We start from the raw sequence: 101,451 nt of genomic DNA, 5'->3' as shown, positions 1-101,451 counted from the left end.
GTGGACTGTCTGGGAGAGGAGTTCAGTGGAGCTGCTGAAAGCGTATACGCCGTGCAGTCTGGCTCACAGATGAGTGTCAGGAGAGCCGGACTGGGCTGCAGATTATTTTACATTGATCCATAAAACAGAGTGTTTAGTGGCGTTTAAGGACAGTCAGGATGACATCAGATGGGAGGTGTGAAGATGTAGAGTAGCAATGGCAAGAACAGCATCTCTGAGAATAAAAAATATACTGACAGAAAATAGCAAATAGCATCTGTATGAGGACTCTCAGTTGCTACATTCTGCCAGTTCTGATGGATGGATGTGAATCTTGGAACAAAAATAATAAAATATCAAACAAAATCACAGCAGCAGAGAAGTGGTTTTACATGCTACATGTATCTTATATAGACAGAATAAGCAATGAAGATGTTTTAAAATTACTAAACATAAATTATACGCTATTGAACAAAATTAGGAAATGGCAAGCAACATTTTTTGGACACATTATAGGCAAAGAAACCCTGGAATATATCGTCACAACTGGAAAAATTAATGGGAAGAGAGGACGAGGCAGGCAGAGAATGAAAATGATAGATGGACTGACCTCATGGCTACACATGGAACGGGCAACAGTCACAATTCAGAAAGCAAAAGATCAGATTAGATGGAGAGAAATGATCGCCTACACTGAATGACGTCACATTTGATTGATTGAATGATAATCAGAACATGAGCTTATTATCAGTTTAGGTTCACTTCAATTCAGGCAGTCTTTAGTGTGCTACCTTTTGATTCTGCACTCTGATTCTTTGTTATTCTGTTCTAAATCTCTCTTACGTGTACTTGCAGCATGTCACCTGTCAGGTCGACAAAGAGAACCTCTTTACTGTTGCAGCATTTTACCTTGTGCCATGTGTGGATTTAGTTTGTTGATTTTGAATTTGAACACAAATAGAGGAGCGCAGATCTTACAGGAACACAAACTATGCTTGCCTGCTCTTCCTATTAAGATTAGTTTTATCAGTAGTTTGCACTTTGGCTGTATTTGTAATTACAATATTCAGAGGATAGCACTGTTGCCTTCCAGCTAGTAGGTCTGAATCTCAGCTTGGGGTCTTTCTGTGCGGAGTTCGCAAGTTCTCACTGTGTCTCCATGTGCTTTTATCGTGTGCTGAGGTTAATTGGGATTCTAAATTGTCCGTAGGTGTGAATGTGAATGTGTTTGGTTGTTTGTCTTCATGTGTAGCCCTGTGATAGACTGGTGACCATCCAGAGCATATCCTGCCTTCACCCTGAGTCAGCTGGGATAGACTCCAGCCCCCCCATGACCCTACAGAGGATAAAGCGGTAGATAGATAATGGATAGATGGATATCCTAACATTCCTGCCTGATTCAGCTTATATATTTTTACTACTACTGTTCAAAGGTTTGGGGTCACCCAGACAATTTCATGTTTTCCATGAAAACTCATACTTTTATTCATGTGCTAAAATAATTACACAAGGGTTTTCTTTAATCATCAATTAGCCTTTCAACACCATTAGCTAACACAATGTAGCATTAGAACACAGGAGTGATGGTTGCTGGAAATGTTCCTCTGTACCTCTATGTAGATATTCCATTAAAAATCAGCAGTTTCCAGCTAGAATAGTCATTTACCACATTAACAATGTCTACACTGGATTTATCATTCATTTAATGTTATCTTCATTGACAAAAAACGCTTTTCTTTCAAAAATGAGGACATTTCTAAGTGACCCCAAACTTTTGAACTGTCATGTATATTTCATTGATATTCCTTTATACGGCATGTGGTGTTTAGTTTGGTTTAATAAGGTCATGATATCTCTTTAAAATTTGTTATAGTGTGACTTTAGTGCTATATATATTTTAATGTTTCTCATTTTGGTATGCAGTTAAATATTTGCCATTCAACCTTAAAGATGAGATGAGTGGGGAAATTTGCAGTGTTACAGCAGCAGAGAAGTGTAGTACGAAAATAAACCAAAATATACACTACCATTCAGAGTTTAAGGTCACCTTAAACTTGTGTTTGAAAGAAAAGCAGTTTTTTCCAGTGAAGATAATATTGAATGAATCAGAAATCCAGTCTAGACATTGTTAATGTGGTAAATAACTATTCTAGCTGGAAACATCTGATTTTTAATGGAATATCTCCATAGAGGTACAGAGGAACATTTCCAGCAACCATCACTCCTGTGTTCTAATGCTACATTGTGTTAGCTAATGGTGTTGAAAGGCTAATTGATGATTAGAAAACCCTTGTCCATTTATGTTAGCACATGAATAAAAGTGTGAGTTTTCGTAGAAAACATGAAATTGTCTGGGTGACCCCAAACGTTTGAACGGTGGTGTACATTTTTAATGGCTCTCATTTTGGTTTGCAGTTGTAAATACTTGCCATTTAACCTTAAAGATGAGATGAAATGAGAGGAGATAACCCTGTATTTATCCCACAGTGGGGAAATTTGCAGTGTTACAGCAGCAAAGAAGTGTGGTATGAAGATAAGCCAAAATATACATAGGTACTAGTTATATGAATAACAGTGTCGCACGTGTCAGTGGTATTGCACAGATTCTGTCATGAACAGGAATACTGAGAAAAACAACTAACTAATGGAACAAACTTGAAGCAGCTTGTTTTTATGTTTTGTAAAATGGTCTATATGCTGAGTCACTGGTGGGCTATAGATATCTGCCACATTACTCTTCACATTACATTCCCTTTACACCTTTTTAATTGTGCCTATTAGCACCATACACTGGAATATAACACCTCTGACTGAGCCACTATTGTCTACTCACGGTCAAAACTAATGAGTGAATATTGAGGCATCTTCACTGTTGTGCTGCTTCGCCTTCAGTGAGATGTTCTAAGAGATGGGCAGCCAGAGATGATATGAAGAATAACCATTCCATCTTTTCAGACTGGCTTCATTTTAATGCTACATTTGATTTAAAATGGCATTAAAGAGAAGTGCCATGATGACAAGGTTTTTCACCAGCCAACACTTGTTGCAAAGACTCCATCTCTCTGGGAGGAGGGAGGACTGAGGGGGGTGGGGACTCCGTCACATCCTCTGTCCATATATGGGCATGAAGTTTACACGCAGCGGGGAATCCTCTCACTGGAGCTGATGAATGGGGAGGAGGGCCGAGGGAGCTGCCAAAGTGTATATAAGGAGAGAGAGGGGAAGTCGCTGATGTGAAATCCACAGCGAGCAAATACCTACCGAGGAGCAGAGACGAGAAGGAATACCTTTAATTTGCTTTTCTTTTTTTACTCCTTTCGAAAAACAGACACTTTGGATCATTTGTTGAAAACCATCAAAAGGAGGGTTGAAAGAAAAAAAAACAGTCATCTGCACAGTTTGTTTTCCCCCCTTTTACCTTTTTCCCTGGAGAGAGACGGACTTCTACGTGCATCATTATGTTGAACAATATGGATTTGAATGCGAAAGATTCTTTTTACCCTCAATTTGAGAATTGCAACAGTTCTTCACTGGGGATGGAAAACAGCGCGCGGAAAGACAACCAGGAGGTGTTCGTCGATGCAGAGCGGGGGGTACCTGCCCAGTTTGGCCACGGTGAGTTCGCGTGTTTTGCACGGTCGATAAATCTGCATGCATGACCGTTTAAATGTGTCGAAGACGAGCGTTACAGGACGGAGAGGACACTTTCCGTGCAGTCGTGTGTGTGTGTGTGTGTGTGTGTGTGTGTGTGTGTCTTCTCACTGAGGCGTCTCTGTGCCAAAATACGCACGAATGTTTATGTAACGCAGATTTTCTTCATCGTTTAATTTTTTTCTTAGACATTATAAAATAAACCGTCGCGATGACAAAGTTTTCTCTCTGTCTAATTCAACAGAAGGAACCCCCGCAACCCTCAAAACCGAAGCCTCCAACTCGGAATTTGCTTTTAACCCCTGCGAGTGCCCAAAAGACGCCTACACCCCCTCCTCGCTCGCCTACTCCGGCAGTTTCTATGTTGAGGCATCTCAGGGAGCGCCGTGCAGCACCGAAACACTTCTCAATATGATCACCGAGATCGTGGGTATCTCCACACTGCCGCTTTCAGAAGTGCAACAGAGCGGCAACAGCCGGGGAACTTATCCGTCGCCTGCGCCGTTGGACAGCAGCAATGGCAATTTTGGAGACCCCGGCGTTAAGCGGCAACCGTACACCTGCTCCGGACCTACTCCCCCGGTCTACTCTCCGGATCAGACGTGCCCGAGGTACACCGATGACCAGGCCGGCAGTCAGGCCCAAGACCCGTCCACTTCCCAGCTCAGCTTCGGCTCCTCCCGAGCTCCAAGCCAGAAGAAGGCCGAGCCGAAGTCAGAGGCTGCTTCGTTCCCCGTCGTGGTCAAGAACGAGTTCGAGAGCAGCTGCTACGAGTGGGGAACGTTTACCAAATCTGACTGTTTGGAGACGAGTTTCCAGTCGGAGACCTTCCCGATGTCGAGTGATTTCCCACCTGACCAGCAAATGGATGTAAAGGAACTTTTAGACACGTTTCCTCCAATCTGTCCCAACCCAGAGATGGAGTTTAAGGTGGAGGGGGGGATCAAACAGGAACCGTGCTTCTCTGACACCTGCTCTCAGAGCTACCCCAACCCCCTGTACAACAATTACCTCCCCCCACCGCCGATGGGCCTCTCCTCCAACCTGAGGCCCTTCCCGGAGCCTCCACAGCCATCTAATAACCAATGTGACTCCTTATACACGTCACCAGCTTTACCCAGCACCATAGACTCCATCCTGTACTCTTCACTGTTGCCAGATTCTTTCGCCCAAAGTTACACCACTCGTGCGACGAAGCCCCCCAGGGCCAGAAAGAGCCCCGCCGCCTCTCACGGCCCCGCCAAAGAGAAACCCTTCACCTGCCCGATGGAGAGCTGCGACCGGCGCTTCTCCCGCTCCGACGAGCTCAACCGGCACATCCGCATCCACACGGGCCACAAACCCTTCCAGTGCCGCATCTGTTTGCGCAGTTTCAGCCGTAGCGATCACCTCACCACCCACACCAGGACTCACACCGGGGAGAAGCCGTTCTCCTGCGACGTGTGCGGCAAACGGTTCGCCCGCAGCGACGAGAGGAAACGGCACGGACGCGTACATCTGAAACAGAAGGAGAAAATGGAAATTAAGCCACAGGTGACCACCGGCGCATGGCCATTCACTCTTCCCGAGGGAATTTGAAGACAAAGCGGTGTGTCCAGACAAATATACATATATATATACATAGATATATATTAAGATCTTTCCGTCTTGGAAGATATAAGCCAGCTGACTAACAAGTTGATGTCCGAGTTGGTTTCACTGACGAGCCAATGCAGGAGGCTTTGCGCATATTAGAGTTTTTTGAGGAGCAGAGAGGAAAGAGTGGGGGAATAAAAAGGACTGCTTCGGCCTTACTGCCTGCTGCTGATGCTGCTGACTTTATGCAAAAAGATGCATAAGTTGTAAAAGTCGGTAAACAGATCAACAGTGACTTGTTGCTGTTGCTGTGAGCGGAGCTAAACCTCTCTGCTCTGCATTGCATGACTGCTGTTCAGCACCTCCACACTTGGACAGCTCCACCAACCTCCACTCGCCTCTGAGCATGGATGGATTGCACTTACAGATTATTAATATCTCCATTTAAGATTCTTATTTTCTGCTTTAGCATTCTTAGAGCAATGGTTTGGACTATGTTTCTTAAAAATGCATGTTTATGTCAGTGTTTTTATTTTTTATTTTTTTTTATTTTCCTTTTTCCGGAATATCAACCACTGTCAAAGTACTCCTTCACTTCACAGTGAGGGCTGTTGACATGAATGTAGGCTACAACACACATTTATGGCTTCGACCATACAAGCTGTCCATCTTTGATCAAATTTAGTGTTTGTTTATCTTCTTATCATTTTGCTGTCAGTGTTTTTTGTCATTGGTCTTTGTGTTGTGTTACAATTGTTTGGATTATTACAGTTGTGAAAGATATATCATAAATGGGAAATAAATATATTTGTATTACTGTACTTCTTTGTATTTTTATAGCCAACTGTATATTTTACAATTATATTTGAGCGTCCTTTCTAAGGTGAAATGTATTCTAAAATCATAAATAATGTCTTGGTTTTTTCGAGGGCTATCGTTTAGTAACACAATATTTTAAATGTTACAATTTGATATCGGAAACATTTTCGCACTTCATCCCATTGTTGGTATGATGAGAGTTGCTCCGTTGAATTGTTGATCTAGATTTAAAAGGGAATGTACACTAGTTGTGGTACAGCTTTTCAAACACAAATGATTTTACAATATGTACAGAAGTATGTTCAATCCAGCTAGAAATCACTAGCAACTCATATAAACATTGCTTTTAAGTAATCAGGTAGCACACATTGCTGCGAGTTTCTGTAGACTTTACCTTGGTGATGAGAGGGTTTTGACTCCTGGTATCTTTTTGCTGGAGATACTGTATGCTGAAATGTTCACTTTAGCAAAATAAATAAATAAATAAACAAAAATTTAATAAAAAAAAAATAGAAAAAAAAATGTTTAGAGTTTGGTGAAATTGTCACCAACAGGGTACTGCAAAAAAAGTAATTTAACTCGCCTTAAGTTATATTAACTGTTCAAGTAAAGATTTTGTACATACACGGTTTCTACAATACTTTAAATTAATATTGATGTTGTTATTTTTATGAAAAGTTTATGAACAAAATAAACATTTTCTGGAACAGCAAAGTTTCTCGTGTATGGTTTGGAATGATCCGAGTTCTATTTTTACGGTTCTCACAATCTGTGTGGCTTGGTGTCGAGACCTCCCCCCACCCCCCACCAATCAGAGCATTTTGGATGACTGTCTCCTCCCAAGATATACATTATAGCAGGCCACCTGTGGCACCACACTGCTGCCCTAACATTAGACATCACAGCTCTGCCGCGTGACTCACAAGACTGAAACGCATTCAGCTGCACTTTGAATCCTGTCGACTTTAAAGATTCTCCCTTAATGTAAATGCAGAGATGAACCACTGCAAGGATCGTGGTATTCTTGTTAAAAAGGACAGTTTCTTGCCATGTCAGTGGTGACGATCTGAAGGTCTTGCTTCATTCGTTCCTTTGTTCATTCACGCATCCAGTCTTGCTGTAAAAGGATATTAATTTCCACTCAAAGCTGAAGACGATTATGGTCTATTGTCATGTATTTTTTTCTCTTTCAAAGCATGTTGGATCTGAAGTCCCCTGTTTTCAAAACTGCCTGAATATTCTTGTGAATGCATTTAATGATCTGTGTGGCCTCACATCTCTACAAGACTAAACGAGAGTGAACAAAAAATGTGGTGCAAGCTATTGCTTTTTGTTTTTTTCAAAGCTGCAAAAAATTTGTTTGTCACTATATAAAGAACAGGCCCAAATCACCCTGGCATTCCTGTGAAGTGGTAAAACAATTTGAGCACTGTAGAAGTAAAGGTTAAGGTAAGAAAATATGACATGTTTAGGTTTTGGGGAGAAGACTGTTGCTTTAATGCCTAAAGTGGGATGCTTTGTGTACCGTGCAGGCCCAGATCTTACAATCTGTCATTGCAAACCGTGCAGGCATGTATAAGAGGGACTCCGTACGTGGTGGTATATACGACATGCATTTGCCCGTGACGCAGTCGGCTGGCAGAACACTACTTTGCTTGCCCACGGCACTGCGTAAGTGCCTGCGTTGTCTGTAGCTGACAAACATACTGTACCAGTGTGAAAATGCAAGCTGCCACATGGAGCACTGTGAATAGTATGCGCCCGTCCTCTCCTGTCTATCACTCATCATCTCTCACAATAGCACAGGGCCCAGGCAGCATCAACACGTACTCCCTTATCTGTGTTGTTTTAGTGGCAAACATTGTCCAGTGATGGATAGTTGAGGTTTTTGAATTGCAGCGATGTGCAGTCACAGTGACCATTATCCAGACACTTGAAGACTGGAGAGTTATTGAACTCTGGCCAGTGATGGAATTTCTGCAATTGTGCATTTGTAAGCTCCCGTTCCCATTTGCATACTGTAAATGGTCCTCGATGTATCTACAGCATGTGACTCTCGTCTTTACTGAATACATTTACCATGTCATAAACCTTCCTAACTTTGACAAACACAAAAGACATAAATCAGTTTTTTTTCTTCTGACTGACATTTATGTTGTTTTTTTTTTTTAAAAAACTCCTGTAGATATGCATAATTCTGAAGCCATTAAGTCAGTGTGCAGCGCAGGGCACATGACCGCCACTGAGAAGCATGCTTTCTAAGAATGTGGTAGCCACTGTGAACAGTAGCACATCGAGTCCATTAAATCCTTGGCAGGGCTTTACTAATGCAAACATGTTAACATTATTACTGCTGCACTGAAGGGGGGTAGGAGGGTTATCCAAGGTAGTGTGTCTCTGTGACTAACATATGTAACAGGGGGAGAAAAACCACGAACAGATGTGATTTCACTTCTTCATTGTCTCATCCAATTAATCGCTTGATGCAGGATTGCTTCTGGATAAGTCAATGGGACTATTTATCTGCTGTTCCAAATGAGTACTTTGGCTCAGGATTAAATAAGAAAATCCTCGAAAAATGACAGTGAGGGATTAGATGGGACCAAATTCTGAGGATAAGTGTCACTGCAGAATGATATGTACTTACATGTTCATTACTTGCAAGCACACACTTCCTCTGTCTTCGCGTTGGCACACCAAAGTTTGTTTTTATAGATAATCTATTTTTTATTTTCTTTTTTGCATCATACACAAGAAGACACTGACCTCCGGGAGTTTCTGTATGATATATGCTGATATCTAAATACTACTAAAGCGTACCGTCCACTTGAACAAATCCATATCTGTGCTGCCATTAAATGTCTCAAGTCCAACTCGAAAGCGAACAAGTGCAGCTCCAGTCGTCTCTGAAGAGCCCAGCATCCCTTTTATCCATGCTTGAACTCCAAACAATTCTGCCTCTACAACAATAATCCAATAATGACTTTCAGAATGTATGAAAAAAGGAATTTATTTGCTTATATGAAAGATCAGAGGCAGTTTCGGCGGTTCAAGCTTCAGGAAGCCTATCAGGTCACCTCAAGTGCCTATTAATAATCACAGTCCTACTTGAGACGGTCTATATGGCCACACAGTCTCATTCGCTTGTGGATTGATCTATTGTGGGGTAATCACCACATAATTTTATGCGCACCTTTAAAATGTGCACCGGGGCACGTCATGGTCCTTGGGGTGGGCTCGGTAATCAAGGTGCATAATCGCATGGCGGTAATGGCAATCAGGCTTAGCAGATTAATTCCTCGGATCATACATCAGCCCGTTGGTCCTGTATCTGATCATGAAGAAGGGTGTAGGTGGTCTGGAGAGTGCAGGTGATTAAGAAGAAGAGAACCGTTGCAATGAGAAGGCGCTCGTTATGCAAACATTTTAAAGTGCCTAATTCTTTTCTTTTTTTCTTTTTCTTTTTTAATGTAGCTCCAAAATTCTTTTCATTTATATTACTGACTCAAGACTGAGAGAATAACTTTTTTCCATGGCAAATTACAAGAAGCCAACTCTGGGGGTCAAGGAGGCCACGATACCACTTTAAGCTGCGCACAACATATTGCCATCAGAGGTGGAGTATATGCTGAACCTGGAGTCATTGAAAAGCGGCCATCATGCCGTAGCCAGATGAATGACTTCACAGCAATTCAATTACAGAGGAAAATTTAAAGCTGCCCTTGGAACATTCTAGGTTGGAGACATCACAATGCTGCTGCAGCGCTGGAGTGCAACCTCCAGGAGCCTTAACAGAAATAATCATTTCACTGCTTACAAACGCCTTTGTGCCCAAACATTCATTCATTTCTTTTTGAAATGAATGCTCAAAATCCCAGCGTGTTGGACGCTTGTAGCTTAGTTTAATATATGAGAAGGATGCCCTTTTTGTTTTAGTTTACTACATGACAAAAGGCATAAATAATTTTAAAGCTGTTTTAATCCATATTTGAATACTGATTTGATTTTTGAAAGTTCATTTTGGACATTTCAACATAAAAAAGAAAATGCCCACAAATGACAATAATTTGCTCAAAAAGGAGCGGAAAGAAGTCGAAATTCATCTGATCCCAGTTTCTCTTCAGCACCGTGGACCATTTTTGGCATCTTTCTTTCCACTGTTTTGGTTTTCAGGCCCACAGCTGTTTTGGTTCACTCTCACTGGTCTCATAGGAGGCAGCTGTTTACTGCGATAAAGGTCTAAAAAAAAACCCACATACTTCACCAACCCAGCACCAAGCAACAGACAGCTAGAGAGCAGCTAACCGGTAAACATAAATGGAGTATTTAACAGTTAAAGGGAGAGCTGGTGGAGACCAAAAGCAGAGCTAAAAGGAGCAGGATTGTGGAACCTGCATTCATCAGGTGATCAGAAACGTAACTCCAATTGCATTTTAATGTTACTTGATACCTTTTATGGCACTTATCCAGGTTTCTTTCTCCTAACTAGATCCATGCTTGTGTTGTATCTAGTCTCAGATGTAAGTCGCTTTGGATAAAAGTGCCTGCAAAATGAAATTGTAGAACTGTAGGTTGATGTTCGAGTATTTTTATAAACTACATTTGCTGCAGCCAAGTGACGTAAATGCACTAGCAATGAAAAAATGTGTAATGAAATCTTTCGGAGTTGCAGACTGTCAATTTTGTTTTGCTATAGAGATGATGCCATATGATGATTATTAAACCCTTATGTAATACTGTTATTTTAATTACTACGGCAAACTGCTGCAAAACTGTTGAGCACTGATGAAGAAGCTGTATTGACAGAGAAGAAGATTTTAAGAACGTTCAACATCTTCTAGCACTTCATCTTAAACAAAAAGCAGAAAAAAGTTGACATCTGTTTTTATTGAGTTCTGAGCCTGAATTTGACCCATGAATCACCTGTGACCTTGGTTGATGAAGGGTACAACCTGTGTGGCAAAAAGAAAGGTGTTTTGCTGCTGCAAATGATTAAGTTGGTCTTTGAGAGTCACAGGTTTGAAATACCTGAACAATTTTGCAAAGAAATCATTAACTGAATCTTTCTAGCTACTGGACTTTCCATTAAAACAGCAAACCAAATCACACATCCAGATCAGCCAAACCTTGGTTCAGGAACTCATGTCCTTGAGTGGCCACCTCAGTCCCTGAAACTGAATCCAAAGGTTCTTGGTTTAAATTTAAAGAAAGCAGGAGCAGAGACACCAAAGGACATGAAAAGCTTTTGCATGTGAGAAACTGGGTAAAATTTCAAGACAAAAGCAAGGATGTCATTATTAACATGAAAAGCGCAGTAGTCTGCCAACGCTGCTCAGTCATTGTATCATTTCCGAAGGCTGAAATCTTGAAAAAAATGGCAGAAGTGGCAGAAATCATGGCAATATAGAATGTGAGCATTTAATATAGATGTACCCACAAACAAAATGACCTTGCCCTGAGCACAGGCTTGTGTTATGCATGTGTACGTTATGTACGGATACCGAATCACGTGACCTAAATATGTAGCAGGCAGCGGGAATTGATGGGACTCTGAAACACCCCCACAATTTAATCAATTGTTCCATGTATCATTTCTGACAGATAAGTCCCGGTAAGTCTGCAGTGGTGGATTTGTAGTAGGATCACAATCATGTGATCGTCAGCAGGCAGCTGACGTAGTGTTCACTTGTTGTCATAGTTACAGTGACGCCATTCCGCTATCTCTCAATGATACAGAAATCTTTAACAAATCCATGGATCCAGACTATAAACTGCATCACTGCCAAATTTTAATCACTTGGTCCTTTTGTCGTTTCTGACCTTCCCTGGAAATTTCATCCAAGTCCGTTTTCGAGTAATGTTGCAAACAGACAGACAGACAAGCGTACACTGATCGTCACATAACTCCGCTGAGGCTCCACCTCCTTGATGGAGTAAATATTGACTTTAGGGGTTGAGTAATTTTGCATACATGCATTTGTAAAGTGGCTTGGTGGTTAGCACTGTCGCCTCAAAGCTAGACGATCCCTCTGCTTCACGCGCTGGAATCTTTCTACATGGAGTTTGCGTGTTCTCTCTGTACAACGTGGGTTTTCTCCAGGTACTTCAACTTCCTGCCACAGTCCACAAACATGCTGAGGTTAATTGGTAACTCTAAATTGTCCATAGGTGTGAATGTGAGTGTGATTGATTGTCTCAATATTTAGCACTGTAATAGACTGGTGACCTGTCCAGGTGTCCCCTGCCTTCACCCTAAGTCAGCTGGGATAGACTCCAGCCCCCCACGACCCTAATGAGGATTCAGCAGTGTATAGATAATGGATGGATGAATGGACATCTGTAAAGGAAAATTTCATTTATTTTTAGTGCTGTTGCTAAGTGTGACACCTGTTCTCAAAAATTACTCAAACGTACACTGCCGTTCAACTGTCTGGGGTCACCCAGATAATTTTATGTTTTCCATGAAAACTCACACTTTTATTCATGTGTTAACATAATTGCACAAAGGTTTTCTAATCATCAATTAGCCTTTCAACACCATTAGCTAACACAATGTAGCATTAGAACACAGGAGTGATGGTTGCTGGAAATGTTCCTCTGTACCTCTATGTAGATATTCCATTAAAAATCAGTTGTTTCCAGCTAGAATAGTCATTTACCACATTAACAATGTCTAGACTGGATTTCTGATTAATTTAATGTTATCTTCATTTTTTAAAAAAACTGCTTTTCTTTCAAAAATAAGGACATTTCCAAGTGACCCCAAACTTTTGAACGGCAGTGTATACTGTTAAACTCTTCTACTGTTTCTATATTTTTGGTTGATATGTTTTCATTACATTGTCTTCTCATTGCCAGAGTATCTCACTAGTTAAGGGGTTGAATATGTTGGGGTTTTGGTTTATAGGTTTTTGTGTTAGCTATATTGTGCTTCTGCTGCCTCCAAGTTCCCCACAAAATAACTGATTGCAGATCTGTGATGAATTTACAAAAGACAAATTGAACATTTAGGGCACTTTTCAGACAAAAAAAAGGGAAATAGCATAGCATGTTGTCCATCATGTTCTTACAACAACACAGACCTGATTAGCTTTCCTCCCCTCCAGCCATGACAATGCCACCCTGACTGTGGTCCAGCCTGTTGTGGACGACTGTGACACCTAAAACTGGTGCCTTAAGTACAGCCCAACAAAAGCTGAGAATATGAACTGCCCAGCACAAATTCTTCTGGGGAGGAAATCAACTTAGGGTGCATATATAACACACTGTGGCTGAAAGCATCCTGGATTGACAGTAATAACTCTGAAGGAAGTTTGTGCTCGCACAAAAAAAAAAAAAAAAAAGTCTACTATGCTATTACTTGTTGCAAATATCCAGATATCTGCTGTCACATTAGCATGCAGCCATCTGGCAAACTATCTGAAACAACAGAACGGGTAAATCCACTTAACTATATAACCTCATCATACGTACACACAACTGTTGACCCCTCTTACCATAAAAATAAATTACTATACAGCCATGTGTCCGGCAGAGACGTGAATGATTACTTTAGTGCTTTGACATTTGCAAAAGCAGTAATGAGGCATGTCTGTGACAGCCGTGTCACTACCAGCAGCCTATGTCTCAGCTGTTCAGTTCAACGCTGGGAAGGAGGCATACTGTGGCCAAACACTGGCACTCTTTCTAGATAATGATGGCTCAGCCATAGAGAAGCACAGAGAACGTGTCGAAGTCTGAGAAAACTGTGCGCATGTGTGTTTCAGTGAGAGAAAGAAAGTGAGTGAGGGAGGCCGATTGAGAGTGTACGTGAAGTGTGCGTCTGTGTGTGTGTGTGTGTGTACATGTCTGTCATTGCCAAGATGGAATCAGAGACTGGGAGAGGAGGCTGGGCTGGGACATAAAGACTAGTAGTATAAAAATGAGTGGGCTGCACATACAGTGCACCCTCCCATCGAGCAGGGCGACGATTTGCATGTGCACACCAGCCCACAACTACAGTATGTATTCTGCATCTAAATTAACCAGCGAAATTGAGCGTGTGCTCTTTGGAGCTCCATGAAATGTATGCAAAATGTAGCTACTTGAGCATCAGCGGCTCGCTTTCTCTGCCACAACCGTTATTTAATACACGCTGCATTCTGACTGGATTGGTGCCATTAGTGAAGACTAACTGAGAACAAAGAGGACCATTACTTTGTGCACAGGTACAGGCAGCTTCAATCATACAGAGAGAATCACAATCTGTTATAATTTGTTCTATATGAAAAGTTTCTTTGAGATTCTGGCGGAAGAATCTTGCTGACATTCTCCTCATTTAGCCTTAATCAGTCTTTACAGCTGCAGCAGAATGTCTGCAATCATTTCATCCAGAGCAGTATTTTTTCTCACCCCCTGCGGATTTCATCAGTAGTGCAAAGTGTCAGTTTGCTAATAATAAACCATAAAATTAAACAATTGCACAAGGACAGCGATAGTCCCCAAAAAAAGAAAGACGAAACGTGGCATAGCTGCGTTCGGTTTTTACTGCAAAGCTAATTTGTAGATTTAAATATCAGTGGATCTCCTCCCATTTGCAAAAGTCCTTTGTTCAAAATTTTATGATCCAAGACCCATATAGTCTTTCATCTATTTTGCATGCAAACTGTGAAACTATAGTTGCCAATTTAATACGGTGCAATAAAAATTCTGATGTTTCTCCCCGAAATGTAGCAAAATGTAAAAGCACTTGACCCTTCAGTGTGTCCTGCTCCTACCAGCCACAGTGCCGGCCTGTGGTTAGCAGCATAACAGTCCCCTCCCTTCCTCACTGCTTTTCCCCCCGACGGTGCATAATGGCCAGCTCTGCCCGCCCCCAGTGGCTTTTAGCCGGTGATTGACGGTCACTTTCACCGGGGGGGGGGGGAGCGCACCGAGAGTGACGTCTCTCCCTGTCTGAGTGTATAACAGCCATGGGGTCACACAGGAGCGTATACGATACAGTACGTTTCCCAAGCCCCAAAGAGCCACATATCAGACAGGAGCCGGCTCTGATCTCAAACCTGTGGGGTGTTGGAAACCTGAAGACGCGCGTTTTTTGCCGCCTCCTGTGATTTTTGCCTCTTTAAATGGGGGCTTTCATATGTATGAGTCAGATCAGCAGTACACATTTAAAAATCAAAACACTTTCTCCCTCTGTAGGTCCCCAAATCCCCTTGTCTTGTGCTGTAAGCAATCAGCATGTGAATTAACAATGTGATTTAGTAGTTTTTGGAAGTGCATGCGTTTCTTTGGAGAGAGTATGGCTAGTTGGGACTGGCAATGCAGAAAGTGAACAGTTTGGCGAGGATGTATTAAATTATAATTCATGCAGTAAAAGACTAGAAAAGGGTTTAATGCAGGGGTGTCAAACATGCGGCCCGCGGGCCAAAACTGGCCCATCAGAGGGTCCTATCCGGCCCGCGAGTCGACTTTGTAAAGTGTAAAAATTACAGAGAAGACATTAACTGCAAATTGTAAATTTGTAAAACTATACATTTCAAAATGATTTCTAGATCATGACAGGTTGTTTTTATCATACAGTAAAATACTAGATTGCTCATTGCTCTTTTGTCATTGTGTGCCTCATTTTTGTAATATTTTATCTTGTTTTTGTTGTTTTTTGTCTTCTTTTGTCTGACTTTTGTCATTTGTCTCATGTTTTTGTCATTTTGTTCCTTGTTATATTACCGTTTTGTGTTTCCTTTTTGCCTCGCTTGTGCTTTTTGTCTTATTTTTCTCATTTTGTGTTTTGCTTCATTCATTGCTTCGTGTATCATTTGTGTTGTTTTGTGTTTTTGTGTCTCGCTTGTATTGTTTGTCTACTGTTTTGTTGTTTTGTTTCTCATTTTTGTCATTTTTGGTCTCGTTTTTGTCATTTTGTTTCTTGTTTTTGTCATTTTGTGTCTCATTTATGCAATATTTTGTCTTGTTTTTGTTGTTTTTTGTCTGACTTTTGTCATTCTGATCAAAAAGTAAACTAATATACCATTCAATTCCAGATTCCTGTGACTAAATGTTTTGTACCTTTTTTGGATACACTGTGATCTGTAGGTTGTAATGTGTAAATAATAATCTGAGGCATAATATTGTTGAAATTGAGCTTAATTTTGTTCAGAAATTTCAGGTTGTTCATGATGTTTTGTAAAAAGATAATTCCTTAAATGTGAACATTTTCAGAATGTACTTTTTCGCACTAAAACAAAGGAAAATTTTGGTGTTGTGGTTATTTATAGGTTATTATGCTGTGATTTTACTGGTCCGGCCCACTTGAGATGAAATTGGGCTGAATGTGGCCCCTGAACTAAAATGAGTTTGACACACCTGCCTTAAAAATCTATTAAAATCTTACACTATTTCCCATTTGATAATCCTCTGATTTAACTATCTTGACTCAAATATATATATTTTGACAATAAATAACTGTCCTAAATCAGGTTCTCTGCATAGAATCAATGAAGAGAATGTATATTTAGAGGAATGAGCAGCATAAATGCTTAGCTAGAAAACAGGAGCAGGATGAAGGAGTGCACGCTGTTGTTGTTAGTCATCTGTGATTCTGTCACTCAGTGCTGTTGTGGCATAGGGTCTGCTTCCTGTTAACAAGATATGTTTACAGCATCAGCATTGGACTCCCACCGTCTGTGTATTTGTGCATTTAGACTCCTTGTCACTCGTCAAGATGGATGCATCCACATTGCCTGTTAACTATTAACTGATCGAGAGCTGCCGTCTTTGGGGGGACGGGTAGCGACGTGGTCCCTCATCCTCCAAAGTGCTCTGAGGCTGAGGCCTTCCTTTGTTAGGGAGTAGCAGGATGCTGTGTCTAACCATTAACTATATTCCTGACACTGGGGTGACTTCTAAGGTGACAAATCAGAGATTAAGCTGAAGAAATTTTAACCCGATCTCAGCTGGGGCTCTTTCTCCACCGTCCTGCAGATAAATGAAGAGATGCTGATCCTTCCATCACCATCAGCTTCTCCTTCCTCCTACTCATCCACTCACTGTGTTTGTGTCTCTTCTGGCAACTACTGACAGTGGCGTCTTTTAAAGGAAGGAGAGATTGATATGATGAGAGGTAGATGTGCTGTTTCCTGCCTCTGGATGAGGAAAAAAAAAAAAGATAATTTATGGACTCATCACTTTGCAGGTCGTGAATACAGTGATTTTTTTTTCAAACAAAGAATAACCCTCAAAGAAATTATCATTATGAACGAATACAGAAGTATGATTGAAGTTGAACAATCACTTAAACAGTCGAAGCAGAGCTGGTACAATCAAGGGCTTTAATTTATGTGGCTGCTTCTCTTCATTTGTGATCTCCTACAGTCGCTGTGCAGTCATGTTTGATGTGACCATGTTTCTGTTCGTACGGCCTCATCTGCCGTGCTCTTCAATGTCGAAGGTCTCCCTGTCTTTAACACCTCTGAAATATTTTCCCCCTTTCTTCCGCGAGATGTTAAAAGGGTGACAGATTTAGCTGTTGCCTCGATCATTAAATCCTGTGCCCCCTCATGAAGTCAGCAGACCTCCACGGTGCCTCGGTCCCACGCCATAATGGCCGCTCATGGTCCAAATGGACTGAAGAGCTTTCATGTGTCCTGAACAGTCTACTCCTCTCATTACGACCCGTAGTGGTCTCACATCAAACAGCCTCATTATTTTCAATGAGGGAGGAAGCGCAAGTGTGTGACGAATTGGAGCTACAAAGTGACTTCCAAGTTCAAATAAAATCTACACTTTGTGGTTATACTATGCAAGCAAAATGCTGCAGAGATTAAAGTGCTGTGTGTCTCCAGACTGGTGATGTCGGACCTCAAGCCATCGGTTTCACTCTTATTTACACAAAATCTGATTTAATAAAAAAACACTATGTGAACTTAGGACCTTTAATGTTTTAACGAGACATGTTAGCCTCTCAATGAGCAAAATCTGCTGTAAGCACGCTGAGCCATCATCACATCCAAAATACTGTGACTATGTTGAATAAGATTAACATTCAACCCCAGCACCTGTATCATAAATGGCTTTTCACAATCCGATCATTAAGACTCAGAGAAAATGTTTTGATATCACACGGACCATCATATTAGCTCTCAGCTGCCTATTTATAAATTTGGAGCATTTTTACATCATTTACATAAAAAAGCCTCTATTACTAGCCTAATTTAATATTAGCTGACAACAATTTGACAAGACAGGATCAGAGGTTAAGCTAACACACAATGGCTGCTAACTCTATTAACATGGAAATGAATGCAACAACTCAATAGCCTGTTGTCATACCTACAGTGAACAGCCTAAATAAGTTGCAGTGAAAAATCACAAGGGCTGTACTTGATAAGACATACTCGTGTTACTATGGCAACATCCATGGCTCAAGCTAAGAATGCAGAGATCTGGATAATCATTGTCATTGTGATACATGGATTCCTGCTGTAAGACCAGTGTATTACTATATTGGGACACTAATGTGTTCCAGTCCATTCAGAAATCACGTTAACAATGGCTATACAGGCATATACAGAGCAGCTCCTGCCTGTCACTGGATTTCTGTTTGTAAGACTGATACACCCCTATTATGTGCGTTCCTTCCTGTAAAGATATGTGTTGTGCACTGCGATAGTTAAAATGATGATCTTGTGGCAGTTTGCACGCTGAAGTGTTTTTTAATAATAAACCATGTATGACATTTGTTGAATATCATGCAATAACACTCCTGGTGACGACTATATTTTATTTTAAAAAGTATTAAGTGGTAAATCTAAGGACCAAAGAGCATGCAAGTCACAAGATTTGATTTGATCACTTGTATGCTGCATGTTAATTTGACAAATAAATTCAAGTGCTGAGCCAAGACAACACTCTTGTTATTTTAGTGAACATAAAAGATGGCACTGTGTCCGGCACTTTAAAGAAAAATACTGTATTTAATGGCTCTTGAAAGAGATTCCAAACCTATATTTGTATTAGCGGAGAAAGGAGATGTTTAATTCCTCAGCAGGTGACCTGTAACATTTCCCAGCTCTCATCAAATTGTTAAGAGCCAATATAAGTAATAGCTGTTTGCCAAAATTACCTCAAGTGATTTCCAAACCTTTTGTATTTACCTACTATTTGGCCTCTTGCTCCAGATTGTTCATTTTCATCTCTGGATAATAAACTGTACCCTTACAGTGGAGTTGCATTGTTGTGCAGTGAGTGCTATAATGAATTTCAAGCTGTTAGCCTGCAGTTTCATCACATTTTATCCCTTTAATGAGTATAATTGGCACTTGAGGTGATATATTGATACTGGCCGAGCTCCCACAGGCTTGTACGTTGTTCTATTGTGCTACACTGAGTGTTAACAGACAGTAAAAGCCCATTTGACTTAGTGATGTGGCAAGAATTTCTCATGCTTTGAAGAAGCCAGACTGGCTGTCATTTTACACCGTGTGTGGTCTCTGATCAGTGACTGTACTGACTTGTAAAAATATCTCGTCAACATTTACAGAGGACTGGTATGGCAGTCAACATATTCAACATTTAGAGCATTTTTGAGCATTGTGTTGCTCTGAATTGACAAATAAAACACCCCGATAAAAAGAGAATGACCTCTATAAAGACACTTGTCTGCACACACAGTTTGACACATTTTAAATATTTGATTTTCTCTTTTTGTGATGACTAAAAAGTATTATTTGTGAGTAACTGTTCTTAATCAGTTAATCCTTGCATGTTACTGGTGCCCCCTGCTGTTTAAACCCTAAACTGCATTCTGCCTGTTTTTTTATTGAGATATTTTTGATTTATTGATGTGATTAAGAAATGCATATTTAGTGTAACAGATCAATAGAATTCAACTGATCTTAAGATCAGATAGATAGAGAGTCTGATTTCTTGTAAGAAAACAATAATACTCAGGCTTAAAGTAAAAATGATGGCCTTCCATGATGATTAATTCATCATCACTGCCTCTCTAGATGTTGTTTCTTGAGCTGATTTCACATTAGTTAACAATATTAGTGTTAAATAGCTTCAACATGCTTATTCTAGTGCATCACACAAAATGATAACAGTAAAAAGATACTTTGCCTCTGCTTTCTCTTGCTGTCCTCTTTTCCTTTATCACCTCTTTTTTCCCCTTTTTTCTTTTTTTTAAACATTCTCGCAGCCAAAATAAAATAAACTCCAGGCAAAACGTTTTCATTGTACAAAAATGTCAGACATGTGTTGTGGTTGCTAAGCAAACAGTGACTAATAATATCTACATGGAAGAGGTTTGCATTAGTGCAGCAAGCCAAAGCACAGCATGTCTCAGTCTCTACCAATCTAAAGACAATGAAGGTTCACCACACTGTAATTACCCAACAATGAGTTTGTCAGTCACTTCTCATAAATATGAATAAGGAGGGATGGATAAAGGTGTTCGGTCTAAATTTGCCATGGTTTTTGACGTGAGAACGAGAAAACGGCCCAGCATCATATTCATCCTATCAAAATCTCCTGAGGGAGAGAGTTTTTAAGCTTTTGTGTGTCAGTCTTTCCCTGTCATGACTGGATGAGTGCAGCATGTAGAGGGTGTAGAGGGATAGAGATTGATGTAACAGGTTTGGGCTTTTACTTTTTTAATTATGGAAAGGGTTATGTGTTTCAGAAACAGCCTGAAGGTGTCAGCTGTTACTGTGAAATGCAGGAAAGGATACAGCCAGACAGTGACAGAAAAAACACACACTTCAGACTTTATTTTATAGTTAATTTAAATATTAATGGCTCATATTAGAGCCACTGCTTATGCTGCTGCACATTTTTCACTTAGCGCCTTGGAGAGTGGCATCCAAGTCAGCTTGATAATAAGCAACTTAATTTGATATCAGAAACCGAAATCATCAATTAATCTTTCTCTCAATCTGCATCAGTTTCAGACTTTTGTTATCATTCCATACTATTTAATACAGCTGGCCACTGCTAAATAGTGATCATAGAACAGCTTAGCACCAGTTATCCCCAACATAAGGTACAGTAAAGCCCTCTCGGCTGCTCAAAACACCATTGAATACCTTATTGCTGTGAGAAGCTACCAAAACCATGCATTACCTTAAAGTCACCGCAACAATGACAATGTATAGCCTTTAAGTCACAGCACCGCGGAAAAGTTTTGGTCACTAAAAATAAAGTGAGGACTCCTTCAACAAATATAGCTGCAAGCAGCAAAGAGAAGGCCAGTTCAGCAGGGCACAGTTGTCATGGCAACTTGATTTGATCATGTTAAAAGCGTGGGTGGAAGCACTGATACCAAGTTTTATGTCAATTGGCCAAAAAACATATATAAAAAATTGCGTGTAAGTGACACATCAGGTCACGCCCTGAACTGGTCGTTTGCCTGCTTAGGTGGAGATGATCTGTCAGGTTCAGAATGTGCAAACTCAAAATAGTGTAGATGAGCAGGTATCTGTACTTACCAGAATGAACCTAAATAACGGCTGAGTCAACTCAGATGACACTACAGTTTGTTATGTGTCATCTCTGGGATCTCCCAAAGTGTCATCTGGCACAAGAACCACTTTTGTCTTTTGTTAAAGGAAACACATCAACACTTACAAGGCAAAAAGCTGCTTTTACTTATTGCAGTAGTCAAATGACAAGTTTTTCAACATCCTGAGGAAGGCATCCTGACTCCAAAATGCAAGTTTGGTGGCTTCGCTGCCAAATATAAAAAAAAATTGAATGACAAATGGATTTGAACATAAATAATTTCCCTATTAGGTTTGATGACAATTTGAACACACTCTGTGGAAAATTGAGTGAAGGTTTGACAACGTTTACGTCCACCGTAATGGTTTTCATTAAATGCAATGTTGCGGCCACATAATCTATTGTTCAAAAGTTTGGGGTCACCCTTTTATTCATGTGCTAACATAATTACACAAGGGTTTTCTAGACATCAATTAACCTTTCAACACCATTAGCTAACACAATGTAGCATTAGAACACAGGAGTGATGGTTGCTGGAAATGTTCCTCTGTACCTCTATGGAGATATTCCATTACAAATCAGCTGTTTCCAGCTAGAATAGTCATTTACCACATTAACAATGTCTAGACTGTATTTTTGATTCATTTAATGTCATCTTAATTGAAAAAAATGCTTTTCTTTTCCAAATCAGGACATTTCCCCTAAACTTTTGAATCGTAGTGTAAAGCTGATCAAAATGTTAGGTCGTCAGGTCCCATGTTTAGATATAACCAGACATAGCAATCATTTTTATTTGGCCAGCGTTACAAACTGTACTACAAAAACATTTTTGCCTCTTGCACCGCCCCAGTGGTCAAATTCAAATTTTTTGGGACCAGGATGAGGTACTGAGTGCACACCAAATTTAGTATTAATCACTTGTTAAGCTATGATATGACAAAATCAGAAATCCATCTAGCATTCAACAGTTATTACTTATTACAGCACTCACTGGTGGTCAAATACCAAAACACTTTTCCTCAAAATATGGTCCTGACTTAATGTTCCAAGTTTGGTTCTGATAGATTATAGCACAGCTGGGATATGATCTCATTTCATCACCGATTTTGATTTGCTGTAACAGACTGACGCTTTCAAAAATCAAAACTTGATAGAATAGCTTTTGTGAAATTTTTGCATGAAGACAATCTACACTAATGGGCTGCACAGTGGATGGTGGTTAGCACTTTCACCTTGCACCTAGAAGATCCCCGGTTTGCGTCCCAGCCTTCCTGGAATCTTTCTGCATGGAGTTTGCATGTTCTCCCTGTGCATGTGCAGGTTCTCCGGCTTCCTCCCACAATCAAAATCACGCTGAGGTGAATTGGTAACTCTAAATTGTCCGTAGGTGTGAATGTGAGTGTGATTGTTTTTCTGTATATGTAGCCCTGTGATAGACTGGTGACCTGTCCAGGTGTCCTCTGTCTTCGCCCTGAGTCAGCTGGGATAGACTCCAGTCCCCAGCAACCCTATGAGAATTAAGCGGTGTATAGATAATGGATGAATGGATGGAAAATCTACACTAATTTTGGTAAAGAGTGGACAAAAAAAATCTGGTTTGTGAAACACTTCAAAAAAATCCAATGTGATGGAAATGGTTGTCACTGGGTGCTTTAACTTCAGTTTGATCCAAGGAATCCAGCAGTATCTCGTTTTTGAAACAAGGTATACAAGTTGCTTTCATAAATGCACATTCAACTTTGACCCATCAGTGGCGCTATAGGCATAAATGTGAAACTTAGTAAAACCAGGAAATCAGGGGACTGTCCCCCATCAGTGATGAATTACACAACTGTTACTATCTGATTCTAGGAGCTGCAACTGGCTGCAATGGCACATAATGAAAGATGATGAAGAAAAATAAGATGGTGTACTTTAAAAAAAATGTAGAAATTCACTGATTGCCCCCCAATAATACCACAAATAGTTTAGATTTATCAAATGACTTCATACTATGTGCAGTAAATGGAAAAAAAACAACAAAATGATAACAGTATTTGCTACACCACCCTTTAACTTTAGTAGCAGTTCTTCTTTTTGCTCGCTGTTTTTCAGAGACTTGGCAGATTTGTTTCAGCTTATTTCAAGCATCTTGAAGAACTTGTCACAGTGTTCTGTGGATTCATCCTGTCTCAGCGTCTTCTGTCCTCCATGTAATCCCCAACTGACTCCATCATGTTTAGATCAGGGCTCTGCAGAGAACATACCATCTGCTGCAGGACTCCTCACTGAGGATACTTCTGTACAACTGCATGTTTGGGGTTGTTGTCATGCTTGTAGAATCATTTTGGGACGGATCAGAGTTTTCCTTTGACAACACGATGAATAACAATCTAAACATCTGAAGTATCTGAGTTTTCTTTTTTTTCTACTTATAAATGCGAGAGACGTTTCATCATCATCAGACAGAGTGTGTTTGTGCAGAGTATCAACGGACTGCCTGCCACATTACTGCATTGTGTCCTTGTATATCTATCACAGAATCAGAAGCTTTAAAGTGCTTTTTCAACAGCCACAAAGGGAAATTGAGTCTTTGATCTCCTACAAGTTTTACTGAGAAAGTCAGTTAGAAACATTAGTGAGGAAAACATTAACATTTGGCATGAATAATTTGACAGCTGCAGGAGTGTGTTGAATTATGGCCCATTTGACACCTTAATGTTCTGAGTAGTTGCTCAGAATAAAGTTGAGTGGACTAAATGAATTCAGTGAAAACGCCAGAAGACGAAACAAGGTCAGTAGCTTTGATCACATTTTCAACATGAATCTATGGTTTATACATTATAAAGACTGTGGACTACAAACAAAGTTATTACTGTATCTAATGTATTTCAATTAGTTAATTTGGCACCTTGAGATCAAACACCACAATAAAAAGGATTATTATCTCCTTTTAAAGGTGACAACATCGTATTCGCAACACTTTTGTGTAATTCTTTCATCTGTTGTTGTTTGAACATTTTGACATGATTTTTCATTAAAATTAGGGTCAGTTTACATGCTTAATCTGAAAAAAGTTCAAAACAAGTACTTTTCAACAAAGAAATTAAGCATTTTTGTGTAATAAGTAAATATGACTGCAAAAATTATGAAGATAAACAAAGAACAGCCATAAATACCATTTAAAGGGAGTGTAAAAAGAACATTAGGGAGAGTGTTTCAGTAAATATGTTTATGAATGAAGGGTTAATTATTACACTTAAATTGTTGAATTTTGATATACACGTGTACACAAAATGTGCAAAATTATATGGTAATAGATATGATTATATAGTATTTTTAAATTTCAGTCTGTAGTTGGTGTACTTCTCATCTTTGACCAGGAAGTGGTGCTTAAGCTCCTAAATGGAAGAACTGAGGATCATACAGCTCTTTCTCTCTCTCCATCTCGCACACACGCAAACACATCCACACTCTATTTGGTTGTGGTTATTTTTAAGCTAGAAAGGGACAGAAAAAAATCAAACATGATTCAGTTTATTCACTTTAAGGTCTACGGCTTCATCTGGGTAAAGCAGAAGGTTTTACCATATAAGGAAACATTCAATATTTTCCTCACCAAAGTGCATTAAGTCAACATTTGAAGATTTAATGATTTCCTTTATTTAAATAAATCCTTTTATTGAGCGTTTATCAGGAAATGCATTTGTGCACACTCCTCAAATATTCATCCAGACACTGAATACTATCCAACTAGTTCACATCCTCTTGTGATGGTGTGTTGAATATTCCACAACACATTACATGAAATTTATGATTTCACAGCCTTTATAGCTTCCATTAATGTAGCATTCACTGTATAAATAGTTCAAGGCCCGTCTGCAAATTGTTTGCATGTCTCCCTTTGCCTGTGTTGATTTTCTTCAGGTTCTTTAGTGTCCTCCTGCAGCTCAACGACTTGCATGGTAGGTTAACTGGTGACTCTAAATAGGCCTTAGGTGCAAGGCTGCTAATCCATCCATCCATGCATATATCTGGAGTCAGATGGCTCAGCAGGTCATTCCAGACATCCCTCTCCCCAAGCAGCAATTTCAAGCTCTTCCTGGAGGATCCCATGGCGTTCCCAGGTCAGATGCGATATGTAATCCCCCCTAGTGAGTTGTGGGTTTATCTCCCAGTTAGACATGAATCTCCAAAGGGAGTCACCTAGGAGGCGTCTTAATCAGATGTCTGAAACACCTCAGCTGGATTTTTTTTGACATGAAGGAGCAGTGAGTATACTCTGACCTCCCTCCGGATGTCCGAGCTCTTTCCTATCTGCAACCTTATTCTTTCACTATTCTGTCATTCCCCAAAGCTCGTGACTGGAGGTGAAGGTTAGAACATTGCTCGACTAGTTAACTGAGACCTTCACCTTCCAGCTTGACTCCTTCTTTACAGTGATGGTTAAACACAGCATACATTACTGCTGATGCCACGCCGATCCTCTCTCCATCTCATGCTCTATTTTACCATTATTCATGAACAAGATCCTGAGATACTTAAACTACTTCACTGAATCAACATCTCACTCCAAACTCAGAGGGAACAATCCATCGGTTTCCTGCAGAGAACCACGGCCTCAAACTTGGAGGTGCTGACTCTCATCTTGACCACTTCACATTCGGCTGCGAACTTCCCCAGTGTGCGCTGAAGGTCATGATCTGATGAAGCCAACAGAACTACACTACCAGTCAAAGGTTTGGACACACCTTCTCATTTAAGGGTTTTTCTTTATTTTCATGACTATTTACATTGTAGATTCTCACTGAAGGCAACAAAACTATGAATGAACACATTTGGAATTATGTAGTAATCAAAAAAATGTGAAATAAGTCAAAACATGTTTTATATTTTAGATTCCTCAAAGTAGCCACCCTTTGCTTTGATTACTGCTTTGCAAACTCTTGGCATTCTCTCCATTCATGAGAAATAGTTTTCACTCTCACAGCAAGCAACAAGCAGAAGAGATTAGTTTGGGCCAAGGCACACAAGGAATGGACATTAGACCAGTGGAAATCTGTGCTTTGGTCTGATGAGTCCAGAACTGAGATCTTTGGTTCCACCTGGTGTGTCTTTGTGCAACGCAGAAAAGGTGAATGGATGGTCTCTACATGCATGGTTCCCACTATGAAGCATGGAGGAGGAGGTGTGATGGTGTGGGGGTGCTTTGCTGGTGACACTGTTGAGGATTTATTTAAAACTGAAGGAACACTGAACCAGCATGGCTACCACAGCATCCTGCAGCTACATGCCATCCCATCCGGTTTGTGTTTAGTTGGACCATCATTTATTTTTCAACAGGACAATGACCCCAAACACACCTCCAGGCTGTGGAAGGACTATTTGACCAAGAAGGAGAGTGATGGAGTGCTGCTTAGGTCAGATGACCTGGCCTCCACAGTCACCTGACCTAAACCCAATCCAGATGGTTTGGGATAAGACGGACCGGTGGGTCATGATCTGATGAAGCCAACAGAACTATATCCTCTGCGTAAAGCAAAAATACAACGCTAAGGTTCCCAAATCTGACCCTATAGAGTCCAACACTCATTGGAAATGTGTTTGACTGCTGAGACTACAAACACAGCTCTCACTTTGATTGGCTTGTAGCAATGGGCCCAGTACCTCAAACTCCTGCAGTACTTTGCTCAGGGTTCACCGGTGGACACGGTCTTAAGCCCTCTCTAAGTCCACAAAACCCATGTGGCCTTGATGGCCAAACTCCCATGACCCACTCAACAACTCTGCAAGGGTGAAGAGCCAGTCGACTATTCAGGTCAGGATGAAATCCACATTTGTTCTCCTGAATCCGAAGGTCATGACCAATGTTCCCTGTAATTTTTCCTGAGTCTGAGCAAACACACAAACTCCCTGAGCGTCCCTTGGACCACTGTGAGCAACATCAGACGTGTGCACTGTGGTCACACCAGCATCACATCCATTCAAGTTACATGGTTCATTAAAAGAATCAAATTACAGCATTTACATTTCTGTTAAAACACTTTGTCAACAGGAGCCATTTGAAGGCTACAGTGATTTTAGTGACACTACAATGTATAAGAGTGAAGTTATTGAATATTTGTCTCTCTTTACTGTTGCAGCGGTTTTGCAAATTGCAGACGGACCCTGTTCACTCCATAGACACCAATGTTATTCCTGTAGCTTGAAAGACAGCTCAAAGGCTCCTGGGGAACATGCCAGATGCCAGCCAGGACTAGAGCTCTACTGCGTGCTAATGGCAGGACTACTAAATATTAATTTGATGATGTGATGGTTTATTTATCTACATTTTGATGTATAGTTTTGGTCTAAAATAGTAAAATGTAATTACTAACCCTAAAACAGCAGCAGAATCGGTGCTTCAGGTTTAAATCGTACATAACAGCTGAATGTAAATTCCTCCCTAAGTCAATTGACATCCCATGTTTCCTGAAACTTCAGACATGATCTCGTCTCTCAGACCTGTAGGACGGCAATCATTACTTTCACAGGTGAGCAGCCTGTTCATTTTTGATGAATCACTCAGTTGTTTGGTTTGTCAAAGACCAGTAAATCAAAAGAATTGCTCACCCCAGTTTTCCAGAGTCCAAAGTGACATCTTGAAACTTTTGTTTTAGCAACAGTCAGGTCTCCAAAGACATTGTTTTGCCCTTTATCCCATCAAGAACCGATGACATGCATTGCTCTCTAATAGACGGCAGCCTCATTATATTTTGCAGTGACGTGAATCAAAGCAACAAGAACTGCTGGAATACTCCCTTTCCCCTGATTTTGTATGTCAGTGAGTTTCTGGTTATGTCATTCCATTTAGAAATGAATTAATGTAAGCAAAGGCAATAAAGTCAATTTGCCATAATTTATAGAGCACATTTAAAACAGCAGATGTTAATCCAAAGAGCTTTCCAATAAGTTAAATGTTAAGATTAAATCCCTAAAATACTGTTTATTATGCAAACCTGCCAAATTTATTGATTCATTTGAAAATTAAGGTTAAGGTCCTTCAAAATTACACAGAAACCCTTGCAAAGGAAGTAAGCTATTTGGGCTTTCTGGGCCCCTGGAGGTCTCTGGATCATTTTTACCAGCTAGACCCAGTTTATAATACCAATCTGTATTAAATATAACAAAACAAAGAAACAACAGATCCCCAGATTGGAGACACTGTAAAAATAGAACGTTGTTTGCCTGATAAATGACTCGAACAGATCATTGCTGTTCATTATGAGACTATTACCGAGGACTCTATTATAGTCTGAAGTGCTCACATTGAGAGTGAAACTGACCAGCTATCATAGAACAGAAGGGCTGAGGACAAATCACAATCAGTTCAGTAAAAAAAGCAGGAAACGTGCAGTACAATGCAAGATGTCCAAATGGAATAGCTCTATGGGCGGAGAGACGGTTCTAAGATATAAATAGTAGCGCTTGTAAGTGAGCAAGATGTATGAATATTCAAGATGTTTAAGAAAAGCATATAGTCTATTCGGTTTATGCAGTATGATACAGTACTGACAGTAAGAACAAGGTGGTATAAACATGCTTAGTAAACAAACGCAGTAAGCTGTAGGTCAGGAGTGTCAAACATCCGGCCTGTGGGCCAAAACTGGCCCGCCTGAGGGTCCAATCAGGCCCGAGGGAGGACTTCATAAAGTGTGAAAATTATAGAGAAGACAATAACTGCAAATTGTAAATTTGAAAAACTATAAATTTGAAATAATTTTAAAAGAAGTTGTTTTGATCATATAGTAAAATGTAGGTTGCTTATTGTTTTTTTTTCTAACGTTGTGTCCCATTTTTGTAATATTTTGTCTTGTTTTTGTTGTTTTTTGTCTTCTTCTGTCTGACTTGTAGTTTGCCTCATGTTTTTGTTGTGTTGTTTCTCATTTTTGTTGTTTTGTTTCCTTTTTGTCTCGCTTGTATTTTTTGTCTTATTTTTGTCATTTTGTGTTTTGCTTTTTTCGTAGTTTTGTGTGGCATTTTTATCCTTTTGTGTTTTTTTGCCTTGCTTTTGTTGTTTGTCCATTTTTGTATGTCGCTTTATTTCTTTTTTTGGTCATTTTTTTTGTCTCGTTTTTGTCATTTGGTTAATATTTTGTCATGTTTTTGTTTTGAGTCGGCACATTTTAACACACACAAACACTCAAAAATTACCTCAGAAAGTATTTGATATATCATTGTAAATTTCACAGGTACCATTTTGAATATCCATAGCTGATGATATAAAAAAGTTTGAATCAAATCAGGGATGCTTGAGCAGAAGATCCCCAATGCTGTGAGATGCTTATTTTGTTCTGTCAAAATATAACAGCATATTTTGATTCCCTCAGACCAACGAAACGATTTATTCTGACTTGTGGTGGTCAGGAGAAGGAATTCTGGGAGAGGAGACTTCTTACCTAAGTATACCTCTACAATTTGGATGACTGACAAGATCCAACATAGTAAAAAAATCTGTCACACACGGAGGACGACCTCAACTCTCTTTTCCTCGGTGTTGATTCATTCACAGAGCAAAGTGGCAGCTGGCAGGAGTCGAGCGTCTTAACAGGCTGCAGGATGAATGAGATACAGAGTGCGTCCATTTGTCTGTCCGAGTGGACGGAACATCCTGGCCCCTGATGAGGAGCTGGAAGGGGTGTTTCTTCCTATATTTGCATGTGCTGCCTCTCTCCTCCCTCCTGCTCGTCCTCTGCAGGCCTGCTGCTCTCTGCTGCAGAGTCGGGCTGCTTGACGTCACTGAAGGCTGGAGCGGCTCCTTGATTGGAGCGCAGGAAAAAAATGGGGAGAAGATTGCGAGGTGAGTGAGACGCACATTTTCTTTCTTTTCTTTCTTTCTTTTTGCCTTTTTCCCCCCCTCTCTCTCCCTCTGCCCTCCTTTTCATTTCAACCCCCCTCTCTTCTTCCGATCGCATTCGTGTGCATGTTTTCTTCAGCTGTCGCTTCATTCAACGCCGCTCGCTGCGATTTTGTTTTTGCTTTATTTTATTTTATGCGGCGTCCAGTCAGTCCAGCAGTGAGCCAGTGCTGCCGCTGCTGCGGCTGCTGCGGCTGCTGTTGCCTCTGCTGCTTGCTGGGGAAACAGGGCTAAAATCGCGGGTACACATGTCAGGTTGTCGCCCCCCTCCCCTTTTTTATTTTCTCCTCCAGCATCGTTGTGCATTAACCCGACTCCGGCCTGTTAGTGCCTTCAACTCATCGCTGTATGTTGAAGATGACATTTGCGTCCACACCCACATGATCCGCTGCTGCTGATTGATCCATGTGCGCTGCAGATATGAGGATCAATGTTTTTTTTTGTTTACTGACACAGCATTAGCGGCTGTCAGTCGACAGATCAAGGCAGCTTTTTTCAGAGCTATAGGAGACTTTGGCCCGCCTGTTTGGCCTGGATTGTGTGCACACTGGACCTGGTGGTGCTGTGTTTGGAGGATGATGGGCATTGCAAGTTAATTGTCTGTTTACTGGCTCTGCACACAGCTGCAAGTTGTGTGTGTGTGTGTGTGTGTGTGTGTGTGTGTGTGTGTGTGTGTGTGTGTGTGTGTGTGTGTGTGTGTGTGTGTGTGTGTGTGTGTGTGTGTGAATGCTGCACAGTTTCAGAATCATGGCGAATCATCTTCTTGCACTCACAGTGTAGATTTTTTTAATGTTCCTCTGAGCACAATTTGCATTCAAAGAAAATCATGACTGTGATATTCACACTCTAACAATGATAATAATATCCCCACGGGGACACCTCAAACTCTCATGGCGGTGAGGCAGCACGCTGACAAACAGCCCGGCTGCTGGAGTTTGGGGAAACTGTCATATGACTACAGTGCATGAGAGACCTCAGAGTCAGTGTTCCTTGGCCTCTGAGCCGCTGCTGCTGTTTGTAGGAATCAGATGTGACAAAAGTTGGAGCAGTCATGCTGAGAAAAACAAAGCGGGGAGATATAACGGTGAGGTTAACCCAAAAAACAGACGTTTGGGTTTGTGCAGGACGAATATTGAATCCTTGAGCTGATTCTGTATCTGCACTGCAGCTGTTTGCAACATGCATGCATATTCTATGTTCCTGTGTGCAGACCTCATGTCAGGCAGCTTCATTCACTGGTCCAAGACAGATTTTAAGTTGGCATGCTTGGAGTGTCCAGCTGTCATGTAAATGTCACTGCAGACACATGGTTTCTCAATGATCACACATGAAGATCTATGGGATAAGATAGTCCAACACATCTTACATTCAATATCAACTTATACTGTAGTCTGAATAATAGCAACAGCAATCAATACTGCTTTCACAACACCACGCCAGTCCAAAGGTAACAAAATCCACCCCTAATGTTCACTAATTTACACATAAAACCTGTGTAAAAAGGACAGGTTGTGGTTTTAACAGAGGTAGTGTGAAGGACTGTTTCTTGGCCAAATACAGTCACTATAAAGTTGCTACCATCAACTGGTAAAAACTCCAAGTGCTGAGTCAAGAAACATTTCTCTTAAACTTTGGAATAACCTTAACCTACAACACTGCAATGCTACACTTCATCTATCTATCTATCTATCTATCTATCTATCTATCTATCTATCTATCTATCTATCTATCTATCTATCTATCTATCTATCTACCTATCTATCTATCTATCTATCTATCTATCTATCTATCTATCTATCTATCTATCTATCTATCAGAATCTGCTTGGAGTCACTTTTATGCACACTAGTTATCCTCATTCATACTGAGATATCCCACAGCTTTCTACATGCTCCTGATGTTTGCTAACTACATAATTAGAGGATGTTTGAACATCTAAATGTTTTTGATCGTGGAACATGATTAGCTAACACAATGTAGCATTAGAACACAGGAGTGATGGTTGCTGGAAATGTTCCTCTGTACCTCTATGTAGATATTCCATTAAGAATCAGCTGTTTCCAGCTAGAATAGTCATTTACCACATTAACAAGGACTAGACTGCATTTCTGATTCTTTTATGTTTTCTTCAATGAAAAAAAGCTTTTCTTTCTAAAATAAGGACATTTCTAAGTGACCCCAAACTTTTGAATGGTAGTGTATATATTGTGTATTGCCATTCATTGCCTTTAAAACAAGTGCTGTTTTCTCTCATATTTCTGTAGTAGTTTGCACAATTCTGTGCTTTTTGTGTTAATTATTTCAATGTTGTCACATAAAGCTGCAACAGTTAGTTGGCTAGCTGTCAAGCATTAAGTTAACTGTGAAGTATTTTGATTGAAATTCTCACATTTCGGCCTCTTAAATTTGGCTGTTTTCTGGTTTCCTTCCTCTTCTATGACAGTGCACCGAATATCTTTGGGTGGTTGACAAAACAAGAAGCTGAAGGACGTTCCTTGGGCTTTGGGAAACATTGATCAACAATTTTGCCATTTTCTGGACCAACTGATTAATCGAGAAAGTAATCAACAGTGAGAACAATAGCGAGTTTCAGCCCTATGATCTATATTAACTCCCTTGAGCTGATCATTAATGCATGGCTCACTCTCAGTATATAATAAGACTGTGTAGGTGCACAGCTGGCTCAGGCTTCTCCCTGCGGTGCTTTTTTTGTTGCGCCTGCCTGTACAACACTGCTCATCCAACCATCATGTAGAGATCAGGGATCAGGCTCATGATTCTGGCATGGGGCATTTAAACTTTTCTGACAGCTTGTCACTGCCAAAAAACTATCCATGCAGTAAACACACTAATATGGAAATAGTTTAATGATTAATAATGCTACATGTCAGCCTTGTTGAAACAGGAAATATTTATTCTCCACTGATTTCCTCAGTCCTCTACCAGTAAATTGGATATTATTCCACCACAGACTCTGGATTAATGAGAATAAAAGGACCTCAGAGACAGTTAAAATGCAGCCACAAATCACAGAAGCCATTTTCTGCATCATTTCTTGCAGACGTCCTCTATAGAAGCTGATCTTGTTTAGACTAGCATCATGAGGATTTAATGTAGAGAAATATGGTAAGAAGCTAACGTTCTGTGCTCTTTTAAGAAGGTGTGAGATACTGAGAAAGTACAGTATCTTATCCAGCTCTGTTTGGAGAGGATACTGTACCTCTAGAGGTGACAAATGTGTGAGCACAGCTATCTGGGGTGGCAGCAGTGGCTTAGATTAATGCTACTAAATGCAAGGTAAACACTCAGCATGACGTATTAATGGATCTTATTACCTGTTGCGCAAACTGCAAGATCAATTCAGTTTTAGAGATTCTCTCATTAATAAGACAAGATTCATTCAATTTTGCTTGTTTCTGTGGAAGTATACAAGCTAAACACAACAGATCTGCAATTCTCACACACTGTCAGCACTGAATTCACACTGTAAGTGCATGGGGTTGTGTACATACAGTGTATATGAACACAGCAGGGACCAGTGCAGTGAGAGTGTGTAAAAACACCCTCCTGGCCTGCGTTGTTGACGTATGTATACTTGAACGTAATTGTTTCAGTGAACAGCCTCCTGGATCAATAGCAGACAGTGTTGATCTGCTGAATGAGGCTTTGCATCAGCTCACATTTGTAAGTCTCTCCATCTTTCTCACTGTCCCAACCTTGACTTGTCCTGAGCTCAGAGCTCGATTACTAACCAGACTAAGAGAGCAAATTGCTCAGAGTCCAAACTATGGTGATGGTTAATCCATCTTGTGGCAACACTCTTCAAGATGGGCCTTGTGCCATGATCTAATTGTAATTATTTTGGTTTATACTGAGTTTATTTATTGAAAAGTCTTGTTTTTATCAAAATTCTTTGTATTTTTTGTGTGTGTTTTGAGTAATTTAACCGACAGAAAACACCAGGAAATGTTATGCTATCGAAGGTGCACTGCAAGGCTGAACTCGATGACTGTAGTTTCTCTGCCAAGGAGGTGGAGCCTCGGCAGAGTTATGTGACAGCGTACATTTGTCTGTCTGTTCGCTGCATTACTCGAACACGGACAAACGGATTTGGATGAAATTTTCAGGGAATGTCAGAAATGACACGAGGAGCAAGTGATTAGATTTTGGCAGTGATGCAGCTTATAGTCTGGATCCACAGATTTGTTAAAGATTTCTGGGTGACCCCAAACTTTTGAATAGTAGTGTATAATAAACCCCATGAAAAGATCGGAACCAACAATGAAACTATGAAAACTTTCTGACTTGTTTATGGCTGTAAACCTCAAATCCCGTTGAAGATCCACCTTCAAAAACCTGCTGACATGAATGCGATCCTACTACAAATCGACCCTTGCAGACTTATCAGGACTTATTCGTCAGAACTGATACAAGGAAAAATTGATAAAATTGTGGGTGTTTTTCTGAGTCCCATCAATTCCCACTGCTCTACATATTTAGGTCAAGCAATGTGGTATCCGTATATAACGTACACATGCTACATAATTGATTGGCTAGTGTTTAAAATGTCAGAAATATTTATCACCTGAAGTCTTAGTTAACGTATTCTTTTATTTATTTCATTTTCTATGTCAACAGTCCTCCCAAATGTTGACTTTATAATGGTAGAAAACCAGGAAACCTTCAAATATTCACATTTCAGGTGGTGGATTCCAGAGAATTTAAGGTATTTTTGCTTTTCAAAACTCACTAGTGATTGATCGGTTTACTGAGTTTGCTCAGGTCTTTGGTGGTTGGTCTCTGGTCGACGGAGGGAGTAATGAAACTGTCACGTATAATCGGGGTCAATAGTGGCTCGACCGCAAATTTCTCCCTCGGGGCCCCAGGGCCAACGCTGAGCTCCAACATAATGACACTCATTTGGTCAGTGCAGTGAGGGAAGTATAGTTTTAGCTTTCGTGCTGTTGAGTCTCACACTGAGAATTAATGCTGCTTCAATGGGTGCTTATCACAGCTATGTTATGTAACATGAGGAAACCCACATGGTGTCTTCTTTTGCCCTTGCAATAATGAAGTAATGACTAAACTTCAGCAGTTATCAATAACTGCTGTGAGTGGGAGTGTGTTCCAATGAGGTGTTAGTCAGTTATTCAACCACAAGATCAATTTTAGTCTTTAAATGGACTCTGTCGGTGGCAGCTTGTTACAGTGGGATGATGGGGCGCTGCTTCCTTCCAGTTGTCCAGGGACTAGAGGCAGTCCATCCATTACCTACCCGCTTCTTCCTGTAGCTTCAGCGAACTAGCAGGTTCAAACCCTGAACCTTTGAGCCGTGACAGAGCTAACCACTGTCCCACTGTGTCATCCAAGATAAATATGAAACAAAAATGCTTCAGTTAAGTGGAAGAGCCAAGTTTCAGGTTGGCGCAGCATCCAATAATTCAGTTTTCAATTCAGTTTTAATTCAAATTTGATTTATATCACATCGGGTCACAACATAAGTCATCTCAGGACAGTTCACATAGTAAGATGAAGACCACAATATAATATGTTATATAGAGAAAACCACCAAAATTATCTTTACAAAACTAATATTGTTGTCAATTAATCTCACATTTAACTCACTGATTAACTATTGTACTGTATTCAGTTTTGCAATGAGCTCAGTAGTGGTATAGAATTAAATTCAGTTTTATGGCCTTATAGTGAACTCCTACCTAAAAATTTAGCATCAGCTTTTAACTTAAACCTGCAAATCCACAGATGTCTTTGGTCATTTGGAGTCAGTGGAAACAGGTTGAGAACACAACAATAAGTTGATACGATGAATTTTTCTAGCGAATGTTTTCTTGTTTATACATCCACCAGTTATGGAGCAACATTTGTCTTCATTAAGACTCATATTGTTGTCCATCTGGTGAAACTGAATCCAGTGTTCCACCTCCTTCAGCTGTTTTTGGCCATTAGTTAAACATCTGGCTCTGTACCTGCTAAATGCTCCTTCTGCTCTCCAGGTAGCTGCTGCTGTGACTGTCTTCTGTTTGGTGCTGAGCAGGTCGTGTAAAGAGATTTTAGTGGAGCTTTTTTGGCTACTGTGGCCAAACACAATGATGCAAGAGTGATTGGATTGAACCAAAACCGTAAAGCTGTGGCAGGACAGCAAACAATGAGCTGAAACTTACTGTATAGCTGAGGGGACTTGCAGGTGATAATTCTCTGTTGAGTTCACACAGAAGGAAAAACAGGAGCCATTAATCATCTCAGAGCAGTGGAAATGATCCAAATACACCGGATAATGCTTCTTCTTTGATGGTAAATGTATAACCATGGTCTTTTTTTGTTGGCTTTTTAACATACATTATTCTATGCTGATGTTACATATGATATACACTATCAGTCAAAAAATTTGGACACACCTTCTCTTTTATCGGTTTTTCCTTATTTTCATGACTATTTACATTGTAGATTCTCACTGAAGGCATCAAAACTATGAATGAACACATATGGAATTATGTAGTAACCAGAAAACTGTGAAATAAGTCAAAACATGTTTTATATTTTAGATTCTTCAAAATAGCCACCCTTTGCTTTGATTACTGCTTTGCACACTCTTGACATTCTCTCCATGAGCTTCATGAGGTAGTCACCTGAAATGGTTTTCCACCAGTCTTGAAGGAGTTCCCAGAGATGCTGAGCACTTGTTGGACCTTTTGCCTTCACTTTGCGGTTCATCTCATCCCAAACCATCTGGATCAGTCCTTCTGTGAATCAGTTTCGTCGGGGCGCTTGATGGTTTTTGTGACTGCACTTGGGGATACATTCAAAGTTTTTGCAATTTTCCGGAATGACTGACCTTCAGTTCTTAAAGTAATGATGGACTGTTGTTTCTCTTTACTTAGCTGATTGGTTCTTGCCATAATATAGATTCTAACAGTTGTCAAATAGGGCTGTCAGCTGTGTACCAGCCTGACTTCTGTACAACACAACTGATGGTTCGAACCCCAATAAGAAGGCAAGAAATTCCACAAATTAACCCTGAAGCTCATGAAGCTCATGGAGAGAATGCCAACAGTGTGCAAAGCATTAATCAAAGCAAAGATTAGCTATTTTGAGGAATCTAAAATATAAAACATGCTCTGACTTGTTTCACACTTTTTTTTGTTTACTACATAATTGTGTTCATTCATAATTTTGATGCCTTCAGTGAGAATCTACAATGTAAATAGTCATGAAAAGAAAGAAAAAACACTAAATGAGAAGGTGTGTCCAAACTTCTGACTGGTAGGGTATCTGCTTTATTTTTCTTTAAATATTCAAAACCAGATGTTGTAAAGGAAGCAGGCATCTGAGGAGAATGTTTTATCTCAGTGCACGAGGTGAAATCTTTTGGTTTGGTCTTCAGAGAGTCGCTGGCTGTATAAAAACCAAAGTGTCCTGAATCTTTTTCAACCAGAAATGGTTATGTTTGTCCTTTGCTGTCAGGTGAGGAGCCCAAGGCGCTGAGATTGTCCTGTCATGGGACTCCCGTGGCTCAGTCAGGACTAACACACTTTGACATGGTCATGTAGCCTAGAAGGCATTAGAAGCTTTCACTAAACCTCTCATTCGGCTTATAAAGGAGTCTATACAGTGTGAGGTTACCTGTCCAGGGAACAAGCTGTGGCGACTCATCATCCATGTCAGCCGCTATCTGAACGTGTGCAGCCTTTTGTCTTCATGTACTATTAATACAGCTGAATATCATGCAGAACAAACCAGGGTTGGGCAATGCGAATTATTTTGTCACACTGTTATCTCTGTATTTACTTGGATATTCAGTTTTATCATCATATTGACTGTGAGAATAATAATAATAATGCAGGAGTGGGTGGGACACATTTTCCACATGAGAAGTACCAGCAGGGATAACGGCTCTATTGTCGAAGTGTGGGATGATGCTCGTGTCACACCTCTCATACAGGCTCGGCACCTCCATTATTATTAGCGCTGTAGCGTATTGCTATCTGCCAGTTTGAGTTCAGTGCCACAGCAGCTCTGGGGGAAGCTTCACAGAGGACCGGCTGCGGTACACCTTGAGTCACTCTCCTCCTCACACCTCCGAGCAAAACAAATGTTTATCGGGGAACGCAGGCATACAGGAATACGTCTCACCTGGCTGTGCGGTAGAGATCCAGAAACAGTCTGCTGAACAAAGAGTGTGTGAGACTGAGTGGCATTCTGTTTGAACTACTGACTTTAATCACTTATGAATGAATTCAGACCAGTTTGATGATTTAGAGCTGAATCTTTAGCAGTCGTGTCATTAACTGTCATGGCAGCCCGAGACCCAGCTGGTGTTTTATGCACACGCTGCAGAGTTTGTGTTGCAATGGCTGCGGAATACACGCCAGTAACTTCACACAGATAATGTAAGGAGTTTGAATGAATTAGTTTATTATGGTGAGCACAGTTCAGTCAGAGACACTTACAGCCACTCATAGGGACCGTAATCACAGTTTATGGAAAACGGCTGCACAGTTGGAAGTATGTCCCCCTCTAATAAACACATGAAGAGGCATTAAATCTGAGCTAAATCAATAATGCTAAAGTATATCACACAAGGAGGATGTCGGGTCTGTGGATGGAGCTGCAGAAGCATGTTTATCAGCGCAGCACAGTGAGAAGTGTCGCTGTACACCTGCTTGAATATGGCTCCATGTTAGTCAGCTGATAGCCACACAGCTGTGAATAAAGCAGTAAATGTGAAGCACGAACAAAGCAGCTGATGCCAGTCTGCTCCGAAGTTTCTTGGGTCTCACTGGTGACAGTGATGGGCTGGTTCAGATAATCCTCAACTAATCTGATTTATCTTTCCCAATTATCTCCCTCTGTCCAATAATCAATGGTTTGTTGAAACTACAGGTAGTGACACGTGTAATCTCAGTATTCTGAGGAACAGGCGCACAACACAAACCAAAGAGAAACATTCAAAAGAAAATCTCTTGGTTTTTAGACTTTTGAAAGTTTGGGGTCACTTAGAAATGTCCTTATTTTTCAAAGAAAAGCATTTTTTTATGTATTTTTTGGTAAATGACTATTTTAACTGATTTTTAATGGAATATCTCCATAGGGTTACAGAGGAACATTTCCAGCAACCATCACTCCTGTGTTCTAATGCTACATTGTGTTAGCTAATGGTGTTGAAAGGCTAACTGATGATTAGAAAACCATTGTGCAATTATGTTAGCACATGAATAAAAGCGTGAGTTTTCATGGAAAACATGAAATTGTCTGAGTGACCCCAAACTTTTGAACGGTAGTGTATGTCTCCAAACTATTATTTGGTTCTCATTCCTATTTGATTAGGATGCATTAATATTTGTGATTATCTACATTTAATCATCTATTCATTAACTACACCTGCTTTGTCCAGTAGAGCGCCACGGGTTGCTTGCTGGAGCCTTTCCCAGCTAATATTGGGCATATATTGCCAGTGGCACTGCATTTGTAAAGCGCTTTTTTAGTAAAGCTCATTCACACACACTCACTATTTGGCATTGAGCATTTACAAGCAAGGTGCTTCCTATGTTGATGATCACGATCATCACTGGGAAAAAAGCATTTTGCACTATTGGTGCTATGGTAAGTATATTTGTCCCAAACTAAGATTTTTGGTTTGGCTGGTACATCCTATGATCTAAACAAAGATAGAAATCTTTTTTTTTTTATGTCTATGTACTTGAACTCCTTGAACAAAATTCTCAAGAATTCTACTACTGACTACGTATCAACATTTGAATGCTTTAACTGTTAAATTAATGAACATCGGCAGTTAAACACTTTTGACTTTTTACTTACTGAAACCTTCTCTGTGCTGCACCAAAAATACACAACCTTGACTCCAAACTGAAGTACATATCGTACTGTGGATTTTCTATTACACTCCTAATGTGCATAAAATAAGAACATACTCATCCAAATGTTGCTTCTGTTGATCAAAAACTCGTGCCTTTAACAAATAACAACATTGGATTGTTGCCCAGCACTCCGGAACAGCAAAATGATCAGCAGTGGTGAACGCACTGGTTACCTTTTAAACTCAAAGAATTTTAAGCTCATTTCACATGCTCTTTTGGTTCCAGATTATTTCTTCACAATGTGAAAATCTCCTGTGCTATATTATATACCTCTCCTGCTGTGAAACACTTTCACTGTTGCTGTCAGTCCTCTTCTTACAGCCTCCTCGCACTTCTACTTCTGCCAGCCTCCTTCCATTCTTGTTCTTTGTCATTACATTTCTATATCTTTATTATCTCCTCTGTTTGAAACTATTCACCTGTAACTCCAGACCTTATGTTCAGAAAACCTTTTCTTCTCATGATGAAAATGGACTGTGGGTATGAAGCCTGAAATCTCAGGGTGGTTAATAGTGGAGGCTGGTCTCCTCCACTATTAACCACCCTGAGATTTCAGGCTTCTGCCCTGATGTGAACAGCTGTAGATAAAGAGCCATTTAGCCCCGATACCATCACTTTCACTCATGACCTTGTTGCAATGAACCATGGTCAAATTGAAGCCCTCGCTGTTTCCTGTAGGCCTATATGTGCTTTGATTGGGCCACCTTTAATGTCTTGTTTGACCGTCTGAAAGCCCTTATAAGTTTGATGGACAGAAAAATGAGATTGTTACTGTTTCCCAGCAGAAAGCCCTTTAAAAAGCATCTTTCCATGAAAAGCCCACAGAACAACAGGATTACTCAAGAAAGAGAAAACAGCCAGCTGGGGTGATATTTTTGATGTTGTGTCAAGTCAGTCAAGAATGTTGCTTGTAAATGTTATAGTATTAGAATTTTTACTAATATTTGTGTTCCCATCGGCCCTGGACAAATATCAGTCAAGGACAACTAAACACAGTGGATACTCTGGGCACCTCAGTTGTAAATACTCTGCCACTCAGTGCGATATTTTGCACCAGGTGGCTGCTCTGTGGGATCATTATTACAGAGCTTTTCTGTGTTTGCAGAACAAAACAGTTCTGTAGCACAAATGAGGCTCAGAGTTTGTTGCAGATGTGGATCTGATGAGTGCAGGAATGAGAATGAGACCTCAAGCCCCACACTTCTCCCGCTCTTACTTAATTTGAAAGGATGCTTCTATATCTGATCAGTGTTTGGTCACACATCCTGACCAACGCTGGGTCACATGGCCAGTTGAAGATGTGACTTTTGTTACTGATTGTCACAGAAGTAGAGTATATTGGTTTAAAATAAATGGATTACATACATCATACATCAGATCAAGTACAGCCTAATGCCATACATTTGAGTTAGTTATTTTATGAACTGCTACCTGCTATTTCATATTTAAATCACTGTTTTTGATAAAAGTCTAGATTTTTTTTAATCTATCCCTTTTTTTCTTGTCTTTCCATTTTCTATTTCTGTTCAATAGATCTCACCGTATATATTGAATCACTTGTTTTAACGATGTGCAGGCACTGAAGTTGTAATTGTCTGAGGTGATGTCTGCACTGAGGGTTTTCCTGCTCCTTTTGATTGGTCATTGCAGATGGTTTCTTAGACGGTGTTCTCTCATGGTAAGAACCAATTAGAGTGCTGTCTGTGAGAGAAAAAGAGCTGTAATGTGGCGAGAGAACAGTAAAGAGCTGCTGTTTTTTTTTTTTTGGTTGTTGTTGTTAAGTGCGTCTCAGGAACTTTCTGTATCCACTATTCACAGTCCTCAATAGAGCATCAAATTCAGCTCTTTGAAATATTTCGGCTTAGCTCCATTGGCAGGATGTGACATGTGGCTACCAAGCAGCCTCACTTCCTTCCATTTCCTGCCTGTTTAAATACCTCACTTGGTAATTTTAAGCAGATGGGAGAGCCTGCTGTCTGCAGTGTAGTGACTGCGCCTGTGAAATCCTCTTTCTTTAATAAGTGGGCACGACTTGCCAGTACACTCCCTGATCCAGCCTCACCAGACGTCTAATAACAGTCTCCGTTACTTCTGGGGATTTCTAGTGTATGAGGCCACTGTTAGGAATGGTCTGCATCTGTGATTTGTCATTGCACCCTCAATGCCTGCTGCTTTGCTCATTAATAGCTGCTATAGAACATTCTGAGAGGGGAAACTCTTAAGGTCTGATTCAAGTTCCAGTCTTGGATTGGGGTACAATACCGTTTATACCCATCTGTAAGAGTCCAAATGGCCCGTGTTGAAACACAGACTGTGCACACACTAATACATGGACTTCGATTGTTATGCAGACCATGTGGACTCAGATTGTTTGGCGGAAACAGCTCAGTAAAGCAGTCCACGCTCTGGGCATTGGTACTCCTTGTTTTTGGTCCAAAACCCATTGAGATGCTGATAGTTTTTATTTTTTAAAATGGCAAACTGCAGTAATGTATTTGTTGGAAGAAGTGTATGTTCAGTATTTAAAAATACTTGGCAGTCAGGATTTTCTTTTTATTGGCTGAAGAACACTGAAAATGATGTAGGACGAGTTCAGCAGGGCCTAAAGGATTAGTGAACAAACTCGTGTTAGAACAAATGTACAGGGACACACGAATCAAATTGCTCTTCTACATCATTAGCATTTAAAAGAATGTCTCTGCTCTTTTATTGAATTTAACTACATATTTTTGTAATCTTAGTCATTTTGCATTTATTGTTCTACCACTGGTTTTAAGCTGCCCTCTTGGTCTGGGTCTTTCGTGAATCTCATCTAGGTTAAGTAAAACTGAGAGCAGCTAATGCAAAATGTTTCTTCCATGAATACCATAATGTAGATAATGTCGGTGTAGTCATGGAAGTAGTAGGTAGTAGTAAATAGTAGATTACAGCCATAATCAGACCAATACTGCAAACTAATGTTGGAATGTCATTGTTTTTTCTATCAATAGAGGAACTTCACTTCTAAAATATCCTGGTGATTTTATTGCGTTACAGATTTCTTGGTGACTATCTCGACCTAATAATCTATACCAATCAGCTACAACATTAAAACCCCTTATGCCACCCAAACAGGTCTGACCTGTCGAAACGTGGACTCTGGATCTCTGGTGGTGTCTGGAACCAGGGTGTTGGATTGGCAGTGGGGTCGGTTTTCTGTGGATCTGGCTTATTGTAGTGCATCTGATGCTTGATCAGATTGGAATCTGGGGATTTTGAAGGCCGGGTCAACAATATTGAGTTCTTTGTTGTGTTCCTTGAGCAATTTTTGCAGTGTGGAAGGACACACTGTTCTGCAAGGGGATGCTACTGGCATTGGGAAGTGCCACTACCATCCACATTATTGCCAAGACCCAAGTTTTCCCAGCAGAACATTGTACTGTAACAATATGATCACTGTTATTCATTTCGCCTGTCCGTGGTTTTGATCTTGTGACTTATCACTGGCTCTCACCGCAGTGAAGAGCTCAGCTTTTCATTGCCAGTGCGCTGGCGTCTGAAACTGACTGGAGAAGAACTGCGTGCTAATTAGAGAACCTGAAGCAGAGGAACCGGTGGAGGCTTGAATGCTGAATGTTGGCTGGCATGCTGAATTTTTATTTCACCAGGGATTTCAAGTGCTGGATAATTGGATAAACAAGTAATGCAATGTTGTTGCTGTGGGTCACACTGCTCAGCATGTAAGTAGCAGATGGAAATGATAGATGTATATATTTTTCCATATTTCTGGTAGATTCCTGTTTTATGAACATAGGGAAATAGTTGAATTGCATGGTTTGTTACTCTTTGTTTTTAGGTTTTGCCATGCGTTTAATTAGCTCACCTGTTCCTGTTTTGAGAGTATTGTTTGAAGCAGTTAAAACAAGGAACTGCAGAAACAAAGACTGCATGAGGAGGATATAACTCGGATAATGGATAGCAGGTTTTTTTTCCTAGTGGGGGTTACCAGATCCCTCTGTAAAGGACTTAGCATTATCCAGTCTGACCTCTTAGACTTAAGACTTGGCACTAACAAGCACTCTCACTAATGGATCCATTTCCATTTCTCTATTCTTCCCTTAGTCTTCCTCTGAGTATTTCAGCGCACAAGTGCAGGAGTCTCCTTTTTAACCCTTAGTGAAGTGAAGGTTTCATGTTTCCTGGCCAATAAACTCATAGATGAGTGTATCATTGAGGGATTTTAGTCCAGGCAGCTGGAGAATGTGAGAAAAACTAGGCTTTATGATTGTAATCTCAATTGCTTTATTGTTCTGCGTGTGTCATTAAAAGCTTTAATGACTGCTATACCATAACCGAAAAAAAACACATTTTTGCTCTCATCCATTTATGTTAAATGTGACAGTTTTTCACGTGCATCTGTCATAGTTAATTATCCTTTTAATCAGTGTTTCTGCTCAGTGGTTTAATTAGCACAATAAACAGGAGAAAATTCTAATTTGTATGTAATGTTTATAGCCAATAATCACTTTTTACAAAAGTAATCAGAGTGCTAATATGAGGCTTTTTTTTTCTCACTGCTGTATGAGGATGATTGCTGCATTTAAATGAGTGTTCGTCTGGGTTTACTGAGAGTTCATTTTATATTTTTATTGTCAAATAAAAAACACACCACTAATCTTCAGTAAACTGTTGAACCAATGCCAGGATTTACTTGAATATGTTGCAGGGAAAAGATGGACATTGTTGTAAGAAATGCTGGCACTGCTTTTCCCTGTATATTCTTTGGCGGTACCGTAGCTTTTGTCCTCTACCTGTTGTTACTCTGCTAAGGAACGGCAGAAGCATGTGAAGATTGGTCTACGTTTGTCTGTTTGTCTGTCTCTTAGCAACATTACTCAAAAACGGGCAAACAGGTTTGGATGAAATTTTCAGGGAAGGTCAGAAATGATGCAAGGACTAAGTGATTAGATTTTGGCAGTGATGCGGCTTTTAGTCTGGATCCACAGATTTGTTAAAGATTTCTGTATCATTGCCAGGTCGCGGCACAGCATCACTGTAACTATGACAACAAGTGAACACTACGTCAGCTGCCTGCTGACGATCACATGATTGTGATCCTACTACGTATCGACCGCTGCAGATATATCGGGACTTATCCTTGGGAAATGATACAAGGAACAATTGATTAAATTGTGGGGGTGTTTCCGAGACCCATCAATTCCCGCCACCCGCTACATATTTAGGTCACGTGGTTTGGTATCCGTACATAATGAACACTTGCATATCACACGCCTGTGCTCAGTGCAAAGTAATTTTGTTTATGGGTACATCTATATTAAATGGCCACATTCTATGTTGTCGTGATTTCTGCCACAAATTTTTTCAAGATTTTATCCGTCGGAAATGATACAATGACTGAGCAGCCTTGGCGGAGTACTGCGCTCTCTGAGTACTTTCCTTGTTAGCAATTTTTTGTTGCATTTTTTTCTTTTGTGAATTCTCATTTAAGTTTGTATCAGAATTACACTAACGTTTAATTTTTAACTTGTATTCTCTCCCTCTGTTTAGGACCTCAGGCTGGGAGACCATGGCAGATGAAGTGAAACGACCAGTCGGATGTCGCCTCTCTGTGCGGTCATGTGACTGACCTGGCTCTTCCATTGCACATGGGATCCCTCTTCTTCCTGCTGATTCCCCCGAGTTGCCCCGTTGCCACCATGAGAGGACCATCAATCAGGTGCTTGACCTCTGTGCCCTCATACTGGCGCTGCCGTTGTGCTGCATGAGCGCCCCCTCTCCTCCGGCAGTTACTGCACGGAATGGCCTCTCTGGACCTGCCATACCGCTGTCCTCGCTGCGGGGAGCACAAGCGCTTCCGAAGCCTGTCGTCTTTACGTGCCCACCTGGAGTACAACCACACATACGAGACCCTCTACGTCCTCTCCAAATCCAACAGTGTGTGCGACGCCGCTGCTCTACTGCCCCTAGTGGCCGAGGGAGCTCTCCTCACGCCCGCCAACAACAACGACCCTTTCGAGCCACTTCGGCCTTCAGCTTTAAAGGAGCGACGTTTCCCCTGCCGTGAGCTTCCTTGTTCGGACGACCTGAGTTTGACGCCGGCTAACTCCAACACTGCAGCCCGTTATATTCCGAATGTGGAGTTTCCCTTGGGGGAGATTTTTATGAAGAAAGCCATGACATCCGCAGACCCAGGTCCCCATGGAAACCCCAGCACAGCTGTAGCGGTGGCAGCTAATGTAGCGGCGAGCGCAGTAGAAGCAGCCTATGAGGAAGGCCTAGCCAGGCTGAAGGCGCGGGCGTTTGAACGGCTAGAGCTGGATGAGAGGCTGGAGAAGCTGTCTGAAGAGGTACATGTGGTTGACAGAATCAGAATCAACTTTATTAGACAAACTTACTGAAACATGTGAGGTAGTTGTCACTGACTCTCAGTGAAGTTGCAGACAGTGAAAGTTTGATTTCTGCTGTTGGTTATTGCACAGTCCAGGAGCAGTCATGGAAAAATACTGGGTCATTCAAATTTCGCCGAGAAACCTGGAAAAATTACACTTCCCGAGGCGACTGACAGTAATGCTGAGTCGTTTAGGCTTCAAAATTTTTGAAAAATAGACCTTTTGCAACTTTCTGTTACATAGTCATCAATAATAATTAATAGGCTATCGAAGGCTTGATTGGTTCAGCTTACACATCAATAGTAGCATTTTTATTCCATGTTTTATTTGTAATTTGCTAACCCTACTCTAATCACAGTAACAGGGTTGTTAATCCATGCAAATCTTAGCTTTTTCTCAGGAGTAGAAGCTAGATATTTAGCTGTTACTGCTGACCAAGAGGACAAACTTACTGATGGAAAAAAGTAAAGAAAAAAGTAAAAAGAATTTGTCTTATCCTGATAATATGCACAACAGGGTTGGATGAGATAGAGTGAATCATTCAATCAAGGCTGACAATGTTATAAAAATATGAAAAATAGAAGAGATGACATAGCTTTGCTCTACTCATTCTTTAGAAAAACTGTTTGATGACGTTAATTCCAGCGTTTCATGTGATTGACTGTTTTCTTCTTCTACCAGCTGAAAAGGTTTTGCTAACAGGGTTGTTGTGGGACACGTGTTTCATTCATAATATTTATTCTTTAAAATATTATGTTGATTTAAAAAAAAAAAAGTTCCCTCAATTTCAAGAGACATCAATGAAAAAAATAATACCAAAAAAAAGGAGACTTAGGTTTCATTTTAACTGTTGTTTTTGAAATTGAATTTGTTCATCAGAAGGGTGGGACAAGAGAAAAATGGTATTTTAGGAGGAACTCTAGACTTCTTTGGTGCTATAAAAATATTTTCAAAACATTCTTTTCTCTTAGTTTTTTTTAGATTTGGTGTCACTACAAGTAAATTTACACAACAGCTGCATTTTTTAATATTTTGTACATGGATTATTTGTAATTTGATGGGTGGGGCGTAAAATGTCCTCCATTTCTGGAATGACCCTACTATTTAGGTTAGACATTAAGCTGCAGCAGCGTTCCTCCTGAGCAGAGAGAAAAGTAATCAGCTCATTGCTGAATCAGATCAGTTACCCTTAAAAATCTGTCCAGTTTTTCACTGTGGTGTCATGATGTTGTCTGTGATCATATAGCTGTCAACACAGTATGGAGAGCTAAACAAGCTCACTTAACTTTCAAAGTTTCATCGTGATATTTCCATCTGGGCTGTCAGCACGTCCTCCAGAGAAAAACAATCTTTAAAGTAATGATGCTGTAAGATGAAGATACGAAAACGAATATGTAAAGATGTTTGTAGGCACAACTCTTGATGATGTTGATTCATGTATTGATTGCTTTCTCAATTAATGACTCCATTTACATATTCAGTTGCATTTCAAACAATATAATGATTATCGTGGCACATTAGGCAGCTCAGGTTCTTCTTGTCTTGTAGGTGGAGCAGAAAATAGCGGCCCGTGTAGGCCGTCTGCAGGCAGAGCTGGAGAGGAAGAGCTCCGAGCTGGAGCGGGCCAAGCAGGAGAGCGAGCGGCTGAGCCAAGAGAAACAAGACCTGGAGGACAAGGCCTCGGAGCTTTCTCGGCAGGTGGACGTCTCTGTGGAAATGCTAGCTAACCTCAAGCAGGATCTGGTGAACAAGGAGGCAGAGCTGAACCACAAACAGCAGTAAGTGAAGTCCACCTGTTCCACTACAGACCTACACTGTGTTAATGTGAGAAAACCTTTTGTCTGGCATTTAGAATATGCATTGCGTAGCTCCTCCTAGTACAAAAGTGAATGTATTTTTGCACATGAACTAATTACTGGTGCAATATAATAATGACTCTAGTGTGTCTCCTTTATATGCAGTATGGGATGTGGATGTGACGCTAGTAGAAGGTTGAGCTGCAGATGTTGAAAAGTTGACTTGTTTGTGTGGTGCTCTGACGATGGTGAACCGCTGTTTGTTTGGTGAGTCCATCATCTCTCTGAGATGATCTCAGTCCACTGAACCATAGTGAAATAACTTGCTAATCGAGAAGGAAAATTGTATCCTTGGATAAAAAAACAAAACAAAAAACTCCACTCTTGACCTGATAACAGATAGCTCCTGAGTGTGGGGTTATGTTCGAAGAGAATCTGACATGTAGTCTGACTGTGTCAGCGTTTAAAGCTGTTCCAAATAGCCACAGCAGTCAAAGGTAGGATAGCAGTACACATTTTCAGACCGTTTGCATGGGAAGCGATAGGAAAAGCCATGTGAAAATTGAAAAAGGAGAGCTGAGGGAGAAGTTCAAATCTTTGTGGCAGGAAAAATGGGTACAAATGTCAAATTGTCAGTTTATGGAAGTTACAGAAATGGTCTGAGACAGTCCCTGCAGTTCAGATGTTGGAAAATGCTGGGGGAGGAGGTTTCTGAAGGTATTTGAACACATGACTGTCGGGCTCAGCTGCAGTAGCAGCAGTTTAAAGGAACCAAACATAAAAATATATTTATGCAATTTCTGCATCATCAACTAAATATATGTAGGTTCCCATGGTTTTAGTTGAATACCCTTGTACTATATATGTACAATACACCTGTACTATACTATATATGTACAATACACCACAGATGTCCGCTGTGTTCCACCAGAACGGTTAAATCTGTTGCACTACATGCTCACTTCCACTTTTTATGCTGTAAGTGCGGAATCCGATTAATCGCCAGAATAATCGACAGAATACTCAGTTACCAAAATAATCGATAGCTGCAGCCCTACATGACTTCATACTGGCAGGTTGACCTGGCTCCTTTTGTTAAATACATTATTACTCATCCTCGCCTATACTTCTAGCTGTCTGCCACTAGATGTAGACTTCATAAGTCCAGTGTCCTAGAGGGCTGCTTAGCTGCTGAATGGAGGTTTGGACAGCAGCAGCTCTTCCATCATCCTGCCAGTCCATTTATAAAGCTGCCATGCTGCTTCTTGAGCTAGTTAAAAGTACGGCTGCTGTAAATAGACGGAGCACCTGGATGTAAATCAAAGTGCTCTGAAGCAATCTGAACATGATCTGGACCAGGCTTTATTTTTCTAGATTTTCAGAGCTTTTAATGAAATTAATCCCACCGTGATTTATTGTGTGTTCCAAACACTGGTGCTATTTTTAGTGCGACATGCTAGAGGCATTGCTCGAAGAATAGCTTTTAATGATAATACGTTACAATGAAACGTAATAAATAAAAATAATGGGGTCTCCAGCATTATGTTTTACAGTTTTCCCGTCTCACTGATTAAATTTTAAAAGATGCATGGAATTAAATGTTTCCTCATATTCATTATTAATGGCAAGTGTTTGCAAAAGGGAATTATGAGGCACAATAGTAATATAATAAGAAAGGAAACCTCTGGAGGCAGAAGAATTCAGTAGATTGATTTTATAATGAGAAAACGGTTATTTGAAACATCTGAATTTGTTCTCGAATAATCAATAAAGGTATTGAAATAAGGTTTTAGGGCGACCTAACATATATTAATTTGTAGCTCTTTCATAGCCACTGCATCCTCAACAACAAGCACTTTGCTTGGTGACACCAGTTTTCTTTGTTACACTGATCAACAGGTGTTAACAAGAGTATCTGAACTGTGCCTTTATCTGTCAGGACAGCCAGTGTCGTCTTTCTATCGTCTTCTTGGTTTTTATCACTTCTCCTTGGTCTCCTTATCAGGCTTGAACGTCAGTAATAGGTCAGAGGCAGAACGGCACTTTGCAAGGCCTCTAATCTCATCTCAAACACACAGCTGCACACCTCAGCGCTCTGTATGTACCTGCCTGTGTGTGTGTGTGTGTGTGTGTGTGTGTGTGTGTGTGTGTGTGTGTGTGTACTGCCTGTGTGTGTGTGTGTGTGTGTGTGTGCGTGTGTGTGTGTGCGTGTGTGTGTGTGTGTGTGTGTGTGTCCGGTTCACCTATTGTCAGTAGATGCATCAATAAATGGCATGTAGATAATACACAAAGAGTTTAGTAAATGCTGATCTGTTTAATGTTTATTGGCCATTAATAGTAGGTGTCAACTAGCAAGCTATTGTTGTCACTGATTAATCCAGTGCTATTCAATTAAAAACTGACTCGGGCCGGATTTTCAGACTAAGAACATGAGCTGGGCTGGATGTTTTTAGCAGACACTGAGCAAAGTTAACCATTTAAAATAAACACAAACAGATAACAAAGACACTGGATGTTTATAAACGTATTGCCACATCCAAAAGGACAGAAACACAATAGAAGAGCAGTACTTAAACTAAACCTGTGCTGAAATACTGCTTCTTTAAATTTTACATTTCAAACACACAACTTCAACACATTTTGATAGGTAAACATGTTAAGGTGCATATGAACATAAAAACTAAGTGTAGATTAGAAACACCATCTTTTGTTTTGGTCACATCTCAAAGTGCATTAAAAAGTAACTTGGTTAACAGTAAGTTTTCAGAACTTGAGACATTTTTCTTCTTTTGAAATAACAAAAAACAGAGTTTGTCCCTGTCCATATTTGGTCTCATCTGAGACAGTCGCATCTTCAGTGCATATAATCAAAAAATAAAAAATAAACAGTAGGCACAGTGATAGTTACTATCCCTTTGAAACGAAATAAAGCTGACATCAAAGTGCATAATAAAGTGCAACTAAGTGAAATAACTGTCAAAACAAAATGTCTTTCTTAAATATTAAACTTATAATAAGTGAACATAAAATAGTCACATAAATACATAAAACTACCTTTAGTGTCTGCTACAGCACGCTGCTTTGTTGCACTTACCATGTCTCGAAGACATCTGTGGCGAGAATGTTTGACGTGTCAGACCTGTTTGATAGCAGATGTCACACTCGTCTTAACTTGATCGTCCGTTAAAACTTCATCCACGACAGCCAACATGCAGTCCTTCACAGTTTCTGAGTCTGTGAACGGCCTCTTTTTCGTGGCCCTTTCCTGAGCTGTACAGGTCCGCTTCATTGTAGTACAGCTCCGGTTGTAAGATGCAGTCAAACTCTGAATTATAGCCGCTCTCTCATGACATCCCTCGGGAAAGTTTGTCCGAAACGCGGCATGTTTTTCAATGTGGTGTCTTCGGAGATGATAATCTTTCAGCGCTGCAACGCACTCGTTGCAGAGTAAACGCATTGGTTTGGCGTTCGGACTTGGTGGTAAATAAATAAATACTTGTCAGTCCACGCAGGATTAAACCGACGGTTTTCCTCGCCGATTTGTCGTTTCAGGATAGAAAAAGACATGATGCTATTTTCGCCTGTATAGAACTGCTAATGTTAACTTTTCAAACACGTCTCCTCAATGCAAGGCATTGTGGGTTAGTTGCTAGGTTACGGTATGTGTTGCATTCAATGTTTGCAATAATGTTGGAATTTTTATAAGAACTTGTCAGTGTTACTGAAAGATGTTCTGTTTTTCTCGGACCCAAGTCCCAATCACTCAGCAGTTGCTTTAGGGCCACTCAAGGGTTGCTTTCGGGCCGCATGTGGCCCGCGGGCCGCTAATTGAATAGGGCTGGATTAATCTGTTGACTACACTTGAAATACTTGGAGATAAAATGACGACAGTGAAAAATCCTGATATTTTCCTGGAGCCTTCAAATCAAATCAAATCAAATCACATTTATTTATACTGCATGTTTAAGATAACCTGAGGTGACTAGAGTGGTGTACATGTTATCAGACAGGCAGCAACAAGACTATGTGTTAAGCATCAGGATGGGATAAAACTATTAAAATCAAACAGTACAACAAAATTAAACAGAATACAACTAGAAAAGCACTCAGAGATCGCAGTATTCCGCCAAGGCTGCTCATTCCCCCATGTGGCATTTTCAGAAATGCAGCATTTTTTTTATTTGTTTATTTATTAGTTATTGATGATCACAAATCACGGCAACATAGAATGCGGCCATTTAATATCGATGTACCCACAAACAAAATGACCTTGCGCTGAGCACAGGCGTGTGTTACCCATGTGTACGTTATGTACAGATACCGAATCATGTGACCTAAATATGTAGCGGACAGTGGGAATTGATGGGACTCAGAAACACCCCCACAATTTAATCAGTTGTTTTTTGTATCATTTCCGACGGATAAGTCCTGATAAGTCCACAGTGGTGGATTAGTAGTAGGATCGCAATCATGTGATCAGCAGGCAGCTGACGTAGTGTTCACTTGTTGTCATAGTTACAGTGATGCCGTGCCGCTATCTGGCAACGATACAGAAATCTTTAACAAATCCATGGATCCAGACTATAAGCTGCATCACTGCCAAAATCTAATCACTTGATCCTTGTGTCATTTCTGACCTTTCCTGAAAATTTCATCCTAATCTGTTAGTTAGTTTTTGAGTAATATTGTTAACAGGCAGACAAGCAGACAAACTCTGATCATCACGTAACTCCGCCACTTTCCTTGGTGGAGTAATTATAAAACAGGCAAAACAGAAAGGTGGCTTGTTTTGTGCAACCAGCAGTCTAACGCCAGAGATATTCAATATCCAATGACATACAACCGAGAAAAACACAGTAATGTGACACATTCCTCCGTTTGAATTCAAAATAGGAACTTAACAATGCTACTGTGAAGACATATTTTGTCCTTGCTAGTCACAAAAGCGTTGCCAGTCCCTTTGTGTTAATTATCAATAAAAATCCTGTGTTTCCAACACTTTATAGCCTCATGACGCCGACAGCTAAATCTGTAGATGCGGCTGATCTTGTGACAGGGTAACACATAACAGTGATTCATTGGGTTGCCTGAGTGAAAGACAAGTGTGCTTTTCTTTTCCTCCATCCCGCCCCTCTCTTGTTAAAGGTTGCACTAACTGTGGTCATGGATCCCAAAACCTGGCAGCACCACACATGGGAAGGTCATACAGTGGACCAGAAATCCTGCCTGGGCTGTGTGACTCCCTTCTACTGATGTCAGCAGCTTAGCCTCTCGCTGTCTCACACACACACTTCTTGTGTCTTTCAGAGGAGAAGCTGGCAGTCGAACAGTAAGCTCATTCAGACTTTAAAATACAGAGTGGGTCTGAGCTGGAAAAAGAGCATCACAGTCGGTGAATGTTCAGCAGGGTTGATGACTAAGCAGTAGTTAACTGACGAAAAGCAACTTGTCGGCTCAAATGTGTCTCTCTAACCGTCTCAGCTGAGTTTTTAAACGTGAGATATCGGTGACTTTACAGGCTCTGTGGAAATCTGTGAAGTAGATTCACATCATTATTCACATCAGTGGTGTCTAGTGCAAGAAAATGTGAGCTGCCTTACTCTAGGTTGCTATGCAACCAGAAGAAACTCCTACGAACTGTTTTTTTTGCTGCTTGCTGTGGCATGCATGAAAATATGACACTGACCTGATCGTTTATCTAGCACTTAAAAAAACTGAATATAATTTTGAAATTGTGCTCCACGCCTCAGGTATAGCTGTTCAGTTCACAAACATCAATACACACAAAGAAACACACCACATGTTTAAACCGTAAGAGTCACTGAGAAAACATAGTGATAAACGTCATGCTACTCTATAGCAGTCAAAACTGAATGAATAAGAGGGTCCCCGAAGCATGGCTGTTAAGTGGTTTAATAGCAGCTGGAATAAACGAGAGCAGCTGTAATCAGCAGAAAGTAGAGCCTGAGGAAAAAGGAAAAATGCTCGGGTGGTAATCTGCATCATTCCAGCCTGTTACGGATTCACTCAAATTAGAATAACAGCCTCATTTTGTGTCTGTCACTGAAATATATTGAATATTGTTTGAAATCTGTTCAGCCATTAATGATTGCTTGATGAGATATGATAATGTTTATTTAGCTGCTATGATAATTCTCTTATTATTATTACGATTTGTAGCTAACTGTTCAGTAATATTTAATATTGCATCTCAATTTGTTTAATAGGCCACTAAGGAAATTACGTCCTACAGCATGACATAACACTGTATACTCCGGCTGCATTAGGTTGTGTAAGTGTATGGGGGTGGACACGCTACTCTGAACAAAGGTTAATCAGTCAGTAGGCGATGGAAAAGGATTTGCCTACTATGTTATAGCTGATTTATCAATTTTGTTGACTGTCCAAGCAATTCATTTCATCTTAATTTGAGTTTTTTTGCATTTTATGTGCTGTGTACTGAATATATTTGGGTGTTGTGGTATTAATCGGACAATACCATTGATATGAACACACCACCTTGGACATTTGATGGGGATTTTGCACAGTGTGTGACATAATGGAGGATAATTTAAAAAATATTCAGCAGACTAATGGGCATTCATGTAACCATAATGTTGTATTTGGAGACAAATGTTATGATTGTGTTATGCTGGAGGAACAGGATCGGCTTTGTCAGATATGTATATGCATTGGCGTGGAAAAAATGTTTTTTGAGTCTCTTTTCAGAGATGTTCAATGCTAGGTTATTAAGATATTTTTTTAGGGAAGTTATACATGTAATATAATGTAGTCCAATGTAGGACGGACCATTTTAATGGTGTTGCAAGAAATAGAAAAGTCACTCAGTTATTTATTTGTGGGGCTTACAGTGTTGCATTGTTGCTGAGATTGTGTCAGAGAAGTGACTGTTATTGTATAGTTTTGTGTGGTTGGACAGTACTGTTTAGATTGATTGACTGGAGGTTTTCAAGCACATAATGTTTTCATTTGTACTGATCTCACAGTGCATATGAGTCATGACAATGGATTTATTTTTGAAGGCAACGTAGCGTTTAATGCCTAAAACATGTGCACCGTACAGTATTTTAAACTTGGATGACTTTCTGGGTCCAACTCAGTATCATTTTTCACACAAAAAGAGAAAGCCAAGACTGATTTAATGTAAGTGATTGTTTCCACTATCAATTTTATGATCAAAACACTGTGCTTTCTTTGGATTGGTACCATTAAGGGTGGATCTGCATATTAAAGCCATCAGTTCTGATCCCAATCCAGTGTACCAGGTCAGTGCATCCCTAATCGGACTCAGCTTATTCTGTACCAACAGGGGAGGGCGGTAGTGTGGCATTTGTGGTATATTTCAACATGTTCATATTATTGCGTCCACCCTCTGCGTAGAAAAGCAGAGGGAACAGAGAACTATATGGTTTTCATATCATATTCAGCACACGGTTGCTGCAGCAGGCCTCAGCCCCGAGGCTTGATTTATTCCTACAATCAGCTATGATAAACCAAGAATGCCTTCTGCAGCATGAAAAACCTGGAGGCTCTGAAGGCACCACAGAACATGGAGTCTTGCTGTTTGCTGTCACAGTGTCTCCCTCAGAAACCTAGCCTTTATTTCACTGAGCAGCAATCTTGACTGCAAAGTGAAGCTGTCAGAGCAGAAACAGAGCTCATCTCATTAACGGCAGCATCTGAGAGGAAGAAGCATGGCAGGAGCTAAGCAGCCTCTCTAATGAAAGGAAGGCAGAGAAGGAATGTGAGCTGCAGTATATCTAGGGGTGTGGACTGTTCGGACAGTAAGAAATAGTTTGGCACCTAACATAAAAATGAATATAGATTCTCTTTCAACACAAATTTGAACATATTTCCGGTGGGTGTTGCCCCTTGTTGCAAATCCTGTTTGTGATATTAATGTGGAGGATCTCAAGGCTGCAGCAGGTGAGGAGGGTATCTGGTTTGCATCTCTGCTTTTTGCAGATGATGTAGTTTTGTTAGCACATCCATGTTTGAAGCTGTGGTTCTCAGCCGAAAACTGGTAGATTGTTCTCTCAGGGAGAGTTTGTTACTGTTCCAGTTGAGGGATTATAAGTATCTTAAGACCTTGTTCATGGGTCACAGTTAGGATGCAGGGTGGGGTAAACAGATGGATTGGTCCAGCATCACCAGTAATGCAGGCGTTGCACTGGGCTGCTCAAGGAGCAGTGTATCTCTGAACAATAGGGTAACAATTGCCCAAATGCTTGAGGAATGGATGTCATGTGAGCAAAAAAATAGTTTAGATGTCAGGAAACATTGTATTGCTGATGTCAAACAATTTCACATTATAAAACATGCATGCACAAATCTGCACTGTACAGACCTTTTTATGTGATGTTTCAGAAAATGTTGTCTCAACAAGAACATTGCACAAAATTTTGCTCCATTTTATGTGTCACAATATATGACATTAACTGTCTGCACAGCTCTTTTGATTAGACTGGATGTCTAGTTAGATAGATCTCGGCTATAATGTACAATAGAACTGCAGTAATGCCAGCTTATAGAGAATTATGCTCCATGTGTACCAATCGTGTGTATGCAGACGCTGCACTCAGGTTTCCAGCAGCGAGATGAAGTGGCTTCTAACAAGGAATGGTTCTGCATGATAGATAGATCAGCCTGTGGCGTACAGATGATCCGAAGGATATCATTCTTGAGTTTGAGCAGGATTTATGAGCAGAGAGCTGTTTGTGATGGAAGAAACTGACACGAGTGTCCTTGAGGTTGGTTGAAACAATTCAAATAGGAAGGAAAATGGAAACATTAAGGATGGCGCAACCAGGTTTTAAGTGGACACATCTCTTTTCATCTCATTTTGTTCAGACTGACATGAAAGGTTGATGCAACAATTTGATATTTCTCTGCTAAAAGACAGACGGGTAATAGTGTAGTAGAATATAAAATTCTTGGGGAATCCTCCAGGGTTTAGTGTCACTGTGTGGAAACCTGATATGGAGGCAACGCTGTCAGGATTTTCTATTTGTCAAATTGTTCAGCTGAATGAGTGTTGCTGGTGTATCATAGAATGTGTATAAGGATGGACATTCTGACAGCTTCCCACAAGTGAAACCAAGATGTCTCTGCAGAGGTTTCTGCTACCTGATCACTACAGTACGGAGCATGATAGCAAGTAATGGCACTTGCACAAGATGGGGACTTCAGTTTCTGAGAGGTTTTGGCTTCACTTTTGTGTAGTTGAAGGGATTAGTGACGTGTCATTCATCTTGACTTCCGTTCAAAAGTTTGGGGTCACCTAGACAATTTCATGTTTTCCATGAAAACTCCCACTTTTATTCATGTCCTAACATAATTGTACAAGGGTTTTCTAATCATCAATTAGCCTTTCAACACCATTAGCTAACACAATGTAGCATTAGAATACAGGAGTGATGGTTGCTGGAAATGTTCCTCTGTACCCCTATGTAGATATTCCATTAAAAATCAGCTGTTTCCAGCTAGAATAGTCATTTACCACATTAACAATATCTAGACTGGATTTCTGAATAATTTAGTGTTATCTTCATTGAAAAAAACTGCCCTGCTTTCAAAAATAAGGACATTTCTAAGTGACCCCAAACTTTTGAACAGTAGTGTACACTCTCTGTTTTTTTATACTGTATGTTCAGATGCATGTATAACTTGCAGTAGTCTAAAATAAAGCTTCATTCTCCCAAGGCCCCTGTAGAAATCTTTGTCTTTGTTTAAAGTAATTGGAACAATTGTGGTTGTTTATTGAAAATTTATGTCATTTTTAAGCAAAAATACCAAAACATTTAGAGTTTAACCTTGTTAAATTATCCATTTTTCTTGTTAATAGAATATTGGAGTAAATAAGCTATTTGAATATGTCCTGGGGACGTCATAAATGCCTTTTTCACAGATTTCAAATATAAGATATAGCTAATCAGTTAGTCAATAAAATGATGTCTGATAATGAAAACAGTCATCCCCACTACACACTTCCAAATCTAAATTTCCACTTTTTTGTTATTTTCCCTCAATTTAGTTCCAGTTCTGCTTCCATTTTTCTGAAAGATTACATCCAGAAGTACAAAACTTCACTGTTACCATTACAAACAAGCATTTGAGGATAGATTCATTTTGTGTTTACTGAGATTCTGGGAGCTGAATTTCCAGTGGCCTTTTCTTGCATAATGAATCAGGTTTTTTTTTTCCTGCATTTAAAATGCTTCACATGATTACCTTTCTGTTGGAACTGTGGGTGACTCAACCATCTGTGATTCGTAATGGGAGTTTAGATTTGTAGAGAAGCGGTCGACCCATAATAAAATATTTATTTTCCCTTGATAGATTGAGCAAAGACCTGGATATGTAGTTTCATGGGAAACCGGTCATGCGTGTTTTTTTTGTTTTGTTTTTTTTTCCTCTGGGAAAAGCAGCACATTTCAGCTTGAATCTCTTTCATCATCCCCTTTCTCCCATCTTTTCATCCTTGTCCGTTTCCACTCACATCTCCATCCTCCCTGCACATCTCCACATGATGATGCCTTTCCTCTCCGTGTGTTTGTGTGTAATGTACGCAAATGTTTGACATCATGACATGATGACACAATGTAGCCCGCTGAATCTGTCTCATCGGAAAAAAAACACTATTTGATCCAGGTGTCAAAACAGAACGACACACAAGCAGCTGTTCTTTGTTTAAGCAGAGAAAGCTTTTATTCATACAGCCGCCTTGTCTTCCTCTTCCAGGCCTTTCAGTCAATCATCTCTGCTCTTACATATTAATTAGGCATAATTTAGAATTAATGGCCAGAGATGGTGACAACTGTGAAAGGAGGCTGACCAGTGATTGTAATTGGCATTTAAAGAGAATACTTCAGGAGATCACGCCTTATTAATCATGCTGTTACAGCTGGATGTCTGCGCTATTCTGGACTATTTGTTATGGCTGTTGTGTCGAAAGAAAAATTAAACATGGCTGGTTTCATTATTTCTCTGTGCATGTGCAGTAGCACATTTGGACATTTGCAGAGCTCTTTTGCATTTGTTTAATAAAGAAGGGACTGTGCCTGGTATTTTTGAGAAGTGTGCCTTTTTTATTTACAAGCAAATAAGGAACAAGAGTTTCGATTTGAAATGCATGTCAAGTAAGTCTGCCCTTTATTCTACTGACAAAATGCAAAAGCAACAAAAAGGGCTATTGCTTGTTTAAAGTGAAGCAAAATCTTGCAATATGATTTTATTGTCAAGGCAACTTGATGTGGTGAATATGTCAGCAAACAATTGTTTATTTACACATCCAGCACATTATCATTCATTTAATGCTAAAGTTTCTGGTCACCTGGTGAATGTAGTTTGAATATTCACTCTCTTTTAGCTTTATCTTTGGTCTGTAACTGCTCTAGGGGGAGATATTTGGCTTTCCAGCCTCAAAATGCTTCATTATATTCTCCAGCTAATCACTAACTCTCTCTGAGCATTAGTGTCCAGATGGCTCTTTCTTTGCTGACAACAGCTGCAGAAAAAAAACTACTAGAGAGTGCTGAGAGGGAACTATCACTGTACAGTTATGGGCAAGATAAATAAATCATACGCTGGACAGTGTGTGATCCATGTGGTCAGCAGTAGATATATTAGATGACTGTAAGTGGCGAGAGAGCTTCTTGAGCTGCTTACATGTGAAATAAACATTTCATATTTGTTTAGCAATTTATGGCGGCTGAACATTTTGTCATTTGTTTTCTGGCCAACACATTACCCCAATGGTGAACTGTCATTTTTACACTCCATTTGTTGCATGGTTTCCCCTTTAACCCTCGCTGGCCCAAACATGTGCCAAGATAAAATTCTGCTGTAGTGTTTGAAAGCACAAAGCCTTATGTTATGATTCACACAGTTTAAGTAATTTCATTGATATTGATTATTAGTAATCAAGGAGGCTGATAACTGTCATCAAGATATATATATATATATATATATATATATATATATATATATAATTGCATTAAAATGTAAATATTTGTGTCAACATTTAGACTAATCCATGTCCAAAGCAGAACTTCACTGAAATGGCTTTTTATTAATGTGTATTAATTTAAATTGTACTTGACTTATTTATTTTATCAGAAAGCATTTAAAAAAAATACTGATACAGATAATCAGGAAATGCTGAACGTTGGATCCCATAATTGGCCAAACCGATTACAGCAACAACAACAGCAGCAGCAGCAGCAGTAACGCTTCCTTACTTTGTAATAGCAGTGCACACACAGCAAAAGTGCAGTTTCTTAACTTTTCTGTTGTCCACAGGGACGCAAACTTGTTAAATCACTTTGTGCTGCGCACTGTTTTTTCCACTGCAACAGAATGTGTCCAAGCTTTTTGTCTTTTTTAGTTAAAAAAGGGAACCACAATGTTTGTTTTTACCTGTTATATGTTAAGCTAAGCTACGTAACTCCTTGCTCCATCTACATACAGATATGAGAGTGGTATCAGTCCTCTCAACCTAATCTCTTCAAAAAGCATAGAAAGATTATTCTCAAATGTCCAGATGTACATTTAAATTTTAAAGATTCATATTATTTGAAGCTGGGCTTGTTTTAGGGAATATTCATAAATATTTCATGTGTTGATCAGTCTGAACAACATCTCTAAAATTGCGTGTTCAAAAATCTGAGTCTGGATTCTCAGTGTATCATGGGAACAAAGATAGAAAGGAGATGAACCTTTGCGGCACCGTGAGCTAACTGTGAATACAGGGTCACAAATGTGTGTCATGAGGATGTTGTCGATCCACCGTGGAACCACCACTGAGTCATTTTTTTTTTCCTGAATCATGCCCCAAAACCAACAGCCTGCATGCAGAAAAGATGGCGGTCTGCCTTTCCAGCTCCCCAAGCAACAGGCTGAACACACGGGCATGTTTGTCACCTTAGGGCGTTGCATCTGAGGTGTGAGTCACACTGTGACTGAGGTGTGTGTGTGGACAAATTAGGATTGACAACAGGAAGCAGCCACATCCCATTTCCCTCCTCTCTTCTGTCAAACCTCCGGTGCCTTCTGCTTCCACATGACTACAGATTTCTGTTTGCTGTCTGTTGTTTTTGCCTCCGCAGTATGTTTTTTTCTCTTTGTGCCCTTTCCGTCCTCATCGTGGGTTTTTATCGGCTTTCTGTCTCCCTTTTTATTTCTCATCATTCTCCTTACATGTGGATACATCTGGTAAAAATATATATTTATTTTTCCACTCTGAGCTATCTGTTTTGTTCTTTCAATCTCACACCTGATTCCCTTCCTTCCCCATTCCCCACAGATTGCCAGGCGGTTGGGTGCATCTGTGCAACCCTTCTTTCCGCAGCAAAACAGAGGGAAAGAATTTCTTGTGCTGTGCTCGTCACGTTCCTCCTCGTGGGATCGCTCTTATCTGTCTCCAGTAAAACAAAACTCTGATACAGTTGAATAATTAATTAATACAAATTACCGATGCAGCAGAATTCAGATGCCAAAACACAAATGGCCTAATTTAGGGTACATGCAAAGTGAACTCAACAATGACTATTTCTAGAAATCCCTGAGATAGCTGCTGTACTGGAGGCTGCACTGAAACAGCACTCTGTCGTTGCTTTCTGCATTTATTAACCTGAGTAATGAGAGCAAAACTCCTGCTTCAGATTGTTAAGTGATACACACCAGGTGCATTACGTGCTCCCATTAGGTACAGCTCTAATAATTAAATCAAAATTAATGACACCTGGCATCATTAAGTATAATTAGATGCATCATATACAGCAAGATGATTTCATGATATAATCTGCACAGGCAGTTTGCTAATGTATGTTGTCTTTACACGAGCACTCCTACATCCAGCAAATGTCTCCTTGCATTTTGTCATGTGTTTTTGATGAGGGCAATGGTCACAAAACTCGTCACTGTTCCATGAAAATCTGATTATACATAAAAGCTAATCTTATCTTGCACAAAGAAGGCATTATTCTTATCAATAGTTGTTATTCATTCTTTTCCTTCCTTTAGGCAAGGCAATTATATCTGTGCAGCACATTTAACACAGAAAGGCAATTCAGAGTGCTTTGTGTAATGCCTTAAAAACAAACAGGAAATGCAATGTAAGACACTGCAATATATTTTAAAAAAGATAGAAATGTATGTAAAAGAAATAAGCCTGTTGTTTGGAGGAAAAGACTAAATAGTCGACCTCACTTCCTTAAAAACACTTAATAAAGGAAAAGACAAACATAGAAAAAAGAATGTATTGTGAATAATGAGTGCTTAAAGCTGCACTAATCAATAAAAAAAAACGACTAATCAACTGACTACACATAATGTGAAAGCGACCACTCAGCGACAAAATCCACAGAGAATTCTCAGCTGACTCTGCCATTCTCAGCCTCATTGTTTTGGTGTTACAGTTCACAACCTTACTGTTCAGTACATTTTTAAACATTATTATACGGTATAATTTTCAGTGACAGCTGTTTCAAGAGGAAAGGCTATAAAACCTTTTTTTATTGTCAAATGTTCCACTAACAGCATAAAACAGAAATGAAAGAAAGTAGACCCTTGTGCAATATCCAACCCTAACCCTAACCTTTCAAGAATGACATTATTACTCTGCCAAGAAATGGCGGAGTTATGTGACGATCGATCGGTTTGCATTTATCTGTCCGTCTGTGTGTGTGTGTGTCAGCAACATTACTCAAAAACGGACGAATGGATGGAATTTTTAGGGAAGGTCAGACATGACAAGAGAAGATCCAACTGATTAGAATTTGGCAGTGATGCGGCTTATAGTATGGATCCATGGACTTGTTAAAGATTTCTGTATCATTGCCAGATAGCGGAACGGTGTCACTGTAACTATGACAACAAGTGAACACTACGTCAGCTGCCTGCTGACGATCACATGATTGTGATCCTACTGCAAATCCTCCGTTGCGGACTTATTAGGACTTATCGGTTGGAAATGATACAAGGAACAATTGATTAAATTGTGGGGGTGTTTCCGAGTCCCACTAATTCCCATTGCCCGCTACGTATTTAGGTCACATGATTCGGTATCCATACATAATGTACAAGTGTACACGTACACGCCTGTGCTCAGCGCAAGGTCACTTTGTTTGTAAGTACATCTATATTCAATGGCCACATTCTATGTTGTTGTGATTTCTAATCATCAATAACTAATAAACAAATGCTGCATTTCTTTTTAAAAAAAAAAAAAAAATGCCATTTGGGGGAATGAACAGCCTTGGCATTTTGATCCCAGATCGGTTTCATTACCCTCAAGTGGATGACAAATAAGCTAATACCACTTTAAGGTTCAAAGAATGTAATAGTTTAACCTGGATTTTGAACCACCCAAAGGCCCAGTATGCCCACTGGAGGTTTGTTCTTGCTCTCGAACATGCCTGTTATTTATTTTCAGAAATATAGATTCTAGAGAATATATATTTCCCGCCTGTGTCTTCAGTTTGTTTCTGAGAGATCCCTGATGATGTGATCTTCTGATGTGTTGGCTGGTTGTTGAAATTCCCCTTCGCTTGCCTTCTGCAGAAGTAGAGAGTCAGAGTTTACAGTGTGGTGAGGAAGAGATGGATGGAGGAGCTTGGAGCTGAGACAGTTCATGCAAACACACACATTCTTCATACTTTCTCTGTAAATTTCCCCACTGAGTGTCCTCTCCGGCAATGCAGACAGTGTACAGTAACAGGCCTCTTTTAGCCACTTTACACACAAACTTTATATGATTCAGTTTGCTCAGCCCTGTTATCTCACATTATGAGAAATTACAAAGTGGCTCTAAACAGGCCTGATCACATTGCGACGTTTAGAGAAGCCATTTAATTTTAACATCATTTTCTGATTCACTGATTATTTTCTCAGTTTTGATATCGCTTTCATTCCTGCCCTGCAGCCAGCCGCCTAGTTTTGGAGTCATATTTTTGTAATCTTTGCCTGAAGATAAGGAAAAGTTAACTGTGCCAGACTCCAAACTATTTTTATCTCTGAATGTCCCCGTTTCAGGAACATTCAATGTGCGTGTTATTGCTGTTTTGGAACAGTTTCTGGATCATGTGATGTTTAGTAGCAGTGGATGTTTGGCAAAGTAACAAACCTGATGAGTGACTTAGTTTATTTCATGTGCACAAACCTATTTAAATTGAAAGACAGTGATTTTACATCCCCTCCATTCCATGTCTACAGTAATGGTCTGTACTATTTTAATGGTTCCTTTTGCTTTCTCAAGGCCGGATGGCTGAATTGCCTTGTTATGCTCTCCTGATTGCATTGTTTAGACAGACCTGGCCTGTTTATGAGATCACAAACATGGATAGAAAAAGGCTTGAAGGAGGCCGGGAGCTTCTTCAAGTTCTAGAAGTTTAGATCAAGACATATTCAGCTACATCCACATATTAAAGGGACTGTCTAAATGTGAAAGGTGTTCTGAAACATTCAGTGAGTTACTTCATTAGTGGATCTCCAGGAAATAATGGACAGTTGTTAGTCTGTCAAGAAAACGTTAGGAACATTTACTGGATCCAGCATCTCAAATGTAATTTTAGAGGTGACTTGATTAACAAGAAAAGCAGGTGTGTGTTATGCATGTGTACCTTATGTACGGATACCGAATCACATGACCTAAATGTGTAGCAGATGACGGGAATTGATGGGACTCGGAAACACCCCCACAGTTTAATCAATTGTTCCTTGTATCATTTCTGACGGATAAGTCCTGATAAGTTCACAGCAGGCGATTTGTAGTAGGATCACAATCATGTGATCGTCAGCAGGCAGCTGATGTAGTGTTCACTTGTTGTCATAGCAACCGTGATGCCGTGCCGCTATCTGGCAATGATAGAGAAATCTTTAACAAATCCGTGGATCCAGACTAGAAGCCACATCACTGCCAAAATCTAATCAGTTTGTCCTTGTGTCATTTCTGACCTTCCCTGAAAATTTCATCCAAGTCTGTTAGTCTGTTTTTGAGTAATGATGCGAACACAGACAGACAGACAAACTAACGCCGATCGTTACATAACTCCGCCAAGGCTCCACCTCCTTGTAGAGTAATAAATGCATATACACAGAATTAATGAGAAGAATAGTTAAAATCCCAGTTAGCTGAAGCTCTTATGAAAATAAACAGCAACTTAAAGCAGCTATAATTAATATACAGTATTAAATGTGTCATAGTGATGAACATACAGAGAATTTCCACCCGATTCTGCAGCTCCTCTTGACTTAACAAAGTGAGTTTTCTCTGTCCATCTTCCCTCTCAAAGCTCACATAATATTGATCACATGGTACATAGGTAAAAAAAAACATAAAACCAGGCTAACTGACAAGTGACCACAAGTATGACTCCAAATGAATGATTATGTTGTTCCTCAACTAAAGAATAAAAGTAAATAAGCAAGTGTTTGCTAAAGAGTTCCCATGAAAGGATTAAAAGCTGAAGATGTGCCAATGCTCTGTACTCAACTTGCCTCCGCTGCCCCCAAGTGCTCAAAAATATCTGACCAAAATAACAGAGAGGTTGATTTTATGTTTTTTCCACTGTTAACAATGCAATATTCTACACTACATTATATTTAGCTCCTTTACTCCGATATGGACTTGTACCAACACCCAGTTCCCATCCATACAAAGACTACTCCGGAATACTGGACATGAGGGACCGCTTATGTAATCCAGCATTCAACTTATTCAGCTCATATGCTGTGACTAATCACATCTCAACGGTTGGGATTTTTTTTAATTGCCAGACCCTGCATGATTATTCATTCATATACTGTTTTTCAGATGACAGAACAGAATCGCTGCAGGGAAAGCAAGAAAAAAAATATACAGAGCCAGCTGCAGGCAATCTCTAACGCTGTCTGAATTCCTGGTTTGTTCGCCTCTGTATCTGGGTAACACGCTGTCCCTTCAAAAGATGGGAACTTGGCCCTGCTGTGTCTGCGGTATAAATATCCAGCTGCTCTCTCACCCTCTATTCCTCTACTCTTTCCCCCTTTGTGTTTTTCATTGTGTATGTCTCTGTCGCCAACCCCTCGGTGTGTACAGCCTCATTCAGAAAGGGAAGGGAAGCTGATGTGAGAAAATAAGTGTCCTGCAGTCACATAAGGACCCAGTACAAAATAATCTATGCTGAACATGGACCTTTCTGTCCCGTGGGAGGTTGAGCAGGTCTTCGGTTTGCTCCCTGACCTTCTTATAGCTGATTTGTGAAACCAAGTATCCCCTCCAGCTTAAAGAATGTCCCATTTAATACACCTCCCCACTCTCTACTCTGCCCTCAGGGAGGTCGCCCAGATTGACCAATTCCTTCAGGAGACGGCGGCGCGTGAGGCCAATGCTAAGGTACGCTTGCAGCAGTTTATCGAGGAGCTGCTAGACCGAGCCGACCGAGCCGAAAAACAGCTGCAGATCATCAGCAGCTGTGGCACCACGCCGAACGGCAGCCTGGGACGCTGCAGCCTGCAGGCCTCGAAGGGGAACGGACGCCAGGTTGGTGTCTTCCAATGCACTGTTTGTATCGGTCAGAAGACACTGAAAAGTACGATGCACCGTTGTTGTTTTTTTACTCATTTTGTTGATGGGGGCTGCACAGTGGCTTGGTGGTTAGCACCGACCTGTGGCAAGAAAACAGTCTTTAAACCCTTAAGCACAGTTACAAAATGAGTTTATGTTAGAGCAGCTGACAGTGGCTTGGTAGTCAGCACTTTTGCCTTGCAGCTAGAAGATCTCCAGTTCATGTCCACGGCTACCTGGGATGTTTCTGCATGGAGTTTGCATGCTCTGCCTGTGCATGAGTGGGTTTTCTCCGAGTATTCCGGTTTCCTATTCCTATTCCTCTCACAGTCCAAAAACATGCTGAGGTTAAGTGATGATTCTAAATTGTCCATACGTGTGAATGTGAGTGTGATTGTTTGTCTCTACACACACGTGGACAAAATTGTTGGTACCCCTCGGTTAATGAAAGAAAAACCCACAATGGTCAAAGAAATAATTTGAATCTGACAAAAGTAATAATAAATAAAAACTCTATGAAAATTAACCCATGAAAGTCAGACATTGCTTTTGAACTGTGGTTCAACAGAATTATTTAAAAAAATAAACTCATGAAACAGGCCTAGACAAAAATGATGGTACCCCTAGAAAAGACTGAAAATAATGTGACCATAGGGACATGTTCAATCAAGGTGTGTCCTCTAATTAGCATCACAGGTGTCTACAAACTTGTAATCAGTCAGTCGGCCTATTTATAGGGTTACAGTAGTCACTGTGGTGTTTGGTGACATGGTGTGTACCACACTAAACATGGACCAGAGGAAGCAAAGGAGAGAGTTGTCTCAGGAGATTAGAAAGAAAATTATAGACAAGCATGTTAAAGGTAAAGGCTATAAGACCATCTCCAAGCAGCTTGATGTTCCTGTGACTACAGTTGCACATATTATTCAGAAATTTAAGATCCATGGGACTGTAGCCAACCTCCCTGGATGTGGCCACAGGAGGAAAATTGATGACAAATGGAAGAGACAGATAATACGAATGGTAACAAAAGAGCCCAGAACAACCTCTAAAGACATTAAAGGTGAACTCCAAGGTCAAGGTACATCAGTGTCAGATCACACCATCCGTCGTTGTTTGAGCCAAAGTGGACTTAATGTGAGACGACCAAGGAGGACACCATTGTTGAAAACAAATCATAAAAAAGCCAGACTGGAATTTACCAAACTGCATGTTGACAAACCACAAAGCTTCTGGGAGAATGTCCTATGGACAGACGAGACAAAACTGGAACTTTTTGGCAAGACACATCAGCTCTATGTTCACAGACACAAAAATGAAGCATATGAAGAAAAGAACACTGTTCCTACTGTGAAACATGGAGGAGGCTCTGTTATGTTCTGGGGCTGCTTTGCTGCATCTGGTACAGGGTGTCTGGAATCTGTGCAGGTACAATGAAATCTCATGACTATCAAGGTATTCTAGAGAGAAATGTGCTGCCCAGTGTCAGAAAGCTTGGTCTCAGTCGCAGGTCATGGGTCTTGCAACAGGATAATGAGCCAAAACACACAGCTAGAAACATCCAAGAATGGCTAAGAGGAAAACATTGGACTATTCTGAAGTGGCCTCTATGAGCCCTGATCTAAATCCTATTGAACATCTGTGGAAGGAGCTGAAACATGCTGTCTGGAGGAGGCACCCTTCAAACCTGAGACAACTGGAGCAGTCTGCTCATGAGGAGTGGACCAGAATACCTGCTGAGAGGTGCAGAAGTCTCATTGACAGTTACAGAAATGGTTTGATTGCAGTGATTGCCTCAAAAGGTTGTGCAACAAAATATTAAGTTAAGGGTACCATCATTTTTATCCAGGCCTGTTTCATGAGTTTATTTTTTTTAATAATTCTGTTAAACTACGGTTCAAAAGCAATGTCTGATTTTCCTTGGTTAATTTTCATAGAATTTTTATTTATTATCACTGTTGTCAGATTCAAATTATTTCTGTGACCATTGTGGGTTTTTCTTTCATTAACCAAGGAGTACCAACAGTTTTGTCCATGTGTGTATGTAGCCCCGTGATAGACTGGTGACCTGTCCAGGTGTCTCTTACCTTCACCCTAAGTCAGTTGGGATAGACTCCAGCCCCCTCTAATGAGGATTAAGTGGTGTATAGATAATGGATGAATGGATGGATTTTGTTGATGGCATTTCAAACAAGATCTGTTTTTATTTTAGGACAACAAAGTCATAAGACAAGATTGCTATCATACAAACTGCATTAATATACTGCATGAACACACGAAGCAACATAAAAATAAAAGAACATCATAAATGTTCTTTTATGATTATACAATCTGTTTCAAAATGCATTTGACTTGGTTATCACTCAGTATTACTTTTTACCATTGTTTCTTCTTCTTTTATAAAATTTACTATGTAGAATTCGAGTTTTACCACTTCAAGACTGCATAAAACGTCCAGCTTTATGACAGTCCTTAACAGAGCAGCTTTTTGCTGTTGAATAGTGCATAAGCATTGATTATATTGAGTAATGTCCCTGTAATGCACCGCAGATCAATCCTCTAATAGACTTAAAGATGCCTGAGACAACAAGTCGACTGCTTTGCGATGCTAAAGGGCAGCAGCCACCTGTTTTTCATACATCAGCAGATGAAGTTCAGTAAGCTATAAAGGGACAAATAAGATGGGAAATGGGACGGGATGCAGAGGGAGTCTGTGTTTAATTCGGCAGAGATTTTGTGGTTTGTAGCTGAGCAGGAGATAATGAGAGTGCCTGGAGGTGTGTTGTGAACGGACAGTTCAAGTCTTTTAAGTCATTTGGCTCATTTGCTGTGACAGCCAGACATTACTGTCTAGTCTTGACTTTTTTCTCGCTGAAACGCAGCAGTAAATTGAAGCTGCGAGGTGCTTCAATCACTCAATATAAATTGAACATAAGATTCAGGTTTGTAAAACATTTAGGCTTTGTCGTTAACCATCTACTATTTGTATATACCTATATACAAAGGTTATTATCTGGCTGATTATACTACATGACCTCAAAGTATGTGGACACCCAGTCATGACACCTTGACATATGATGTTGAATATCTCATTTCAAAACCACAAGTATTCATATTTTTACTGTATTATCATTCACTCTTTTATAGTACATTTATTTTATTCATCCAGGAGCTTTGATTTTCCTCTCAGTCTCTCTTGCCATCCCTGTTTTGTGTCTTGCTTTTGTGATATTATGTCTCATTTTTCTTATTTTGGTGACAGTTTGGTCTCCACAGACTGTAGATGTTTTTCTATTTCCATGCTTTATTTTCTCTCTACTGTGCTCATTAGCTTTAGAAAGATGCTTCACCATGCTGAATGTATCTTCTTACCGGCTTCAGTAATTTTGGCCCTTTTTTTTTTTTTTTTTTTTTTTTTACAGATTTTGAATCATTTTGAGGCATTTTGTGAAAAGTCCGAACTCGTTTTAGACAAATTTTGAGCTATTTTGGACAAATTCTGAGGTCAATTTAGACAGCGTTCTCGATAATTTTTAAAAAGCTGTGAGCTTTCAGTCATTTTGACAAATTTTGAGCCATTTTGAATTTTTTTTTCAGTCATTTTGGATAATTTTGAGTCTTTTGAGCTTTCCACATACATTTCTAGCCTGGCAGCAGGGATTTATTTCCATTTAACTGCAAGAACATTTTGTGCAATACTGAAATCAAGGCCTGTTTATACAAAACATCTAAGAATTATACTGAAATTGCAAGTAAAGATAAGACTTAACCCGACTTGTAAAGTGGACAAAATAATAGAAAATTGAAAGCAAGTTGATGTATAAGAAAAGCAAACCAGCGGTGTGTTAGAATAAGAAAAGAAACCAGTGCCACAACAGCAAATGTACACAGATGCATATAAAGCGACTACAGTTTGCACCACTGATGCTTGCAAATTAAAGAGTGTGATGTCCGATCACATGTCCACACCTAATTCAAATGCAAAAATGCATGAAGCTATTGTGGCTAAAGATGTTGTGTACAATTATTCCAAACACGTAACAGACGATGTGTGCAAGCCTCACTCCATTCTATAGTTATATAAGATCTACTTCTGACCAAGTAAGAGGGTTGATGGAGCTCTCTCAGATTTTACAGCATTTCGCTTCAAAAGAAATGAGATAACTGGCTTTTATCCTAAAGGTATTTCAGTAAATCTGAAGGATTGCTACGTTGATCTCACACTTGACTCTTACCAAAATATTCCTTTAATTATTCCTGGCCCAAGTCTCTGTGTGGGTACATCAAGTCTTTCCACAACAAAATGGCTAAATTCTGTCTTTATGAACCTTCTTTTTTTGCACTTACTTTACCAAACTGTTGGCACAGGAAAGAACTGTGGCATTGCTATATGTGGTGGTAAGATGTATCCTAAGTGGAAGTGTGGGGCTGATGTGTTGCAGAGATCAAGAACAACATTAACACCATCCATCATCTATACACCGCTAAATCCTCATGTGGGGGAGCTAGAATCTGTCCCAGCTGACCTAGGATGAAGTCAGGGGACACCTTGGACAGGTCACCAGTCTATCACAGGGCTACACATAGAGACAAACAATCACACGTTCACACCTATGAACAACTTAGAATCACCAGTTAATCGCAGCATGTTTTTTTGACTGTGGGAGGAAGCTGGAAAACCTGGAGAAACCCATGCATGGACAAGGAGAACATGCAAACTCCATGCAGAAAGATCCCAGGAAGGCGAACCAGGGATCTTCTAACAGCAAGGCGACAGTGCTAACCAGTGATCCACTGTGCAGCCACAGTAAAACCATCTGCCTAATGGTGTGAAAGTCAACTTTGTGCAGCAGTGACATATCTGATCTGGTAAAGAATAGACCCCACAGGACTTCGGAAGGTTTCCTGTGGTATCAGATTCAGATTCAGATTCAGATTCAGACAACTTTATTTGTCCCCAGGCGGCAATTAAAAGGGGCACGTAGAGCAGGCAGTGCAACAATGATGTAAGAAATCGAGTAAAAAACAAGAAATTTGAGATAAGTAACATAAAACAAATATAGACATGAAGACAAATGTAGAACAAGTAATATAATAAGAATAAAAATAGAATGAAAAGAAAGGAAAAAAACACAACTAAGTAACATACTAGTACAAATATGATGTACTAGTGCAAATACAGGTGATCAGGCACTAAGATGTCAACATTACTGTAGGGTGTAAGGTGGGTGACATGACCTACTCTCTGAACTAGTCAACTAGTCATCACAGTTCAGCTGCTTGTCAAAGATGCTCAAATCCTCATTCTTGCCCATTTTTCCTGCTTCCAACACATCACCTTCTACTTCTTACTTGTCACTTGCTGCCTAATGCGTCATGTCTATTGTAACAAGATAATCAAGGATATTTACTTCACCTCTCTCTGGTTTTAATGTTGTGGCTGATCAGTATATATCTGCCTATTTAATGATGCCTGTATCATTTTGTCTTGTAATTAAGTGCTACTTGCTCACAAAAGGATTACAGGAGTCGTACTTGTGTTGACAAGGTGAAGCAGGAGACTTGATCACTGTCTGTTTAGCATTCAGCATCAAAGCTGTGGGAACAGTGAAGCTCTGCAGCAGAGTACATCCAGACCAGAAAAGAGTTCTCGCATAAAAAGCTGCCTTTTGCTCCGGAAACTGGAAATTCAGCTCTTTGTCTCCAGGCTTTAATAGTTGAACTGTGCCACTTTTCCCCTTTAGTTTGCCTTATTACACAATGATAAAAAAAAAAAATAATAATAGCAGACAGTGTCTGATCTTAAAATGTCACTTATTCAAATTATTATCCAGCACTTGTAGAAGAAGATGTGACCTGTTTCACATTGCACAAATGTGTGTGCTGCCATGGAAACCGGTTCTTGCTCTCGCTCAAGGTTTCAACGTGATTTTTAATCAGATGTGAAGCTGCGCGGATCTGCCTGGGAAAAATTCACAGTTTAATTTTTGCGTGTTATTTCAGCGATACCGAATAAAGCATCTTGACCTTAGATCAGCATCACAGACATTGTTGGCGTCCTCAGTTTGACGACTTTATGTAGTCACACAGTACAGTGAGTAATGTAAGTGGTGATCACTCTTTGGTGATGTTACAAAGGAGTAAAAAGCTGAAGCACACTGAAATAGAGTTTAAATGAAATTCTTTTGCATACAAGAATTATATCCCTAATTTCCTTCCGCTATAGTAAAAAGCCATTTGACCTGGAGTTGACCTGACATTCAGCCTAAGTTTAAACGTTCTCTCCTTGGATTTAAACACCACTAAGTCTCATGCGAATAATCAACATGACAAGTGAAAGCATGGAGTCGCACACTTGTTGGCATCTTGTTACACTGTCAAGGGAAGCCCAACGATGTCACCTAGCCAATCACGCACCTTCACAGTCTCCATCGCTCTTTACTGCATCAGCAAGGTCACCCTTATCTCCTAGGAGACAGGTTTCACAGCCACTGATGTATTTTAGGACCGACAGTGAGAGAGGGATGGATCACTGTGTTTCCTTCTCACTCTAGCTCATTCCAAGCTGAATGTAATACATTTCTTCACAGGAAACAAGGGGAATATAGCCTTAATTAACTGAATGTGGTGTTTTACAAATGTTGGATTTGTAACAAAGGGGAGGACAAGGGGTAGAAATAGAGAAATACTTGAGTTTTAACCAAGCTTAAGTCACCAGACGGAGTTTTACCTTCAGATGAATGCCTTTGATTCCATCTATTTCTTGGAAACGTGTCCCTGCTCTGCCTTCACTGCAGTCTGTCCAGGAATTAGAGCCATGGATGTTGTTTGCCTGTTTCCTCCGTGGTCCATTTTCACTGGCACTGAGCCAGAAACAAGCTGCGTGAGTAAAAGCAGAGAAAAAGAGAGGAAGAGCAGGAGTGACAGTGTCTGTGTTTGTGCACATTTTCTCTCTGTGGCACGTCGCCGGTCTGGTACACAGAGTTCCACCTGGCGCCGCTTCACACACACACACACACACACAAAAATAAACGCACAAACTCTGCACACAGCACACTTCAGTGCACAGGCAGCTCTGAGTGATGTGTGAAAGAGTGACTAGGAGGATTTTGTTCTCACTCAAGTAGAGAGAGAGACAGAGCTAGGGTGCGATTGCACACCTACAACAAATGCGTTTTAAAATTCTCACCTGCTTTCAGAGCCACAACCAAACATTTCAGACTGCAGGAAAGACGCTGAGTTTCTTTGCAGTTTATGGATGGAAATATTGGTTGGTCAGAATCGTCCAAGATCCTTTGGCAAAGTAAAACAACACAGCTTGATTGCTAACTGGCTGCACCGTCCTGATGCAGGATATTCATGAGCCTCGTGATTTTGCTCTCCTGTGTTTTTCTGTAGCATCATTGTTGGATGTATTTTTTTAAATAAATGTTCACGAAGGCCAAAGAAGAGAAGAGCTTCAAGATACTACTACTGCAAAATAACAGAATTAATGAAATTTTCTTGCTTCTTAAAACTCAAGAGGAAAGAGTGCTTATTTGTTTTATAACTTTATGAAACATCTTTCTATTCAATGTGTAACTCCAGTGAGAATGAAACAAAAAAACCCATCTTGTTATGTACGTGGGCCATATATGTGCAATAATTTATTGATATAGTTACATGTCTTGTAATTGTTTCCCTTGATTTCGAGGTTATGTCAAGGTTATTACGACCAGAATCAAGATTAAACTTAACCTGCCAATTACCACCAATGAAAAGGCTTAAATGCTGTTGTAGACTCACCTGCATTATCTATAAATAGCAGTGTTTTGCACATATCAACGTCTGTTCACATATGACAGTACTGCACAAGATTTGCACAAAGAATTTATTTATTTATTTTTTAACAATTTAGATTTTATCTTATCTTATTTTTATTACATTCTATTTTATTTCATTTTATTTTATTTGATATTTCAGTTGTGTGAAGGGAACTTGCAAAATGAAAAGCGTTTCATTCCTCAGGGTAACCACTGTGTCCCTGCTGTGTATATGACAATAAAGTTCTTGATTCTTGAATCTTATACAAAATGAATCCACTGTAAGTCAGGCATTCTTGTTCCACAAAGGATGATGAACTTTGTGTTTTATGGCCCTTCCTAGTATTTGGACACAACACTATGCAAGAGTTCCGTAAAATTGTTCGAGATTTGCTAAGCACCGCTGTCTGGTAAAAACCTTGACAAGGTCTTGAAAACTAGCTGCTGGAATAACCTTACATTTGCTGTGTTAATTCCTGATCCCCAGAGAAGGTATTTTTAGGTATGTGCTCACTCTTCCCCAAGTGTCAACATAGGGCCAATTCAGTGGCATAATAATGTAGACCAGGAGTGTCAAACATGCGGCCTGCGGGCCAAAACCAGCCCTCCAGAGGGTCCAATCCGGCCCGTGGGATGACTTCACAAAGTGTAAAAATTACAGAGAAGACACTGACTACAAAATGTAAATTTGTACAACTATAAATTAAAATTAATTTATAGACCATGACAAGTTGTTTTGATCATAAAGTAAAATACTATATTGCTCATTGTTCTTTTGTCATTTTGTCTCATTTTTTAAATATTTTGTCTTGTTTTTGTTGTTTTTTGTCTTTTTTTTTGTTTCGCTTGTGTTTTTTGTCTTATATTTGTAATTTTGTGTTTTGCTTTATTCGTTGTTTTGTGTGTTGTTTTTGTAGTTTTTTGTTTTTGTCTCGCTTGCGTTGTTTGCCAATTTTTTTGTTGTTTGGTTCCTTTTTTTTCATTTTTTTTATCTCGTTTGTGCCATTTGTGTAATTTTTTGTCTTGTTTTTGTCTAATTTTTGTCGTTTTGTAACTTTTTTACAATTTTTTGTCTTTGTTGTTTTGTTTCATGTCGTTTGTCTCATTTTTTGTCATTGTTTCTTGCTTTTGTCGTTTTGTGTCTTATTTTTGTCATTTTGTGTCTCATCTTTGTAATATTTTGTCTCGTTTTTTTGTTTTTTGTCTGACTTTTGTTGTTTTGATCATAAAGTAAAATACTAAATCATTCAGTTCCAGATACCTGTGACTAAAAGTTTTATGCCTTTTTGTAGATACTCTATGATCCGTACGTTGTAATGTGTAAACGATAAACTGAGGCATAATGTTTTTGAAATTGAATTTATTTTTCTTAAGAAATTTCGGGTTGTTTATGATGTTTTGTAAAAAGACAATTCCTTAAATGTGAACATTTTCAGAATGTACTTTTTTGCACTAAAAAAAAAAGATTTAACTCTTTTAACTGGTCCGGCCCACTTGAAATCAACTTGGGCTGAATGTGGCCCCTGAACTAAAATGAGTTTGACACCCCTGATATAGACAATACATGTTCTTATTGCATTCATGCTCTCTCAGTATCTTTGAGATGCAATTCTGTATTCTTTGTGTCATATTTAATACAAAGTGACCCCCACAGTCCTAACAAACTTCTTATTCTTGCCTAATTGTCTGTGACTGATCATCATTTGCTCAGATGCTCTATTTAGTTATACGGTACATACTCTGAAATGAAATGAAACCAAATCATGAAGCCATCGACAGCTGTCTTCAATTAGAACACAATTGTGCTGCTGCTTTCGGCTCGATTGTATCCTACTTGACAAAAATCAGACCTGTCAGAGCCTCTTATGTTCAGAAAACTTTCCCCTAATGATTTCAAAATGGGCTGCTGCTTCATTTGATATGACCTTATTCACTTTCCACTAGGAATTTGTTTGCCAGCCTTCTGTAGCAATTATATTTTTACAGCAGTGCTACAGTACTGTGACAGCTGTATGATAATGATGCATACAATACCTTGTGCTTCTGATTCTTGTCTTCATCATACTTTTGTCGGGATTTGAAAATGTGTATTTTTTCTGTCGTAGAAACTATCACAACCATCAAAGATACCATGTAGATTGCAATTTGGGAATAAATTTCTATTGTTGGATGAGGTTGAGGTTTGGCTAAGAAAGCCTAGTAATTGTGGCATTATATTACCACTTTTTCCTGTCTGTTCTGACTTTTTGTTTTCTTGGTTTCTCTCTACAGAGAAACTCCAGCATCTCTGGGAGCACAAGGGGAATGTACCAGGTGTCAGAGAGACATTCCTCCCCCAGCAGAGGGTAGGTCAGCAGTACACTTGACACAGTGTCAGACCTTTTACCTTGAATCTGAAATATTATTCATCTCGACACTATTATTTTTCCAAAGAGCTTTATGACACTTTTTTGACCAAAATTAGCAATCTGAAGGCGTCACTTTAAGACTTGTGAAGGCCATATTCCACTGTTACTCCATCAAGGAACGCGGCAGAGTTATGTAACAATCGGCGTACGTTAGTCCGTCTATCCGTCTATCCATCTGTCTGTCTGTCTGTCTGTCTGTTAGCAACATTACTCAAAAACGGACAAACAGATTTGAATGAAATTTTCAGAGTTGGTCAGAAATGACACAAGGACCAAGTGATACGATTTTGGAAGTGATGCGGCTTATAGTCTGGATCCACGGATTTGTTAAAGATTTCTGTATCATTGTGAGATAGTGTCACTGCGTCACTGTAACTATGACAATTGAACACTACATCAGCTGCCTGCTGATGATCACTTGATGGCGATCCTACTACAAATCCACCATTGTGGACTTATCAGGACTTATCCATCGGAAATGATACAAGGAACAACTGATTAAATCGTGGGGGTGTTTCTGAGTCCCATCAATTCCCGCCGCCTGCTACATATTTAGGTCACATGATTCGGTATCCGTACAGAATGTAGACATGCATAACACACGCCTGTGCTCAGCGCAAGGCCATTTGTTTGTCTATACATCTATATTAAATGGCCTTCTGTAGTGCGTTGATATCTGCCACAAATTTTTTCATGATTTCAGCCGTTGGAAATGACATAATGACTGAGCAGTCTTGGCAGAATACTGCGCTCTCTGAGTGCTTTTTCTTGTTTCGTAATGTTTTTAGACTAAAGAATGAATTGAAAATAAAAATAGTTAATTTCAGACCCGTAATACTTGAATAGAAACTATTTAATATTGACAATACTGTGTCTGCTTCTTGTTTCCCACACTGACATGCACATGAAGATATTCAGATATTGTATGATATTGAACACTGATATACACTACCGTTCAAAAGTTTAGGGTCACCCAGGCAGTTTCATGTTTTCCAGGAAATGTAGCATTAGATCACAGGAATGATGGTTGCTGGAAATGTTCCTCTGTACCCCCATGTAGATATTCCATTAAAAATCAGCCATGTCCAGCTAGAATAGCCATTTACCACTAGACTGGATTACTGATTTATTTAATGTTATCTTCATTGAAAAAAACTGCTTTTCTTTCAACAATAAGGACATTTCTAACTTTTGAACAGTAGTGTATGATGTAACAGATTCCATTTTGAGTCAGAGACTCTCACTCAGCTGCAGCACTGAGATGCAGGTTGGACGTCTCACTACATGAGGTGTGACTGAAGTATTTCTGGGTCTCTGCTGGAACTTTGTAACACATGGCCCTGCCATAATACTCTGACTAACACAACTGTCATCCCCAGTTGGTATGTGAATGTTTCCCACTGTGACGTCACACTGAACCTGTCAGGCCTTCCCCGTCGAATCACTGATGGCACGACACACACCGAGTAGCCCAACAACAACCCTCTGAGCCTTCTGTCTCTGACTGTTAAGGATTCCTCATCAAAGATCAAGTTATTTTTGTCACCGGTTCCAGTGAAGCTCTTCTTCCGTAGGGTGCAATTTTAGTTTTAGTGATTTATTGATACTGAGCTCAGCACATATTTGCGTATGTGTTGTTAGTGTAAATGCGTCAGCTTTGCAACCACATGTCAGACAGATGGGACATTATTTGCATTTTCAATGTTTTAATGATAGCTATGTATTTATACTGTGCATACGCTACCAGTCAAAAGTTTTACAACACCCAAGTTTTTCCAGTTTTTTATTGGAAAATTATGCATGTTAATGTCTAATTGTACTCTGAAACAAAAGCATAGAAGAAACTAACAAATTAAAAGAAAAACATCAATTTAGAAACAAAAATGTATTCTGAGCTTTTGACTCATCAAAGTAGCCACTTTCGGCAGATATAACAGCTGAACACACTCGTGGCATTCTTTCCACAATGGAAATCCAATATTCTTCAGAAAGTTCTTCCCAGCTCTGTTGCAGAAGTTCCCATCAATGTGTGGCTCTTGTAGGTTGCTTTGCTTTCACTCTTCTGTCCAGTTCATTCCAAACCAGCTCCATGGGGTTTAAGTCTGGAGACTGTGCTGGACACTCCATGTTTTCAAATGTACCATCTTGTTCTGTTTTCCTAAGGTAGTTCTGGCATAGCTTGGACTTATGTTTTGGGTCATTATCTTGCTGTAGGATGAACCCCTCACTAACTAGGAACATACCAGAGGATACTGCATGGTGCTGCAGAATGCTGTGGAAGCTGCTTTGGTTCAGGGTTCCTCTCACTATGTACAAGTTACTGACCCTGGATCCAACAAAACAGCCCCAGACCATCACACTTCCTCCTCCATGTTTGACAGTTGATGTCACACACTGAGGAACCATCCTTTCTCCTACTCAACGGTGTACAAAAATCCTGTGTGATGAACCAAAGATTTCAAATTTTGATTCATCAGTCTATAATACCTTCTTCCAGTCTTCAGTAGTCCATTGGTGGTGTTTCATAGCCCAGAGAAGCCTCTTTTTCTTCTTCGGACGTCTTAGCAATGTCTTTCTCACTGCAACTTGACCTGCCAAACCTGCAACTCCAAGTCTTCTCTTCACAGCTGAAACTGAGACTTCTTACTACGACCACTATGAAGCTCTGCTTGAAGCTGTTGTCCTGTGAGCCTCCTATCACCAAGCTGTTGACTCTCAGAAACTTGTCTTCTGATTTTGTTGTGGCTTTGGGTCTTCCAGACGGTTTCCTGTCAGAGTTTCCCCCAGTTTCCTTTTGATAGTGAAGAAAACTGTACTTACTGACACCTGGACTTTCTTCACAATTTCTCTGTAGGAAAGACCTACATTTGTAAGTGTTATGATGGTCTGTCTCTCTTCTATTGTTAATTGCCTTTTCCTCGCCATTTTCATAGCAACACACTACTTTCTGCAGTACAATACTGTTCAAATAATGCTCTGGAGTGTATGGTACCACGATGTGTTCCAACACTTCTTTATGGAGACAGAGGGGGTTGTAAGTAATCAAGAAAAGTTGGGACACCTGTAGGATTTGGTAGCACCAACTTTCAAGGCTTGATCAACCTCCATTGCTGCAGAACAGCTTTAAGTTGTTTCTTGTTCCCTGAAAAAGGCCTTTTTGTGTATTTGTGAATTGTACTATATTTTTCAGTTTTGGGTAACCTTACCTTTTTTTTAAGCTCTGGCAGTTCATCACTTACCTTTGTACCATTTCAAGCTGTTTATTGGACTCGAACTACTTGAATTTCAATAAAAAAAACTGAGAAATTGGGGCATTCTAAAACTTTTGATTGATAGTGTATATAGAACAGAAGTGAGTACAGCGCTATTGAATATCACTTGTCAAATGATTCTAATTGTATCATATTAAAGTAATTCATGAATTGAACACCAGAATATTTTGCCATATTTATCGTTAAAAACTAGACCCAGTGCAAGGAACTCAGTGCAACAAGTCAGTACACCTGCCGTGACTGAGATTCATATCTTTTACATTTTTCAACACTTTCTTTGTCTTAACTTATTTTTGTTCTGTCATTCTTCAGAGACATTTTTTAGTCTCCTTTTTGGTAGAGGGGTTCTGTTGCTGTTCCTCTTGAAAAAGGTTCAGGTCAGACAACATACTTGGCCAGGTCATAGTTTTAACTTTTTGCTCTTCTTTAGAAACTTTTGTGTGTTTTGGGCAGAATGCTTTGGATCATTGGAATATTAATCTAAACTTCTGCAGACTGAGAGTCATTGTGCATTTGGTATCCACAGACATTCATGGTGCATCATTGCACTCCCACTGCCATGCCTCAGTGTCGTGACTTTGCATTCACTGCGGTATTCCCGGCCAGTTTCACACCAAACATGCTGGATCCCATCGGAGTCCAACTTGTCTTGGTCTCATCTGATCAAAGAATCTGCTCCCAGACCAGTATTTATCAGGCCTATTTTCTTGTTTTTAGCAAAGTTTAACCTTGCAGTTATTGTGCTGGACAAGCAAGGAAGTTTGTTTTTTTTTTTGCTTGGACACTGTCCATAGAGGTTGACACTGTTCACTGTCCTTCATTCTGGACGATGACTGTGGCTCTGATTAGTGATAATATGACTCGTTCTGTTCCTCCTGATTAGTGCTGCAACTGTGTTTTAACTGCTATAACTGTTCTGGTGCTCTTAGGTAATATTATAACCACGTTTGTGCAATTAGGCTAATTGGAAATCACAGGTATCTTTAGTTCATTTTCAATGACTGCACGTTTTCTAACTTGTGTGTCAGTGAGGTGTGTACTTTTTAACTACCTAACTTTCTAACCTTGTTTTGGAAGAGGAAATACTCTACTTGTAAACTTCGACATACTGCAGTTACTCTAGCGATATTACACACGAGACACGAGACACTATCAGGATATAAAGTCTTACATTCAGAGTCTTAACTGAGGCTTTTCATATTGATTCATGGATTAATAAGCAACACATTAAGGAAGATGGTACAGGAGGGAATGTGTTATTTCCACCAATTATTAACTTGTTTTATATTTACTCTCTGATCCTGCTTTGCATTCTGGATGCACACTCTAATCGTTAATTAGCTATTGCTAATCATGAGCTCTCACGATTAGCATCGGCTCATATCAGTTCGTCTTGCACATTATGTCTACCTATTGATTTAATGTTGACAAACATTAAGCCCATCATGTTTATCTGCTTGACAAGAGCTCATCTGACTGCAGTGAATCTCAGGTTTGTCTCAGTTTAGAGCGTTTGAACCACAAACAGATTGACGCTGTTTTGGTTTTAGATCATTTAAAGTCATATTTGTGGCATAACATGTATTTATGTATTTTACCTTCTGTGCATCCTCAATTATAAGTGCAACCTGCAGTAGCAGCAGTGATTCTCTTTCATTTTTCACCGATGTGCTACATGCAGATGCTTTGACTCTGCTCATTATACAGAGAAAAATTCGAGGGAGCACCGAGAAGACAGACACAGAGAAAAAGAAAAATGGCCTAGTTTTGAGAGGCAGATATTTGTAACTGCTCATTACTTGTGTTGAATGGGAGGTTATTTTAAGTGCCGATTCGATTCGTATGTACAAAAGTAGCCCTTGTTCTACTATAAGTCCTCAAAAATGCAATGTTTCCTTGTCAGTCATACAGTACGCTACTATTTGTGGTCCAGTTTGAGTCGACACTTTGCTTCTGTCACATTAGATGCAAACACTGCTGTTGTCCTCAGCAGACCTTAAAGGATGTAACTCTTTGTAGAAAACACCAAAATCTTTTTTGAGACAATCAGAAAATAGTCAAAAAACATGAACATATCACCAAAGAATTTAAAGCAGGACGACGTCTTGTGTTTTTGTCAAAGACTTTAATGTGCAGGATGGATAGATCAGATTATCATATTTAAATTCAGTCGCCTACTGTTGGTATTACGTGTTATCTTTTATGTAAGTGTCAAGTGGAAGCGCCCCAGCATGTCTTTTTGCATAACTAGATAGTATTAAACACTGAAAGAAAGGAAATTTTAGCAGCCATCAGAATGAAATACAGACAAATATGTGATTGACAGTCTAATGTGGGGCGACAGGGCTCAGTGGGTAGAGTGGCCGTCTTGTAACCGGAGGGTTACCGGTTCGATCCCTGCTCTGGAGAGCTCATGTCCAGGTGTCCCTGTGCAAGACACCGAACCCTTAACTGCTCCAGATGGGTCGTGGTTAGCGCCTTGCATGGCAGCTTCCGCCATCAGTGTGTGAATGGGTGAATGTGATGTATAATGTAAAGCGCTTTGGGTATCGCTTCAGGTATAGTAAAGTGCTATATAAATACAGACCATTTTAATAATGATTTTGGTGTAAATGTATTGAAAATAGTGAGCAGTTAAGAATGTAGATAGATAGATAGATAGATAGATAGATAGATAGATAACGAACATTAGAGGTGGATTTTGTTACCTTTAACCCCCACCCCCACCACCCCACCCCCCAAAAAAAACAAAACAAAAGAAATCATAATTTCTAGCACAGTTTCCTCTCATTTTCTTCTTTCTTCTGCAGAGCATCCGGGAGGATCAAGTCGGTCTCACAGGGTTCTGGAGGTTACGACAGCGACAGCGTTGAGATGCATCCCATGGAGGACTGTCCCGAAGCTCAGTACTATCACATGCAGTGCCGGCTGGGCGAGGGGGGCTACGACCGCTCCCCTGGATGTGGATCAAGAAACTGGGGTCTTCGCAAACAGGCGATCCAGAACTGGCAGCGGCGACCTTACAGGAACAGCACTGAGGGTGAGGAGGGAGACGTTTCAGACGTGGGCTCCCGAACCACCGAGTCTGAAGTGGAGATGTGGGAGCAGGAGAGGAGAGCTGTGGCTGAAGTCCAGCAGTCTGCCGCACCTTATCCTCTCCACAGCAGGGCGGCCTACCGCCCAAACACAGGTAGACACAGGTTCTTAACAACCGGTTATTTTTAGAAAAATCCACACTACTGTTCAAAAGTTTGGGGTCACTTAGAAATGTCATTATTTGACATTGAAAGAAAAGCATTTTTTTCAATGACGATAACTTTAAATGAATCAGAAATACAGTCTAGACATAGTTAATGTGGTAAATGACTATTCTAGCTGGAAACAGCTGATTTTTAATGGAATATCTACATAGTGATACAGAGGAACATTTCCAGCAACCATCACTCCTGTGTTCTAATGCTACATTGTGTTAGCTAATGGTGTTGAAAGGCTAACTGATGATTAGAAAACCCTTGTGCAATTATGTTAGCACATGAAGAAAAATGTGAGTTTTCTCTACCTCTACCTCTCCACCTCTTCTGTCCCTCTCAACCCGCCCGGCCAGCAGGCAGATGGGTCCCCCCACATAAAGAGCCGGGTTCTGCTCGAGGTTTTTTCCCTGTTAAAAGGGTGTTTTCCTTGCCACTGTCACCTTTTGGCTTGCTCTGGGGTTCAGGCATATGGGTTCTGTAAAGCGTCTCGAGACAATTTGACTGTAATTGGCGCTATATAAATAAAATTGAATTGAATTGAAAATTGAAATTGCCTAGATGACCCCAAACTTTTGAATGGTAGTGTATATCCTGTATCCCACACACTCCATTCAATCCAATATTCAACCAGTAGGACAGACGCATGGGAGCCAGGTTTCACAGGATAAAGGCCTTAAAAATGACTCCCATAAGAGAAGGGACGCATTTGGATTTGGGTCAGGTTGAGTTGCAGTCGCTGTAACGTTGCAGTTGCTGACCAAAGCTCAGTCTACAAGAGGAGAGGTTCCAGTTCTGCTGCAGACTGTTAAAACACAGACATTTTTAGGTGCTTTATATACTGCAAAATCAAAACAAATGTAACCTGTGGCTTCTCTTCTCTGTGTTGTGTTAACTCAGCCGACACAGATCTTTTTTTCTTTACGGTCAATTAAAAAGACACAAAATCTTCCGTCACACAAGACTTGTACTTCTGTCTGTCAGAACACATAAAGAAAAGGGCGGAAGGCAGAAACATTCAATGCATGTACAGTAGATGTACAGTACAAGACAGAACACATACCTTTACAGTCAATAAAAAAGACACAAATCTTCCGTCACACAGCGACTTGTACTCCTACAGAAATGCATAATCATTTTACAATGGGAAAGTGAACTTATAAGTACAGTTATATTACATTAAAACACACAAATTACAGTAGCACAATCTCGATTACCTCTCTCTCGGAAGACATAAACAAAAGGAGAGCGGTAAGGTGGGAAAAACTCACTTATAGAACGGGGTGGGGTGTCTAAAAGTGTATGGAGAGGTACAGGGACACCCCACAGCAAAGGTTCCACACAACTGAGAGACAGACCAGACTTTGTGTAATCATAATTAGAATAATGAACATAGTAGCAATAAAAGAGCAATGAAATAATATATATCTATAGTATAATATACATGACTGATACATATATATTTAACTCGCATCCACTGCTGCACTACTGACCCTGTTACACAAGCATCAAACTCCTATTTAAGAACACAAAATATCAAGATAAAAAGCACTAAAATGGACAAAAAATTAGGTCAGCAATTAAGATAAAATTAAATAGTAATTAATAGAATTAACCAGACATACAGTTATTGTTTGTTTACAGTGCAGTTTTAGATTGCAGTGAATTCAACAAACGACAGTAAAGTTGAAATACATTTAAAAACAATAGGAAATCACTTCTTTCTGCTGCATAGTAACTAAAAGGAGCTTTGCCTTGTTTGGTTCTAACAGAAACAAATATAAAGAATTAATTAGTTTAGGTTTGATAAATATTGCTAATTTACATGCAGGCTAATATGATCCGCATTGATTAGAATTGTGATTTAACCAGCTAATGTCCTCTCTTTTTTGAGGTGTTTGCTCTTTATTTACCAGTGTAGATGATAAAAAAAACAAGTCATACATTACTGCAAGTGCTGTTCACTTTTTGTTCTGCATGTGTGTCCAATATTATAATGTCTCAGTTCTTTCTCTCATATTCGGCTTGTGCTGAGCCAAGTTAGACACCCTGCACAATTCAGATCCGCCACAGATTGTGCATTTCTCTGTTAACTTCTCGCCATGCCAAGATCCTTAAACTCACTGCTGCAGCCTTCCATTTTTTTCCACCTTCTGTTGAGTTTCTAAATACCAGGTGGGCCCGGGCAGTCTGGAAAAAAAGAAGTGAAACTGGGCCAGAGCTCTATGACAAATTCATATGAACTGCCATGACAGCCCCCATTAACTGAAAAGATTTTTCTCACGTAAAGCTCAACATGCTACTGGCATTCCTGTGCTCTGATGTAGTTCTTATTGGGAGAATCTCTGCCAGGTCTGATTGGATGGTATGTATCTACAAAGGGTTTTTTTCCCCTTTTTTCTCAGCATGTAACGCACAGCTTGGCTTTTTTAGTTCATTTGGCAATCTTGAGCGTAGGTGGCATGTGTGTGAGAGAGAAAGAGTGAGAGAGAGAGAAAGAGGAAGAAAGAGTGAGAGTGTAAGCAATGGTTCATAGCCCTGATGGTTTCGAGCAGACGCCTTCCAAGGCCAAAGATGACATGAGTCATCCAGGAGCAATCTCGCCGGGAGGAATAAGCCAGGCTCGGATTGGAAACGTGGTATTGGCATCAGCAATGGATAGCAATGGACAGAGAGAAAAGAAGAGAAGAAAAGACAATTATGTAATCGCAATTAGTGTCTTGCTGAAGGTTGGCGCCACCGTGTGACAGAATAGCTGTTTAGCACTGTTTAAGGGCATTTATGTGTATTTTATTAAGAAAATTGCTTTAGAAGAAGGAAGACTTGGAGCTAGAGTCACTTGATTGAAGAAATTACAGCTTGTATAATGATCATAATAAGTACAACAATTAGGAAGGGCTTCACAAAAAGCCAACATAAAAGATAACCATGACAAAAATATCAGGAAAACACAATATATACAAATGGTTTATGGGTCATTCCAGAGTTGGAGGACATTTGGGCTTCAAAATTTTGGAAAAATAAACCTTCTCTTTTACAATTTCCTGCTAAATATTCATCAATAATAGGTAATAAACTATCAAAGGCTTGACTGGCTCAGCTTACACATCAATGGTACCACTTTTATTCCATGTTTTATTTGTTGTTTGCTAACCCTACTCTAATCACAGTAACAGGGTTGCTAATCCATGCTAATGTTAGCTTTTTCTCAGGAGTAGAAACTAGATATTTAGCTAGATGTTACTGCTGACCAAGAGGACAAACTGACTGATGGAAAACTGTAAAAAGAATTTGTCTGATGCTGATGATATGCATAACAGGGTTGCATGAGGTATAGTGAGACATTCGATCAAGGCTGACAATGTTATGAAAATATGAAAAATAGAAGAGAGGATATAGCTTTGCTTTCCCCATTCTTTGGGAAAAGTGTTTGATGTTTGGGAGGTGGGGGGACAAGAGAAAAATGGCATTTTAGGGGGAACTCCAGACTTATTTTGTATTTTAAAAATACTTTCAAACATTCTTTTCTCCTAGTTTTTTTTTTTTTTTTTTTAGATTTGGTCTCAGGACAAGTACATTTACACAACTGGATGATTTAGTATTTTGTACATTGATTATTTGAAATTTGATGGATGGGATGTAAAATGTCCTCCAATTCAGGAATGACCCTTATGCATGTGTATATGCATATGTACTCTGTTGCCAGAGAGTGTAGACTAAACAAACTGATGAAGAAAGTCAGCTCTTCCTGGGCTGCCCTCTTGATCCTGTGGAGGTGGTGGGAGACAGGAGGATGATGATGACAGAGCTGTTGTCTATCATGGAGGACACCTCCCATCCCCTGCAGGAAACAGTATCATCACTGGGCAGCTCCTTCAGTGACAGACTGCTTCATCCGCCATGTCTGAAGGAGAGATATCGCAGGTCCTTCCTTCCTGCTGCAGTCAGACTGTACAATCAACCTGCTCCCAGTAGTTCAGCTCACCCACTAACTGTGCAATAAAAATGTATGTAAGAACCTTGTGCAATTTCACTGAAATTTTTCTGTAAACATTTATATTTCTTCTAGAAGGACAAAATGACTATATCTATGCGCTGTGTGCACTGTGTGCTGCTCTTTTTCTTTTCTTGCACTATTTTTTGTATTCGCTGCTGTAACACCAACAATTTCCCCGCTGCGGGATCTATCTATCTATCTATCTATCTATCTATCTATCTATCTATCTATCTATCTATCTATCTATCTATCTATCTATCTATCTATCTATGCTCTTTTCTTGCCACAGGTCGGTCTGAAGGGGTCTACAGTAAGCCATGTCGCCATGACAAGAGCCCGTCCAAATCCAACGAGGTGATCAGTCCAGAGATCCTGAAGATGCGTGCAGCTCTCTTCTGTATCTTCACCTACTTGGACACCAAAACCCTGCTGAGAGCTGCTGAAGTCTGCCGCAACTGGAAGTTTGTGGCCCGTCACCCGGCGGTGTGGACCAGAGTGCTGCTAGAGAACGCTCGCATTTCTTCCAAGGTGAACATGGAGATGTTATATACAGGTTGCTGCCAAGAGAACTTGCAAAGCAGAAGCATGTGGTTCAGTTACTGCAATTATCGTCACAATATTTTCTCTCTCTGTTTTTTTTCTTAGTTCCTGGGCACATTGTCTCAGTGGTGCACTCAGACACACTCTCTAATCCTGCAAAACCTCAAACCAAGACAGCGGGGCAAAAAAGAAACCAAGGAGGAATACCTTAAAAGCACACGGTAAGACACACATATAGTAGAAACAGCTCAGGTTTTTATTGCCTAGTCACTCTGAGGTAGTCATCACGGCACTGTGTATTGTTTTGGCTTCATTAAACACACTGCCTTGCAAAGTGAGTGACCTGCCGAACGACTCCACAAACAGTGACTGATGAGAGGAAGCCAACAGGAAGAACGCGAGTGATGAATACTGACATTTTTGTGCTGTCTGATTATGCTCAGCATGTAAAATATCAGCCTTCATTTCCTGGAAGAGGACAAGCAGAGGTTTTGATTTGAGTGGGAAAAGTGAAATTGTCTGTGTGAAGGAGACAGATTATATAACAGAAGGTGCTCTTAGACACTACAGAGACATGCTGCTTCTTGCATATAGTGCTGCAAACATTATGGGAACATTTGGCTAATGTGCTCGTGATGGTGGAAGTGCTGCTGCAGCTGAAGTGCTGGAGGACAGAAGAATGACTTGTCTGTTTACCATCCTTTCCATTTTTATTGAAGTGGCTGTCTGGAAGAGGGTCTGGAGGCATTGTTAAAGGCCACAGGAAGTAACCTGCTGATACTGAAGATTTCTCACTGCCCCAACCTGCTGACTGATCGCTCTCTCTGGCTGGCCAGCTGCTACTGCCGAGCCCTGCAGGCTGTAACCTACAGGTGAACATCACGCTTTTGTTTTCTCTCTTTGTTGATTTTATGGCCTAATGATGATTTTGTTTAAGTGCTTTGTGACTTTGTGCTGTGAAACATGCTATATGAGCTAACCTTACTGCCTTACTCAGATCCCCTGACCGCTCTGTCAAAAAATGCTCCTTTATCATTGTGGTCTTAGCTTTAAGCGACACCTATATACACCGATCAAGCATAACATTATGAGCACCTGCCTAATATTGTGTTGCTCTTCTTTATGTTGCTAAAACTCCTCTGACCCAGTGGGGCATGGACAGTGGACCTCTGGGGATGTCCTGAGTCATGGGGATGGGGGTTGCAGGGTGGGATCTACCTAGATCAGGCTTACCCTGGCACATCCCACAGATGCTCAGTAAGATTTGGATCTGGGGAGTGTGGAACCCTGGTGAACACCTTAGTTCTGTCGTGTTCCCCGGGCCACTCCTGAGCAGTTTTTGCAGTGTGTCGTGGTGCATTTTCCTACTGAGGGTGGCAACTGGCATCAAGGATAGTGTGGGGTTACATGGGGGGTAAATGTCAAACATCCACATAAATGTCAGGACTTAAGGTTTCCCAGCAGAACGTTGCATTATGACAAGATGATTGATGTTTTTCACTTCACCTGTCAGTGGTCATAAGGTTGTGGCTGATCGGTGTACACTATCGTTCAAAAGTTTGGGGTCGCCCAGGCAATTTCATGTTTTCCATGAAAACTTGCACTTTTATTCATGTGCTAACATAATTGCACAAAGGTTTTCTAATCATCAGTTAGCCTTTCAACACCATTAACTAACACAATGTAGCATTAGAACACAGGAGTGATGGTTGCTGGAAATGTTCCTCTGTACCCCTATGTAGATATTCCATTAAAAATCAGCCGTTTCCAGCTCGAATAGTCATTTACCTCATTAACAATGTCTGGACTGGATTTATGATTCATTTAATTTTATAAAAATAAGGGCATTTCTAAGTGATCCCAACCTTTGAACGGTGGTGTACAAAATATTGCATCTAATGTGGATGTTAATTGTGCATAATTATCTTGTTCCAGGAGTGCCACAGATCCAGTTGGACAGGAGGTGATCTGGGCCCTTGGAGCAGGTTGCAGAGACATCATTTCCCTGCAGGTGGCGCCACTGCATCCATGGTAATAAATGCAGAAATATGCAGTATCTCTGCAAAGTATCTCTATCATCTGTTATGATAACCTTGCTAACAAAGGTATGAATGTGCATTTTGAGGAATGTTTGTTTCTTTCAGCCAACAACCTGCTCGCTTTAGTAACCGATGTCTGCAGACCATCGGAAGATGCTGGCCGCACCTCCGTGCTCTTGGAGTGGGAGGAGCTGGATGTGGGATTCAAGGACTGGCCTCACTGGGTAAAAAATAACTCCTCTTGTACTTGGGTTCACGCCAACACTTTCAGCTACAATGTGAAAATACATTATTCACGTTACTTCCACACTAATTCAGGAGTTTTAGTTGCAGACAGCCTCGACTTCATTAATGTTTTTCTCATATTTGATATTTGAATCCCAATGCGTATTCTAGGATGTCTCCTTTTCCTGCTCCATTTCTGGCTAAATAAAAAAATAAATCTGCTCATATATTATTTATACAGGCATGCATTTCAACATTTTCTCTGTACCATTTCTAATTTCCCCTTTATCTCCCACACCTGTGCAGCGAGGAACTGCATGCGCCTGCAGGTGCTGGAGTTGGACCATGTGAGTGAAATCAACCAGGAGGTGGCAGCAGAGGTTTGCAGAGAAGGTCTGAAGGGCCTCGAGATGCTGGTGCTCACCTCCACACCAGTCACCCCAAAAGCCCTGCTCCACTTCAACAGTGAGTATGAAACCCGCTTTGTACAGAGCGGTGCCATTTTTATGCTTCACATACCACATATATTACACAAAAAGAAATCAAAAGTGCTTTTACTATGTCCTGAATGTACAAATCAAATGCCTAATGTGATATGAGAACACTGGATAAGCTGTATATTAATACTCTTTGAATTCTCTTCCCAATCACATAGGTGTTTGCCGCAACCTGAAGTCCATCGTGGTTCAGATTGGTATAGAAGACTACTTTGAGGACCCCAACAGCCCGGAAGCTAGAAAATTGTTTGATGAGATGGTTAACAAGCTGCAGGTAACAGCACCTCTAAACACTTTTTATTTTGTCTAACATACAGATATTTCAGCTGATGAAACACACAGTGCAATTAATCCTCAGATCCCCAAATAAAAATCTGTGCTCCTCAATGCAACTGTGGTCATGTAGCAAATATTCTGGATTTTAGCTGAGCTAGGCTGAACAGTCAGTGTTTAAATAAATTAAGCAGCAAAATGTTGTTTCTAGTTTTTTTTTCAATTCTTGTTAAATGAATAATCAAAATAATTCAACTTTACCTTTATTTCATGATTTTTGGCTTTGTGACTTTGTATATCGCACAGAATACATTTTTCATTTCTCTGGAGTTGTAGTCATGGTTGTGCTGTTTCCATAGAAGTGCATGACTTCATCTTTATATTACAGAGAAAAATGAGTTGACTGTGAGTGAAAATGTGACCAAAAATGCTCAGACACTGCCAGAGGGTTAGCACACAAAATCAAGTTGCAGATACACATTCTCATGAGCAACAAACATACAGAATCCCATAACCTTTATTCTAATGCAGGGGTGTCAAACATATGGCCCGCGGTCCAAAACCGGCTCGTGGGATGACTTTGCAAAGGGTAAAAATTACAGAGAAGACATTAACTATAAATTGTAAATTTTCCAGGTATTGACAAGTTCTGTAGATCATAAAGTAAAATACTGTATTGTTGAGTTCCAGATACCTGGGACTATAAATGTTTGTGCCTTTGTAGATACTCTGTCTGTAAGTTGTAATGTGTAAATTATATACTGAGGCATAATATTGTTAAAATTTCTCTTGTTTTTCTTCAGAATTTTGATGCTGTTCATAATGTTTTCATTTCATTAAATGTGAAATTTCATTAAATGTGAATATTTTCAGAATGTACTTTTTTTGCACTAAAACAAAGGGGAAAATTACAAGTTGTGTTTATTTATAGGTTATTATGCTGTGATGTAACCGGGTCCAGCCCACTTGAGAGAAAAACTAATCCCATCTCCGATTTCAACTTTAGAAGTGTTTTGGTAATTTATTCCACAGTTATATCGTCAACACAGCATGGGTTTGTTCAAATGCAGCTGTTTGTGTTTCTAAATAGTAAAGAAAACCAAAACTTTGACATTAGAATTTTTCTTCGATATTCCTACCCTTACCTCCTCTGTAATTTCATTTTTTTAACCATAGTATTACTGTCTGGTTAGCATTTCCTGTGCCCCTGTGGCCCTTGAACTACAATGAGTTTGACACCCCTGTTCTAACGCCACACTCAGGCTGAACCTTTAGGTTTCAGATAAGAATCTTTCCCCATATCTTTTAACCACATAAATATCATTCTGTGCGCACATTTAGAAACCTGAATGAAAGAAAGATAGTGTTTTTGCCTTCAGTGAGCTCACACTCTGGTTACTGTTGTACTTACTACACTGCCATCCATCCAGTACAGTGTTGACTGTGTGAAGGTAATGACTAACAGTGAAGTTAACTTCATTTACTATGGATTCTTTTTTCTTTTTTTAGTCATCATGTCCTTGTGTCCTTGGAGTTTTGCACCGCTGTTTACACATTACCGACAGTAAAGCCAGTAGTTGTTAAGTGGATATAATGTATCTATTTTTGTCACAATTACCTACCATTTAAACCATGACTCAGTCCTTGAACTCCCAGTGGTGGTTGTTTGTGGATGTGCTGTTGCTAACACACACAAGCAGAAGCTTACAGCGAGAGGATCCGCTCATCCTTACAACCAACCACAGACGGAGGTTTTAAAGCTGTTGAATAACAGGTTGTTATGCCTCCGTGCCGCTGACGGCTGAGGAATCATGTTTTCTGGTTGCCTGTTCCACCTCATGAATGCATGAAGTCACTGTGACCTCAAAAAACATGTTTTTGGCCTTAACTCAAGAATTTGCAATCCAAATAATGTCATACAAATGTTTATTTGGATGAAAGAATAAGGTGATGACATTTTATATTCGAAAAGTTAAGTCTGGAGAGGCGGGGATGTAACTGTATCTTGACTGGCTGGTAAATATAGTTTGAAATAAAGTTCTCTAGAGGTGCAGCTTAGGGAGCAAACAAGTCATCCTTAAGCTGCTGCATCTGAGTGCGTTAGTAATTGTAATTGTACACACTGTAAAATCAAGATAATAAAGTATGATAAAGTGATGCAAAATAGAATATACAATGCCAGTCAAAAGTTTGAGGTCACTTAGAAATGTCTTTATTTTTGAAAGAAAAGCATTTTTTTTTCAATGAAGATAACAATGAATTAATCATAAATACAGTGTAGACATTGTTAATATGGTAAATGACTATTCTAGCTGGAAATGTTTAATGGAATATCTACATAGAGGTACAGAGGAACATTTCCAGCAACCATCACTCCTGTGTTCTAATGCTACATTGTGTTAGCTAATGGTGTTGAAAGGCCCATTGATGATTAGAAAACCCTTGCACAATTATGTGAGCACATGAATAAAGTGTGAGTTTTCATGGAAAACATGCAATTGTCTGGGTAACCCCAAACTTTTGAACGGTCGTGTAGATTGTCATGTATTCGGCCTATCAGAAAAAAAAAACAGAGAAAATGAAATGCTGACATCTCTCTTTTCTTTGTTCTTTCAGGCTTTGAAAAAGAGACCTGGCTTTTCCAAAATCCTCCATGTGAAAGCAGACAGTCTCTGCTAACATCTTTCGTGCAGATTCGTCAAGTCTTGGAGAGGCGCCATCATGGCTCCGGTCAATCAAAAAGACTCAGCTGTTTTGAGCCCGCTTCCTGGGGTTGAATGCATCTGCAGCACCAACAGAAACAACAGAAGATCCTTATGACGAACCAGGACCGAGGCTCAGTGTGCATATTCCAGAAGTACAAATCTTGAAAATTAGTTTGAAATCAACATGTCCTTAATTTCAGTTCGACCATTGGACTCTGCGATGTGTCTCAAGACGAAGGATCTGTTCTAAACTTTAAAAACTCAACAACTATCAGAATCCTCTTTCTCGGTCGTCTTTTGCTTTCACCATAAAAGTGGAATGAGTTGTCGCACAGATCCATTTCTTGAAATGCCTGGACTCAGGTGGTGGCGCTGTATTTTAACTAAGAGGAGCTTCACAGAGCACCAGAGCCAAGAACGCATCAAAAAAAAAAGCAAACTTTCCTCCAAAGTACATCAAATGTTGGCAGGTTTTTTGAGAGATCTTCATTTCTGTCATTCAAGGGTAAACAGGAGCTTTGTGTTGTGTCTGCGTGGATGAGTGAATGAATAAATACACTGAATGGCTTTCATTCAGCCTGTCCTGCACTACCGCACGCTGAAAACCGGACAATGGACAACTGTGAACACTTACTGCTTCCACCCAGAACAGAAATGTGCTGCAGCAGCTCTAGGCATTGTGGAGAGAGCGACAGGCGGGACAGCCTCCCTGCAGCACACAGACCCTGACAGTCTTCTAGACACTGCATGGCAGCGATGCATTTTGCCTCTTCTACCATCCTCTGCTTCCTCATATGAACAAAAAACCATGTCACAAATCTGGATTCGGTGTTTTTGATCATTGTAGTATCTCTGGGTCTGTTCGTCTTGAGAGAACGAGAAGCAGTATCCGATATTACTGGTGCCATTCGTGACGGTGTCTGTCCTCATTCCAGTGAGCATTTTCTCCGATGTGCCATTATTGAATGAAGAGGGAAGGTGTTTAGTCGCTTCGACTAACATTGTTGGAGTTGGATTTGAGTGTAAGCAGCTCTTAAGGTGTTGTGTTTCATATAGTGCAAAGTCTCCAGGTGTGTTTACAGGTGTTGTAGTGTTTGTATGTCATCTGAATTTCATACTTTACCATACTAAACTGTGCCATTCCTATTTATAGGGCTTGTCCTGACCCAGCCCTTGTACAATCCTAATTTATATTTATCAGCTGACATCCTCTGCCTCCCTCTGCTGGTGTTTCCATGCACTTACATAGCTGACACCCAGCTAGTATGACACTTGTACCCTTTACAGGATGGAACAAGTATCACCTTCACTGTTTGGCAGAACTAAGAGATCAGGTCTTCAGTGTCACCTTCAAAATTAGGAAATTGATTTGGCTACAGTTTAGTGTATGCTGCAGAAATTCTCAACAAGTATGAGTAGCAATACATGCAGTAGTGACTCTTGCTGTACACGCATCTGTGCTGAATTTTGCTGATTTTATACATTCAGAACCACTTCATAATAACTACCAATCAGTCTGTGAAAACAGTTGCATAATATGTTCAGTGGCTCTGGAGGATCTGTTGATAATCTCAGCTCGTAACTGAAATCCTGGGCTTTAAATTGTGGGTGTAGAGTGTTAAAGATGTGGGTGTTTACCAGGCATGCAGGGCCTAACAAAAACCTGTGTAACAGAGGAGCAGGATCCAGTGTTTTTTTGAAACTTTTATGCATACTACGGACCAAAAGTCAAGATTTCTCTCATTCTGCTGCGCTGATTTTTAACTCAAGTCCCCCAAACTTTATGAAAGTGCAATACTGAATCACTGGAGCAGCTGTTCAAGCAGAGCTCCTGTCAGACACTCACATGCAGTTTTATAGTTGGTTTGAAAATGACTCACACGACAGGCAGAACATTAGTTTCCACGTGACACATTTCCAGCAGATTGCTTACCTCTGCACACCGACAACTGGCCTGCATTAGTCATGTGGGTTTGCTAAAATTCAAACACAACTCACTGATAATCGATGGTGTTAGCTGCTGGTTTCTGTCGCTACTTCATCGTCCAAACTCCTCATGAGGACTTGTGTAACTGCATATCGTAATAATGATGTTCCAGAACAATCGTGGATGTCCATATCTTCATGTTCTTATCAGTATTGCATATTATTACCCTAAACTGGTACCGATTGTCCACTCAGTTCATTTAAAGGAAACAGGTTTGTGGGAAACTTTGCTGACACAATAGAGAAAACACAAAGCACTTGTTGATTTTTGAGTTTTAGACAATCCTGCCTTCGTTATCAGCTACTCTGTATATAACGTTTGTAAAAAAAAAACAAAAAACAAATATATATATATACACAACAAAATCAAAGAAAAAAATGATCAACATTTGATGTTATATAATACTAAGGTCATACTTACTGAGTGGAAAAGGTGAAGTTTACAGGTCTTCGTTCTGTAAGCATTTTTCCTCCAAAGCTGAATGAAAGATAAACATAGAGAATTATATTATGTATAACAGTAGTGTTGAAATTACAGTTGTGTATTAGATACTTTATATTAAATGTGCATCAGAGTCATATAGAGATGGAAATTATTTAAGAAGAGGATAAAGATGATAATTCAGCTATTTATTTCTATAAAAAAAAGAGCGACGTGTATAATGTTGGCATGTTTGTGTTCACGCATCAATCATTAAGTTGCCTTCTTAACTGTTCTGCTACTGTGGCAAGAAAATTATTAGATGTTTAAAGAGCTTTGATTGCCTGCAGGTTAATAACGTTTCTCTTTATTTGATCCAGTCTATTGTTGCACTAGTGAGAAAAAAAAAGATATTTCAGATGTTTATTATAAGAGTGTTGTTTTTAATGTTCCGCTATTTCTCAGTATTTGACAAAATATGATGCACTTTTTTTCCTGAACACTTTTATCGGCCCGTCAGTCATCTGGTTTCTGCGTGGCGAAACCTGATGTGGTACAAAGACAAAAGAATATAAGGAATTCTTCGCTCACGTGATGGGTTCCGTGGGAGGAAAATTTTTGGAAACGTGCTGATAACTTACGAACTTCTACAAGTGAACAGACGTATAGTTTGTCTCTTTTCTCTGACGCCATCTCTCTCATATCTCGCATCAGTTGGGAAGTTGAACCTGATTCAGCTACATTCAAGTGCTTTTTTAGGTTGCCAATATGACCTTATGCTCACCTTTGTATTTGTTATTGTTTTACTTTTGCATCACACTGTAAATTTCACCCTCACAACAACGGTACATTTGCTTTATTGTGAAAAACAGCGTGGTGAAGGTGTGACAGAGCCTTTGTCAAGCACGCCGGAAAGCTAATTTTTTATTTTATTGTGGCTTCCATCTCTGGTTTCTGCATCTCCAAATGTCAGCCTGACTAATGTCTAATTTATTTTATTGATTTAAAGTCTGAAGCATCATCTATGAACCAAGGTGCTTCCTCGGTCACATTTGTTTCTCTATTTATTTTTCTTCAAATAAAGTCTCCTCTGTTGCAGTTATACCAGTTGATCTTAGTCTGCAATGGAAAAACGGTGTCTGAACATTCATGTTACCTCTTTGTGCATCTTTTATGTATGAATGATTGTACTCTGCCCATTCATCAGAACAATATTTTACACATTACCTCAACACTTAACTGGGCAATTAAGTGTGCAGTTTGTCTTTGTAATTTTTCATTTTATGATTGCCGTTGACAGGTACGCCCGGTGATCCATGAACTTCATTTCATTTTGCTCCGGCAACAAAATGACTTATGTTGCTGAAAAAACACTTTCCCAAAAGATGATCAGCCTTCTATGATGACTGCAATAGATGGAAATGTTTTACTACTCATTTTCACTCATTTGTTGTCATCAATAAAATTGCTTTAAATTGTATTTGCTCATTTTTTGGGTACTTTTGTTGAAAAGTGATGTTCATTTTATGTCAGAAATGTATCAGTGTCAGATCAGTATGAGGATTATCCAGGAATAGGACATGATGCCGTTTTATTCCTTCATAATTCATTAACCCTTTAGAACCCAGCAAAACCCAGTTTTGCATATTGATTTTTGATTGGCTGTAGATTTTAAACCAGATAAGATAGATCGATATTTCTTTTTACATATAAAATCTGGGGAGTTACACTAACATTTCACACATTCACCAGGTCTCAGGGTGCTTTTTCGTTGCAGTGATGGGTTTGTAAAAATACACAATAAAGCGCACACAACAAAACTCTTTATAAACCAGACCACCGGTATTTGGAGGACTTCTTACGTTGAAATAAGCGCGCTCACGTTGTGGCCATGACCTGTCACGTGATTCTTATGTGTCCATACCCGAGAGGCTCCCGTCCCCATCAACAGGAAGTGACGTTGTTGCCGGGAGTTGTAGTTTTTCAGCCGACAACTACAACTGTAGTTTTCAGCTGGAGCCTGCACAGATAGGAGCTCTCACTCGTTACAGTCCCACCTTTTTTTTTTTTTTTTTTTTTTTTACAAAAACATTCAGACACACAGCCCACACACACACCAGACATCCACCACGGTCCGTGTACGGATCTGGTAATTGGATTTTCCGTTCTGAAACGGGTATAAAAAAAAAAAGCGTGGTTATTTGATTTTCGTTTTAAAATACAAAAATTTAAATTGAAATGAAAGGCGTTTTTCCTTTTCATGATCAAAAAGGGATATAAGATTTTTTTTTTTTAAATGCTTTGATTTTCGTTTTATATTTAGAATAACAAGAAAGTAAAATCAGTAAGAGACAGAAACGAAAAAAGGTCCGTTTTTTCATTTTCTGAGACCGGAAGTGGTCATCAGGAAGTGTGGAGCCAAACAGAGTACGGTGCATAGACTGTACATACATTTTTTTTCGTGAGTTTTCATGGTCAAAATGAGAGATCAGGTGGCCAATCTTAAAATAAATCAATATTGATTTTTTTATAGAGCGTTAAAGTTTTGCGAAGCCAGGGGGCGGGACTACTTGATTGACAGTCCGGTCTGGAATGATTGACAGGTCCTATGGAGGCGGCAGCAGAGACTCCGTTCTCCTCGTATGGATTAATTCTGATATAATAACTGTTGGTTTATTTATCGGTGGAGCAGCACAACATTTTCCACAGACACTTTTCCTGCCCGTTGGCTTGTTTTAACCAGTTTTCTACCTTCGGCTGATTTTACCAGCAGACACTGAAAGGACTCTGATAGTTCGGTAAGTAAATGTTTATTTTCGTATCGGTGCCGCTTTTAATGCACTTTATATGCAGCTTTAGTGTCAGATGTAATGTGTGCCATGCACTCCAGATGTTGGTGGAGTTTATTTCAGTGTGTGTTGACCAGAGAAGAACGTTAGCATAGTAAATATTAGCTTTGATGTTAGCGATGCTAACCGAGCTAGCTGCTTAGTTATAGCCTGATTAAAGCTAACGTAGCATCAAGCTAATGTGTTGAGTTTCATGTAAACAGCTGAAGTGTGTTGTGTTCCTGTAATGTGGTTCATTAAGTTCATAAAACTGTGGCTGGTTGAAATTAATGTAACGTTCAGGAAACTTAAATGTGATTAAAACAGTAACGTTAATGTTCTAGTTGTCAGTAATCAGCTTTAATTTGACACTAAAACAGACTGATAGTTTTAAATGACATCAGTTTCATTAATTTCTTGAAAATTGTCTCATTTGTTGTTGTGATGTTGCTGCTGATTCATTAAAAGCAGATGATCCATGTTGAAGATACGTTTAGTTCTAGTATCAGAAGTACAAGAAGGAAAATGGAAGTTTAGTTCTGCTACATCAAAGATTTCAGGAGTAAAATAACTAAATGAGTCTTTATGCCTCAAACTTTATTTCTACAATAAAGAAATAATGAAATAATCACAGATAATAAAAATATAAATAGCAGAGAAAACCTGAGAGAATAATTTCCTGAAAAGTCTGTGAAGGAAAAGCAGCTTTTTTATCCTGAAAGATCAGAATCAGCTCCAACATCTGCATCTGACAGCATCAAGTCAACCAGAAAGAAAATAAAAAAGAAAATGACTTCTTTCTGATCACATCTGTTCCGCTGCTCACATTCTTCACATTTATAGTCCACTTTTAAAAGTTCAGCAGACAGGTGCTCTGCTTTGGAGTGTGACGATGTCATCGGTGATGTGGAGAGTGAAGTTTCCGTTTCACCCACAGTGTGCTTTAGGGCAGCCAGGTCGGACTTGATGTTTGAAATACTGACCGACAGCTCAGATTTAACTGTCTGTAGTTCCGTTTTGATGGGTGTTAAACTTTCACTCAAAGCCGCCAGGAGCTGGGTCTTTAAAATAACCGCCGTCTCGTTACAGAGTGAAAGTAGCAACTCCTTAAGGTCAGAGATTGCAGCATCTGAGGACCTCTTCAAAAGAAGACGTAGTTGATGAAGGCATTCTGGAGCAGGACCAGAAAGACCACGACCAAGCAGCCTTAGGCAGCGTCTCCCTCGGGTGGGTGTCAACGGTGTTCACGGTCAGGTCTGTGGTAATCCCGTCAACAAACAAAACAATAAAAAAATCTAGATTATAAATCAACATGTAACCAAAGCACTCTGTGTATAACACCATAGTATAGGATGTAGTTCAGAAAATGTCAAAGTATAGTATACTTTTCAAGAATAACATAGTATGGCCTGTAGTTCACAGTATAGCATGTCGACAAAAAAACCCAACTGATTATTATGTGGTTCAAAAAGTGCAAAATGATAGGATGTTGCCTAAAATTGTCATGTATATGTGGTTCAAAAAATGTCATAGTGCACTATATTGTCAAAATACTATGTTTTTCAAGAAAACATCAGAGTATATGTCATCTAAAACATGCCATAGAATATTTCATTGCACACGTAAAAGTGTAGTAATTTTTAAAACTGTTCAAATTCTTATAGTTACTAAAAAACAAAAAAAAACTAAAACAAAAAAACATCATAGTAATATGTCAATTTAAAAAGCCAATAGTATAGTGTTGCCCAACAAAAGTCATAGTATAGCATGTCGCTCCAAAAATGTCATAGTATAGCATGTCACCCAAAAATGCATAGTATAGCATGTCGCTCTAAAAACGTCATAGTATAGCATGTCGCTCTAAAAATGTCATAGTATAGCATGTCACCCAAAAAATGTCATAGTATAGCATGTCGTCCAAAAAACATCATGGTATAGCATGTCGCTCTAAAAACATAGTATATCCTTTGGTCCAAAAAACGTCATAGCATAGTATGTCATCCAAAAAACATCATGGTATAGCATGTCGCTCTAAAAACATTATAGTATAGCATGTCGCTCTAAAAACGTCATAGTATAGCCTTTGGTCTAAAAACGTCATAGTATAGCATGTCGCTTTAAAAACGTCATAGATAGCATGTCGCTCAAAAAATGTCACAGCATAGCATGTCGTCAAAAAAAACATCAT

The 101,451-nt window shown here is 39.9% G+C and overlaps 2 protein-coding genes across 3 annotated transcripts; both read left to right on the top strand.

The window, feature by feature from the left end:
• The first annotated feature begins 2,289 nt into the window (after window positions 1-2,289).
• LOC111575457 (early growth response protein 1-B) lies at window positions 2,290-6,738 on the top strand. The gene is made up of 2 exons (XM_023280597.3): window positions 2,290-3,594; window positions 3,875-6,738. The coding sequence occupies exons 1-2, from the start codon at window positions 3,438-3,440 to the stop codon at window positions 5,206-5,208; spliced, it is 1,491 nt and encodes a 496-aa protein (XP_023136365.1). The 5' UTR covers window positions 2,290-3,437; the 3' UTR covers window positions 5,209-6,738.
• Window positions 6,739-30,093: 23,355 nt separating this feature from the next.
• fbxo41 (F-box protein 41) lies at window positions 30,094-97,915 on the top strand. Of its 2 annotated transcripts, none has more exons than XM_055010144.1 (14): window positions 30,094-30,319; window positions 45,820-46,619; window positions 48,210-48,439; window positions 66,791-66,998; window positions 77,096-77,169; window positions 83,315-83,694; window positions 88,039-88,277; window positions 88,395-88,510; window positions 89,009-89,161; window positions 90,225-90,320; window positions 90,434-90,552; window positions 90,860-91,018; window positions 91,209-91,324; window positions 93,940-97,915. In XM_055010144.1, exons 2-14 carry the CDS (start codon window positions 46,071-46,073, stop codon window positions 94,000-94,002), a joined length of 2,502 nt encoding a protein of 833 aa, XP_054866119.1. In that variant the 5' UTR covers window positions 30,094-30,319; window positions 45,820-46,070; the 3' UTR covers window positions 94,003-97,915. The 2 variants fall into 2 exon arrangements, with proteins under 2 accessions (XP_054866119.1, XP_054866120.1); XM_055010145.1 differs by lacking the exon at window positions 30,094-30,319 and adding an exon at window positions 43,867-43,991.
• Window positions 97,916-101,451: the final 3,536 nt, after the last annotated feature.

Source organism: Amphiprion ocellaris, chromosome 4, assembly GCF_022539595.1.
Source record: "Amphiprion ocellaris isolate individual 3 ecotype Okinawa chromosome 4, ASM2253959v1, whole genome shotgun sequence".
In the NCBI taxonomy this organism is placed as follows: domain Eukaryota; kingdom Metazoa; phylum Chordata; class Actinopteri; family Pomacentridae; genus Amphiprion; species Amphiprion ocellaris.
This window is presented reverse-complemented; position numbering and strand designations above follow the sequence as displayed.

Excerpts from the sequence above, each read along its gene's own strand:
- fbxo41 (XM_055010144.1), top strand. The coding sequence starts at position 46,071 with ATGGCCTCTCTGGACCTGCCATACCGCTGTCCTCGCTGCGGGGAGCAC. Across the intron at positions 90,553-90,859 it reads TCAAGGACTGGCCTCACTGG|CGAGGAACTGCATGCGCCTG; the intron begins GTAAAAAATAAC and ends ACACCTGTGCAG. Across the intron at positions 91,019-91,208 it reads AGCCCTGCTCCACTTCAACA|GTGTTTGCCGCAACCTGAAG; the intron begins GTGAGTATGAAA and ends CCAATCACATAG.
- LOC111575457 (XM_023280597.3), top strand. The coding sequence starts at position 3,438 with ATGTTGAACAATATGGATTTGAATGCGAAAGATTCTTTTTACCCTCAA. Across the intron at positions 3,595-3,874 it reads ACCTGCCCAGTTTGGCCACG|AAGGAACCCCCGCAACCCTC; the intron begins GTGAGTTCGCGT and ends CTAATTCAACAG.